Source organism: Ambystoma mexicanum, chromosome 5q (assembly GCF_040938575.1).
Source record: "Ambystoma mexicanum isolate Mex_15411 chromosome 5q, UKY_AmexF1_1, whole genome shotgun sequence".
Lineage (NCBI taxonomy): Eukaryota > Metazoa > Chordata > Amphibia > Caudata > Ambystomatidae > Ambystoma > Ambystoma mexicanum.
The window spans coordinates 474,357,371-474,501,549 of NC_090933.1; positions in this window are offsets into that span (position 1 = coordinate 474,357,371).

Here is a 144,179-nt window from a genome sequence, read left to right on the forward strand (position 1 = left end):
TGCTTCTATTTAATATTAATAAATATTGGGCAACCAATATAAACAATATAGAGGAACAGGCATTCGAAATGTAGTATTACTCTGTAATACCACAAGGTAAGGTTGGGGTTGCAGACTGCAGAAGCAACAATCTATTTTACAAGTCCACCATTTACGCTTCTGCCTCACTATATGTGTTGTCACTGAAATAATGCAACTTGAAAATTAGTGAAGGTTGCAGGCTAAAAGCACTGTACAGAGAAGTGATACAGCACCCACATGCAGTTATATATTTTGTGGGTCGTCCTCGATTCCCTAGCACTCTGCAATCTGTCTTAAATGTGCCCCAAGCCAGGCTTCCCCATGATGCTTGGTTTTGCTAAGAGACTGCACAGGACACACACAGACACAAAGCTGCACCCATCATTGTGTTGCACCCAGTCACATGCGGAGGCACACACAGGCCCTGAAGAAGTACCACATCAGACACAAATGAGAGGGTGTGAATAAATGGTGGGCACAGCCACCGGTTAGAATGAACACCCACCCATGTGCACCCAACACCTCACCATGAGTGAATCAAGCAGAGCCCAGCCAAATGCCCATGATCAGCTTTAATGATACAGATCTGAGAGCTGGAATCATAAGCAAAACACATCAAACCCCATGACCCCCTCCCCTTATCTTAGTTAGGTTATGTTATGTTATTTTGCATTTATATAGCGCCTTTTATACCTTGGTATGGTCTGAAGGCGCTGGTAGGTTGAACGCCCTTGGGAACCGAAGTTCAGGTCAGTAGAGAGAGTAGAGAGAGTCAAGGTGCCTGTGAGCACCGGGTATGTGTGCAGCTGGTGCAGTATTCATGTAATAGCTGCTTTTTAGCAGTAGGTGTGGTGGTTGAGAGATCAGTAGTATGTGTTCGTTCTGGCAGGATTTATCCAGACCGAATGTGGCTGCGTCAGGCCTGAGGAGAACGCCTGGCTGGGGGGTGTGTAACCAGCAGAGTTTACTTGGAATGATGTGGAGTGAGCGGCGGATGTTGGTATGAGAACAGTTATACCAAATGGTGTCATAGTATCTCTGTGTTCTAGTTGAGTGGTGGTGTAGAGAAGAGAGTAAGCGTGGTGGTGAGATATGATGGGTTGTATGCTCTTTCAAACGTTCCCTGCATTCCAAACCATACTATGTACGTCACGCATCATGCATTGATCTGTTTTGCTCACTCACCCGCTCTACGCACTTGTCCATTTTATGTCCTCACAAGCACTATGCATTCACCCCCTCTGCTTACTCACCCCCTCTGCTCACTCACCCCCTCTACGCACTCACCACCTCTACACACTCACCCTCTCTACGCACTCACCCCCTATATGCACTCACCCCCTCTACGCACTCACCCCCTGTATGCACTCATCCCCTCTATGCACTCATCCCCTCCACGCCCTAATACCCTCCACGCACTCATCCCCTCCACGCACTTATCCCCTCCACGCACTCATCCCTTCCACGTACTCATCCCTTCCGCGCAGTCATCCCTTTCACGTATTCATCCCTTTCACACAGTCATCCCTTCTACATAGTCATCCCCTCCACGCACTCATCTCTTCCATGCATTCATCCCCTCCACGCACTCATCCCCTCCACGCACTCATCCCTTCCACGCATTCATCCCTTCCACGCACTCATCCCTTCCACACAGAGATGCTATTGGGCACACTTCTAAATGGACTTTTCACAAAGATGCTATTGGGCATACTTCTAAATGGACTTTTCACAGAGAGGCTATTGGGTACACTTCTAAATTTAACATTTCATAGAGAGGCTATTGGGCATACTTTAATTCAACTTCTAAATGCACTTCTAAATTCAACTTTCACAGAGAGGCTATTGGGCACACTTCTAAATGCACTTTCCACATAGAGGCTATTGGGCACACTTCTAAATTCAACTTCTAAATGCACTTCTAAATTCAACTTTTACAGAGAGGCTGTTGGGCACACTTCTAAATGCACTTCTAAATTCTACTTTCACCGAGAGGCTATTGGGCACACTACTAAATTCAACTTTTCACAGAGAGACTATTGGGCACACTTCTAAGTTCAACTTTCACAGTGAGGCTATTGGGCACACTTTTAGATTCAGCTTCTAAATGCACTTCTAAATTCAACTTTCACAGAGAGGCTATTGGGCACACTTCTGAATGCACTTTCCACAGAGAGACTATTGGGTACACTTCTAAATTCAACTTTCAGGGAGGCTATTGGGCGCACTTGTAAATGCACTTTTCACAGCGAGGCTATTGGGCACACTTCTAAATGCACATTTCACAGAGAGGCTATTGGGCACACTTCTAAATTCAACTTCTAAATGCACTTCTAAATTCAACTTTCACAGAGAGGCAATTGGGCATACTTCTAAATTCAACTTCTAAATGCACTTCTAGATTCAACTTTCGCAGAGAGTCTATTGGGCATTCTTCTAAATTCAACTTTCACATAAAAGCTGTTGGGAACACTTCTCGATGCAACTTTCACAGAGAGGCAATTGGGCATACTTCTAAATTCAACTTCTAAATGCACTTCTAGATTCAACTTTCGCAGAGAGTCTATTGGGCACACTTCTAAATTCAACTTTCACATAAAAGCTGTTGGGAACACTTCTCGATTCAACTTTCACAGAGATGCTATAGGGAACACTTCTAGATTCAACTTTCACCTAGAACTATTGGGTAAATACAATTTTCACAGGAGGCTATGAGGCATACTTCTAAATACAATTTTCACAGAGAGGCTGTTGGGCACACTTCTAAATTCAACTTTCACAGAGAGGCTATTGGGCACACTTCTAAATTCAACTTTCCATGAGCGGCTATTGGGTACGCTTCTAAATACAATTTTCACAGGAGGCTACTGGGCACACTTCTAAATACAGCTTTGAGAGGCTATTGGGCATACTTCTAAATTCAATTTTCAATGAGCGGCTATTGGGCACGCTTCTACATTCAGCTTTCAATGAGGGACTATTGGGGACACTTCTAAATTCACAGAGTGGTTATTGGGCACACTTCAAATTCAACTTTCCATAAACGGCAATTGGGCGCACTTCTAAATTCACAGAGAGGCTATTGGGCAGAACTTCTAAGTGCTATTGGATACATTTCTAAATGCAATTGGGGACACTTCTAAATTCAACTTTCCTCAGAGAGACTATTGGGCACAACTTCTAAATGCAGTAAGACATTTCAGACTCCAGCGATCACACCTCTTCCGTTCATCATGTTTGGTAAGATGAACAGAGCCGTAGAAGGACAAGGCACAGAAAATAAATGGTGGTGGCAGCAACACATTTAACAAATGACCGGCATTTGGCAATGTAACATTTTATTAGCACCTGCAATTGTATGCATACTATTTTAGGCAATTGAAATCAGATGGGTGTTCATTCTTGCATGTCAGGGGTATGATTGTAAGTGTAGGGACAGGAGGCCATTCATTTTCACAACAGAGCTTAAGTGTGTGGTTTCTGAGTGGTTTTATAATTGAAAGAGAGATATAACTGATTGTAACACTGAAGATGCACTAGAATAGTCTCATTAGAATGTGTAAAGCAGGTAGATGCCCCCACACAAGTATGTTTGCCCCTCCCCATCGTCTCTGAAGTTAGCACCTCTGCCAACATTTTGGGGGGGTGCCAACGATGCTTCCTGCCTGGGGTGCAATCTGGTCTAAGACCGGCCTTGTGCACGTGCACAGTAGGAAAAATGTGGGGGCTGCCCTTGCTCGATGATAGTGGTGCTTATAAGGGGTAGGGAAACTTTGCAATGACAGAATGCGCCCTACTCCAACATTGAAGTAGAGGGTACACAAAAAACAGTTAAAGTGTTTCCAGCAATAGCCCCATCTATGCTTAGGTGACAGACTCCTTCACTTGTGTAGCCTAGGTCTCATCCCTTTTGTGAGATTGTAAGACAATTGTAAAAAGTGGAATAGTTGAAAAAAAAATTAACACAGAGGATACATTTTAACATATAAATTGGATGCTTTATTTGGACACTTCTTAAAAACATTGTTCATCAAAGAAACAGATGGTAATCATTTGTACCTGGATTTTCTCTGTTCCACAAGCTCAGGTTTTAGGTAGACAGGGCATGCTGGCAATGTTTTCTGACAATGTATGTGTACTCGGAACAAAATCACACGCAATTCCATGGTTATACATCTCCATCCCCTGAGTGCCGAAATGCTATCTCTTTGGCCTGTACTTTAGGCACATATTGTGGAACACCTCCAAATCTACCATGTGACAAAATGCTGTGAGTCCCGTCAGATCTCTTGAGAGTTTTATCAAACACAATCTTCTCAAGTGCTTTGTGTGGAGGCGAAGATGGAATCAACAACTTCTTCCGTTCCTACACAGGACTGTTCACAAACATCCTAACTGTTCAGACTTTCGTGACAAAAAACACCATTTTTTTTGCTTCTTGCAGCCATAGCTCATCCCATCCTCATCACCCCTCACCTCCCCAGAGATTATTTGATGAGTTTGACAAGTGCAATGTTGTGTTTTTTTATATGTTTTTACTGCGATGTCTGCGGACACCAAACACGGATCCAAGAGGGGGGGCGCATCGAAACAATCCGACGCACCTCACGCTTCATCCCAGCCAATCAACGGACATGTTGCATGTCCGCGGACATGATGCAAGACGATTAGCCAATCGGTGTCCTGTCCGCGGAGCAAACAGGGAAGTACATCCACAGAGCGGACATCATTCATTTTTTGTGACCTACTTTTTGGTTGTTTTAAAAAAAGAAAATACTAGACAGATTTTCACCAAATTTACAAAAGCACCCTTTTGGGACCAAGCCGCTGCTCCTGCCGCAAATCTGGTGAAAATCCATCCAGCAGTTTGGACTCTAGGCGTGAGCAAACTTTTTTCCCCATTCAATCTATGGGAAAAAAATGTATTTTGGGATCCCCCCTATAACTTTTCCCCCTCTGGACCAAACCTCACCAAACTTTGCAAACAAATTCAGAGTGGGCCATATATTTGTTTTGCAAGGTTTGCTGTGGATTCGTCCAGGGGGAGCGAAGTTATATGCCACCCAAAAAGTGCTCTTCCTATGGGTTTAGCAACTTAACCATAACTACACGGCCACTACTGTGGCCGTGTAATGACTTGTGTTTTTTCATTGTTAATTTCGAACTGGTGGCAAAATCGTCTCCGTCAGTTCCTCTTCCCAAGACTCGAGGTGTGGGGGGGGGAGGGATGCAAAAACACTTGCTGACATTGAGAAATGAAAGGCAATTGCAAATTAAAATTTGGTGTAACCTATGAGTACATAGTGTATGAATAACGGAAGTTTAATATTCATGATTAACAAATGCTTATATCTCATTTATTAGGAGCTACAATGGGCATGGAAGAGGCCCCAGTGGCAACAAATGATAGTGTGGATAGGAATAGATCAAGAAGATATGTTTATCCTAGCTATTCATATGAATGTGTGTTGTTTGTGTGTGCAGTGGTATTCTTTTCAACATTATTTGGCCTGTTCTTGTATTGGCCCATAACTTATATTTCAATTGACGTGAGCCAAGGGGGTGTGGGCATGAAAACAATCAAAAAAGGAACTCATTTAATTTGGGTTGGTGTTAAATTAATATGGGCCCACGGGAGCCATGCGGATGAATATAATAATGCTACAAATGTCAAAAAGACACAGACTACTCTAAAGGCCCCATATGTAAATAAATCTGACTTTAGCGTTTACACAATGAATGACAGAACTCCTTCAGAACTCACATCGGTACGAAATCACCCATACCCAACCACAATGCCAGTCCCAGAAACTGTATCATCAGGTAACATAACCACCAGTGGAGAGAACAGTAATAACAAATATATGGCCATCAGCTACTATAACGTGTACACAGAGTGGGAAGGAAAAGAGGATGGCATGAAAGCCCAGGGGAATGTGGGAGGTGGACTTAGGAGGAAAAAGAGGGAAACACAACAGGAAAAATGGGAAGAGCATTATACATTCGTCTTAGACACAGTTGATGATCCTCAGCACCCACACCAAACAAACAAATGGTATGCTGATATGAGCAACACGGCAAAGCAGACAACTAACGAAAGTTGTTACATTTGCTCACTTATACCCCATGCCTCAGGCACCCCCAAGGTATTGCTGCCACAGGAAATTCCATTTGCAGAGGCACAGTGTCTCCTACATCTCGCGCTGTGTCGAATTAAAAATACTTTTCAAGCACACACTGTTTCATTTGAACTATTGCAAAACAAGCAGACTTGTTACTCCCGGCCGCAAGGAGTAATTTGTATAAAGGAGACTTTTTTGGTGAATCGGACAATAAGTGTCAGAACGAAGAAATATTGTGCAAAGCAGAAGCACTGCGAGGACTGCCTAAAGAAAAACTTTCATGGGTACAGAGAACATGCACCCCCATATGGACTGAACATATAACGAAGCTCATTTGGGTTACTGCCATCGAAAAACCCTTCAAACTGCAAAAAGACATTTCTTATGAACTCTGCTTCTGTGGGGAAGGTAAAAAGAACATGGGGGAAAATAAAAACTGCAGCAAAACTCTCATAATACCTGACATGAAGAAAGACACGGCAGCAATGATGGACACATAGTAGGTGTGTGGCAACATGGCACATCTGCACCTCCTGCAATCATGGAGGGGCACATGCTAATTGGCAATGCTGCATTCCGCGCTGATGGTAATTCCAGAAGCCACATCCAAGCTGGGAGCACGCAAGCAGTGGCACCAAACAAACTTCCCCCAACGCCGCCTGAAGGAGTTCCCGTGTATGCAATGGACGAAAAAGGATTACAGAGCACAATGCAGAGGAAGAAACGATCATCAAACTATATATCTCTGCCAAATCATCAGAACTCCTGGCACAGATCCCTGATCGATTCCGGTTGTTCAGCTCCGTTGAGACGTTTTTCATGTTCCTCGTTCCCAGTATCCAGGCGAGAGCCAATGCAAAATGCCTTCAGATCACCAGGTGGGAACTTATGCAGCTTGCCAACGACACTGAAGAAGGGTTCAATGTCATCAAAGTAGAACTCAGAGCATTGTGACTAATGACCATGCTGAACAGGTATGTGCTAAACCAGTTAACAGCAATAGATGGAGGTGTTTGCCGGAAAATCGGGAGCGCATATTGCACTTTTGTACTTTCTGCAGACGTGGAGAACTGTTCCCTCTCACATGTGATAGCAGCAGTGCACAACCTCTGAGAATGTATGAAGGATGAAGGAGGAGCACCGCCCAGCACCTGGTTCAACAATCTTTTTTCCTGGGTACCATCGTGGCTTCGAATGACAGTGAAACTCCTCATATCACTCGTCATCTTTTTGCTCCTCATTTTTTGTGTGTGCTAATTAGGACTCAGGTGCTGCGCCGATGAGGTACCTAATGGTGCGGGATAATGGTAACAATGGGCCGTGCAAATGGAGTGGCGCAAATAAAACATGAAGCAGAAGTGCAAACAGGAGATCATTCAGAACCTAAATGTTGCAAGTCTCTCCCCTTCTCACCTGTCTTTCCTGTTGGCTTGCAACCTTCTTTCGTGACTTCTTCCGCACAGTCCGGGATTTGTATAGAGCTGTGTGTGGGTCTTTGGATTCCAGCGTGCTTCGTTCAGACTGTCGGGGATGGAACCAGGAAGGAACAATGTCCGTGCACGGAGGCACGGAAGCCGTGACTCGAGTACGGTGAAAATCCAGGAAGTTGGGTACGTTTAGAGGATGTAAGGAAAGGAGGAGGAATCAAGGAACCGGGAAAGGGGAAATTCAGGAGGATAGCCCCGAGAGAACTCTGGCAGCACACGTCCATCTACAGCGAACAGCAGCATTGAGATGCGCAGCGCTGCAGGGGGTGTCTGTTTAATAGTGTGTGAAGCACGGAACGTAAAGGCTGGCAAGCTACGTTTCGTATACGATGGCCATGTTGGGAGGGTTACTGCATTCAGAGCTCTATGGGTCAGGGACCAGAAGGTCCAAAAGGGACGCAGGCAACAGTTCATGACAGCATGCCTCCTCTGAAGTCCAGCTCCGCCAGGTTTGCCTGGATGGATAAGGTGGTATCTTTGAATCAACCTGGGGGCATTCATGTTTGAAAGGGGTTCCCAGGTTCGCTCACTAGGTGGATATCCTTTCCATTCGACCAAGTACTTCAGCTGACCACGTCGGTACCTGGAATCACATATTCTGGAGACCTCATATTCGAGTTGGTCATTGACAATCACTGGCGTAGCTCTTGGAGCAGTTTGAGAGGGTTGGACATATCGCTTTAACAGAGAAGTATGGAAAACTGGGTGGATCCTTTTCCATGATTCAGGTAGTTGGAGTCGAAATGCCACTCTATTGATGATCTCTTTTATAGTAAAGGGGCCGTAATACCTGGGTGCCAATTTATTTGGACGTAAGTGACGTGGGAGGAGTTTTGAGGATAACCAGACTTTATCGCCTATTGAATATGAAGGTCCTGGTCTTCTTTTGGAGTCAGCATAAAGTTTCACGTCTCTTCAAGCCATTTCCAGGTTTTCTTTAGCTTCCTTATGTACATTGATTAATGTTTCAATCCAAGAATCAACCGTAGGAACTGGGGTTGGATGTGGAAGAATGGATGGTAGGACTGAAGGATGAAATCCTTGACTACAGAAAAAAGGACTGGTTTTGTTAGCTGAATGATCCGAGTTATTGTAGGCAAATTCGGCCACAGGTATTAAGAGTGACCAATCATCCTGGACCTTGGTGGCGAAGCAACGAAGATATTGTTCGAAAGTTTGGTTAACACGCTTAGTAGCTTCATTGGTCTGTGGGTGATATCCCGAAGACAAGGCACGCTGGATTCCCAGTATACGACATAACTGTTTCCAGAACTGGGATATGTATTGGGGCCCTCTATCAGAAATGATCTTGGAAGGTAGCCCATGAAGCCGGAATATGTGTTTCCAGGAAAATTTCAGCAAGCTCAGATGAGGATGGCTGTTTGGATAAAGGTGTAAAATGAGCCATATGAGTGAACAAATTAATGGTAAACATTATAGTTGTGTAGCCCCTGGAAGAGGGTAGTTCCACTATGAAATCCGTGGCAATTATTTCCTTGTTGGTATCGCCGGTTGAAGCAGGAGACCTGCTGGTTTTTTGTAATCGTGTTTGTTGTGATTGCAGACTGCACACGTCTGGATATGGATCTTGATATCATCCTTCATCTTTGGCTACCAAAACTGTCTTTGTATTAGATGGAGAGTGTTGGTGATGCCACGGTGTCCTGAATGGAAGGTATCATGACATAGGCTTGTGATTGTTTGTCTCAATCCAGGAGTGGGAATGACCAAGCGATTGTCCTTGAACAGGTATCCGTCCTTCCTTTGTTTTGAGATTCCATCTATTGTTTCTTTTAAACTCCTTCAATAGTTCAAAGACTGGGTTTGAACTTGAATATCCTCCAAGAGGGTGATTGCTTAGGCAACAAATATTGTGTGGGGAAACTTCTTAGAAAAGGTCCGATCCTTCATAGTCGGGACGCCTGGATAAAGCATCGGCTATGACGTTATATGTTCCAGGGAAATGATGGATTTGGAATTGGTATTGGGCAAAAAAGAAGTCCCAGTGAGCTTGGTGACTGTTTCTGAATTCTAGGGATTGTAACACTTGGAGATTCTGATGGTCTGTGCGAACTTGAACTGGGTGTTTTGCTCCCAGAAGGAGATGACTCCAATCAGTGAAGGCCTGATGGATGGCTAACAATTCCTTCTCCAGTACACAATAATGGGTTTCACTGGGAGTCAAGGTGCGGGAGAGATAGGCAACGGGATGTTGTAGTCTGTCTCCAAGTTCCTGTTTCAAGACTGCCCCAATGGCGTAGTTAGAAGAATCAGTTTCGACAATGAAGGGTTTGTTTGTATCAGGTTGAGCAAGGATGGGGGTGTAAACTCTGATTTTAATCGCTGAAACGCCGAATCTTGGACTGAGGTCCAATGAAAGGGGGTGTCCTTTTTTAACAATGTGACAATTGGATGAACAATGAACAATTTCCGAAAATGCTGGAATAAACTTTCTGTAGAAGTTAGCAAGCCCCAGGAAGGATTGAATTTGCTTCATGCTAGTGGGAACAGGCCAAGATAGAATGGAGTCAACCTTCGAAGAATCCATTCCAAACCCTTTTTGGCTGAGAACAAATCCGAGATAGTGAACAGTGGACACATGAAAGAGGCATTTCTCGGGTTTGGCCAGGAGTTTATGTTCCTGTAAACGTTGTAAGACTGCCTTTACGTGTTCTTCATGTTTTTGATGGTCCTTGGAGTAGATCATTGTCACCTCCCTTTATACGAATAAGATGGTAGGCACCCCTGAGGTCTAGTTTTGTGAAGATGACAGCGCCTCTGACGACTTCCAGGATGTCTGAGATGAGAGGCAGTGGATAATGGTCCTTAAGAGTGCATTGATTAAGGCCACGGTAATCAAGGCATGGTCTAAGCTCCTTGGAATCCTTCTTGGGAATGAAAAACAGGGAGACGCACGCTGGGGACTTGGATGGACGAATAGTTCCGTTTTCCTGATTGGTATCCAGGTATTCCCAAAGGGTCCTCTTTTCAGGTTCTGACAAGATAAACATTCTTCCAAACAGAATTACAGCTGAAGGTTCAGTATCGATGGCACAATCTTCAGGTCTCTGGGGTGGTAGAGCTTGAACTATGGCAGTTGAAAACACATCTGAGTACGCCTGATAGGCCCTGGGAGTCTGAATAACGTTAGAGACAGTGGGCCTCATTACACAGATGGCAGAGAACCATGGCGCTATTAGCGCCATGGTTCATGCCGGTAAATACCGGCACCGCCTTGGTGGAAAGGGGAATTACCGCCCCATTCCAAGGTTGGCGGGGCGGTTATTCCTCCTTCCACCATTGCCCTTCCCCATTCCCATTTTTGCCCCATAGGGCTCTATGGGAATGGGGAAGGCGCTAATTATGGTACCGCAAATTGCGGTACCGTAATTAGCTCCTTGGTCCCTTTGCAGGTTGGGTTTTTAACACCTGCAAAAAGCAGGCGTTAAATTCCCCAACCCGCAAAGGGATCTCGTAGTAAGGCGGTAAGGATTTACCGGTACCGGTAAAATACCAGTACCGGTAAACCCTTACCGCCATCCATGTAATGAGGCCCATTGACTGGTATTTGATGATTCTTTGGGAAGTCTTCAGAGGCTTTTGGTAAGGTGTTCAGGGACGAACAATGGGACATACAATGTTCCGAGCCAAGAAACAAGGAGCTTGCTGCCCAATTGATTTAGGGGTTATGCTTCTGTAACCAAGGCATACCTAAAACCATTGGATAGTGGGCGGATCTTATAACATCAAGTTTAACCTTTTCTTGATGGTGGTTTATGGAGAGAAGAAGCTCATTGGTTGAAGGGTTATGGGTCCTGAAGACAGGGGTCTTCCATCGATTGCTTCGACAGGTTGCATAATCTCTTGTGTTTCACATGGGATACGATGAGTCGTCACCCAATCCTATCTATGAATATGCCCATGGCTCTGCAATCCACTAATGCCAGGATGGGGTAGGATTCTTTCTTGGAAGGTGATAGAAAGGCCTGTAGAATCACAAGGTTATTTTGTCCAGGAGAGTTCAAGGAAGGAATTGATGTGGAGCAGACATCATTCTCCCGAAACTGTGCCCCATCTAGGATCGGGAGCTGGTGTTTCCCGAACGCCGTGGAGGAGCAATAGGGCACTCTCTCACAAGGTGTTTATCAGAGGCGCAAAACATGCAGAGACCAGTGTGAATACGGCGCATCCTTTCTTGTGGGGAAATGGGTCCACGGAAGGCCCCCAGTTGCATAGGTTCTGGGTCTGAGGTCGGAGAAACGGCGGATTCAGGACTAGAAGGATGATCGATGACAGTCTTTGGGAATGATGATTTCGACTTCTTTTTCTCCGCCTTTCTTTCCTGGATTCGAAAATCAATTTGCAAGGAAAGATCCAAGAGGGCCTGGAAAGAATTAGGGTGAGCTACCCTGGCTAGCTCGTCCTTTATTTCTTCATTCAACCCTCTGCGAAAGAGGGTGAAGCTAGCGTCTTGGGGCCAATCAGCTTCCTTCAGAAGTTGTTTGAAACGGGTGACATAGGTAATCATATCCTGGGATCCTTGTCTAAAATCAAGTAGACGTTCTTGAGCGCGATAGACCTGCTCAGGACGATCAAACATGGCCTTTAGGGCTTCCACAAATCCATTGTAGTCATCCAGGAGGGCGTCGTCGAATTGACTAGGGGAGTAGCCCAGGTTAAACGTTGCCAGTGAGGTGTGATATCATAAACCCTACTTTTGCTCTAGGGGTGGAAAAGTTGTAGGGCTTGAAGGTGAAATGCACTATGCATGAATCCAGGAAGGCTTGAAGGGTCTTTGGAGAGCCGTCATATTTGTCCACGACTCCTCCTAAAAACACACTTTCCTTGGTAGCAGAATCCCGAGACAATACCAGCTGTTTTAAGGCAGCGTTCTCAGCTTTAAGGTTTTGAACTTCGGTGGTAAGTTCCTACATGCCTCGCATGAGGTTCCATCCCTGTATCCGTATTGACTTTTGGGCGTCTCAATCTATCGCAAGTCTCTCCCCTTCTCACCTGTCTTTCCTGTTGGCTTGCAACCTTCTTTCGTGACTTCTTCCACACAGTCTGGGATTTGTATAGAGCTGTGCGCGGATCTTCGGATTCCAGCATACTTTGTTCAGACTGTCCGGGATGGAACCAGGAAGGAACAATGTACGCGCATGGAGGCAAGGAAGCCGTGACTCGAGCGCAGTGAAAATCCAGGAAGTTGGGTAAGTTTAGAGGATGTAAGGAAAGGAGGAGGAATCAAGGAACCGGGAAAGGGGAAATTCAGGAGGATAGCCCCGAGCGAACTCCGGCAGCACACGTCCAGCTACAGCGAACAGCAGCATTTAGACGCGCAGTGCAGCGGGGGTGTGTCTGTTTAATAGTGTGTGAAGCGCGGAACGTAAAGTCTGGCAAGCTACGTTTCGTATACGAGGGCCATGTTGGGAGGGTTACTGCATTCAGAGCTCTATGGGTCAGGGACCAGGAGGTCCAAAAGGGACGCAGGCGACGGTTCATGACACTAAATACAGAAATACTGCCATATACAACACAGTGCACAGAGTGGATAATTTATATCACACAACCATAAAGGAACCCAGAGAGTTGCAATGGTACAAGGAAGTATGGCTGGACCTGGAGGGTGAGGGAGGGTGTATTTATATGACCTGCACACCAGATGAGTATGCTAGGAGGGTCCAGAGCCTCCGAGCGGTATGCAGAGCATGGATGCCAATAAAGGGAACACCTGCATGGGATGAAGCAGTAGCTGAGGAAGAAGAACGTCAGAGATTGGGGCAGTTAGAATATTCGTTACTTAAGTAACGAAAGGGGGGAATGTGTTTGTTTGTTTGTTTGTTTATTCACTTATTATGTGCACCAGACCCGTAAATAAAAGGGCGCAGCAGTGTGAAAATGCAAGGCTTACATAGTTACACAATATACAGATATATACAAATATGATATAGAGGCTTATGTGGTTACAACAATATACAATGTACAAATGTAGAGGCTTATGTGGTTACAACAATATACAATGTACAAATATATAAATTACAGAGTGTTACACTCCGTATAACACTGAAGCTCACAGGAACAATAGATTACACATGAGCTTCAAGCAGTAACGTATAGTTAGATGTGAATATTAGGTGAGTAGGAGTAGGTAGCTCCAGCTACGGACACAGCCTAAAGGGTAGGAGGCTAAGGGCCAGTAGATATTTCTGAAGTGTAGGTAAGGTTGGTCAGCTCTCAAGTCTTGTGGCAGTAAATTCCATAATTTAGCAGCCTTTACAGGGAAGCTATTACCACCAACTGTAGTTGGTCTGAGAGAGTTTCTTCTCTGAAGTTTGTCTGTAAGGTAGCTAGGGGCAGCGTTGTTGAGAGCTTTGTGAGTCAGTGACGTCTTTAGCTGTATTTTATTGCCAGTGGACAGCCATTTATGTTGGCGTCTAAGGGAGGAGATATTAGTTCTTTTGTTTATGCCTAGGGCTGCTCTCAAGGCATTATTTTGTAATGTGTGGAGATTACGGATGGTGGTTTTATTAGCACCACTACATAGGGCATTACAATAATCAATTCTAGAGAGTATTAAGGCTCTGGCCAGAATCAAGCAGCTATCATCAGAGAGGAATGGCTTGCCAGCTCTTAACAGCTTACAAGTATAGGGCATGGAGGAGGCCAGGGATTTCATCTGTTTATCAAAAGACAGTGTGGAGTCCAAGTAGAAACCAAGAGTTTTTACCTCCTTGGAGACTTTGATGGTATTTCCGTCGATATTGAATGAAGAGAATTCCTGGCCTAGTTTTTTGATGTTGGCCTGTGAGCCCAAGATTATCAACTCAGTCTTATCATCATTCACGCATAGGCCATGAATGGCCATCCATGCTTGGATGATTTGATATACCTTGTTCACCAACTCTGTGTCCTTACTATGATCCCCAGAAAGTGGGAGGGGAATCTGAGTATCATCTGCGTAATTAGTGTAGGTGATACCCAGATGGTCCAGATCATCGAACAGGGGTTTGGTGAAGATATTGTAGAGAGTTGGCGAGACACAGGAGCCCTGAGGAACACCGCACAGGATAGGGGTCGGGTCTGCAGCTGCCGATAGAGAGAAGACTCTCATGGTTCTCTCGCTGAGGAAGGATTCAATCCATCTGATGGCTTCCTGGGAGAAGTGAGCGGCAGAGTCAAGGTGTCTGCAGAGGACCTTGTGATCGACCAGGTCAAATGCGGCTGAGAGATCAAGTAGGAGAAGAAGTACTGTCTTCCCTTTGTCTCTCAGCTTGCCTATTTGGGATTTTAAATCAATTAAGGCTGTTTCCGTTCCGTGCAGTGCGCGGAAGCCAGATTATCTATTTCCTAGGAGTTTATGCAGTTCGAGGTGTTTTTGAATTTGATTGTAGGCAGCTTTGTCCAATATTTGAGTAAAAATGGAACCGTGGTAATGGAATGGTAATTAGTAGGGATGAGAGAATCTAATGTCTGTTTCTTGAGGAGAGGGAGCACCCAAGACTGTTTAAGGTTAGCAGGGATGGTGCCTGAGGCAAAGGAAGCATTAATCAAGTTGGTGATGAATGGAGATAGTTCTCTGGCAGCATCTTTTATTAGTTGTGGTGTTAGAGGGCTTCAGTGACAGGTTAATTTGTTCTACTTTCAAAGTAGACATTTTGGAAAAGTGGAATATAATATTGTATTCCTCCGGTGAAACACTGGGCAGAGTGTTTTTGGTTGAGTGCTGTAGATTCAGTACTTCTTTTTTTTCCGGAATTTTATTTTGGAGCATGTTCATTTTGTTGGCTAGTGCATATTGGATGTCTGCACACCAAGATTTGTCTTTGATACAGATATCGGGTATAGCTATTGGTGACTCAAGTTCTTTTAGTATGGAGAAAATTTCTTTCATACTAGAATTAGATTTGGCAATACGCTCGTCATAAGAGTTGTGTTTTGCCTGGCAGACTTCATTCTTGTAATGCGAGGAGAGTGAGGTTGATTTGGCTTTGTTCTCATTGGAAGGGCAGCGTCTCCAATTAGTTTCACTTTTTCTTTTCAAGATGCGAAGGTCTTTGAGTTGTGGTGTAAAGCATTTATTTAAGTGGGCTATTGGTTTTCTGGATCTTAATTTGAAAGGGTCAATTTTGTCCATTGTGGTGAGCATAATATTATTGAATTCATGAACTAGAATACTGGGATCAAGATTTTCTGGCAATACCTTAAGAGAGGGGAGAATCGCAGGGATTACTTTATCAACTGTGATACTTTTTTAAATTTCTGGTTAGGCATGGTGGTGCTAATGGAGGAGCCGATCGGGTGGGTTTTAGCGGTGGATAGGTAGAAGGACACCAGTGAGTGGTCTGTCCAAGATAGTGGCAGGATAGATGAGATAGTAGCAGTGCAGTTATAGTCCGCTATCCAATCTAGTATTTTCCCTTTTAAGTGGGTAGGTTTATTGGCTTTTTGAGACAGACCTAGTGAGTTGATTGTATTAACTATATATGTGGCATTTTTATCCATTAGGTCATTAAAGCCTATGTTGAAGTCATCTAATAGGAGTTATTGAGAGGAAGGTTTAAGGTTGTTAGTGAGTATGTTGTACAGATCCTCCTTGAAGGTGCCAAGAGGACCAGGCGGTCTGTATATTAGGTGAATGGTGAGAGATTGTGAATTGTTTATCTGGAACTTAGCAGAAAGAATTTCACACGATTGTGACAGATGGGTGGGGGCCAGTCTTAGGGAAAGACATGTGTTAGAGATGATGGCGATACCACCTCCTTGGGCACCATCTCAGTCTTGTCTAGCCATTGTGTAGCCATCTGGGATAGCTAACACGAGTGATGGTCCTGCTGCATTATGAAGCCATGTTTCCGTAATCGCAAGGAAATCCAGATTAACTTCTGTAATTAGGTCAGCTATGTCAGTGGCATGGGCGACGAGCGATCTTGCATTGAGAAGCGCTCCTTTGAGGAGGGGCTTCAGTTGCATCTTTGACTAGGATAGGTTTGGCTGTATTGTTGTCAATTGGCTTGCGCTTGTGATTATCAGTCTGGGAGGCATTTATATCAGAGATAGACAGTGGCGGAGACAGATTGAGATGACTAGGTTTCAAACTAAGCTTATAGTTAGTTTTCAGGTTGGTAGGCGGTGACGATCTTCTCAGTGGTTCATGTAATTTAGTTAATCTGGCACAGAGTCTAAAGTTTCTGTTGGGCGTGGCACAGGGTAGAGAAGTGCAGGTTGCTGTCCCTGAAGCACTGTTGTGTATAAGTTGGATAGTAGTGGCATTGTCCGTTACTGTGTTTGTCAATGTCTAAGGTAGGTGCTAGCGGGAGCTGAGCGAAGTATACTTGGCTTCTAGTTCCAGCGTGTATGGTGGCAGCCATTGTGCAGAGCAGTATTGTTAGAATTAACATCTTTCCCAGTTAGAGTGTCAGGAGTATGGCGCTACACGTGGAGGCATCTGGGCAAGGTCACAACTAAATAACACAAAATGGCGCAATTAAACAGCATAAAAATGGCAGTACCTATGAGTCAACTAGTCACTTAGACCTGAGCACAGTTAAACAGCAAAAATAGGGCAGTGTCGGCGAGGCATCTGGACAATGGTGCAATTAACAGTAGCCACTTAAACAGCACAAATACGATAGAGTATGTAATGCAACTAGGCGCCTAGGCAGTAGCAACAAAATGGGTCAGTGCAGTTAGGCACCTAGGCCGAATCACAGTATGGGCAACAGTGGTAGGCAAAAGAGGGCAATACGAGTTAGTACAAAGGCCCGTTGTACATAGGTACATGGAACATCTGGGTAAGATTAATATTAACAAATTAACAATTAGGTAGCACAGGTCCACCAGTGTAAGGGGCAACTAGACGTTTAGGCCAGATCACAGTTATGCAGCAGTGGTAAACAAAGTAAGTCAATGCTAGTGGGGCACCTAGGCTAATTCACAATATAAGAAGCAGAGGTAGACAAGTAAAAAAAATGCATTAGGCACCTAGGCAAGGTCGCCACCGTACAGGCAGAATATGGCAGTGCTGGTTATAAATCTGGGCAAAATTCCAACTAGCAATATGAGCAACACCAATAAGATAATACATGTGAGGCAGTAGGGCGAGATAGTAGTTAGTTAACTAGAGTAGGCGGTACATATATTACGCTACGTAGTTTGAGAAGCAAAGGTGAGAAAGTGCATATACAGCAAATATAAATGGAGCAAGTATTCCATAGTATAGTATATAGCCGGTAGGTAGGTGGGTATGAGACACTCAGGATAGGGAGTGGATGTACAGGAATAAGTTATAGGTCAGTGCAGCAATAGTATGAGCACATCACAGTGTTCACTCGGCTACAGGTGGGAGTAGATTGGAGGGGTGTGCAGGCCACAGAGCACGAGTGAAATGCAGACATGTTATGAAAGTCATGGAAACAGTCACAGGCTTAATAGCCACTAGGGCTTCAGAGTCACCTTAACAGCGCACAGGTACTGGAGCGAGTCACGCAGGGATTCTGGCAGAGGCAGACGGCTGGGGCCGGCTTCTGCCTGCCGGCTCACAGGATAGGCTCTTAAAGGGAGCCAGGGAGCCAATCGGTGGGATGCTGGGGAGCAAATAGGTAGGATGTGGCTATGCATCTCGGTGGGCGGCCATCTTGGAGGTACCTTCGTCCTCGTGTTGGGTAATGGAGTCACCTGGACACATATGGTGAATCCTGCAAATGCAGGCTAACGAAGCCTCAATCAGGGAAGCGACGTGCTATTTTGCACATAGTGTCAATTGTAGGGCGAAGTCATCAGAGATGCTATGTGGCTTGCGAAGTGTGCTAATATTCTAATTAGCAGGCACATTCTTCCGATCCCTTACCACAGAGTTGCAGGACCTCACAGAGGTACAACACAGAAACCCACTGCTCCTGCAGGGGTCTGAGGAGCTCCAGCTCCATGGAAGGCTGATCACAGGATACACAGCAGGCTGAGGACAAGCACTAGCCTTGTCTCCTTGGGCCTTGCTGACGTGGGCCGGCTTCCGCCTGCTGGCTCACAGGATAGGCTCTTAAGGGGAGCCAGGTGGGCTGCTGGGGAGAAAATAGGCAGTGGGAGAAGAGGGTCTTGAACTCTCCCCCCCATTCTTATACTCCCTGGGTGAGCCCAGTGGCGGCTGCTTTGGGTCCAGGGCCCCGGCCCCGAGCAACCGTGCAGGGCCAAGGGTTACCCCAAGAACTGTAAGCCCCCTTATGGCAGCATAAAACCAGAGTTGAACGAGACTCCATTTTGGGAGCTACAGACTCCATTTTGTAACAAATGCTTATTCAAAGTACATTCTCCGAAAAAACGGTTCAGCTAGCTGCCGATGTACAGTGTGACAGCCCCGGATTTTCAGCAAAGTACTGCACATATCACTTTCAAGACATGGAAACTAAAAAAATTGTGAGTTTGGTGGTCGTGCAGGTGTCTGAATGTAAATCCTCAGTGGCCATGGAGAAACTTGGTTTTATAAAATCCCTGGAAGATCTCCAATCGAGGGTAATGCAAATCAACCTCATAGCCATGGACAGACACATTTCAATAGCCAAGACAATGAGAGAGCAGTTTCCAAAGATTCACCATCAGTTCGATGTATGGCACTTTGCCAAATCAATCAATAAAAAATCTCAGCTGCAGGGAGAAAAAAAAAAGGTTCCGACAATATTTTACAGTGGTCCCAGGCTTTCAGCAACCATCTTTGGTTGGTGATGGGTCTGTGAAAATTCTACTAGAAACATGGCGGTCACTAATGCACCAACGTTCACTCTTGGACAGAAAGCCAACATTTCCACCAATGTGCACATGGCCCTTTGTCGCCACAGCAGGAACAGAAGAAGAAGTGGTTGTTTCCACCTTCACCTCCACACAAAGCTCTTGAGAAGATTGAGAAGATTGTGTTTGATAAAACTCTATCAAGAGATCTGAAGGGACTCACAGAATTCTGTCACACAGGAGATTTGGAGGTGTTCCACAATATGTGCCTAAAGTTCAGGCCAATGAGATTGCATTTCGGCATTGACAGGATGCAATATAGGACATTACTAGTGGTATTAGCGCATAACGAGAATGTAGGGCGTGAACAATCGAGGACTGCAGGAAACTTTGGGATGCTTCGCTGCACAATGGCATTTAAGAAAAGAAGCAAACAATGGGTGGTCAAACCAATATATGAGGAAATGGAATTTGATTTTGTGAAAGATCTTATTATGACTGTCTTGGAGATACATACTAACGGAATAGCACGCAATTTTGTTCCGAGGACACATAGATTCCTACAAAACATTCCAACGTGCCCTGTCCACCTAAAGCAGAGCTTGTGGAACAGTTCGCTTCCAGGTACAAATGATTACCATCTGTTTTTTTGATCAACAATGTTTATATGAAGTGTCCAAATAAAGCATCCAATTTGTCTTTTGAAATCTATCCTCTTTGTCCATTTTTTTTCAACAAGTACAATTTTTATGAATGCGATACAATGTAATGCTGTGCTTTCACACTTCCCAGTCTCGTTGATCTACTGTGTGACCTTCACTGATCGTGGGAGGGCCAGATGGATAACAGTATGAAAGCAACTTTGGAGTTCTGCAGTTGCCTTACCAAACAGTTGTCCAAAAAAACTGAATAACTACTTGTCCCACAAAAGGGATGAGACCAAGGCTAGATAAGAAGATAAGATACTCGGCACACTGAGCAAAACAGCGCATCAAAGTGGGTTGTTGGTGAGAAATAGCTGCACTCTGACCAATATATTCATGGGGACATGTGTTGGAGGTAGTTGCTAATGTAAGGAAGGAGTGGGTCGGTTGAGCCCCCAGTCCCCATACATCAGACGCAAAAGTGACATCCTGCTCTTGCACTCATGGGGGGCACCTCATTTGCCCTTATGCTGCCATGGGGAAGAAGGCCCTGACATAAGCAGAGGTGGGGCTATTGCTAGACACACTTGGACTCCATTTTGTGTACCCTTGACTCCAACTTTGGACTAGGCTGAATTCTGTCATTGTGAAGTTTCCCCTACCCCTCCACAGCGGCGCGAACAGAGAGCACCGGCAGCCCCCACATTTTTCCTCCTGTGCCTGTGCCTCACAAGTCCCTTTCTCGTGGATGCACCAAGACAACATGTTGCAAACTAAGAATGTATCTAGACTCTGAGTGAAGGTCAGCAGCTTTGAATTTTTGCTTGCGATCTGAGCAAGCCCACACATCGCACACAGTATAAGGTTCAATTGTTTTTTGATCTTGAGAGAAAGGCACAATTCCGAAAGGAATGAATTAAGGGAGGGGTGGAATAATGTCAAATATGATAAGGTTCACCATTCCAAAACTGGACAAAGGAAAATATAAATTAATTTTATGAAAAATCATTGATCTGAACTGAGTCTCTGTGTTACGCCAAGAGAATGGAAATGCCAAATATAATGTAAGTTTGACCTTCAACGATTTTATAGACCAAGTCAACTTATAATTAGCCGACCGTTATTGCTGGGTTACATAGTACTGGGTTGTTCTTTGTGGCATATTGCAATGAAACGCAAGTACAACCTGTGTGTGTACTTTTCTTTGTCCCGGGCACATGGGCAGTCCATCATCGAGATGCACGTAGGCCACCACTCGGTTCCCCGAGGTTCAACATTAATATTTAATTAAAATGCCGTCTATGTGTTCCTCGAATTGTAGCATCAGCTTCACATCCCATTTCGAGCTGAACATACTTGATAGCACTATCCTCTGAAGCAAATTATAGACTACTTTCCACCTTGTTTTCTCTGTGTTCCCATTGCTTCACGACTGTGTTCATCATTAGTTTTAACACGGGCCAAATTAATGGGTAAAATAATAAATTGTAATAAAGATCAGCTACTGAGACACATTTCTGATATGTTTTCCAAACAGCTACATCCTGCCTTTCTGCGATTGTCATCGATTCCAGATACCAACAACAGGTTTTTTAACCGGCAGCTGCAGATACACTTGAATGGTTGGGTCACAATGACCCTTTTTTGGGATGATCACCACGGCCAATATGCCCTTACGAAGTACCAGCGATAAGGAGCAACCTGACATCGTTTATGGTGGCCTAGCGCCAAGCTGATGCCCAAGCCTTGTGATTCACGGTGCGTCCATTGCGCTTCTTATACCCAAAAGGAACACCACGTGACACACAATAAACATTTGCGGTTCGAGTCTGAAGAAAAAAATTACCCATTTGATTGAATATGGCAATCGCTGGATGTTCCTGGAGTGTTTATTGTGAAATAAAAGTACTTTACAAATTGTACAGTTTTGCTATTTCCTTTTAAAGTATAGTTTTACATTCCAAATTGTGACGCGCTGTGTTGTGAGATGATGTGGGTTGATTTCCGGGTTCTGCGTGACGTCATGTAGGTGATGACTGGGTGTGTTTGGCTATGCTGCCGAGTAACATCATGGAGATAAGCAGAGAATGGGCCTCATTACGAGTCACCCGGTATGGAAATAACGGTGGCGGTAAACCCGCCGCCACCGTTGTTTCCATACCGGGTGATCTCCAGTCCTGCAGGCGGAGGTGTCATTCCTGCCAGGTCTGACATGGCGGGTTTAGCACTGCCCACCTGCAGGTGGAAGTGGAAACACCGGCACCATCACGAGATGGTGCCAGTGTTTCCATGGTCCCCATTCCCATTGAGTCCTATAGGGATTTACCGAATACCGCCTCCGGAATTCCCGGGTCACCGGGGTTGTAATGCCCTGGTAATTAAGGGAATCACGGAGGCGGAAGGGTAAAACGAGTCCGGCGGTAACCAAGCTGGAAAAACCGGCAGGTTACCGCCGGACTCGTAATGAGGCCCAATATAACTAGGTTTTGTGATGTCAGCCTCGGGGGCGGGGGATATGATTTAGTGCCGCCAGAGCAGTCAACCTTGGGCGATGCGGTAACAGATAAGATTATCACAAGATGGCCACGCCCTGCTGCCTGATTTCACATGTGTGCAAAAGAGGAAAACTACAGTAAGGTGCATAGGAAATGTTTGTACGATCAATGTATGCCTAAAAACACATGCCCGAACCCTCCGGACAATAATATTTTTGATCGCACTATTCCTTTAAAAGCACTGTTTTGGGATGCACTGAGTGGATTACTTTGGTATCCGTAGAAAATACTAAATTTCGGCCAGCTGAAAATTTCATTTTTCCCTCACTAGGATTTTGTTTCCTCTGTTTTTGGAGTCTGACAGACTCCATAGGCATCTGGTTTTTGTATGGAGACACACTCACCTTCGGTGCAGTGTCAGAGAGAAATCCTTTAGATTTATCATATGGTTTAAGTACTGTTTCTTGTGCAAACTACTTTTCCCAAGAATAGATAAGTGAATTTGACTTCACATTTTGTCTTTGTGTGTCCAGCGCACCCCATCTTGTGTGCAGTGCTGGAGAGTTACCTAGTAGCCCCTTGTCCTACATTCTCATGTAACATTTTAAGTTTCCTTCGCTACTTTGGATGGCTGGTGGCAGTGGTCTAATGTTCCTATCATTGTGCTTATCTACCGCAGGCTGGTTCCTCAGCTGCAGTGTAGCACCCATGGGTGACCATTATTGTCAGAGTGGCCCTGGTCTTCTTTTTTCACCAGGTCTGTCTTAGGTTTTGCTCTGCGCGCGAAGCCAGGTTTGAGCCCTTTGTTCATTTTGCCTTTGGCGGGCTTCAGTATTGGGTCCCGCCTCTGGCTCCAGTGTCTGCAGGGGCAGGAGGTGAGGGAGGTTCCCGGGGCTCCCCTGTCATTTTTCTTTAGGAATGCCCCCAGTCCTGATTGGCTGGCTGGCTGTCCTTTTAGGACAGCGACATGCTCTTTGAGTGACAGCTGGGCTGTGCATGGATGAGAGAAACCTGCTTGGAGGACAGAGGTTTTGGGACTGGAGGCAGAGTAAGCCACTGGGAAGAATACCCAACGAAGAAACTGTGAAAGAAGCTTTCTGCATCCTCCTGGACCACTGAATTGCCCGGTGGGGCACTGTTGCTGTGCTGAACCTCCTTTTTCTAATCGAAAAGAGAGGCTCCGGAAAGGATGACTTCTTCCCTTGGGTTGGTGGGACCAACTAGCCCAGAGACAAACTTTGCTGGAAGGCCTTCCCCAACTGGCTCTACTTCTTTGCTGCTGCAGGAAACGAGTGCCACGGGTCGAGAAATCCACAGTAGAGTGCAATGTCTGTAAGCTGGCAAAAAGCTCCAGGAGTCTTCTGAGGACCCTCCCGAAGCAGGATGATCCAAGCTAGACTCATCTCAACAGAGTGCTGGACTTGGGTAGTGAAGGAAGTCCAACCGGTGTCCAAGATACGCAGTGGTGCCATTTACTGAGCGCTGAAACCGTGAAGTGACGCTGATCCAAAAAGAGCTGTAGCTGCCACGACCATTGAATTGCTGCCACAGGAGTCCCCAGGCATCCTCCTGCTTGTCCCCACATCGGAGGCCCGGGGACACCGGATCTGCATCACTACAACCAGACAGGCGGCAGCTGGACCCTCTTCTAACCAAAGGTACTGTTCTGACTTTGGGGTATTTATCTCATTGTCTGTAGCTTGCTCTTCTCAGTTGAGACTTGCAGTAGCTGCTTTTCTAGAGTTGATCTCAGTTGATCTGACTTTCACAAGTGTAACAGCTTGTGACCCTACAGTGATTTTTCTTCAACACACTCTTAACTTTGTGCAAGACATTTTGCTGTCTAAGTACCTCAGCTTCATAGACTTTGCTCCAATTGACTTTGGCTGTCCTAGCTCCCTGCAGACTTCTATTCCATTGGCTTTGATTGTTACTGTCCTTCATAGGTGATGCATGGTTTTAAACTAATATTGCTGGGAGGGGTTTTTGTCTGAACTTCATTGGGGAATCTGGGGTGCTCACATGCTCTGATTGCCTGTTTAAACTTTTCCCTTCCTCTGGCCTTTCCTTTCTGCCAACCTCAGAGTTTACAAATGATGTATGGGTGCTGTTACTGTCCTGGTTAGTGGGGTCGCCTTGGGGTGTGGGAGGTGTGTGTGGGGTATCTCTAACAAGTATCTACTTGTTTTTATTCTGAGGAAGTGGTTTAAGGTGTGGTTTTGTTGCTGCTCCTTGCCCTTTTTGGGGAATGCTTGTTTGAAAATAACCGTTGGATGGGTACTTTGACTAGAAGCTTTGAGTGCAGGTGTTATTGTATGCTTGTATTGGTGAATTTCATTGCTACAGCTTACATTTGCCCCTCTTACGATGGGCTTGGCTGCTCGGTCGCACTGATGGCTTGTGTGGTGCACACCTGTACCAGTGTATGGGTTGCCTAATGCCAGGAGGACAGGTGTTGTATGGTCTCCCACAGGTTTTCTGCATCACTTCTTGCCTAACATTGACTTTGGCTGTCCTGTCTCCTTAAAGGCACCCTTCTAATGTATTGACTTTGGCATTGCTTGTCCCTTCATAGGTTGTAATTAGTTTAACACTTGTATTGCTGGGAAATGCTGACCTAGATTTCATTAGGGGATTCAAACTGTTTTCACATTATAAGAAAGTATGTTCTAACCTTATTATTTCCCTAACCCTTCCTTCCTGAAACCCAGAGTCTGAAAAGTATATTGGTGTTCAAGATAAATGCAATATAATCCTTGTTATTCAAGTCACTTCAGGGTGTAGGAGAAAATGAATTAGCATGTCCAAAGAGTACTCACCAACTTTCTTGATTTTGTAAAGTGATTCCAAAGTTTGCTTGACTGTTAACAATAATGGCCTTTTTAAAGAAGCTTAAGTAAAACTTGATGTATAAATAATTATATTTATAACTGAAACCTTGAGTGTAAATGTTACTTGTGAGGGCACCACCTCAAACACGTGTCCCAATAATTACACACCCGGTCAGGGAATAAGACCAAGAGAGGAATTGCAAGGAAAACTAAATTTATATAATATTAGTATGCCAACAATTAACTCTGCAGCCCGAGAGCTCTCTGCCAAAGATTACACAGACAGCACATTAAATAGGGCAAACATATAATTCGTAACCATTAGTCTAAGGCAAAAGTCATGCTGCTGGTTGGCGGGAAACCTATAGATAGGCCTGCTCTATATCGGATGCCAGGCCCTAATTGGCTGCTGCTTCCCAGTCTATCTTGGTGCACGTGGGTCAGGCTCATCTCCGCGGTGGAGGCCCGGTCACGAGGGTGAAACATTCTATCTAAGCTAAACAGGAACCAACAATTCATGAACAATGGCAGATACCTAGGCATCATGTGAAAGGGGGTTTTATGAAGAATGTGTGTGGGGTCCGGGATGCAAGTGCAGCAGTCTCACAGTGGTGGTTGTTGGTCCTAATAAAATAGGCAGCGTTATTAATCTAATTCTGTTTTAAGGCCCTTTGCAGGTATCCTATGGGTGGTTATTTTTTCCCCTTTTGGCTTACCCTCGTATCATGTGGCAAGGGGGGTGGGATAGGACCACTTCTTCATTTCATCTGTAAAGCCCTACAGCTCACATTTACCGCTCTTGAGATGGGCCTGGCTGCTCAGTGACACTGCTCGAATAATTTTTCCATTCAGGCAGTGCAGGTGAGTCAGAAAGTGCCTTTGACCCTCCTGGATTTATATATTTTAATTGTCCACTGCAAATTTGAACCCCCAACTCCATTTTCCTTGCAAAGTGCAGCCGCATCCTTTCGTCTCCACATCCCGCCTCCCTCACGCCCCCCGGCCCTGATTGGCTGTCCCTATCCATGCTCCCAGCCCTAACCCTGGCACCTCGTCCTGCACTCCATTTTCCATTCAGGCAGTGCAGGCGAGTCAGAAATGCCTTTCACCCTCCTGGATTTATATTTTTAAAAGGCCAAATGTAAATTTGAGCCCCATGTTCCTCGCCGAGTGCAACCGTGTCCTTTAATCTCCACATCCCGCCTCCCTCAAGCGCCTAGCCCTGATTGGCTGTCCCTATTCATGCTCCCAGCCCTAACCCCGGCACCTCGACCTGCACGCCACTTTCCAATCAGGTGATGCAGGTGAGTCAGAGAGTGCCTTTGACCCTCCTAGGGTTTATATTTTTAAATTGCCCAGTGTAAATTTGAGCCCCCAGCCTCCTGTTCCTTGCCGAGTGCAGTTGCATCCTTTCGTCTCCACATCCCGCCTCCCTCACGCCCCCTGGCCCTGATTGGCTGTCCCTATCCATGTTCCCAGCCCTAACCCCGGCACCTCGTCCTGCGCTCCATTTTCCATTCAGGCGGTGCAGGTGAGTCAGAAAGTGCCTTTCACCCTCCTGGATTTATATTTTTAAATTGCCCAGTAAAATTTGAGCCCCATTTTCCTCATCCTGTGCAGCCGCATCCTTTCATCTCCACATCCCGCCTCCCTCAAGCACCGCAGCCCTGATTGGCTGTCCCTATTAATGCTCCCAGCCCTAACCCCGGCACCTCGACCTGCACGCCAATTTCCAATCAGGTGGTGCAAGTGAGTCAGAAAGTGCATTTGACCCTCCTGGATTTATATTTTTAAATTGCCCAGTGTAAATTTGAGCCCCCAGCCTCCTGTCCCTCGCCGAGTGCAGCCGCATCCTTTTGTCTCCACATCCAGCCTCCCTCACGCCCCCTTGCCCTGATTGGCTGTCCCTATCCATGCTCCCAGCCCTAACCCCGGCAGCTCGACCTGCATGCCGTTTTCCATTCAGGCGGTGCAGGTGAGTCAGAAAGTGCCTTTGACCCTCCTGGATTTATATCTTTTAATTGCCCAGTGTAAATTTGAGCCCCCAGGCCCCTGCTTCTCGTCGAGTGCAGCTGCATCCTTTCGTCTCCACATCCCGCCTCCCTCAGGCCCCCAGCCCTGATTGGCTGTCCCTATCCATGTACCCAGCCCTGACCCCGCCACCTCGACCTGCACGTCATTTTCCATTCAGGGGGTGCAGGTGAGTCAGAAAGTGACTTTGACACTCTTAGATTTATATTTTTGAATTGCCCAGTGTGCATTTGAGTCCCCTGTTCCTTTACGAGTGCAGCCATGTCCTTTTGTCTCCACATGCCGCCTCCTTCATGCCCCCCGGCCCTGATTGGCTGTCCCTGACCATGCTCCCAGTCCTAACCCCGGCACCTCGACCTGCACACCATTTTCCATTTAGGTGGTGCAGGTGAGACAGAAAGTGCCTTTGACCCTCCTGGATTTATATTTTTGAATTACCCAGTGTAAATTTGAGCCCTCAGCCTCCTGCTCCTCGCGGAGTGCAGCTACGTTCTTTCATCTGCACATCCCGCCACCCTCATGCCCCCTGGCCCTGATTGGCTGTCCCTATCCATGCTTCCAGCTCTTACCCTGGCACCTCGACCTGCACAACATTTTCCATTCAGGCGGTGCAGGTGAGTCAGAAAGTGCCTTTGACCCTCCTGGATTTATATGTTTTAATTGCCCAGTGTAAATTTCAACCTCAAGCCCCCTGTTCCTTCTGTGTATAGCTGGATCCTTTCGTCTCCACATCCCATCTCCTTCACGCCCCCCGGCCCTGATTGGCCCAACTTTGACTCTTAATTTACCCTCCCAGGGCAGCCCACTGCCTGGCAACCCCTGTTGCTGAGGGCTCCGAGGCAAAGGGCGGCTCCTACATTGGCGGCTCCAGAAAGTGTCTGCAGGTGTCCGCAGGGGAAGCCAGTGAAGCCAGCCCTCAACCGACAGCAACAAAAAAAGTAAGTGTGGCATGGGTGGGGAGTAAGGCAATCACTCCTGCTTCTCAACATTGCCAACATTGCCAGGCGAACATCACTTACAACACTCTTACTTAGATAGAATTGTAACCACCAGCCTACGCCTATTTGAGACAGGACTGTAATGTGTGTCTTGTGTCGCATCTAGACCTATGTGTGTATGTTGGCAAGTTCCACACTTACATAGAAATTTGACGGTTAGTAAGTACCACATTAGATAGAATTGTGAATATTAGCATGTGCCACACTTGTATAGAATTGTGAATGTCAGCATGTGCCTCACTTAGATGGAATCAGGAACATAAGTCTGTGTCGCAGCTAGAAATGTGATTTTTTTGCATGTCCCACACTTAGATGGAATTATGAATGTCAGCATGTGCCTCAGTTAGATGGAATCTTGAACATAAGCCTGTGTCACACCTAGATAGAAATGTGAAGGTTAGCATGTCCCACACTTGGATAGAATTGTAAATTGTTAGCATGTGCCTCACTTAGATGGAATCGTGAACATTAGCCGGTGTTGCATACAGATAGAAATGTGAAGGTTACCATGTCCCACACTTAGATGGAATTGTGAATGTCAGCATGTGCCACACTTGGATAGAATTGTACATTTTTAGCATGTGCCTCACTTCGATGGAATCGTGAAGATTAGCCTGCATCACATCCAGATAGAAATGTGAAGGTTACCATGTCCCACACTAAGATGGAATTATGAATGTCAGCATGTGACTCACTTAGATGGAATCTTGAACATAAGCCTGCGTCGCACCTAGATAGAAATGTGAAGGTTAGCATGTCCCACACTTAGATGGAATTGTGAATGTCAGCATGTGCCACACTTCGAAACAATTGTGATTGTTAGCATATGCCACACTTAGGTGGAAACGTGAACATTAGCCTGCGTTGCATCTAGACAGAAATGTGAAGGTTTCCATATCCCACACTTAGATGGAATTGTGAATGTCAGCATGTGCCACACTTGGATACAATTGTAAATTGTTAGCATTTGCCTCACTTAGATGGAATTGTGAACATTAGCCAATATCGCATACAGATAGAAATGTGAACGTTACCATGTCTCACACTTAGATGGAATTGTGAATGTCAGCATGCGCCACACTTTGATAGAATTGTGATTGTTAGCATATGCCACACTTAGGTGGAATCGTGGACATTAGCCTGTGTTGCATCTAGATAAAAATGTGAATGCTAGCATGTCCCACACTTAGATGGAATTGTGAATGATGGCATGTGCCACACTTAGTTAGAATTAGGAATGATAACAAGTACCACACTTAGACAGAATTGCAAATGTAAGCATGTCCCACACTTAGATAAGATTGTGAGCACTAGCCTGCATCACAACTAGATAGGATTGTGAATGTCGGCCAGTGCCACATCTAGATAGAACCGCGATTCTTAGCCAGTGCCACGTCTAGACTGCATGGGGAATACTATCAATACCAGATTTAGAGAGAATTGTGAATGCTAGCTTGATTCACATATAGACAGGATTTTTGAAGGTGGGCCAGTGCCACATTTGGATACAGCTGTTGAATTCTGGTGGGCATCATATATAGAAAGGATTGTGACTATTAGCCTGTACCGGGACTAGATAGAAATGCAGATATTCACGTGCCACATCTAGAAAGAACGTGGGAACTTAGCACATCACTTTGAAACAGTGATGCCAATAACCAACCCACTAACAATTTCACCCCTCTACATACACCTCTCAAACTCTAACCAAACACAACCACAACCCTATCGCACAACAAACCACACAAACTTCACTACACTGCAACAACAAAACAAATCACACATAGACTTTCACAACAGCACACAACGGCTACCGACCAGAAAGCACCCCAAGCCCAGCGAGCGGTGTTAACCTGGCTGAGGCTGCCAACAGCACATCACTGCTCTCTTGCACTTTTCCTGCTCGTGCCCACTAACTCAGCCCCCTTCCCTTTTCAAAGCCGCAGGAGCGCCAGGGGACCACTCCGGTGGTGATAGTGAACTAGACAAATATCCTTTAATATTAACATTAATAAAAACATCTACCATTCAGTTTAATTACAGTTAACAAGGTGAGCGGATGACCTGCCCGCAACCTTGTTCACTGTAATCACATCAGGGATGGTGGGGGTGTCCCCCGCGAGCCACATAATAAAGCGTTTAAAAAAGAAAACAAAAAAAGGACCCTCCCATGAACGCAAGTGAAGGAAACCAGCATCGCAGAGGGATGGCAGAGGCAGCGGCCCACAGTGAAGTGGGCCACCAAAGGTAAGTAAAGGGTTGGGAGGGCAGGGTGTCCGACATGTCTACGGAGAGAAAATCAAAAGTTATTTTTGTTCAAATAATTTTCATTTTTTTTCTGCTTTGGACATTTTGGATTCGATCAATTCACGTATATCCTAGTATTATAGCACTTTTGGAGTACTGTTTTGATGTTGTGAAGGAACACAATATTTCCTTCATCTGTTAGGTGTACTCCATCATGTCTATAGCAATTGGCCATTTAGAACTGTATGTTTTTGTTTGAAATCCATAATTGGATGTGGTCTCTCATGAATGCTGAAACTACTTTAATAACATTTCTCTGTGATTTTTCAATTTTTTCTATTATGTTTGGTGGTCCATCTCCATTTTTTAATCTTGTCTTGTTTCATCAATAAAGTAAGGGACATTTACATTCCCCAAATCATTGCCTCCACAATGAATTAGTATGATGTCTGGGTGCCCTGGACTTTTCAGACAAAAACCTTAGAAAAACTTGGATCCAACGCATTCCCCGTAATCCAAAACATTTAATTGTAAAATCTTTCAAACCAAGGTCTATGTTAATATTTAGTTTCCCACAAAAAGGCATTAACCAAAATATCCAACTGTCTCAGATTTGCCTCACAGTTTTCAAACAAGCCATAATATCTGCAGTCATTCTCTGTCTCCAGGAACATGATTCGTAGTTTGAATTTCTAGTAATTTCTATGAATAGGATATGTACTGGTTCTCATTATGTGTTTGTCTGTAATAGGTTACACTCAAAATGTGTCAGCCAGTTTTGTATTTTGGTTAGTAAATATAGTCCTCTTTTTGTGATTTTGATTTTGGAAAGTATAAAAGCTAACACTTTATGTAGTTTTGTCCTTCTGATTGTAGAGCTCTCTATGCACTATACTCTCATTGTTTGTGTCCAACCCATGTATGTTTTGCCTGTTTTTGAACTTTATCCATCCTACCTATCCCCAATCTTGTATATCCTATCATCATCCACTTTAAATTACTTCATGAGCAGTCATTTATTGTATTGGCACCTTCTAAGTGCCATTGTATCAGTTCTGTCTCTTTTGTCATTTATATTCCATGCTCTTTAATAAAAGAATTCTGATAGCTGCAGCTATACAAAAAGGGGGGTGATTAGTGTATAGGAGATTGCGCTCAGCAACAACAATCATTGGGGTATTTAACCGTGGCTATCCGGCACCCATTCAGTGCACTGTGTTGCTACCCTGGGGTAAACTTAGCATGCTGTGCAGCCGCAGCAATAGTCTGGCAAATGGCATGCTGTGTGTGTAGTCGTGTGGTAGCCACGGCTATCTGACATTTTGGGTGGCGTAGCATCATAGATGCATTGTGCATTTTGGGAGATTGGGACATAACAGGGGAGTGGAGAAGGACCTTGGGAAGTGAAGAGGGACTGCAATGCGTGTTTGGGACACTTGTTTTGGGTGACTGGAAATACATTTTTGTATTTCAAGTTTTTTTTTATATAGCCGCAGCTAACAGTAAACGTCATTGTAGGTCTTTTCTATAACTGCGTCTATACAAAGCATGTGCATAGGTGCGTTAACGCTTTTTGTCATTGCATTTGTTGTTTCCATAGGCACGGTTATATGTATAGCCGCCTCTATAAACCATACATTTTCTGTGTAATGATCATATTATTGTGTGGATGGTACAGCACAGAACCGTATGTGTGTGTGTGTGTTATTTTATCTGTTTAGGTGTTCTCTTTGTTTCATTTGAAGTTTTGAAGACCAGCTTAGTTTGATTTTGGGCTTGCAAAAAAAGTACGTGTAGCCGCCGATACAAAGCAAAATCTGCAGTTGCGTCGAATATCCACAGCTGTGAAAGATGCTGGGTGGGGAAAAATAGATTTCTGTGAGTTTCATTGTTAGTTATTAGTTGCTGTTACTTTTCTATTTGTGTAGGTGTCTGTGATAGGTTGTGGTGAAAATGTGTCATCCATTTTAGTATTTTTATTTGTATATTGTCCCCTTTTCTTGGCATTCATTTTGGGAAGTATTAAAGTTACCATTTTCTGCAGTTTCATCATTTAGATTGCAGAACTCTCACTGTTCATATTGCAAGAGTGGTGGCTGATGTGAAAGTAAGTGTGTGAAGGTGTATTAGCAATGTTGTGTGTGTTAATTATATCAGTCAGTGCTATCAGATGGTGTTCATGATCATGTTTTTCCTCTTCTGTGATTGTGTGGCAAGTATTTTTTAATGTCTTTTTTAACATTCACTAACATGGACCCACAAAATTAGATTTGTTATTCAACGGCATTTATGTGGAGGCATTTCATTTTCGTATTCATGTTAGTGAAGTTGAAGGTTTATTTAATTGGATTAGTTGTATGCACTTTAAGATATGCTTTACCCTTTGCTGTTTTGGGTTTTCTGTGAGGTAGTACAGTTGATGGTGTTTTGCAAGTACATTTTACTCATTTTTTATTTTTGTATTTTGTTGTAGCTGCATCAATGTCATCATCCCAGTGGACTTGCACTGGATGTTGTACAGTTAGCTTCTGTGAAAGGTCGACCTATATTCAAAACATAGTGGTACTGCTCGAGATGGGAGCAGCATATCTGTAGACAGGTAATGAAAAGCCTTATTTGTGAACCTCTCTAGTATTTCTGATGATTCTTCAAATGGAGTGCTCCAGTGCTGCAGGTGTTTCAAATCTCTGGCTGTTGGTGGCAGCACCTTTAATGTGTGTAGTTTGATTCTGCACAACCACCGCTCACACCTAGCTTTTTTATGGAAGTGAAGCTGAAGCCACTCACACTCACAGCAGCTCAGATTCCAAGTTTACTTATCCCATTTTCTTGCTGACAAGTTTACTTACACTATCTCATCCATTCTATTACAACTACTTAGTATAATTTCCCCTGTTTATTGTTACTCTGTTTATATATTGTTGTTCTATTCCTTGTTCTCCAAGTTTACTTATCCCAACCTATTTTCTCTTGTTGTCCAAGTTTGCGTAACCTTCCTCATTTTCTGTCCTGCAAACACCCAGCAAACGTCCTTTGTTTATTGTCAACCAGTTTATACATCCCTGTTTGTTTATTGTAGCAGTAGTTATTACACTTTTTTTTATTATTGTATGTTTTATTTTAATCCTAGTTGGATCTTTTTCTCCCAATGATTAGTATGTGCAAAGAGAATAACAGTGTTGTATGCACAAATGTTGTATCTTATATAGTTCATGTGATTCACTGCATACAAGATATGAGGGGCATAAAAATGTGTATATTAAATTGGGTTTATTAAAGTGTGTGTGTTCTCTAACTAATCATGTTTTCTTTTTTTACAGATAGAAGGATATATTTTTTTAAACATAGATGAATAACCGCGGCTTTCAATATCGCCCGATGGGTTGTTGAATTTCAGAGGCATAGTTACCCGCAGCAACGACTGGGAAGGGTCATAGCCACAGGTTTGTTGGATCATCTCCATGGCTTTAGTTCTCAATGTGCAAAAATGTAAGCTGTTTGTACCCGAAAGTATCCTTTCTAAGAATGATCTATTATGTATATATGTATACAAATCTATGTGACTTACCTGGAATAGTTTCATATACTATCTACGGTTAGAAAAAAAGTCAATCAACTCTAGCCGCGGTTATGAGTAATGAGGTATTTTGGAAAAAGGTTATGAATGTTATTTCATTGTATATGTGTATTTATATGTGATTGATGTTATTTTATTGTATATGTGTATATATATATATATATATATATATATGATAAGTAATCATTAAAAGGACTGTTTTTGAGTACACTGAGTGAAGTATTTTTTGCACATTTATTATCATGCACTTTACATAACTCTTTATGAATACTATTGTGTCATTACTGTTTCTTTTGTCATTCATATTCCAAGCTATTGTAACATTTGAAATATGTTTTATTAATTAATAATACATTTAAGTGCACCTATTTGAAAAAGGTAAATAAATAAACAAATCTGCAAACATGTTGTAAATAGGTTTATTTGGGGGATGTTGTTGTGGGTTTTCTTTTTCTTTTAGTTTGAACACATGATGCGTCTTCTTTAACCCAATTAGCTGGATTCTTACTGTCCAGGATTTGTCTTACATTTTCAATGTTCTTTTCCATTGAGTGTGCTTTTTTTTTAACATGAATTAATCGTTGTTTTAATTCTGTTAATGAATCTATGATTAGTTTCATGGGTTGTTCTTGGGGTGCTTCTTGTTTACTTCTTTGTGACACTTGAATTACTTCATCTGTTTGAAAATATTTGAAATATTTTGAAACAACTGAATATATAATACACTTTCAAAATGTGTGTGTTGGTTGTATAGATATTTAATAGTATTTAGATAAACTATATCTGTTTAGTGACTGATATTTGCCCCTTAAAATATTATTGTCAGTCTCATTTTACATAAATATAAAGAATGGACTCACAAAATCCTGAGTGTGGTGTATTTTCTTCTGGTTCCTTTTCTTGTTCTTCTTTGTTGTTAATTTCTTCCTCTCTAGGATAATTTTCCTTGCAGCCATTACATGTACTTTATCAGTTTAGTGTGGTAGAAAGAAATACTGCTTGTCACTTCAGATAATGGAGCAATGGAGGCAGAGTACATGAGGTGAGAAGGTGGAATTTCTTGTATTTACTTTCTGATTGGTTGTTCCTGGTTTGTGTGGTGGGCGGCTGTCAATAGGATGTCAAGCACCTTAGATGCTGTTCATCTGTTGACCCTATCAGAGAATGCACTTTTTTCAGTGATGTTTATATGTGCCAATACAACTGTAGAATATATATTGTTTCATTATATTAAGAGTTTTTCTACATAGTACATTTCAATTGCATGAGAGTGAGGTGTACATTTAGGAGATTGTGCTATTTGGGGGGTATGTTTATTGTATCATTGGCTATTTGAAACATGGACTCAATTTCAGAAGCAGAGCAATTTCATTTTTCAGAAGACTGGAGAATTTGAGAATTTTGAGAGTGGGGTTCTTGTGATTTGTTGTGAAAGTATTGACTTATACAGCATTTTTGGTTCTATAATGTTATGTTAGACTGAGAATTTGAAATGAGAGGTTTATGCTGCAATTGTGGAGAAGTATTTTTGAAAAGGAACACAGGTTTCTTTCTCTTTGGTAAAAGAACATTAATTATTCATGTAAAGAAAGAGCACAGAGAAATGTTCCAAGATTTGTTTAAATTGTAATAGATGTGAAGATTATTTCTCTGTTTGAAAATATATTTTGGGTTATATATTGGTAAAAGAACCCAAAGTCTCTTTTAAGAGCTACTCAGAGAACTTTTAAAGATATTGGAAAAGGAAAAATCCCTGGATGCTTTTTTTTTTAAATAGCCGCAGTTACGAAAGCCCAATGTCATAGGGGTTATAGGCGCGATTACCACTGAACCAATGGGACGTCATGTATTGTTGGTGGTTGCAGCTGCTACTGTAACTATCTCCTTAACCGTGGATACAATGGAACAAATTCTTGTGCATTGATCATGATATTTTATGGATTTTACACTGCACAATTCTACATGTGTTTTTGATTCTATGCCCTCATGCGTACCTTTGTGTTGTTTACATTTTCAAACCTTGTTATTATGTATTTTTGAATCTTGAAAAATGTTACAGGTAGGTGCGGCTACTGGTGGTTTACCAGACCCACGGCTACCTATGATCCAATTGGACATCGTACTTTACAGCAGGCTTTGGTAGCCACGGGTATGAACCCACTAATTGTACCTGCAGTTATAGCTGTTTGTATTTTGGTGCAGTGATAATATTATTTTATGGATGTTTTAGCAAAGATTTTTACATGTCTTTCTGTTTGGAGGTTCTCACCTCAAGGCATGTGTAATTTAAATGTGAAACCTTTGCAATATGTGTTTTTTTCAGTGCATTTGAAAAATGTATGTGTACCAAGTCTATGGGAAGGTCCTCTAAGTGTAAGCCGGGATATAGTCGCGGTTATGTAATTTGTCCGATTTTTAAAACAAATTGTTTGATTAATTTTACATGTTATACAAAGTATTGTTTGGAAGGATTGTTTTTTTTTTTTTACTGTTATAGGTTATAATAAAAATGTTTTGGGCATATAACTTGTTTGCTTTGTACAGCCCTCTTTTTGTTCTATCGATTTCTGAAAGCTATAAAAGTGATGTTTTTGTGAAGTTTTGACTTTGGTATTCCAGAACCCATTGTGTGCACATGTTCTGTGTTTGTCTATTATGAAGATCTAAATGGAAGGTGTTGTGAGTGGGCACCGCTCATTCGATTCTGCTTAAAGTCCAAACGTTGTCTTAAAGCATCATGTTATTTGTGTGGGGTGCAGCCCATTTATTGGTGCCACCGTGTTGGGCGATCAAAATAACTGGAAAACAAAAGAGAGACCTTGGCTAATCAGCCATTGGTGTGGGCTGCACAACCTATTTCCGAAACTGGGTTTGCTTAAAGATGATTTGGAGGTAGAAAGAACGTTTTTGTAAAAACCTTCTAGGTTTATCTTTAACATAAGCACACATTTTCTGTTTTTTTGTGGTTTACAAGTTCAAGTGATTTCTTCAATCATATTAAAGTGTTCATGTGAAAAAATGGCAATGCATTATGGACTGAACAGCGTCTTTCAACAAGGCCTCGTTTTCGCTCCAGATCCATTGTTGATCAATCCATATTGACATAACACAAAAAACACATAGGGCCTCTTTACACGGTAGGCAGTAAGATACCGCCTTTACCGGCATGGTGCTGACAACGTGTGCGCGGAGGCGAGAGGCTGCTAATTGCATGCCATTACGTGTACGCGGGCACAAGCTTAGCGCCATGCCGGTATTGACCCTACCGCCATGCCGGTAAAGACCCCGTAAAGACCCTTAGCGGCACCCATGAAAGCGCTGATAGCACATCAGACCTCCTGCAACGCTGCATTAGTGGTGACCGCTATTAGCGGTCACCGTAAATAAGCAGAACCGGAAGTAGCGTCATCGCACAGGAACGGGAAAGAGCACGCCGGCCATCTTTAAAAACACAATCCATTGCCATCCTCTGCCCCCGGGACCTGCATCCACACCAGTGCCATACAAAATCAACTAAGACCCCCTGACAATGCCCAAGGCAATCAAAAAAGGAGCGGAGCGGTTGCAGAAGGAGCGATTCACCAATGAGGAGCTCATCATGCTCACTGAGATGCTTGCCACCAACGCAGAGGTGGTGTTGGCAAATGACATGCGGTGTGTCACCCTAATTAAGAAAAAGGCAATCTGGGCAGAGGTGGCCCACAAAGTTAGTGCGGTGGGCACCACCACCCGCACTGTGAAAGATTGCAGGAAGCAGTGGGACGATCTCTGCCTCTGTGTACGTAGCATCCTGGCTGCCAATCGGAACCTGGCCATGGCCACAGAAGGCGGTGGAGGATCCACTATCAAACTGATGGAGTGGGAGGAGACCTGCACAAGCACCATAGGTGTGGAAACTATAGAGGGAGTCGGCAAAATGGAGCGTGGTGCGCCCACATCGCAGATGGAGGTGAGTGTCCACATAAAACACTGCACTGTGAAAGATGAGGTATCCCCCCAAATCTGAGCCCTAAATCAGCGCATGGATGTGGCCACAATCATACATGCACACAACCCAGCCCATGTGAGGGTCACATCCCAACACACACACATGCACGCATCACCACAGACACGTGCCACCCAGACCCATGCATGAATGACCCACCCAACAGTCCTAATACCTGTATGCCCACAAATGAAGTCCAAATGCATAGAACAGCATGATGAACAACATCTGCATGAAACACGTTGACCTATCACCAATGCCACCCCCTCTTTGTCCCCCACAGGCTTACAGACTGACAGCGATGAGCAGGACACTGCGACACAGGCTCCCCCGCCAAGAAACAACCCAGGGGAAAGGAGGCAGGCAACATCGTGAGCACATCGAGGGGCACAACTCCCGCAGAGGGCCAAACACAGCAAACCACCCACGTCACCAAGCCGTGAACCCATGGCAGAAACGGTTGCAGCACCCACCCCAGTGATCCCCCCAAGGCACGAACCACCCACGGAAGGGCCACTGCCTGCTGCCAACAGTTCCATTGGCAAGGCAGCAGCCACTGCACCGCTGTCTGAATTGGAGGACACTTGTGGCTTGGCCATGCAGGAGCACACCCCCAGCCCCCAGCAATCAAAAGTACCAAGCCCACGCCCCACATCACAATCCAGCAGCCATGCCCAGTCTGGCGATGAAATGGTGGCAGGGTGCTGGAGTCCACCGGTGTCCTCACCTGATGCTGGACCCATAGAACAAGGTGCGGCACCCACCTCACGAGCAACACACAGTGGCCATGACATGGCCATCAACAGACAACGGCAGGAGGAGATAACAGTGCTGGTTGGCCAGCATGTTGATGAGGCAGCACGTTTGAGGGAGGAGTGCAGGGAGAATGCAAGGGAGATCAGACAGGGCATAGAAGCCTGCACCAACAGGCTTTGCGAGGAAATGGCACTAGTGAGGCAGGTCCTCACACGCATAGCTGACACTATGGACAGACAAAAGCCCCCACCGCAACAAGAACAACCATGCACCTCCTCCTCTTCCAGCTCAAGGCAGACGAGCCCCCGGTGCATGTCCTTGCGATCTATGCGGCGCACACCCTTCCAATCTCCCTTATGGTGGGAGTGGGGATGGGAAATAGGGCCAGCCCAATGTAGCTGACACATACACAGCCATAAATGGGGTTGTTGTGGGGGAACGGGGGAAAGGGTGTTTTGGGAGTGCTGTGGGGGAGGGGGGAAAGGGTGTTTTGGGAGTGTTGTGGGGGGAGGGGGAAAGGGTGTTTTGGGAGTTTTGTGGGGGGAGGGGGGAAAGGGTGTTTGAGTAGTTGGGACCATGCACTTCTTTACCTCATAATATATTAAACACACTGGTGACAAGTTAAAACACAGGCTTGGACCTTATCATTGTGTATGTGAGCTTTATTGGGGGACAGGGCCCAGTGTGAGCTTCACCACAGAACCCAGTGGACAAATGCTCACATCCATTCAACAGAGTAGGACCATGTGAATCAGAATATTTGGTTGATCAGATGCTGACGCACAGCGCATCCCTCCGGGGCATCGCCTCCTGCATGACCTGCAGCCCCGTCTCCTCCCTCCTCATCCCCATCATCATCCTCATCAGGTGGTTGCATTTCAATGTCAGGGGGCATTGGCACATTCCGTCTGATACACATATTGTGCAGCATGACACATGCCATGGTGATCTTGGCCACCTTCTCATGGCTGTACAGGAGTACCCCACCCGATCTGCTGAGGCACCGGAACCATGTCTTCAAAAGGCCAAATGTCTGCTCAATTACGACACGGGTACGGGTATGTGCACGATTGTATTCCTCTTTGTGCCTGTTCTGTGGGTTCCGTACAGGGGTAAGGAGCCACCTCTTCAGGGGATAGCCAGCATCACCTGCATGGGTGCAAACATGGGGATGTGTTACTGTTTACATCAAGTGGAACCTGTACATATCACCCAAATCAACTTTGCATTGTGATTGGCATCTACGAAACCCAGCATGCATGGAGACGTTCAGTGTAACTGCAATGTGAGAGGGTGAGCTAGTCCTTGCAAGTGGACATGACCATGCATGCCTCCGGCAGTTATTGCCATGTTCTGGGTGAGGACAGGTCATTAGTGTTTCTGGGCCCGGGCAAGGTTTGTACCACACTGCTAGTGTACTGCCATTCTGAAATCGATGTCCCCATGCTGTGAAGCGGCACTTCAATAGTGGTGTACGGGCGTGGTTCAGTACAATGGCTACAGGTGATCCCTTAGTATGCACTCAAGGGCGCATATCTGTTGTGATGTTGTTCTGCGCACATTTGCATTTTGCATATTGGCTGCATGTTGCTGCTTTGTGTCATATAGGGTATGGTATGATGTGCAATGTGCATGTGGATAGATATGTCATGTTTGGCATATTGGATTGATTCCTTTTTGTGCAACTTCCAACTTGCATGTGGTTTTTGTCCGGTCCATTGTGGGCTGCCTTGGTGGACATTGGCGTACATCTGTATGTCCATTTATTCTACAGACGACAGTCCACACCCAGTAGGAGTATGCATCTCTCCCCCCCCAATCACACCCAGTAGGAGTATGCATCTCTCCCCCCATCACACTCAGTAGGAGTATGCATCTCTTCCCCCCATTCACACCCAGTAGGAGTATGCATCTCTTCCCCCCCAATCACACCCAGTAGGAGTGTGCATCCCCCCCAATCACACACAGTAGGAGTATGCATCTCTTCCCCCCAATCACTATCCACATCACGCTGTCATGTGCTTGCCCAGCTACTCACCAAGTAGCCATGCACGTTGTCCAGCATGTCTCTCCATGTAACGTGGTATTGTTGAGTTCCACAGGACCATTGAATCATGGGTTGATCCGGGATATCGGGCACTGCAATGTGTGATTATCTTGTGTGAGTCACATACCATTTGGACATTGATGGAGTGGTATTGCTTTCTGTTTCGGTACACTGCCTCATTGTCATGTGGGACCACCAATTCCACATGGGTACAGTCGATGGCCCTGATGCAACTTGGGATGCCTGCCAGTGAATAGAAGCCAACTTTGGTGTTAGAGATCTCATGGGCAGTCCGTGGCAGGGATATGTGTTCACTTGTGTGCTTCAGGAGGGCATCGAGCACCTGGTTCAGCATGTGTGAAAATACTGGTTGTGATATGTGATGCATCTGCCCTACCGTATGCTGGTAGGTGCCTGTGGCCAGGAAGTGGAGCACAGTTACTACCTTCAGTAGAGGGGAAATGGCAGTACGGATGTCTATGAGGCTCACAATGTCGTCGTGTATCATGTCCACAATGGTGGTGATGGTATCCCCATCCAGACGGTACAGGGTGTGTATCTGCTCAGGGGTTGGGTTGAATGGACTGGCTCTGATCCTGGGGATTGGTGGCTGCCTCTGGGGTAGGTGCACTGGTGGGGCTTGCTGGGCCTGTCTCGCCCCTCTACTCCTCCTCCTGCATCTCCTCTGTGCTGCCTGTTGTTGTTGGTGCTGCAATGCAATCATGTCCTCCAGCCCATGTAATGCTGCTAGTATTGGAATCATCTTGGTGTGGGAAGGGTTGTGGGAAGGGGTCTCCATTGCCTCCACCTGTGCTGATTGTGGCCACCTGTGGCAGGTGGGAACACTGCTCATGTCTCTTAACGGGTGGTCCGCGATGCCGGTATTTCCTCCATGCCGGTATGCCCTTTTTTGGCCTAATGCATGCCGCTATTTGTGGGTCCGCATGGCTTGTGATGGTCTGCTATTAGCGCCATGCTGCTATTTGCGTCATGAGTGGTCGCGCGCCCGCGGACTGCCCGCTATTATAGGCACCGTTCTTAGCGATGGTGCTATTAGCGGTTATCCGGGTCGTGATTAGCAAGGGAATTTAGCGATGCCGGTAATCCCTTACCGGTATCGTTATTCCCTTACCGCCATCCGTGTAATGAGGCCCATATTGTGCAGCATTATCATCCAATTTGAATAACAATATTCATATATAGGTCGGCAAAAACGGTCATTCAATATTACATTTGCATTCAATGAAACATAATACCTCGGGGTTAGGTGTGTAATTCATTTAGAGAATGAACATTCATACATGTTAGGAAACAAAACAGACATGTACAACAAGTAACAACTATTCAGAGAACATAAAGAAAAACATTAGGTCACTTAAATGTCCTTGTTACTTTCTGTCACATTAAAACCTTTAAAACCTTTAGCCACAGCATGCTTACTATGGTTATAATCGTAGTGCTATAGTGTCTTCAACAAGCTCATTTTCTCATCATCGTGCCTATACCCCTCCTGCTATTGAGTTGAGTGTGCAAGCTATCCATCTCTTAAATCGTAGTGTTATCGGCCAGTGGGTATACGACTGAAGGAAATTTCTTAGTCGGTGGGAGATTGTGTGCCTCTGGATATCCATTACATACATTTTATTCATCTCATATGCCCTTATTATCCGTAATAAATAGTCCCCTAGGACATTTTGTGTGCTTATAAAGTGGAGTTGACATAGATTTAGTGAATTTCTAACAACTTGGTGAGCCGCATGCTCTGTGTATGTAGAGAGTGACTGAAAGTGCAAACCTTTCTGCTGCTGTCGATCTTCGAACAGCCAGCGGAATGCACAGCCTGGGGATCGATGGGTCTGTTATAATTCATGGTATTTGTAAATCACTCGATCATATCTCATAACGGATAGTAGTTTTACCGTTGTGTGCAGTAATGCTTGCCCTGTCGGTGCATTCCCTGTGCCCTTCGTGTTCGAAAAGAGTCCTTGTCGGGTGAAACCCGTCGTGAAGCTCTTGTGTATTACCTTGTTCCTGAAGAAACCAATGTCTGATCTGCCTGACAATATGGCTGCCGATCTCAATTGATTACGGCCATCTTGGAGATGGTAACCTGTATTAGAATCATATGCTCAAAAGGAAAAGCTGCTGAACTACTGTTTCTTGGAGTTTTGCTCGTATCATTAATGTACTGTCCAATAACGAGCAAACGATTGAAATTATCTTTCTGGGCTAATCTACTCGGTTCCTACTAGTTATCTTGAAGTTTATACTTCATTGTTTTGTCCTGCATTGATTAAACGCCCACATTTAAGGCCTCCTGTTTTCTCCCTGTGTGCACCGCCAAGGAAGGATGTTCCCCTTACACCGAGGGATAACAGAGTCTGCTGATACATCTACTGCTTGAAGGCGACCTTGCAGACCTGGAAGCAGCACCAACATGGCTGCTGTACTTTCACTCCTTTCCAGGCTTACTGCAGTGCCTGGAGTGCCTGGAGAGGCACCTTACAAGATCCTGCCTGCTGATTGGCCTTGCATTTTAGCGAATAACGAGGGCCTGGCTCAGCGTGGGCAAATGCAGGCTCGCCATTAAAGGCACGCTTTTAAGGTCTCCTGTCTTCTCCCTGTCATCCCCATCACGTTACTCGCTACACATGGCATCCTCCTCCTACCCAGGACACTTCCAAAAAACCAGAGGTAAGAAGAATTGACCGTATCTACGATCTTGTGCCCTACTAGACCTGTTCTTTATGCCTATCACTTTTCCGTCTTCACCCCCAGGTGCCAGCCTTCCCAATACATCTAACTTTCCTTACCGCTATCTGCGTCCACTTCTGGACACGTTTCAACTTTTTGAACATCCCCCATTACTGCATCCATTATTACTAACTCCCACCTGCGGTAGTCTTTGGGATCCACACCGATACTACACGGTCACCTTTTCGTTGTTACACCTCCTATTCGTCCTCTGCCTGTTAGGGAGAATTCTCACCCAAGTGCTAAATTACCTCTACGTTAGAGTCCTCCAGCTCTGTTGGTATATTTTGTGGCTTTGAACTTTTCATTTTTTTGGTTATGGAGTTTTAAAACAACTCCTGGGGCATCATCTTTTTCTATGTGTCGCACTGCACCTTCAGTCCAGTGGCACAGGGATGTCTTTCAAACTCCCCAAGGTTTAAATACCTTCTCTGGCACTGACTACTGTTTCCCATAATCTGTAAAGTTAAATTGACTTCTATAGTCACTTTAAATTTACTGACCCAGCACACCCTATCTTACTATAGAGTGCTGGAGGGGTTGCTTGGATTCCCCTGAGTCAAAACACTCATGTAACAGTAAAATGTTACCTTTTCCTATTTTAAATGGCTGCTGGCAGTGGTTTACATCAACTACCATGATTTTTCGCGACCGCTAACAGCGATAGCTAAAAATCAGGGATAGCCATGTTTTTCAATATGGCGCTCCAGACCTATCTATAAAAACAAACTCCAGTCATCTTTTTTCACCATTTTCTTTCGGAAAAGTCCTTCTTGTGTGTAACTCCAAGCGCCAAACCAGGTTTGGTCCCTTTGTTCGTGCCCTTTGGCGGGCTTCTGTGCTGAAGCCCTCCGCTGGTGTCAAAGTGTCTGGGGTGGACAGGATGTGAGGGAGGTGCCTGAAACTCCCTGTGCCTAGTCTCCTAGGAGACCTGAATGCACTCTGATGTGATTGGCTGGCTGACTGTCTGGCAAGGACAGCCAGCCCACTGAGCGAGTGACAGCCAGGCTGAATGAATTGGGGGAAAACTGTTTAAAAGCAGGTCTCTGGGACTTTGAAAGCAGAGTCAACCACTGGAACGAAAGAACAAAGAGGAGAGGAAGGAAGAGGACTGCTGCAACTCCTGGGCGACCGGTGAAGCCCTGCTTCAGGTCCGAAATTGATTGAAACTCCGACGACAGAGAAGCCCTTCAAGTGTAACTTCTTCCCTTGAGTTTGTTGAAAACAACCAACTCGCAAGCCACCTGGACACCGTCCTATTCTGGTTGAATTTTCATCAGAGTGCTGTTGAAAACCGGATAGCCAGAGGGAAGGAAACCAGCTTGTGTACTTTAACACACTCACACCTTCAACAAACGTCTTGCTACAGCTTTTGGCCTCTCTCCTGGGCAGTGCAGGAACCTCCCGACGTCCTCCTTCTTGTCCCCACGACTGAAGCACAGGAACAGCGAGATCTGCTCGAACTGCCAGGAACAACTGCCTCAGCTACAGCTTTCTTCATTTAAAATATTACTGTGCAAACGCGGTCCAGAAACCTTTTCGGCCATTGAGAAAGTGTGTGAAACTTTCCTCAACTATGAAGGCTTGTCCTTCCCTAAACATTCATCAAACATTTCGCATAGCCAAATTCTTTAAAAATCTGTGGCAAAGACTTAACCGTTATATACCAGAACTGTGCTATCCTAAACAAAAGACTCTGAACCATTGACTTTGGCCCAGGCCTGTTGAGAAGAATTGCCGGTTGTATTTAACTGAAACCCTTTGCCCTGCCTATGAATGTATTTGGTCTGTCTATTCTTATAACCTTGTCTTTTCCCTCCTTTATTAAGTATCTGAAGTGCCATTATGCTCCTACTTCATTTTTGAGCTAAACTTGTTCAGTTACTTACCGGTTGGATATTTGTGGTGTATTAGTGTGTGATATTGAGCTGCTTATGTTAGTGTAATGTTTCATAAATGATTGAGTATATAAATGTATATTCTTTTACTAAGAAACCTTGATTAAGTGTTTACTTAAATCACTGTTTTGGTTGGTCCTTTGTGTAACTTGTTCTACTGCTCACTTAAACTCTTGAGATAAGTCTGGCTTCTCAGGCATCGCTACCACTTTATTGAGTAGTACAGACTTGTACCAAAGGTGAAATTGTGCTTGCACTTGTAGTCCTAATTACATGTAGTGTTCCCAAAGGGAACTGCAGGTGATTCTGCCTAACACTGTGTACAGCGGTGAGGATAAAGTTACATTTAGATTGCTACTTTTACTTTTGTTCAAATAATCCTCCCAAGGCAAAGCAACACTAGTAAAGCAATTGTTTTATCATGACTGATATGGAAAGCTACAGACAGGAGACCCTAGTGACTTTAACTGTTGATCAATTGAGAGATATGTGTAAAGCTAAGAATCTCACTGTAAAAAGCAAAAAGGTTTAATTGATAGAAAAGTTGTTAGAATATCAAAGCATGAGGAGTGGGTCTGAATCCCCCACACCTGCATCAAATGTGGAAGATCTCGATGAGGATGATAATATGTCAGAGCCCAGATCTAATGTTGTGGAGGAGTTAGATGAGAAAGAAGAGTCTTCAAATGTAGGTCCTGTTTTACCTCTAACTGCTCATACGCCTCAACCTCTGACCACAGGGACCCCACCATTTCCAATATAAAGTCCTGAATGTGTCTCTTTATAAAGAATGAGACTTGAGTCAGAGTTTAAAAGAATCCGAGCTCAAACTGAATGCAAACATCAAGAACTTAAACTCAGAGAGATGGAATTGAACCATGCACTAGAGATGAAAAAGCTGTCTGTTGAAACTGGTTGTCTCCCAGAGTCTTCTAGGTCTTGCAGTCCTAAAAGGCCTTGCATGCCCCAAGATGCAGTAAGTATGTATGAGGTTAAGCTTGATATTTTCGATTGGTTGGGTGCTTTTTAATATAACCATGGGATTCAAGACATTACAGGGAATCAGTTTATTCCTTGGCTTTTTTCTAGGCTACCCCCTGTTGCAACTGATGTGGTAATGGGGTTGGGGGATAGAGAAAGAAAGGAGTATGACACTGTGAAGCTAGCTTTGTTAGCTAGATTTGGCAAGTCCCCTTCTCAGTATCTTAGAGGTTTAGAACCCTCAAAAAGCATGATGTTACCCCTTGGGCTACCTGGGTGACTGAATGTTTGAAAAAATTAGATGGTTGGGTTAAGCGTTACAGAGTGAACACTTATGAAGGTAGAGGAATCTGTTAATGTTGGAATCTATTTCTGATGTCTGCTCTCCTGAGCTGAGATAGCACTTGGCTGACTCTAATGAATTAGATCCAAAAAAGTTAGCTAGAGCAGCTGACTCATGGGTGGCCAACAAGGCCACTCATAAGGATTCTGATGCAACTCCCAAAAAGGATGGGGGGAAGCAGCACAAAGGTGAGAACACAGATAAATCTAAAACCCTCCAACCAGAAGAGGTCCCCAAACATAACCAGTGTATATGCAACATGGGAAACCAAATAGGGCTAGTGAATCCTCTGGTGCCCAACCAGAGGTAGGTCAGTAGAAACCCCCATTCCAGAGAACATTTGGTAAATATATGTCTGTGGGTCAACTGACCATGTGAAAGGAGATCCCAGATGCAAGGGTAAACCTGCAGGGATCAGCAATGCCTCCTTAGCCTTCTCCCCAGAGGAAGAAGTACAAACGGCTAGTGCCCACTTTCAACTATTTGCTGAAGCACCCTTGGGTCTTCAGGCCACTATATCCTTAGAGTCCATGGGTCTGGGTAAGAAACAGAATATGGATGTGTACGACTCCATTCCAGAGAACTCTAGAGGGTATTATATGGACAGTGTTCTTGTCAATGGCCAGGATAGTCCTGCCAGGAGAGATACTGGGGCCAGCAGAACAGTAGTGGATGTAACCTGTTTAATGCCAGAGGATGTTGCTAAGGCACCCAAAGGTCCCACTAAGTTCTCTGGAGGCCCTGTCCAGTTGGTTCCAATTCTACCAGCTCTCATTCAGTGTAATAATATGACAGTGAGGATTCCTGTCAGTGTCCAGAATGAGGTGCATGGGAAGGTCCTGTAGGGGAATGATTTAAAAACTCTAGGAGTAGTATGCCGTACCCCCAATCCTCCCAGTGAGAGAAAACAGAACCAAACCAAATTGGCTAGAGAGGCAACCTTAAGAGACCACTCTGAGCCTGTGGGAACCTCTACAGAGAACCCCACTGCAAGCCCTGGTCTTAGTAAGTTTACCTCTAACCCAGGCAAATCAGAGGCTAGTATAGTAGGGAAATGGGAGCCCCAACCAAGCTCTATCATTTCCCATCCAATTGTAAAGTCGTTGACCCCCCCTGCTTGTGAGGAAGAGGTGGATAGACACATTGAACCCCTCTCTAGGCCTGTGAGAACTGGTCATTCTCAAAGCTGGTGGAAAACCATGAACAATAATAGGTCAAAGGCTAAACCCCTTAAGACTATTGGATATTCTACACAGCCATTCCAACCAAGATACCTGAGACCCATCCAGCTCTTGACAAAGAGGTGGTGAGGAACCATGGAGGCTCCTCTAGATCTAAGGGATTCCTTTCTAAGGACGCCTTGAAAAAGCCTATTGTTGGTTCCGAGGTTGTCATAACTGCTGAGGGACTGTTAGATCAGATCCTCTATACATTAAGAAAGAGAGATGTACCACCACAGGGTTGTAGGTCATATAGCTTACATATAGCTTACAAATGAAAACCACTGATAACATTTTGCATAGCAAGGGTTACAACAGGTTGCTGGTGTACTCAGCAGGCTATTTAACCAACTTGCAACTGGAGATCCATCCTGGTGGGGATTAGATCCTCCTGTTCCTTAATCTGGGGGGGACACGTGTTTGGGAGAATTCTCACACAACTGCTAAATTTCCTCTACCTTAGAGCCCTCCAGCTCTTTTGCTATATTGTGGGGCTTTGAACTATTCATTTTCAATGTGTTTTACTTTTGTGTCCTTTGGTTATGGAGTTTTAAAACAACTCCTGTGGCATCATCTTTTTCTATGTGTCACACAGAACCTTCAGTGCAGTGGCAAAGGGGTGTCTTTCAGACTCCCCAAGGTTTAAATACCTTCTCTGGGACAGACTACTGTCTCCCAGAGCCTGTAAAGTTAAATTGACTTTACTAGTCTCTTTAAATTTAGTGACCCAGCACACCCTATTTTACCATGGAGTGCTGGAAGGGTTGCTTAGCTTCCCCTGAGTCGAAACACTTATGTAACAGTAAAAAGTTACCTTTTCCTATTTTAAATGGCTGGTGGCAGTGGTTTAGATCAACTACCGTGATTTTTCACCACCGCTAAAAACGGTAGCTAAAAATCAGGGGTAGCCATGTTTTTCAATATGGCATCCCAGACCTATCAGTAAAAACAGACTCCGGTCATCTTTTTTTCGCTATTTCTTTTTAGGAAAAGTCCTTCTGTGTGTAACTCTGCGAGCCAAACAAGGTTTGGTCCCTTTGTTTGTGCCCTTTGGTGGGCTTCTGTGCTGAAGCCCTCCTCTGGTGCCATAGGGCCTCATTACACGGATGGCGGTAAGGGTTTACCGGTACCGGTATTTTACCGGTACCGGTAAATCCTTACCGCCTTACTACGAGGTCCCTTTGCGGGTTGGGGAATTTAACGCCTGCTTTTTGCAGGTGTTAAAAACCAACCCGCAAAGGGACCCAGGGAGCTAATTACGGTACCGCAATTTGCGGTACCGTAATTAGCGCCTTCCCCATTCCCATTATGCCCTATGGGGCAAAAATGGGAATGGGGAAGGGCAATGGTGGAAGGGGGAATTACCGCCCCGCCAACCTTGGAATGGGGCGGTAATTCCCCTTTCCGCCAAGGCGGTGCCGGTATATTACCGGCATGAACCATGGCGCTAATAGCGCCATGGTTCTCCGCCATCCGTGTAATGAGGCCCATAGTGTCTGGGGTGCTTACACTTGTGGTCCTAATTACCTGTAGTGTTCCCAAAGAGTACTGCAGGTGATTCTGCATAACACTGCCCACATGCTTACCTGCCCAGACTCAAATGGTACTCACACTCGTTTTCTCCCCAGTACCAATTATGACCTTACTTCTCCTACAGCTTTGTTGTACCGCTGATGATCTGTGTATTCTCTCATGTAGTCATCATTGCCTGCATGACCACTGCATCGATCTACTGGCCCTCTCTCATCCAACTGTATGCCATAGTCATCTCCTTTAACCCCCTTAAATTCTAGGCGAGGCTCCCCAATATGCACCAATTTTAACCTTGCCGTTCCATGATTCATGTTAGTAACAAGAGGTTTGGCTTCCTAGTTTATATTTACATTACCTACTATGTCTTATGATGCATGTTAGTGATAGCCCTGTAACAAGAGGTTTGGCTTCCTAGTTGTATTTGTATTACCTACTATGTCCTTTGATGCATGATAGAAATAGCCCCCACAGGTTATGCTTCTTAGCTTGTACGCACATTACCTACTATGTCTTATGATGCATGTTAGTGTTTGGCCCATAACAAGAGGTTTGGCTTCCTAATTTGTATTTAAATTAACTACTATGTCTTATGATGCATGTTAGTGATAGCCCCGTAACAAGAGGTCTGGCTTTCAATTTTAGTAACTACCATATTGTATATGTCCCATGATGCATTTTAGTGAAAACCTCCACTGCAAGAGGTGAGGATTCCCAGCATGTAATAGTATAACTGATTATATCTTTTGTATCACATGCATGATTTAGCCCCCTGTTACCAAAGGTGCGGCCTCCTAGTATGTATTGATTGCACTAACTGCGCTCAAATGTCGTAACTTTCTGTAACATACTTTGTTCAAGCACTTACTGTAACCGTCTTCTTAAGCCAACAGCGCTGAGATACCCCAGGGTTTTACGCGCTAAACAAATGTCAAAATAAATAAATAAAATACATTGTACTTCATTACCATATTGGTAGATGTCTGTAACAAATCTAGCCCTCACTCTTTTTTGCCACCCAGCGGTTCCTCCATTGTATGACACTTGTGTCTTCCCATCTCTAATAATGATACATAGTGGTGTTACATTTATGTCTCTACAATCTCTATTTTTGATATATCCCTGTGTATGGCTGACCTCCTGTTACGGTCTCTTGTTAACCTGATTTGCATCTTCACAATGTGACCACTAATTCTCATAAAAATTACAGAACATAATGTTCTAATCTGGTCTATTTTTGGAGATCGTTCCTTCATATCTATGAGGTAACATTATCACAATTCACATGAGTATAGGATACTTTGCATCTAAAGTGGTCACTGGTGTGTCATGAAGGGGTTTCTCCGAATATTTATTTCCCATAGCAATCAGAGAGCTATTGTTCTAGCCATCACACTTGTGGGTAATCTTTGCTTGTCGATCATGGAAAAATTAAAGTTCCATTCCTTGTTCATGCCGTTAGGTGCTAAAGCATCTAATCGATCTATCCATTACACTTTGCGTTGTCCTCTTTGTTTCTTCATGAGTTGTTTCCAATCTTGTGGCTCTGTAACCTCCAATACCTGAAATTTCAACTGCGCGACACTGTGGCCCTTGTCGAGTAAGTGTCTAGCAACTGATGAAGCCATTGTGAAGATCTATTCATTATTTGGAGCAGCTGAAGGTGAGTGATTGTGTGTTTTTCTACATTTCATGTATAATATGAATTGTTGTTTATATATGTCATTACCACTGTGAGGGGGCACAAGTTGTGCGACAAGCAGGCTCCCACCAGAACCCTGAGAGCCTTAAAACCACTGCAAAAGGGCTCCTGGTGCCAGTCCTGGCGCCTTTGGCACCAGGCTCATATATAGGAAGGAAGGGCTGTTCAAACTAGGTCCCATTTATGTACATGGGCCTTTAAATCCAACATGGAAGCACCCACACAGTCTAGTTCTAAGAACCTAGCCATGCGGTCTAGTGTTTTGGGTGTGGCAGGCCTGGAACTACTTTCCCTGGTACTACTTTACCTGGGCTATATAAACCACACCCTGACTGCAGAACATGCTTCGTGTTATTCTGCAACCAGCAGCGTGACGCTCACCGTGTCCAGCTCCTGGTCTTCAGCATCTTCCTGTAATCCTGCAAGAACAAGAACAAGATTATTCTGTTTTACCTGAGAAAACACCATCCAGCACTCAGAATCTCAACTGGGCTGCAATCTGTGGAAACTGAGAGAAGAAGAAAGATCACTCACCTGTGAGTACTAGCTTAAGGACTTCCGGCGAACCGCTACCACAGCTGCTGTTCGAACATTGCGACCTGCGATAACGAGAAAGGGAAAAACAATATTAGAATGCGCGCTTCCAAAACATCGAATTCCATCAGTCTTACCTGAATTCCATCGCGCTACGCCAAGCTTCCATCCGGAGCACCACACTAACACCTGCAAAGGAAAAGAGACATATTCAGGTTTGCTTTCAATATTAAACAACCGCACAGCGCTCTACTACCTTAACGGATTCCAGTGGCCTTTTTTTCATCGCGCTCTTATCCAATCGCAGCTCCACAGTTGCATGTGAGGAGAAGAAGAAGAAAACACAGGTTAGCTTCAAAAGACAATAAGGACGCTGTGCTTCATGCTTTCTCTTACCTAGAAACGTGCCTCTCCATCCGCCACGCCAGCATCAAGACCTTTGCACCTGAAAAAAGGAGATAAAGACATTAACAAATTCCCACCATAAACAGAACAAAGACTTACAATTAACAAACCTACCTGCCTAACAGCAGATTCGGGGTCACAGCAGGCCTGGGCCCAAAGAAGGCGTATTGCACCAGTGAAGCAACTCGGGCAGCTCGCCAACAAACATCAAGCGCCCCTGCACAAGAAACGCAGGACGGATAGCTCACCCTACAAATAACTAAGATTCATTATTCAGCACTGGGCAAGTACGCATCCAGGGTTCCAGATCTCAGAGCCTTCCAGATGCCCCCGGGGATATCAGGTGAGCGTAACAGAACACAAAGGGCCTCATTACGACCCTGGCGCTAAGTGAAAAACGATGGCGGTAAATGGTTACCGCCATCGTTTTCCGCTAGGTCCGATCATGACCCGTGACCGTTAACTACGATGCCATTAGCGTCATCGTAGTTACCGCTGCCGCTAACTGCGCCAAGGGTGCGCGCACGCGACCTCCCACACCGTACTTAGCGCCATGGCGGAAAGGTACGCGAATGCTGACCCAAGCGGACATGCACCTAACGCCATCACCCAGCCCGTTAAGTACCTTACCGCCATGGTGCTAATTACGCCATCACGAACCAACCATAAATGGCCATGTAAAGTGAATGCAGCTGCCACAGGTGCACAGAAACAGCACAGGTGAAGGCAATACAGACTCAGGAAGTACAAAAAGAGCACACCCCACCCCTTCCCACACCCAGTCACACTCCACAATGATACCAATACGACTAGCAATGTTGGGGCTGGAGGACCTGATAGCAATGCAAGTGCTTCAACAGCAACAACAACAACAGGCAGCACAGAGGAGACGCAGGAGGAGAAGGAGGGCAAGGCAGGCCCAGCAAGCCCCACCAGCACAGCCAGTGCCACCATGCAGGCAGCCCCCAATCCCACGCATCAGAGCCAATCCATTCAACCTCACTGCTGAGCAGATCCACACCCTGTACCATTTGGACCGGGACACCATCACCGCGATCGTAGACATGACACACAACGACATCGTCAGCATGATAGAAACTCCAACCGCAATCCCACCCCGACTGAAGGTAGTGTCTGTACTCCACTTCCTGGCCACAGGCACCTACCAGCACACAGTGGGGCACTGGCAAGGCATTTCACAACCATTATTCTCACGAACACTCATCCAAGTGCTTGATGCCCTCCTCAAGCACACAGACGACCACATCTCATTACCACGGACTGCCCAGGAGATTGCAAACACCAAAGTGGGTTTCCATGCACTAGCCGGCATACCTGGTTGCATTGGTGCCATCGACTGCACCCATGTGGAATTGGTGGTTCCACGTGCCATGAAGGTACCGTACCGCAACCGGAAACAGTTCCACTCAATCAACGTGCAAATGGTCTGTGACTCCAACAAGATCATGACACATTGTTGTGCCCGATTCCCCAGATCAACCCATGATTCTATGGTCCTGAGGAACTCCACAATACCACGCTACATGGAGCGACATGCAGGCCCAAGATCCTGGCTACTCGGTGAGTCCAATGTCATGACCATGGAAATGTGAAGTGGGTAGGTGAATGACGTCCCAATGCATACTCCACCTGGCTGAAAGGGGGGGAAATGATGCATACTCCACCTGGCTGAAAGGGGGGAATGATGCATACTCCACCTGGCTGAAAGGGGGGGGTGATGCATACTCCACCTGGCTGAAAGGGGGGGGATGATGCATACTCCACCTGGCTGAAAGGGGGGGGAATGATGCATACTCCACCTGGCTGAAAGGGGGGGGAATGATGCATACTCCACCTGGCTGAAAGGGAGGGGGGGATGATGCATACTCCAATTGGCTGTGAGTAGCAGAGAGAACGGAGACAGATGATACCCTAAAGCAACCCAAACTCCACCCAACACCAGTAAAGCCAATACCCAATGTATGCAGCCCTACCATGTGAATGAGGTTGTGTCCCAACCATGACACAACCATCTGCAAGTGCATTCTACCAATTCAGACCACATTGTCAACATTGAAAAGCACCTACATGCACGTCACCAAACACCATCAACCGATAGGCCTGTCCCCCATAACTGCCCACGAAGGAGGCACATGACGGACAGAAACATCAACACACCATTACACAGACAGCAGGGCCCCCAAAATGTCCCTGTCTACATCGGCATTGCTCACTGGGGTCATGATGAGGCCCACAGCAATGTTGCAATGATGTGCGCATTGACATCACAGGACATGTGCCAGGCCAACTAACCAAACGGCATGAACGGACACAGTGGATGGGCACTCACAATGCACTCCACCCCTCTGCATACATTGGGTGATGGCATACAAAAGAGGCCATGGGAGCCATGAGCATATACTGGTTGCATTGTGTGAATCAATTAGTGCATGTAGAAGTGAGCCAAAGTAACAGTTGGATGCAAGCCATGGTGGCACATCATGTTCTTGATCAGACGTCATGACTGACACATACATTCTCGCCTACATACAGGTGATGCAGGCTATCCCCTGAAGAGGTGGCTCCTTACACCAGTCCGGAACCCGCAGAACCAGCACGAGGAGGACTTCAACCGTGCACATACACGTACCCGTGTGGTCATAGAGCAGACATTCGGCCTATTGAAGGCACGGTTCCGATGCCTCAGCAGGTCTGGTGGGGCACTCCTGTACCGCCATGAGAAGGTGGCAAAGATCGTCATGGCATGTGTCATGCTACACAATATGTGCGTCAGACGGAATGTGCCCCTGCCCCCTGACGCAGAACTGCAACCACCTGACGATGAGGATGAGGAGGGTGCAGATGGGGCGGCACCCCATGGAGGAGGCGATGCACAGGAGGGGCGTGAAATGCGTCAAAATATCATCGACCACTGCTTCTAGCACACACGGCTGGTGTGTATCACATGGAGACTGCACTTGGGGCACTGTGTGTCTCTGGGACATGCACACTGTGGACTGTACACCAATAAAGCACACATATGCAATGAAAATGTCCACACATTTCATTTCGGAAAAGCAAAAAGTGTATTTCAATCATAAAACGTTGTGACACACCCCCTCCCACCTCCCCCCTCCCCTCTGCACACCCCAACACACACCCTCACACCTCCCCCCTCCCCCCAGCACACCCCAACACACCCCCTCACACCTCCCCCCTCCCCCTGCACACCCCAACACACCCCCTCCCACCTGCCCCTCCCCCCCTGCACACCCCAACACACCCCCTCCCACCTCCCCCCTCCCCCCTGCACACCCCAACACACCCCATGTAAGTGTCAACAGATGCCTGTGACAGTGGCCACAGGCTGTTACAGGCCCCCTCTCCCGGCCCCCGGGGCACCCCTGGCTGTGGAGCGCAGGTTCCGTCCAGAACGTCGGACGGGGCTGCTCTGTGCAGAACTCGCAGCGGAGGATGTCACTGCCTGCTCCCGTGCATGCACGTCCTGTAGGGTGTGGGTGAGATCAGTGAGCGCACAACGCAACCTGGCAAGTTCACCACAAATGTCCCTAGACATGGCCTGCATAGCATCCCTCAGGGTGGCAGTGCTCTGCGCAATTTCGGCCCTTAGGGTCTCCGTGGCCTGTTCAATGGTTGCCCTAGCCCCCACACATTCCGCAGCATGCTCAGTCAGCATCGTGGACAGATGTTGCTGCCGTTGTATGATGTCCTCGAGGGACTGCTGCCCCTGCTGGGCCATGCCCAGTGCTGGTGGTGTGATGTAGGGGCTGCTCTCCTCCTGTGGACTGAGAACTGGGCATGGGGTAGAAGGCCATTCCTCTTCCTCTGTGTGCCCCTGTGTGTGATCCTCATGGGGGCTGGCATTTGACAAACAGGGGGAATGTAGAAGGTCAGTGGGGCTTCTGACTTCGTGCTCCTCAATGTCAGAGTCTGAACATGCAGCAATTGCAGCTGTTTCACCCATGTTGCTGCTGGCCGCAGACCCGGTGCTTTCTGTGGCAGGCAATGTTGATACAGGTGGTGCTGCTGCTGCTGGCCTGCTGCCTACTGGGGTGCTTGCCGGTGGGCCGTCCGGTTTGCTTGCAGTGGATTCTGCTTGTTGTGGGGTCTGCCTCACTGCAGCTGAGGTTGAGGGTGCGGGAATGGTATTATTGGCCTTCTTGGCTCTCTTCGTCGCAGGGGTGTCCTGGTCCTCGGGGTGTGATTCTGTTCCTGTGCTGGAGCAAAGGAGGGAGGGCGTTATTGATGGGTCTGCGGACTTTGGAATGACAATAATTGACATGAATCTGGTCAGTAGATGAGGCAGATTTCAGGCAGGGCCATGCAGGTTGTCTCCTTTTTTGTGTGGAATGTGGATGGAGGTATGTGGGTGCCAGCAGTGTATAGAGGGTGCTTCCTGTTATTCTGCAACCAGCAGCGTGATGCTCACCGTGTCCAGCTCCAGGTCGTTAGTATCTTCCTGTAATCCTGCAAGAACAAGATTATTCTGTCTTACCTGAAAAAACATCATCCAGCACTCAGCATCTCAACTGGGCTGAAATCTGTGGAAACCGAGAGAAGAAGAAACATCACTCACCTGTGAGTACTAGCTTAAGGACTTCTGGCGAACCACTATCACAGCTTCTGTTCGAACATTGCAACCTGCAATAACGAGAAAGGAAAAAACAATATAAGAACGCATGCTTAAAATCATCAAATTCCATCAGTCTTACCTGAATTCCATCGCGCTACGCCACACTTCCATCTGGAGCACCACAGCAACATCTGCAAAGGAAAAGAAACATGTTCAGGTTTGCTTTCAATATTAAAAAACCACACAGCGCTGTACTACCTTAACGGATTCCGGGGGCCTGTTTTTCATCGCGCTCTCATCCACTCACAGCACCGCAGCGGTCTGTGAGGAGAAGAAGAAGAAAACACAGGTTAGCTTCAAAAGACAATAAGGGCGCTGCGCTTCATGCTTTCTCTTACCTAGACAAGTGCCTCTCCATCCGCCACGCCAGCATCAAGACCTTCACACCTGAAAAAAAGGAGATAAAGACATTAACAAATTCCCACCATAAACAGAACAAAGACTTACAATTAACAAACCTACCTGCCTACCAGCAGATTCGGGGTCACAGCAGGCCTGGGCCCATGGAAGGCGTACTGCACCAGTGAAGCAACTCGGGCAGCTCACCAACAAACGTCAAGCGCCCCTGCACAATAAATGCAGGACGGATAGCTCACCCTACAAATAACTAAGAATCATTATTCAGCACTGGGCAACTACGCATCCAGGTTTCCAGATCTCAGAGCCTTCCAGACGCCCCCAGGGATATCAGGTGAGCGCAACATATAAGAGAAATGAATTGTGCTTAGATTTCTGATTTAGTCATGTTTATAATTATTATTTTGCAAGGTAGGGCTTTTCATATATTACTTCAGTGCTTTAAGGAGAGTGATCAAGCAGTAGCACATGTTATGCTATGAATATGTGTGAAAAAAATATATTTCCAATTAAAGGTTCTTTCTCACTGAAATTGTAATATGTGAAACAAATGGGGGTGCATAAGAAACCCTAGTGTCAACCAAGCAGCATAGCACTAACTTTGAAAAATATTGCAGCTATGTTTGTACTTTGTATTTGGATATCAAGGTGTTTCCTGTGACCCTATATTTGTGACTTTCTACTGTGTTAGAGTTGTGGAAGTGTTTGAATGCGGCTTTAAATTTGAGGAGTCTTATGACGCAGTGCACCTGATGGATGCTAATGTGGTTATAATGTTCACCAATGATTTTTTGCTTATTTGTGGAGATTTAAGGAATCTGCCAGCTTACTGGGAACGTTAATTCCAACTGGTAAGTTTGCATGGAACATTTCTTGTATTGATAAGTGGTTTGGGAATTGTCCTCTGAAATATGGCTAGAGTGTGCTAGGCATTATTGAAGTCTTTTGGTGTTTCAGGCAAAAAAATACCAGGTAAATTGTTTCTGAGAAATTATGAAGTAGGTGAATTCATAGTTGCTACATTGGTAAGGCCTCATAGTTTGCATGTCAGCTTTTCTGGAGTAATCCATCAAATGTGTTTGCCTCTTTTTATATAGGTATGACCTTGCAAATCACATGGTTTATGCATATCTTTCTCTTAATATGTTCATGGAATTGTTAGGTTATGAAAGACCCGACAAACTCAGTGCCCACCTAGTGAAACTCTACTTTGCTGATCCTGTTCATGGTATATGAGCTGTTCAATACTATCCCGCATTACTCAAGCACTTAGAGCAGAGGTCTACATGGATAATTTCCTTATACTGCAGTTTCTCCACTCTCATCTAATTGTTGCATTATGTAGCTCATCTATGTACAGTTTCTTCACTAACAAAGTATGTGAAATTGAGTCTAACATTTCGGTCACAGATTTGAAAGTAGGTTCTATCATTGTATTGTATGTAGAACAGTATGGGTACTATAAGTGTTAGGGAGTGTAGAAGGTCATGACTGTTTACATATGAAACAAGTAAACAGTAGGATGTAGATACAGAAAAAATAAAGTACAATGTTTGTAAAATAAATGACATCTAACTACTAAAACATGTTGGTCAAAATATGTGTTAAAAGTGTTAGTTGGTTCAATGTTTAACAATGTTCTATTTGCAGTGTGGACGTTTTAAGAAAAGTCATGCAATCTATTGCGTAGTTACACAGTGGACGTTTTTGTTTTTTATACTAGTTTATACAACATTGTCATTAGATTCTTAAGTGTGCAGGTGGCTAAAAAAAGGATGCAGACAACATTTAAAAAAATATTTGTAATGGCAATGTACACATCATTTTTATATTTTAAAATCCTGTTTGATTTCATAATAAAAGTATTCCACACTGCACACAACTATGCATGCAAAGAGAAGTTTAAATAACAATTCCCAGTTATTAAACATTTCAGATATGATGTATACATTTTGAAATGTCATTATTAACTTCTCATGGGTGTACTTGGGCAAACAAAGTACGCACACATATTTTACAAGATGTATGGCAATTACATTTGGTAGGATTTTAGAGTAGCTTTTGCTAAGTGTTCATATATTTACAGACACAAATGTGTTTATTGTCTACCTATTATTTGAAATATTGTGTCATGCGCCGCCAACGTTGGGGTATTTGGTCGCGGTGGAGACTGGGCTGCCATTAGCCGCCCATCACGTCCCACCGCGCACCTTGAGCAGCAGTCTAGTTGTTTCCGCGGCGTCCGCCGCGGTACGCCTTTTTCTTTCTGTCTCACCCGGAAGTCTGCGCGTTGCAACCCTTTCGCGTCAGGCTCCGGGTGAGACGCTAGCAGTTTTCTCCGTTCCGTGTTTCCTTCGTTTTTTCCTCCGCCTGCCTTCCTTTCTTGTTTTGTTTCCCTGTTTCTTTTGTTTTGTTTTTCTGTAGTTTTTTTTTTTCCTCGTTCGCACTCTCGACTTTCTCTCCTTTCCGGCCCCTTCCTTTGTTGTAGTTTTTTCCGTTACCTATTGTTTTTTTTTCCCTCGTTAGTATATTTTTCCACGTTTCTCCACTCCTCCGTGCCTTCTTTATTTACGCGGCACATACCAGCGCATTGGACCTTCAAACTTGGCTCATCCCTACGCACCAGTCCTGCATACTTGCCACATCCCTACTAATTTGACCTACTTACACCAGCTTGGATAGGGGTTTTATTATGCCTTCAGGCTTTTTCCCCCATTTGGCTTGCTCCGGCTGAGAGGTCCCCACTAGACCTCTTTCTACCAGGTCAGGGTGGCTTCCTCCCGGGGTAGGCCCTATCCTCTGACAAAAAAACAGCTTGGTGGAAGAAGAGACTGGAACAGCCCGAGGAAACCAACGCCACAGGTGAGGAGGTGGTCGGAGGGTTGGAGTTAGAAGAGGAAGAGGGTAATTTGGAGGTTGGCTGTGATATATTGTTATGACTATACTTTAAAAAGATGTATACTCAAAATAATGTTACAATATTGGCATGTATTCATACATTTAGGGCCCAATTCATAGAATCCAGAGCAGAAGCAGCGAAAGTGCCTCGTGCCATTAAGGAGCGTGCGCCACACGTGCGCCAGCCGTGGCACCAACCAGCAATTGCGCAGCTTGCGTATTTATGTATTCCCCGAGGCATCAGTAGCCATGGCGCAATGAACAGCAAGCAGCACCAGTAACGCCCCCAACATGCCTCCATGTGCAGGAAAAAGCGAGTGAAATGCCCAATACTGAGCAAGGCCCTGCACCATCCATGGCCCAGGACACAGCTCCCCCCATCGTAATTGCGTGAAAAATCGGAGAGTACCCCGTTCGCACCAGCCAAATTGCATGGAAATGGCCGCGCGCATCTCAGCCAAATCTGGTACCCTGCTCGCACCAGCCAAATCAGGTGGAAAGGGCCGTATGTACCCCTGCAAAATGGCTTACCCTGCCCGCACCAGTCAAATCGCTTGGAAATGGCTGCATGTACCCCATCCGCACCCCAGCAAAATCACGTACCCCGCTCGCACCAGCAAAATCGCTTAGAAAGGGCCACGTGTACTGCAGTGAAATCGGGTACCCCACTCTCAATAGCCAAATTGCATGGAAAGGGCCACACATAACCCGTGAAATCGCATACCCCGCTCGCACCAGCCGAATCACGTGGAAAGGGCTGCGCGTGCTGCCATCAGCCGCAAACACACCCCCCAGGCAGCCCACACCACAAGGGTACCCCCCATCAGCAGTGACCATAGCCCGCAGGCAGCCCACCTGTGACCATACCCCGCAGGCAGCCCACACCTACAAGGGACCCCCATCACCTGTGACCATACCCGCAGGCAGCCCACACCACAACGACCACCCTCACCTGTGACCATACCCCACAGGCAGCCCACACCACATGGGACCCCCCATCACCCACCCATGACCATACCCCACAGGCAGCCCACACCATAAGGGACCCCCATCACCTGTGACCATACCCCGCAGGCAGCCCACACCACAAGGGAATCCCCCATCACCCGTGACCATACCCCACAGGCATCCCACCTGTGACCATACCCCACAGGCAGCCCACACTACAAGGGACCACCCATCACCTGTGACCATACCTTACAGACAGCCCACACCACATGGGTGCCTCCCTCCACCCGTAACCATACCCCGCAGGCAGCCCACCCGTGACGATACCCCGCAAGCAGCCCACACCACATGGGACCCCCATCACCCGTGACCATACCCCGCAGGCAGCCCACACCACAATGGACACCCATCACCCGTGACCATACCCCGCAGGCAGCCTACCCGTGACCATAACCCACACGCAGCCCACACCAAAAGGGACCCCCCATCACCCGTGACCATACCTCGCAGGCAGCCCACACCACATGGGACCCCCACCATCCGTGACCATACGCCGCAGCAGCCCACCCGTGACCGCAGCCCTCAGGCAGCCCACACCACAAGGGTCCCCCATCACCCGTGACCATACCCCGCAGGCAGCCCACGCCACAGGGACCCCCATCACCTGTGACCATACCCCGCAGGCAGCCCACACTACAAGGGAATACCCCATCACCCGTGACCATACCCCGCAGGCAACCCACCTGTGACCATACCCCACAGGCAGCCCACACTACAAGGGACCACCCATCACCCGTGACCATACCTTGCATGCAGTCCACACCAGATGGGTGCCCCCCACCACCCATGACCATACCCTGCAGGCATCCCACCTGTGCCCATACCCTGCAGGCAGCCCGCACCACAAGGGCCCCCCATCACCCGTGACCATACCCCACAGGCAGCACATACCACAAGGGATACCCCTCATCCGTGACAATACCCCGCAGGCAGCCCACCCATGACCTTACCCCGCAGGCAGCCCACACCACAAGGGTCCCCCCATCACCTGTGACCATACCCCGCAGGCAGCCCACCCATGACCATACCCCGCAGTCATCCAAACAGAAGAATGTACCCTTGCTAATATTTATTTTCATATTTTTTCTTTGAAAGTTAATTATTATTTTTATGAGGTTTCCGGATTGCGGAAATCCTGAACTCTGCATCTATTTCCCTGAGGCGGGCCTGTGCTCTCCCCTCGAGGGCCCACAGGGACTCCATCATGCTCCTCTCAAACTCCCTCCGAGACTCCTTGAGGAACTTGGGCTGCTTCTCCGCCCAACGCAGGGTGTTCTCCGCTCTGGCGATGGTGAGTCATGCCCCCTGTGCCCACTGCCGCTCTGCTCTGATCTGCTGGCCTATTTGCTCCAACACAGAAGACATCCTTGTGTTAAGGTCCACGTTTCCCTCCTGCCCAATGGCCGATACCTGCCCCTCTGATGTTCAGGGCCCTGAGTCCTGTCGCCTCCTACGTCAAGCCTACTGCTGCTGAAAAGCCTGTTGCCTGCCCCTCCGGGACAGCCTCTGTGATGATGACAGCCCCGCGGGACTGTTGTGCACGTGCCGTGCTGTTTGGTGCCTGCACTTCCTCCATTGCCACTGGTCCTGTTGCTGCGGTGACCACCTCTGATGATCCTCCTTCGACTCACGACTGTGGCAGGGATGTGCTCTCCACCAGACTTGCCGCTGGGGTTGGGACGGGTACACTGGGGGGCCTGGTGGTATCTGGGCCAGAAGAAGGCAGGGAGGATGATTAGCACACAGAGGAGAAAGAGGAGGAGCGGGTTACCGCAGTGGCCAGCACACATAGCACATTTGTGACCATTCACTGTGCTAGCCAGTTGATGAGGCGACAGACCTCATTGTGATGATGTGCAAGCCCCTGATTGGAAGCCTGCACATCATCACGAATGCTGCCTGTGCACCTCGCAATACCGCTAGCACAGGTTCAACCCAGTCACATATTGCCTCATCTGCAGATAGTGGAAGATCTGTTGCCATGGATACATCTGCCACCTGCGGATGGGTACTGCCTGACGCATGCCCGCAGGTGCACACTGGTGCAGTCACAGTTACAGGGATAGGAGCAGTCACAGGCATCTCCACGGTGACCTACACTGCCTCCGGCCCCTGACCCTGGACTGCACCAGGAACACCTACCTTATCACCCACGCCGGGCCCCATGTGCTGGGCTGATGTGGCCTCCTCCACCTCCACCAACCTGGATGACTCCCCACTGTCTTCCGCATCAGATTGCCCCTGCGTGGTCACACCTGTCCCTCCCACTGCTGAGGAGCCCAGAACCAACTTCACCCTCTTGGGCCTCCCCTCAGCAGCTGCGGCCGATGACTCTGACGTGGTACCAGCCTCCTCGCTCCCGGAAGATGACATAACCTGGGAGGACGACTGGGCATTGTATTGGTGCCTGGTGGAGGCATTCCTGCTATGGTGCTCTACAGTGCCAACTCCACCCTCTTCCTCCATCGTCGCTGTGGATAGGGAAACATTGAACATAAACATCAGTGTACCGAACAAATGTTTGTGTGACACAAAGCAAATGCACATGAGTGGCTGTTACGCTCACCGAGTCTCTGCGGGGACGTTGGGGCACGGTTGGAGCCCTCCCTGGACTGTGATGATGGCACAGCCTCACAGTGGCTATGAGTGTTCATTCCTGAACCCTGTGCATTCTCAGCAAATCCCCATGGGTCCCGGGCCAGCAAGTCCTTCAACTCCATCACCAGTATTTACTTCCTTCTCATGGTCTTTCATCATCCCTTTCATGCTCCCTTAGGGTCAGTTGCTCCTCATGGAAATTCGTTTGTGGTTCTGGTCCGTATTGAGCTGGGGCCTCCCTCTGGTACAGTCTCCCTGCCTCTATGTAACTGGAGGTGTAGCTTCGCCGGTCTGGAGGCACTTGTGATGCTTCCTCATGTGTTGTGCTGTATGTCCCCTTCTCCCCTGCTGTAGTTCCAGATGACTGACAGAATGCACTTGCCACCTGACCACACTGTCTTCTACAACACGGTCTGACATGCATTGTACATGGCTCATGACAGTAGTTTTCAACTTCCATCTGAGGCTGGGTGAGAGTTATGGCATGGCTATGCTACGTGCCTTCTGTATATGGGCATCAGTCATCTTTGTGGAAGGACTATGCCAGTGATATGACATGATATGATATGATATGATATGATATGATATGATATGGCATTTATAACGTGCCTATACACAAGTGTTTCAAGGCGGGACGAGACAAGGGATGGGGAACAAGGGAGGACAGACAACGATCTTACTAGGCCAGGTGTCAATCAAATCGCGCAAGTGCAGGGAAGGAGGGAGAGGGAAAGGGTGCTTCTTGTTCCCCATTCCACGTGTTACACCCCTTTTTTAGGTGTGTACGCTGGGGGGTGTGCGCCGTCACTGGGTGTCTAGCGCAAGGCATTTGCGGTATCACAGTGATGCGTTGGCCCGCGCAGATTACACTCAGGTCTCAGGTAAGCCCCGTGCAATGTGTACAATGAATTACAAAACGGGCACGTGCGCGCATGCGCCCCGTTTTCGGGGCAGATTTATTCCATGAATCGGGCCCTTATTTGTAAAACTGAAGACATAGTTAGGTTATATGTCTTGGTTTCCTGGTTAATCTGCAAATTTCTCATCATTTAATTTTAAATAATGTTTGTACAGTATTGTAACATACCTTCTTTGTAGTGAAATGCCTTTATTGGTGCACACACTATTGACATTGTGGGCAATTTGATTTAGAATTTGCCGATGCAAAACTAAATTTGTAGTTACATAAATGGTTAGTGTAGTTCAGGCAATCATAATCATTTATTTTTTCTATACTATTCTGTTGATACATCCACTCTTTGAAAGTGTTATTCTTTTACTTTTTTTGCACAATGTTTATTATATACAATTGTTAACATTTTTATTTAACCTGTTATATAGATATACTTGTAGAAAGTGAATAGAGATTTTTTCTCTCCAATGAGATTTTTTTTCTTCTCAGCAGCATGATTAATCAGTACAAACTTGTATTCGTTGTGTACTAGGATACATTCAGAAGTCACTCATACCATTATGAAAAAAATATCATTCTTGTTTTTATTTTATTATGAAATAAATTTCATTTTGTTTCAGAGTTGCTAATATTCAAGAAAGAAGACGACACATATAAAGGAATTAGCTAAGACATTTGACATTTGATAAATTTGCTATATATATGTACAATATTCACACATATTTGTATATTTTGTATTGTTTTATTTCTCGCTGTGGCTACAGCATCGGCCAACGAGACAAAGGATTATGCAGGTGCGGCTAAGGAGAGTAACAACTGGTGTGGTTCTATCCACTCTAAATGCCCCCCTGTTAACATTGTAACTTTGGTTACAAGCAAACATTTTGGGGATTTTAGACACTCAGGGGTCGATTCATGGAGCAAACGTGCGCCGAAAATCCCAGCACAAGCAGGCGCAAGGTGGCGCAAGCGTGAGAAACCCAGAGCACGCGCACGCGTGCGATTCAAGGAAGACGCTGCGCGTGTTTCCCGCTGTCCGTGCGCCAAATCCTGCCATGGCGCACACGGGCCCACACGGCGTGCGCTACACACACAGCAAAAGCGCGCATAGTGCGGCACACACAACCAAAGTGGGCGGAACAGTGGGCGGAACACGCGGAATGGGGAATAACGCGTGAAAAAGAAGGCGTAACTGGGGAAGTACTGCAGAGAACTACACGGAACGCCCACACGCACGCGAACAACCCGTATTCATGGATTCGAATACGGGAAACCCGCGCATGGCAAAAGACGCACACAGGCGTCAACGCGCCCGCCTCACGAAGGCAGGCGGAAGCGTCCCCGCGCACAGTATAAAAGTGCGCGCAAACAACAAACACGTATATACAGCTACGATGAATGCCCCATTTGTCGCAGCACTGATCCTGGGACACCGCAGGAGGAGGAGAATAGCCAGGGCACGCATTTTCGCACCACGGACAAGCCTTTTTGGGAAGCCTGACGACCAGGTCTACGGCAGGTATAGGTTTCCACCCCATATCATCCTAGACCTCGTCAGGGAGTGGGAAGATGACCTTACATCACCCACCCTTGCTCCCAAGCATTGAGCCCCTTGGAGAAGGTGCTCAATGTCCTGCATTTCTTGGCCACTGGGTCATTTCAGCGGACTACTGCCATAGTGGGGGGGGGGTCTCACAGGCCACGCAGTCACGCTGCCTACACCAGGTACTGGCAATCATGACAGCACGCCCCTTAGTCCGCGGGCACATATATATGCCCAGAACACCCGCAGAAAGGCAGGCCGTTGTCCTGGATTTTTACAGGGTGGCACACTTCGCCAAAGTGCTCGGTGCCATAGATTGCACCCATGTGGCCCTACGTCCACCTAGGGCCACTGAGCACATCTACCGAAACCGCAAGCACTGACATTCCATCAATGTACAGGTCGTATGCAATGCAAAGGGAATCATCACCTCTGTCTATGCAAACTACCCTGGCTCCACCCATGACAGTTTCATATACAGAATGTCCGCCCTGAGCTGGGCCCTGGAAGCTGGGCAGCATGGCGACACATGGCTCCTAGGTGAGTACAAATGCCCTTGCACATGCATGCATGTCACACACACACACACAAATACAAAAACCCCAATAATCACAACCATTTACACCTCCCCAGGGGACAGTGCCTACCCTCTGAGCAACCACATGATGACGCCAATCCGGAACCCCACCACACCACTCCAGGTAAGATACAACGCCGCCCATATTGCAACCAGGGCCATAGTGGAGCGCACATTCGGAGTGCTCAAGTCATGTTTCCGCTCCCTTGACCGCTCTGGCGGGCAGCTACTCTATGCACCCCCAGTAGTGTGCAGGATCATTGTGGCAGCATGTGTCCTGCACAATGTTGCAACACGGCAGGGCGTACCGGTGGACATGGTGGTGCCCCCACATCCCCAACCACAGGCACAGGCGCTGCCCATGGGAGGGGACAGGGCACGTGGCGAGGAAGCCCGGACCCAGCTTGTGGCCACATTTTTCACCTAAACTCCCACCCCTGCGGAGTGCACACAGGCCTGGCACATACCAGGTGACAATCGATGATGACAAAGAGACAGTCAACTGTCACAACCTTACCACCCTGAGATTGTTGCCATGGAAGTGCCACATTGTCTGCATCCGTAGCTACTTAAACACAAGCTATCCTGTGTGACCAAAAGGCACACATATGACATATGACATGACATGATATGGCATTTGTAACGTGCCTATACACAAGTGTTTCAAGGTGCAACGAGGCAGGGAGAGGGGAACAACGGAAGACAGACAACGATACTACTAGGCCAGGTGTCATTTAGATTGTGCAAGTGCAGGGGTAGGGGGAAGGGAAAAGTGCAAGGGGAAGGAGAGGGGGGGAGTGCAGCCAGCTGGTGGCAACTGCAAAGGTAAGTGAAGACAAGTGCTGGGAATGGGGGCTGTAGGGATAGAGAGACAGTCCAGTAGTGCAGGGGTTGCCAGGGAGGCAGTGCAAGTGGAGAGTGGCTGGGCCAGGGACCGAGGTCAGAGAGAGTGGCCCAGTTGCAGATCCAGTGCAGTTTCAGTGAAGAATTTAGCAAGGGAGAGGGAGAGAGAAAGCAGAAGCAAAGAGGAAGGCTTTGAGGTGCTTCCGGAACCGGAGATGGTTCTCCTCAAGTTCCAGGGAGGCAGGAAGGCTGTTCCAGAGGGAGGCCCCTGCCGCGGAGAGAGATCTACCCCCAGCTCGTTGCTTCGAGAAGCGGCTGACCCTGACATGCAAGGTGTGAATCACACACACCTGCAAAACAGGCCATGACCATCATTGTTATGTCACTCAAACCCTCCCAAACCACAACATGACATGGCAAGCAATAGCCATACACCAACACAGTACCAATAAAGTACACATTGCCATGTTAAAAATGTACATTGGCATCAGACAATGATGCCTGAAATGGAATCAGATGAAATGACTGACCAACAACCTCCCACCCAAAATAAGTCATTCCCAAATGCATTACAAAAGTTGTAGACGTAACATAACAATGAATGCCTGTCTACATGCACATTGTGCTTTGCAAAATCAACACTGCAATTCTGTGTGCTGTGTCCAACTCCTGCAACACACTGCTCAGTGCACAGCACAGTGAACAGCTATTGTGTGTGATGCACACCCTGAGCATCACATCTAAGCAACAAACCACATCAAAAAGCAAATTAGGCATGTACAGGATCCATAATTGGTCACAGAACATGTGCTGCAGGGACACAGTGGGCACCAGAAGGCAAACAGAGTGTACACGTGGATATCCAAGGGTGGTTGTACATGTAGTGCATCATAGTGCGAGTGTGTGGGTCAGTAATGACATGCACTCAACATATGCATGTGCAATCAAGTGACCATCAGTGTCCTCTACACATCACATGTGAACATTCAGCATGTGTACACCCCAGCATGTCAAACCACAACTATCCCCTCACACCTGAAAGGTAAACACAACACATGAACAGGCATTGATCAGCAGAACACAACATGTACATAGGATACCACAATTATAATGTCTGGGTTCCTATCACACTGCAGGGCAAGGCAACTATCAACAACAAAACACCCCCCCTCCCTCACAAATGACCATGACCCACTGAACAACCGCAGCTGGGTCATGGAGCCTTCAACCCTCAATGTCACCTGGCCACAGGATCACCCTTCCCCTTCGTCACAATCTCCCACCTTGTGTGTAAAAAGGTGCCTGCACCATCAGAGTCCACCTTCATTTGCAAAAACACAACATCCAAGGCAGAAAAACGAACCTGAACAGCCTCCAGTAGATGACTTGAAGTAGCAGTACCTCATAAAGGCCAAGTACTACCACAATGATGTAACAACCAAGGTAGCACAGTAAAACAATGTCACAACAGGATGTTAACCATGTGCGGTACATAACATAGAATGATGCACCACGAACGGATGTGTACTGTCACAGGTCCCGTGTACAGGCCCAGGAGTGGCACGAACCAACCACCCCCACCGTGGCCCGGGTGCCTGCAAGGTCAAACTCACACAGGCCTCTGAGACCCTGGTGGGGAAGGAGGGTCAGGGATGTGCAGTCGGGACAGGCGTTGGCACACTGGATATCTGGAATGAGTGGCAGGAGAGGGGAGGAGGAATGACACATGAAAGTAGGGAATGCACGAAAATGTACTACCTGCATGAACACATACACAATCCGAACAAACTTGTACATCATTGTCAGTGCTTTCTGGAGTCCAGGCTTAGGAGTGGCACGAACCAATCACCCCCTCTAGGGTTTCGGCACCTGCAAGCTTGGGGCTTACACAGGCATCCGCCACCCCAGCGGGGATAGAGAGTTAGGGAACGTTGGTTGGATAGGTACGGGAAGCAGGAACACCGGGTAGACGGTACAGGGTTTAGAATTGGTTAGGACTCCGGGTGATTAGGGGGAAAAAAACATACCAAATTGAATTACACATTCATCCATGCATTAGTGCACCCCCCAGCAAGCCTATGCAGAGCAGTTTGAAAGAAAAACAACAAGACACTTAGCTCTGGTTTTGAGTGCTGGCCTCCTGCCTGCGCACTCTCAGGTCCGGTTACAGGAGCACTTCAATGCTGCAAAGAGAGCCACAGTTAATAATCTGTGCATGCCCATAACACAAAAACACACCAACAAATATGCCCCATAGCAACAAACTACTCTACAAACAGACAATCTGGTGTGGATGCTTCGTACCCATATGTAACATTACCCCTGTGATGGGTTATACACAGTCAATGCAGTAAGTCAGCCGCCGGTGGGTGCGTGGCAAATGGAACACCAATGTGTCACAATTCACACAACATGCAATGTTCCCTGGGTAAGCAGACAGACCCATATAGCAAGGCATGACTTCAGAACAAGTCGTGTTCCACCATGACCGAAACAAAGTAGGCAGTGCATGTTTCAAAATGTACATGGAAATGAAATGCACTGCACCCGGGTATTTCCCTTGCTGTATGTCCCTTTGAGCTGCTCCTTTCCATGTCTCGGAAGGCTACATGGGTGATACAAGTGCCTCAATGGACCATGGTGTACCAGAGGGTATGTGCCACTGCCCCTGCAGGTGCCCCAGACAACCTTACAATCAACAGCCATCAGTCCACCAACACATCTGAGCTGTATTGTGTGCTTCAACACCAATATTCGTCCAAGCTCACCCTCAGGGCTGCTACTAAGCCTGCATGTGCAACTGGCCTGGTGGAAGCTTTGCTGTGTTGTGGCCCCCCTGTGCTGCTCACCTTGCCTGGAGTTCCTTGGAACACGTCAGCAGTTCTAGGATGTATGTCTGCAATCCCTGTGCCTCTGCTTGCGCACACATGTGCATGTGGGCACCAACAAACGTGTCCAGAATCCAGACTTCCAATGGGCCTTGTCTGCTGGCAAATGTGGTCTGGAGGCTCATCCCCCTGCAGAAAGGGCATGAAACACATGATTAATGCTTTAAAGTCATCTGTGTGTGTCTCTTCAGGCATCTCATTACTGGACCATGTCAGAGACGTACATCAGAAATAACACCATCAGTCCGTCTTTCACATCCAAAGTGTGGAACACACTATCTACGGCATGAATTGCAACGAGCACGTGTACAGTAAAGATAAGAAACATACTACACAATGCATAGCAATGAATGTACACATTAATCATGAAACACCCCATCTAGCAAAAGCCGAACAGTGGTCAATAACACCGCAATCATCCCCACTAGGGGTGTTAACACAAGTTACACAGCACCAGACATGCCACAGATATGACAGTCCAAAGCCCTTGTGTAATAGGCTGTCACACCGAACCATCCTTGCAAGCCCATGGATAAGGGAGGCAGGAGTGGCATATGTGAGTCAAGGACCCCAAGCAGCAAACACATACACAAGACAAGCCTGAAGGGCCCAGCTGGAACAGACAGTGGATGCTTTCAAAAGCCACAAAGCACCGCACCGTCACATGAAAGCACAATAGACAAGCAATTTTAAACTATATTAACTAATTACACTAACTATGAAAAACCTACATTACCTAATTAAACTAACTATCAAACAGAAACTTAACTAACTAAACTAAAAGAAAAATCAAAAATGGCCACATACGACCCGGGGGGGGAGGGGAGGCACCCAGGAGGGAGGAGGTACAGGGTTCTGCTCAACACCCACATGCGATGATGCTGAGCCAAAAAATAACCTCCATGGGCTCAACGCCTGCACAGCCCAACCTATGTGGGAGATAGATGGTCGTCCGAGTCTGGCTCATCCTGGAAAGGAGGACGTGGCACAGTAGCCTGGCCACGCCTAGCTGCAGCTTGCCCCTCGTCGGCAGCAAGTCTGCCGGACAGGTGAGCCTGGTTCTGTGTGGCGATGTGACGTAGGTCTGCATGCAGAACCTCACATGAAACACGTGCTTCCTCTTGCAAGGTAGCACGTTTAACACGGAGTTCCTCCTGGAAGGCCTGGCTGGACAACCGCTGCACCTCCCGGCAAGCATGTAGCTCAGCCGAGATGATACGCTCAAGCTGTGCAAACCTCTCCTCTGCCCGCTGCCTCTGGGACATCATAATGACACCCAGAGTGGATTTGAGGGAAGCATACTCCTCCCTCAGGGCATCCATGTGCGCCTCTGCGTGAGCAGCAATTGCTTTATGCAGAGACGACATTTCAGCCTGGCGTGCCCTGTCTGAGGCCGCCATGCCCAGCCTGAGCGAGCGGGCCGTGGACCATGCCACCTGCTGCTGGAGAAGCACCTGCCTAGCAGGGGGGAGCACAGATCGGGCCACACGCTCCATGCTTTCAGCGATGTTCTCCATTGCTGCCCCCTGCTGTTCTGAATTGGCAGTCATGTCTTGCTCCCACTCAGTATACTGCGGTTGCGTGCGGCGACCGCGTTGCTGGGTTTGACCCCTGTGGGACCCAAGGACTGGGTGTCCTTGCTGTGTTGGCACCGCCCGCGGCTGCACGACTACATGCCCCCGTCGACGTGATGTTCCAGGCACATCATTGACTGGTGTGGAGGGTGACCCTGCGTCCCGATCCACCACGGGCAGAGGAACCAAGACTGTCTGATCCCTCAGTGCAGGTGTCGCGGACAGAGGAGTGTCCACATCAGAATCACTCACCCCTGACACATGGACTTGATGCTCATCCAACTCGACATGGACGTCAGAGTCGTCATCAAGGCTGGACTCATAGGCAGCCAGAGACAAGATGGACTGTAGCACTTGGGGGTTTTCGTGGCCTACCACCCCACGACCCCCACTTGTGCCGGGTTGATGTAGTGGTAACAACCCTGTGTCTGGCATGACAACACCATCCTCCTCCTCCATTGCATCATCACCTGAAAAATAGAGAGAAAAAAGGTCACTACACATGTCAGAAGCACACAACACACACACACACCGACAACAAACACATCAGGCAGATATGTGACACACAACATAGAACCTGACATGCATGCTGGGTCAACTTTGAATTGCTTCTGTGATCAGACCTGTTGAAAGGTGGCAGTTTGCATGGAAGTGGGTCTATGCAGTGCAGAAAATGTGTGTATCACTCACTACCTACATGTACAAGGACTCCATGGTGTGTGTCAGGAAATGTGAAGGCAGTGCAAGGTCAAATTCAGGCATTTCGTGCACTGTGCATTCAATGGGTAGCATATCTACAAGCAAAGCACCCCTCCACCCAAGTACAAAAGCAGGGATGCCTAGCATGGTATCAAAAGACTGACCATAGACCTGTGTATTGACAGGCAGTGTTGACTGGCATCAACAGCTTAATGTAATTCAAGTGACAACACTACAAATGATGATGGGACAATAAGCAGGACACATGATGAAAACTCTTGAGGCCGCCCACGTGTGAAGAAGACACTACAACAGTCGGACAGAGTCATTGGCCATTAAACAGGCTGAGGCCTGTGAGCCACACAGATTGTCAGACCCTAAACATGTGTGCAACGCAGTACTGAGCCACAGTTGACATGGGAAGGCTGATGAGATGCCATTCAATATATGTCACCCAGGACTTGTATTACAGTGATCATCCAGTCAAGGACACATAGGGGCATGCGTGCAATGCACATGGAGCATGAATGGGCACTCATGTCCCTGCGGGACATCTGACCTATGCACAGTACAAGTGAGATACCCTGCATCAAGTACTAAGGCTGTACCACACGGCATATGTCTGGCAGATTGTACGCTGGAAGTTAGCATGTACACAGGACGCATGAACAGGAAAGTACACAATGGCAAGATTGAAGCAGAGCAGTGCAAAGGTGGAACTGGGGTGCAGAGGGGCGGAGGAGGGGCAAGGGAGCATGCCTACATGGAGTACCCACATGCAGGCAGAGGACACATGCACGTCAGTCATGCAATGACATTGTGCCTGGGCTGAGAGGAAGGTCACCATACGCCACATGCAGAAGGGCCAGTGAGCTGGAACATGGACCGGAGGGGCATACTTGTAACCAGCATGTGAGTAGGGTGCAATAGTGGTGATGCGGACAGTCCCCATCTGCTCCACATGTCCAGCATCCAGCAGACATGCATCTCGGAAGCATTGCATTACTTACACATCAGAACCATGTACACGTCACATGTAGTGGCAATCATGCACAACACATCCCACAAGTGAAACGCACAAGTCCTCAACAAACACGCATCAACACTCACTGCACTGGGCATCAAAGTCCAGCATCTCTCCCACTCCTTCGACCAATTCAGGTGGTATGAACTCTGCAACGAGTGACTCATGCGGAGTGAGCTCTTCCTCCTCTGCTGCAGGCCCACCGCCAGTCACCAGAGTCAAGTTGTAATTTGAGGCACGCTTAGCCTTAGCGCTGCGTTTGAGGTCATTCCAACGCTTTTTGCACTCTTGCGCCATGCGCACCTCATGGCCGAATTAACTGACATGTTCCGCAACATGCTTCCAGTGGGTGTCATGGTGGGCAGCCGTAGTCTGACTATTGGCACCCACTACCATGTCACGGCTGTGGCCCCGCACGTAGTCCATGAGGAAGTCCAGTTCCTGCTTGCAGAAAGGCTTCTTCCTCGATGTGCAGGAGGTTGTGGCTGTGTGTGGGGTCCCAGCCTGTGCTGCAGGTGCAACCTTCCTCCTCTTGGACTGTGGCGCAGACCCTGGCTGGCTAATGCCGCCCTGACCAGTATGGCCAGTGTGTTCGGTGGATTGAGCCAAGGGAGTGGCAGGTGGAGGGACGACCAAAGGCCTGACTTGTGTCAGTGGCATCTGGGTGCCCTCTAATGGACCCTGCGCAGCAACATCCGCTGTGGCAGGGTCATTGACCACAACGGTCCTGGTTGGCAGACTCACAACTGGAGTGTTGTTGGGTGCATCTGCCCCTGCACTTGCCAACACCCGGCTGTTCGGGGCAGCAGATGACATAACTGCCCCAGGGACACGTGTCTTGGTCTGAGCAGCCCTGCGTACCCCTATGGTTTCCCTCCTGGCCGGTTGGAAATCTACCAAGGGCTCTTCAAGTGCCAACGCAGCCTGCGCTGGCAGACCCTGAGCCTGGGTGGCGGTGTCCACAGCTGCACCTGCAGCTACCACTACCCTTGGGCCCGTGGCAGTCGATGGAACGGACTGCCGGGTCACACGGGCGCCAGTGCCAGATGCAGAAGCTGCATCCCCCGGAACCACATGGGGTGGTGGCATGACTGCACCAACACATGGCACAACATTGTGCTCAAGTGGCGCACCCCTGCCTCTTCCCCCTCTGTGGCCACCCTGGACACCCTGGAGTCCCCCTACTCCCTGGTCACCCCGTCCCCGACCACGCCCGCCACGAGGAGTACGCCCAGCTGAGGCGCCACTCACCTTTGGTGTCCTCCCAACCATGGCACAGATGTAGTAGTGCTGGCACAGATGGAGTAGTGCCAATGGGAGGTGTACGCCACAATTGACCTGGGCAATTGGGGTGAAGGGGGTGGGAAGCAAAATGTTAACAGCCCCTGTGCACCTGCAAGGCTGTATGTGACCCCGGTGATGTGGTGACGGGTTACGCAGCGCTCAGGTACCTCAAAACTGCAGTAAAACCGTGCATGCAACCCTGCAGCCTACGTGCGTGAAATCAACCTCCCGCAGTACGCAGTGGCACCCAGTAACACGAATAACGCGTACGCGTGGGACACGCAGGCTACTATGACCTCGAAAATGGGTGTGATACACAGGGGCACCCGCAGTGGGAAAAATAGCGTGTGCGACTCACCGTCTGACTAGCGCGATGCAGAAAAACACGCATAGCCAATACCCCCACCAAAAGAAGAGATTCGTCCTTGATAGCTGTGAAGTTGTGATGGCGCGCGAAACAACAGGAAGCAGCAAGACATTTCGGTCTCCACGAAAGGCACGTACAGCGAACTGCTGCCCCCGCTCACCTTTAACCCATGCTGAGGGAAACGCCCGCGCACGTCACGTCACTTACGCGCATGGGCCCTTTCCTCGGATTACACGCATTCCCACGCGGACGTGCAGTTTTTCATGTGCGCTGAAACACCCGTGCACGCCCGCGCGCATCACGTCACAGAGGCGCTTACGCTTGAAGGGCCTTTGGTCCAATGAAAACGCGTATGCGTGCAGACACGCTTACGTGCTAAGGGCCTTTCCTCGAATTACACTCTGACGTGCAGAATTTTCACGTGCCAAATCACTCCATATCAAGCTGGCCACGCGTAAGCACACGGAAGACCACGCTCCTGCCCAAAAGGCCGAATTACTGCCCCCCAGAGCCGTGGGAGCCATCTGCTGCTGCCTGCCTGCCTGCCTGTCTGCTGCCACCGTGCCCTGCCATTTGGTGCCTGACCATCAGCCATCTGCAGGGGTCCAGTTGCGGTGCCCACCCCTGCTGGAACAGAAGACTCCTGACTGGGATACCATCGCTCCACAGCCCAGCCCCAGGACCCAGTTGCCCACCCACGCCTGCCTCGGGGGTCGCCATGTCAGGGCAAACACCATCTGAGAACACTGGCGACCCCCAGCCAGAGGGGCAGAGGGCCACCAGCTTCAGTCAGAAGGAAGTTGGTGTCCTGGTGGAGCTTGTCCTGGGGCATTATGATGCCCTCTTCGGATCATCACGCGCCGACAAGGAAGGACGGGACAGGATCTGGGACGACTTTGTGGTTGCCATCAACGCGGAGGGGGTGGCAACCCGCAACATCAAGCAAGTCAAGAAGCGCTGGGAGGACTTGAGGTCCAGGACCCTCATAAAGGCCCGGCGCCTTGTGGAAGGGTGCCGGGGCAGCATGAGTACCATCCAGCTGAGGGTCCTGGAACGCGTACGCCCCGCGCTCCATGCCCAGATCCTTGAGAGGCAGACCCATCTGGAGTCGAGCGGTAAGTGGCCAAGCATTGTTGTGTGAGACAGGGCATGTTGCAGTGTGCTAGTTGTCTGATACTTGCCTGTATTTGTGACATAGGCCATGTACGCATGTGTGTGTGCAGGGACATCATTGGCATGCATGTGAGACCAGTAATGTGTGAAGCACACGGTTGGTGTATGTGTTTAAATGCTACATGGGGAGCCCTATGCGGAATGGACACATGAGAGCATGCCAGTCTCTGTTCCTGGACATGGTTGGGGTGAGGGATGGGTGCTGATGCCATGTACATGTATGTTGTCCATGTCTGTGTGTCTGACCTGCGTGTCTGTGACTTGTGAATGCCATGGATGCATGACACATGTCTGTGACAATGTTCAGAATCACTGATGCAGCCTAGATATCCTTGCATCCACTGTGTCTGGGGTGTACGAGTCCAGATGGATGAATGTACGGTGAAGTGTGTGCATGTGATAGGCATGACCCATGATGCATGTGAGTTAAAAAACAACATTGTATGTTTCAAGAGTCACTTGGACATGTTTGCTAATGCCCATAGCATGCGCCATGCCTGTTACTGCATGTGTTTTGCCTGGACTGACCCATGTGTTGTGGAGGGACATGATGAAAGTGATCTTTGACAGTGCCACTCATCTGCTATTGCTTCCTGTCTAGGGGACCATTGTACAGTACTCTGATGCTTGTGTTCTATGTCTCCCTCTACATAGCGCAAAGTGAAGAAGAGGGCGGAGACGGCGCTGTGGAGCAAAGTGGCGGGGATGCCCCCACGGCTGCAGCGGAAGGGGTGGGTGAGCCCCGACAGGGGTTTGCAACGGCGGAAGACGGGGTGGAGCCATCCAAGTTGGTGGTTTCCACAGAGGAGGAGGAGGCGCTACTGAGCCGCACATGGGGCCTGGTGGGGGCATCCCTGCTGGTGCAAGTGGTGCAGTCCAGGGGCAGGGGCAGGAGGCAGCACAGGTCGCCATGGAGGTGCCTGTGCATGTCACTGTCCCTGACACTGTGACTGCACCACCATGCACCAGCATGGATGCCCCATCCCAGGCCCGTCCGCAGGGAGGGGGGATGTCCATGTCATCTGACTCCCCTCCACCTGCGGACGAGGGGACTCCTGGCCGTATGGAGAAGGTCCTGATTGGCGTCGCGTTGCGCACGGGTGTCATTCGTGATGAGGTGCATGCTTCCCGAGGGGAGCACGCACGTCATCACGAAGAGCATCGTGCCAACGTGGCCCAGTTGGGAGCAGCCGTGGTCGGGGGTTTTGTACATGTGTCGGGCACTCTGGCGACCCTCTCCTCCTCTGTGGATGCTATGCGCCAGTCGTTCTCCATGCCGTCTTCTGGCCCAGATGCCACCAGGGCCCCCTGTGGACCTGCCCCGACCAACGCAGCCAACTTGGTGGGGATCCCATCCCTGCCACAGTCGGGAGTCGGAGGTCCAGCAGGGGTGGACACACCAGCAACTGGACCCCAGCAGATGGAGGATGTGACGGCATCATCGGGCAGGGCACGTTCACAACGGCGTCAGTGGATTCCATCAGCCTGGATGTCGTCGTGCTGGCACAGGCAGTTGCGTCGGAGGCAGCGGCAGGCTCGACCTGGGAGGCATCATGGCTCGGGGCCATCAACATCAGGGGGGCAGGCATCGGCCAGAGTGCAGGAGAACCCTGGAATGGGAGTGTCTTCCGTGTGGGAGCGGTTGGGCCAGCAGATAGGTGCGGAGCGGCAGCGGGCAGAGGAGGAACGGCTCACAATGGTCAGGGCGGAGAACTCCATGCGGAGGGCGCTGAGGTGGGCTGAGTGCCTCGAGGGTATTCACTGGGAGTTAGAGCTGGACACTGCATTATCCCTGCGAGACCTCGGTGCCAGGGAACATGCCCGCCTCCAAGCCATTGAACAGGAGTTCGATGATGCCCTGGCCCACGACAACAACCAGTGAGCCGTCGGACTAGCCCGCTGCCCTTGTAAATAGTTATGCAGTTAGTGTTAGGTTTCCTTTGCTTTTTTATTTATTTTGGACCTTTTGGACAATGGACCACAGTTTTGTATATAGTTTTTTTATTAGGTAGTATTTTTAGATAGGTTTCATTTCTTCAGTTGGGATCATGGACCCTGGATTGTTTATCTGTATATAGTTGACTGTTGGATTATAGTTTTTTTTTTGGATTTACCCATGGAGCAATGGTTTTTCGGTTTTGTTTTTCCCTTGGATGTACTTTTTTGAACTGTGACTTTGGACACCTTTCCTTTGGATTATGATTTGTGGTTTTTCATTATTTTACGGACATTCTGCTTTTGGTTTTTAATTCCCATTGTCGTTTGTTTATTTTTAATTCCATTTATGTTGCTTTTAATACATTTTTTTCATCAAACTTCAATGTGTAGTATCATCCCATTGGTTTCATGCATATCATGATATGGGTTTTGACATTCACTTACACCCATTGTGTGTATGTGAGGGACATGTGTTCATTTACATGCTTGCCATTGGGGTTGTATCATGTAATTGGCATTTCTAAGTGGGTGGATGCAATACTTGGGTGGGTGTTTGGCATGTGGAGGCTGCCCATAAGGGCCAGGGATCTAGATTTTGATGACGTGTTGGCTGGGGGACATGTGTCAGGGCCTTCTGGCAGTTGCCCCACAACGCTGGGGAGTGGGGGTGCAGGGGGACATGAGTGGGACATGAGTGGGGGCCTGCTGGCAGGTGCCCCGCAATGCTGGGGGGTGGGAGTGCAGGGGGACATGAGTGGGACATGAGTGGGGGCCTGCTGGCAGGTGCCCCACAATGCTGGGGGTGGGGGTGCAGGGGGACATGAGTGGGACATGAGTGGGACATGAGTGGGGGCCTGCTGGCAGGTGCCCCGCAATGCGGGGGTGGGGATGCAGGGGGACATGAGTGGGACATGAGTGGGGGCCTGCTGGCAGGTGCCCCGCAATGCTGGGGGGTGGGGGTGCAGGGGGACATGAGTGGGACATGAGTGGGGGCCTGCTGGCAGGTGCCCCGCAATGCTGGGGGGTGGGGGTGCAGGGGGACATGAGTGGGACATGAGTGGGGGCCTGCTGGCAGGTGCCCCGCAATGCTGGGGGGTGGGGGTGCAGGGGGACATGAGTGGGACATGAATGGGGGCCTGCTGGCAGGTGCCCCGCAATGCTGGGGGGTGGGGGTGCAGGGGGACATGAGTGGGACATGAGTGGGGGCCTGCTGGCAGGTGCCCCGCAATGCTGGGGGGTGGGGGTGCAGGGGGACATGAGTGGGACATGAATGGGGGCCTGCTGGCAGGTGCCCCGCAATGCTGGGGGGTGGGGGTGCAGGGGGACATGAGTGGGACATGAGTGGGGGCCTGCTGGCAGGTGCCCCGCAATGCTGGGGGGTGGGGGTGCAGGGGGACATGAGTGGGACATGAGTGGGGGCCTGCTGGCAGGTGCCCCGCAATGCTGGGGGGTGGGGGTGCAGGGGGACATGAGTGGGACATGAGTGGGGGCCTGCTGGCAGGTGCCCCGCAATGCTGGGGGGTGGGGGTGCAGGGGGACATGAGTGGGACATGAATGGGGGCCTGCTGGCAGGTGCCCCGCAATGCTGGGGGGTGGGGGTGCAGGGGGACATGAGTGGGACATGAGTGGGGGCCTGCTGGCAGGTGCCCCGCAATGCTGGGGGGTGGGGGTGCAGGGGGACATGAGTGGGACATGAGTGGGGGCCTGCTGGCAGGTGCCCCGCAATGCTGGGGGGTGGGGGTGCAGGGGGACATGAGTGGGACATGAGTGGGGGCCTGCTGGCAGGTGCCCCACAATGCTGGGGGGTGGGGGTGCGGGGGGACATGAGTGGGACATGAGTGGGGGCCTGCTGGCAGGTGCCCCGCAATGCTGGGGGGTGGGGGTGCAAGGGGACATGAGTTGGTGATCAGTAGTGCAAGGAGACATGTGCCTTTGCTGGGGGGCATGCCCATGTTGGGTGGGCTGCCTGCGGGACATGACCAAGGATGCAGGGTAGTACCCTGTGGTGTGGGCTGCCTGCAGGGGCCGTGGAGGGTGTACAGGGAACACCTGGGAGGACCCACATTGCCAAATCACTTGTGGGACTCCCCGGCACCCCCGAAATACACGTACCCCGCTTGCACAGGGCCAATCGCATGTGAAACTTCCCGCGCACCCCAGTAATACACGTACCCCGCTCGCACAGGGCCAATCGCGTGTGACACTTCCCGCGCACCCCAGTAGTACACGTACCCTGCTGAAATTGCATGTGGAACTTCCAGCGCACCCCAGTAATACACATACCCTGCTGAAATCGCGTGTGAAACTTCCCGTGCACCCCAGTAATACACGTACCCTGCTGAAATTGCGTGTGAAACTTCCCGCGCACCCCAGTAATACACGTACCCTGCTGAGATTGCGTGTAAAACTTCCCGCGCACCCCAGTAATACACGTGCCCCGCTCGCACAGGGCCAATCGCGTGTGAAACTTCCCGCGCACCCCAGTAATAGACGTACCCTGCTGAAATCGCGTGTGAAACTTCCCGCGCACCCCAGTAAATTACGTACCCTGCTCGCACAGGGCCAATCGCTTGTGACACTTCCCGCGCACCCCAGTAATACACGTACCCTGCTGAAATCGCGTGTGAAACTTCCCGCGCACCCCAGTAATACACGTACCCTGCTGAAATTATGAGTTAAACTTCCCGCGCACCCCAGTAATACACATACCCTGCTGAGATTGCGTGTAAAACTTCCAGCGCACCCCAGTAATACACGTACCCCGCTCGCACAGGGCCAATCGCGTGTGAAACTTCCCGAGCACCACAGTAATACACGTACCCCACTCGCACAGGGCCAATCGCATGTGACACTTCCAGCGCACCCCAGTAATACACGTACCCTGCTGAAATCGCGTGTGGAACTTCCCGCGCACCCCAGTAATACATGTACCCTGCTGAAATCGCGTGTGAAACTTCCCGCGCACCCCAGTAATACACGTACCCTGCTGAAATCGCGTGTGAAACTTCCCACGCACCCCAGTAATACACGTACCCTGCTGAAATCGCATGTGAAACTTCCCGCGCACCCCAGTAATACATGTACCCTGCTGAAATCGCGTGTGAAACTTCCCGCGCACCCCAGTAATACACGTACCCAGCTGAAATTGCGTGTGAAACTTCCCGCGCACCCCAGTAATACACGTACCCCGCTCGCACAGGGCCAATCGCATGTGAAACTTCCCACGCACCCCAGTAATACACGTACCCCACTCACACAGGGCCAGTCGCGTGTGAAACTTCCCTCGATCCCCAGTGATACACATTCCCCGCTTGCCGTGCTGGTACAGGGTTAGCGCAGCCCTTTGCGCTGGATTGGGGATTTTGATGGCTTTTCCCTGCGCGGGGGGCGTTCTTGGGGGCATAACTGGCGCTGCTGCAGGGTTGCTGCGCCACTGTGCGCTACGGCTGGTTTTGGGAGCTGGAATCCATGAATACGCTGTGCGCGGAAATGAATTTTAGCGCACGCGGCTGGCGCAGGGATTCGCACGCGCACACTGTGCGCCAGCCGCGTGCGCCACTTGTGCGCTAAATTCTATGAATTACCCCCATAAACTGCATAAAATAAATTACAATAGATATTGTAATATGTTTTTGCAATCTGTGTTCAATTTCATCTATTTTTGTAATTTAAAGGGTGGCCCTTAAAAGGACCGCTTTGGGGGTAGGAACAAGGGGAGTAGAACAAGGGCGGAAAACATATAAGCATGAAACATATAACAAAGGGAATTAAAATAAAAAGGAAAGTATATTTTTGTTGTTATTTTCTTTATTTTTATTATTTTTCTTTTAAAAAAGGGGGGAAAATCGGGATTTAAAGAAAAGAAATTAAGGACGATGGTTAATCTGGTTGTGGCACCTCCCGTGGCTACTCATTTGTGGCACCATTCGCACGGGACTCTCATCACTGAGAGATTAGTAGCCAGTGAAATTACAGCAAGTGCAGGATACAATGTTGCAGAAGTTGAGGCTTCTTACAGTGTTGGTGATGTCCCACTGGTGGATGCAGTTGGTGGAGGTGATGCTAATTTATGTGCACATAATGCATGAGCCCAGTTCATTTTTATTCTTTGGTGCTCGTGTGATTTGCGGTACTTATCATCCACATCATCCCAATGGACATGCACCAAATTATGTATCATGATTGATGTTCCCGGGATTTGGTACAGAACATTAGAAGGGCCATGTCTTAGTGTTTTCTTGCACAATGTGCATTGTACGTCCTCCCCCCTCTTTTTTAGAACAGTGTTATTTCACCTTGAAGTATCACCAACTGTCTGCGGTGGTCTTCATTTCAGTTGCTTTCTTCCTGGGTGACAACAGATTGGGTACTAAGGTGACATCGTCCAACTCGGGAGGAAAATTTAAGACAACAAAAATGATCATACTAAAAAAACAATGCCACAAGAAATGAAGACGCTTTTAAAAAAAAAGAAAAAAAAGGAAAAACACAAAACAGATAAACTGAACAAATCACAAGACAAGGGCAAAGAGGATTATGTGAAAAGTGGGTAAAAAAGGAAAACAAATTTAAGTGTTAAAGTGCCAAAAGTTCTTGAAGTTACTTGGAAGTTACTTGGATAACATTTGACTAACAAGCACTGGTAGCCATGGTCAATATAAACTATTCTTGGGTGTGTGGGGTGATTATTGGCAGCTACACACTGCTGCGCACTCTGATTGGACACTTTTACATGCGCGTATGTCCTCATACAGCATGGGGTAGCCGCATCAATACATTGCAACATGCGTTTGGACCGTTTGTTGACACGGATAGGAATCACGTTTTGGCAAGGAGCCGCTGCGTGCGATATGATTGGCTGGCACATCAGGTATGCAGATGCGTAGGTGCACTGAAGGCGTTTGACATCCTATTGGGTCATTTCACACTCAGAGATTTCATCAAACGGCATGGGGTAGCTGCAGCAAAACATTGCAATATGTGATTAGGCAGTTCATTAACGCAGATAGGAGTCACATGTATGCGCAGAGCCACAGAGCGTACATTGATTGGCTGGTGCATCAGGTGTGAAGATGCGTAGCCGCATTGAAGGATCTAGACATCTTATTGGGTCATTTTGCAGGTGCTGATTTACTCAAATAGCATGGGCATAGTTGTGTCTATGCACGGAAGTATGTCATTGGCTCATTTGTTGATGCGGCAAGAAGGGTACTGCAGCCCATAATCCGATTGGTTGTTAAAAACAGGCGCAAAGCCGCATAGCTGCTTCAACGTACCTTTCAAAGTGATAAGGCCTTCCATTGACACGGCTACTGACACAGCAGACGCAACTCCTCATTTGGCAATGGGATTGGTCAATAATTTAGGCACAAACACGTCATTGCCCTTGGGTGTACCCACGCACACAGAAAACACATTGCAGTTGGATATATTGTGTATCCGCAGTTATGCCCCTTTCCCAAACATCTTTTTCATATTTTCTGACATTGCTTTTTGTCGCTTGGTGGGTGAACTTCATTGTGAGCCTTCAGGAACTTTTAAAAGCAGTACTTTCATGTATCCATTCGTTTGTTACCTTTCTTCTTCCTATACCATTGTCCTTTGTCTTGTGCTTTGTAGTTTGTCAGTTTTTGTTATGTTAGCTTGTTATATTTTTTTAAGTGTTTTGATATTACGTGGTAGAGTCCTTTTTGTGTTGTGAATTTTTATAGTTTTTATTTTTTCTCCACCGTCCAGCATTTCAAAATGACTATGGCCAGCAGTGTTGATGAGGTGGTGTGGCAAAAAGGAGATTAAGGAAGTCACGTGTAATTCTGGCGGTAAGGTTTTGCAGAGGTGACCTTCAAATAAGTTGTCGAAAAGCTTGGGGACATCAACATCTTGTCCATATTCTTTAAGATGAAGTGAATGAATCCTATGAAGGCTCATGTGAAACATAAGGTCAAAACACATGGAACAAGATCAGCATAGCAATATGTCTTCTGTGCCACATACTTCCATTTCAATTACAAGCTATTTTCCACCAACTAACACCCAACCTCAGTCCATCCTGCCTGCACCTGATCATTCTAATTTTATTGTGATATGCAAAACCTGTTACAGCTTGATAGCGGTGGAAGGCGGCAGCCTAGACACTTGGGCCATTGGGCCAAGGCTCTTTTAGAACACACAGCCAATTGCCAAAGCTAGGTATATTTTTGACTGTACATATTTTTCACCTCATTCTTTAGAAAATAAAACAGAAATAAAATTACAAAATATAAAATGCAGAAAAAAATACATGTTTTTCTTTTTACCTTTTGTTTTATGTATGAATCTTAGTGACTTTCCCTTCCCAGTACCTACCTCTTCTTTCTTCACCCACAAAAATTGTCTTTTCAGGACCAACTTTTCAGTGATCAAAATAGACAATAAAAAGACTGTATCTATGGATTAAAGCCCCTTAATTGATCTTTTCAATACAGAGTGTGTTAAAAACATGAAATATCTTTATGTATTTCATTATAGCCGTGGTTGTCTACCGTGGAAGCTGAGGGTAGAACTCCAAAGTTGTTGCCACATTTAGCGGCACATGCATCTCTGGTAGCCAACATATGTACATATATAAGTGGGCAGTAGTCTTTTAAAGACTATATATATGGGCAGTAGTCTTGCAAGGAAGTATTGTATAATACATTGAGTGTAGTCTTTGCACACAGTTATTGTAACACTTTAATAACTTTCTATTCATCAACAGTACATATGCATGTAAACACTTTAAAAAGTTAAGTAAATATGCAAACAAATGTTTTTTAAGATCATGTTTATTTGGGAGAATGTGGTTGCACAATTTTTTTTTAATTTTAATTTCTACACATGATATAATTTTCATTTGTTCAATTGTCTGTCATATTAATGTCAATTATGTATTAAATAACAAAACCTTTGAAATTCAACGAAAAAAACTATAGTTGCAGGGGTTAAGGTAAGAACATAACGCAACAAAACCCCCGAAATTCAGCTAAAGCCACCTTAACTTTGCGCCCCCTGATGCAGGGCCTATGACCACAATGATGATATCACAGATTACATGTTGTATGAGAACACTGGTGAAATTACAAATCACAACACTGATGCCATCACATTGTATATAAATGATTACATCAATAATGGAATTCGACATAACATCATTTATGAGTTCGCTCATGAAAACTTTGATTACCTTAATAACAATTTGGGCTGTGGACTTGGCCATGACTAAGGCTGGGGTCACTGTCCAGTACCAAAGACCATAGGTAGTGGCTGGTTAGTGTTCACAAATACCAATGTGCAAGGTTAAAAGCCATACCTAGTAGCCCATCACTGATTTAAAATATACTGTGGGTAACGTTGAAAGCTGTAGTCAGTGGCCATGGCGGAAGGCCATAGATAGTACCCATTAATATGTTAGAATATACAGTCAGCACAACCAAAGGCCATGGCACTGGCTAGCATTGTGCTGAAGACCATGGCTAGTGGCTAGTTAGTGTATATAATATACAGTGTGCACGGCCCAAGGCCATAGATTGGAGCTGGTTAGTGTTGTATAATACACAGTGGGCATGTCCAAAGTCCATTGCTTACGGTATGTTAATATTTTGCCACTGGTGAAGGCCAAAGTCTATGGTTGGTGGCCTGTTAGTGTTTAAAATTATACAGTGCATATCGGTGAAGACTGTGGCCAGTGTCCATGACCGAAGGCCATGAATAGTACACATTAACGTGTTAAAAACATATTTGGCCATGGCTGAAGGCCATGCTTAATGCTAGTTACTGTTGTAATGTATATATATATATATATATATATATTTAGTTATACGTGTCCTAATTAATGTTATATTTTGTATCAAACTGGCATTCAGGGCAAGTTCCAATTATTACTACCGTCTTAACATCTTTATTTGCTTTGTAACTAAACATTCCCTGTAATAAAACTGACAATTGTTTTGAGCATCCCGTTTTCATTAAATGCTATTTATATAACTTCTCCCCTTTTCCTGGGAGGCCTCCTCACCAAAATGTCATTGATCAAGCTTCAAAATAGGAAAATGCATGATTTAAGAGGTCAGAAATACCACTTCTCAAAGTCATTTTATATTTGCATACATTTGTAGACTCCATTGCATCAAAAATGTGTTATTCTTTGAAAGTCGTCTTTAACTGTATGGAAACATGTACGCTGCCCATCCTTAGACTACTGCCAATATTATTTTCATTTGAAGTTGAAATAGAATTTTTGATCAAATCATGCACTTCATTCTTAAATGTCAGAGCTACATGAAAACGAAATAGCTTTTTCTCTTACCCTGAAATTTGACTAGTACACTCATTTGTTCGTACAGCATATCCCTCTTCAAAGCTGCTGTTCACACACACACTCCATCAAAATATAATTTGATTCAGTGAACCTATACCGAGGGTTTCACTAAGTACTGCAGTATAAACCTTTGCACACGAGTGACCGGCTTGAGCTGCTTCATAGTAATGCAGTGAGTATCAACGTGGCGATTGCTTCTGAAGTAAAAAGAGCTTTCTTCTCGCAGGCAGAATTATGATGTATAAAAGTAAACTGTGTCTTCCTAACGCATCAATGACTCGGTAGCGTTAGGATTTGTTCCACTACTTGCTAATGTAAATTGTGCATTTCTTATAGAATGCCATGCTCATTTCTTATAAAGCATTCACTCTGTCTTTGGTTGCGGACCTAAACAGTATGCACGAAATTCCGAATTATACCAAATTTGTTTGTATTGCTGAAGATGGCCTATTTGTTTACACTTCACATTGGTGTGTAAGGAAACAAGAAGGGACGTATAAGAAGGGCACTAGTCTCTACGACATTGGGAGATGTAGTGAAGGCCACTACGGGCTCATTTAGTAAGTCCCCGTAATTCGGCAGTGGGGAGCCGTTCTGTGAACACTTCAACGTGAACATCTCCCGCATGTATGCCGCCTTTTTCCCTGCACTTTTGCACTCATCTGTACGCATGTACGCATTGCAGGCAGTGTTTACAATGGATTCCTATGAAGATGGCCTTCTTCATGCTCTCACAAAAAGCTAGTTGGCTCCATAGGGATCCCCAGCATTTTCACTGGCATGAAAATGTAAGCCGGTGCTAATGCTGGAGCATTTGTATGGCACAGATGTAGAGAGTTGACAGAAATGCAAGAGGCATTGTGCCCCTCCTCTCGGCCATACAAATGGAAGAAAATGTGCCATGGCATTAATGGATGACTCAAAAACCTTACGCAAGGTTTTTACATCTTCCTTTGACGTTATGGCTCATACAAAAATGAGCCTCTATGTCTTCTTTGCAGTTTTCTGTTTCTTGTCTGTTCATGAATATATTTCTTAGCAAAACATTATCGGAAAACATAATTGCTTAATGGCACTACACAAGAACAATATCATTAAATCTGTCACGCATGTTCAGCGCTTAATAAACAACGAAGGCCCCAGGGCATTACCTGACTCGGTAATGGTCCTGCAGCGAGGTGCTTATTGCTATTAGTACCCCGGCCCGCAAGACCGGGGTACTTATAGCAATCTTTTTCTGTTCCGAAATGCTGCAGCGTTTCAGAACAGAAAAAGAAAAACGGGGAAGGAAAAATGGAGTCCATTTTCCCTTTCCATGGAGGCCATCCGGAGTGGACGCACTGGGGACAGAAGAGTTGGGGTTGGTAGGGTGGGGAGGGGATTGTTTGGGGGATGGAGGGCGGTGGTGTGGAAAACACTTACCTGAATACCCGGTGGGGGAGGATGGCAGTCTCCAGCCCTGCGGAGGCTCAGAATGGGGATTACCCTGTTCCGAGCCTCCTCATTGGCTGAAGGGCTGCCACACCCCCCACCGGGGATGTGAAAGAAGTGAAAGATTTGAGGGATTCTGTGTGGGGTATGGACCGGCAAGGGCCAATCAGATTGTTTGTAACATTCTGATTGACCCTTGCCGGGTAATAATTTTGCATATATAATAGAAATAGGTTTTATTTTAGTCAATGGTGTGATGATAAGTTTGTTGGCATTTCACTTGAATAATCTATGCCAAACAACAGCCACTCACAAACCGAAATGAACAACTGTAGCTAAAATGGTAGTGGCACTGAGATTGTTGGCTTCAAATAAAGAAATTGGTCTACATTTTCTATCTATTGATCTTTTAAATCTTAACGAGGTTCATCTGTGCTCCCTTAATAACATGCATACTCAACATTGTGGTAGCCAGAACATGATGCCTGTAAACAGGCAGAGGGCCATGTTAGTCCCAAATTTCATGATCACATCGATTGCACGAGGTATGTTACCAAACTACCTCCCTCCTCGATCCATCAGCTAAATTATTTGGGAACGTGATGTATGGAAAATTGATGGCTGGGTTATAATCAAGTAGGTTTTAAACGTATGTCTGACAACTCCAAAATATGTAACTTTGTAAGGGGGAAACAAATACTTAACCTTCCTAGACTTTATCCCAGCATTAAGTTGTGTGATTAGACCTATCTCATTGGAAACACCAGCTGAACTATGAAGGCCTGAATCTATTGAAAGAAAATGAGTAGTGTATGCTGTATGTTAAGTCACCAAGAATGCCTGCAAATTGGTTTTGACAGGTTGTCCCCCAGAGGTAATTGATGACTATGGTCCTCATTACGAGTTTGACGGTACAGTAAAAATGGTACCAGTAAGCTTGCCGGTACAGTTTTTACCGTACCGGCAAACTACGAGTTCTGCTCGTGGGTGCCTTTGCAGCTACAGCACCTGTTAGCAGAACATGACGGTAGCACCGGTACCGTTATTAACGGTACCGGTGCTACCACCCTCCCCATTCCCTATTGAGCCCTATGAGGCTCAAATGGGAATGGGGAAGAATGTTTTCCAACGCCCAGAAAAGGGCAATTAATGGGTCCGGCAAGGTCGTAATGATCTGGTAATTGCCCTTTTCTGGTCGCTGGAAAAAAAAATGAATACCGGCGGCAGCCATGCCTGTATTACAGGCACGGCTACCGCCAGCCTCGTATTATGTGCCAATCATCCATATAAGAACGTAATTAGTGTATATACAAGTTTTTTCAGTCTGTAAGCTAATAATGCTCATATAGTTCTGCAGACATTGTTTTAGTTCGGCATAATATTGTGTTTATTTTGTATACTAATCCAGTTAGATGATATATAATCAATGCCCAGTGATAAGGCATTAAGCGTATGCAAGCACTGTGCCCAGAAGACCCACATGTTCAATGAAAGAGGGCCAGGCGATTCCAGAATGGTGGCCAAGGTGGAAGCAGCTTGAACCTTTAGCTCCTGGCCTCCTACCTGAAGATATTTCATACTAATATGAATTCTAAGAAAAAGATTCAAGAGCCTGAGAATCCATCCTCTAATGAACAAAAACACCTTTCAGAAACGGATGAAGAGAATCCTAGCATACAGGACTTGTACAAGTTAATGAGACAAGTGGCTCTGGACATGGCAGAAGTCAAAAGAACCATGGCAGAACTGAATTCGAAAAACGTTACCCATCTGGATACTAGGGTATCTGATTTGGAAAAAAATCATCTCATATGGGGGCTGAAATGGCTGGAAATTACAGGGCCAACAACATCCTCAAAACAGATATGCAGAATGAGAAGAATAAACGCTTGGAAATGGACTTGAAGATGAGGGAGAGGAACATCAGACTGGTTGGAGTTTTGGAACATGCTGATCCCAAGGCTGAGAAAGTGTTACCATTGGTTGTGCAGATTTTCAAGGATTGTTATGGCAATCACACCATTGGAGAAAATGACATTGATCATGCATACCGGGTTGGTAGAGCCCCTGGCTCTAGACCAAGACACATACTCTTTCAAGGAAAAGGGAATCCTTACTGACTGCATCTAGGAGCAAAGGATCCGCTTTCTTCAAGGGCAAGCCTATTTGTGCCTATCCAGAGTACCCTAAGGAACTTGTGGAAACCAGGAGCTCCTTTAAAGGAGTGAAAGACTTAGCAAAAGTCCTCCAAGTGAGGTTTTTCTTGAATAGGTTCAATACACTGACATTAGTGTTACCGGAAGGAGATAAAACCACATCCGACCCTAAGGAGGCGCTCTCTTGGCTAGAGGAAATTCTGAATTTACATGGTACTATTGCTGATTGATTCATATTACTCAGTAACTTTAATTAACTTCTACGTTTTCAAGTTTCACAATTGTTATTTTTATGGTTTTTCACAGTTTATAATGTAATGAACATTATATAAAATGGTGTCGGCTATTTTATTCAGTTAAAACATTTTTTTTTTACTGTGGAATCTTCCTGGCCGTGCTCCGTTGAAAAGATGCTTTATTTGAATAAAGGACCCATCTCAGTCTGATCAGCTGACTGGGTCACGTGAGAAGATCGTCTTCTCAGGATGTTTCCGGATGACGCAGCCATAAGGAATGAAGATGATCTCCAGTTCCAGTGACCGGATTGCTTCATGGTACTGTGCCGGTGTGTGATATTATTGCGCGGCCTTGACTATATGGACTTGTTGGGCTCGTATTTCCCCCTCGGGCGACTTTTGTTTGCGCCCTGGTGCTGGACTCTGATCCGTTTCTACATGCTGGGAATACAGAGATCGTTCCCGATCGATGCATACATGCTGGACTGCAGTGCCAAAGCGTACTGCGGTACTTTCATTTACTTGCACGTGAGAGGGGTTGCAGATTGGCGAGGGCAGCTGCCGCACAACCACGCCGGGAAGTGAATGCAGTGACATGGGGGCGTTCCATACACACACAGGAAGTGGCAGTGTCTTGATGTGTATGGGTGTCGCTGAGGCGCTTGGTTTGAATATTTGAGGAGGGGTCTATGAGGCAACCCCTTCAATGGATTGGACAGCTCTCTCTCAGGGGTGCGCCGTGGTTCTGGTCCCCTAAGAGGGGAATTGGACGGCACAGATATGCAGGCCTTGTTGGCCGTGGCTCCTTGAGTCTCTTGTTATGCTGTTGTCGCTATCTGTCCTGGGGCATTAGAGATATTCAGAGCTGATGGAATGAGTGCTTCGGATTACTTTGGGATAAGAATGGTAGGGGAGTTTCCCGGTGTCTTGTGTTGCCTGCTTCCCCTACTGGAAGGTGCTTCTGACGAGCCTGGGGAGAGGTGCTATGCTGTGACACTGGAAATGCGAGGTTCATATGGGAGGGGCCTCATATTCTCCACGCTTGTTAATGTTGGCGTCATACTTCTGTTTCAGGAGGAGCGGGTGTGGGTTTCTTTGGTTTTTGTTGTTCTTGAACGAGGGCGTTTTGACATGTCTGCAAGTAGGGGATCTCATTTATTGATCACTTCCTGGAATGTTAATTGTATGAATAATCCTGTGAAACGGCAGACAATTCTAAGTTGTGAAGAGGAAATGAAATGTGACGTATGTTTTCTGCAGGAAACTCATCTCTTAAAAGAAGATGTGGGTGTTTTACAGAGGAGGTGGGTAGGCAATGTCTTTACCTCGTGTTATTCCTGTAAAAGCAGGGGAGTGTCAATTCTGGTGCGAAGGGGCTCTCCGATTTAAAAATTGAAAACTAGTAGTCATAACGAAGGTAGAGTTATTGCACTCATGGTGGCTATTCAGGGTGTTAGGAATGTACTGTGCAATATTTATGCACCATCAGTGGATGATGGCTCTTTCTTTAGGGATGTGTCGCAACTCTTGCTTGACTTGGACTCTCATAATATTGTACTTGGTGGTGATTTCAACTTGGTTAATGATCCTTCTATTGATTGTTCTGGACAAAAGACATCTCAGAGGAGAGGCACGCATTATTGCTCTTTAGGGCTCTTATTGATGATTTTGACTTAAAGGATTGCTGGAGACTGCAACATCCTGACGTCAGGGAATTTACCTTTTATTCGGGCTCACACCCTACATATTCAAGGATTGACATGTTATTTACGGCCGGAGGAATGACCGCAAATTTTATAGATAGCAGAATTGGTTCTATTGCAGTCACTGATCATGCACCTATATTTATGAGTGTGGCTTTGAACTTTGAATGTTGTAGATCATGTCAATGGAAGATGAATACCTCGATTTTATATGATGATGTCCTGTTAGAGAAACTTAGGACTGAGGCTGAATACTTTGTGATGGAAAATCAATCGGATGAGCTTAGCAAGAAAACTGTATGGGAGGTGTTCAAGTGTATGATGAGGGGTCTTGCTTTAGGTCTATCCAGTAGCAAAAAGAAGAAATGGATAAAGTGAGATCTGAAATTGATACTCGGATTATTGAGGTAACGAGTGAGCTAGTATGTGATCTGAATGATATTGGTAAGAGAAATGAATTGGAGAAGCTGAAGAAAGAACTGGATGATATTTTATGTGTGAGAGCTGAAAGAGGCCTATATAAGATCAAATGTGCTTACTTCGAACAGGGAGAAATGTGTGACAGGTGGCTTGCTTACAGGCTGAGACAGCATCACTCAGAGGGGGCTATAACTTCAATAATAATAAACGATGGGAATGGTGTGACCACTTTTAATCTGTGTGAGATGAATGTGGTCTTTAAGGACTTTTATACTGCTCTGTATATGAATGAGTCTGATATTACAGGTCAAGGTGAACATTTTTTGAGCAAGCTGAGTATTCCAAAAATCACTAATGATGAAAAAGAAGATTTGAACTGACAGGTGACTATTGATGAGATCAGGGTTGCCATTAGTAAGTTGAACTCTGGGAAGACTCCTGGCCCTGATGGATTACCGGTTGAGTTTTATAAGATTCTTCCTGAGGCGGCATTGGGTCTTTTGAAGGATATGTTCATTGAATCTAAGGAAGTTGGTTTACTCCCGGCATCTACGAACCATGCTCCTAGTTCGGTCTTTCTGAAGAAAGATAAAGACAGTAACTTACCATCTAGCTACCGGCCGATAAGTTTGATAAATACTGACAATAAGATTTTGGCTAAAGTGCTTGCTATGCACATTGAACAATTGATGCAGAAACTTATACACACAGATCAGTCAGGTTTTGTTAAGGGTCTTAGTACTTCTAGCAATATCGGGAATCTATTACTGACCTTGTCACATGCCCAGAATTTGGATGAGGATGTAGCTGTATTCTCCCTAGATGTTGAAAAGGCATTTGATCGAGTTAACTGGCAGTACCAGTTTACAGTCTTACATGCTATGAATCTGAGAGAAGAGTATGTCGTGTGGGTTGCCCTTTTGTATGCTCATCCCACGGCAGATGTTAAAACTAATGGTTTGTTATCAGAATCTTTTGACCTGTGGAGGGGTACTAGGCAAGGCTGTCCATTGTCACCACTGCTGTTTGTCCTGGCTATTGAACCTCTTGCTATTGCTCTAAGGTGTGAACTGAATTTAATAGGTGTTTCCTTTAATAGGGTTGAACAAAAAGCATCGTTTTATGCAGACGATCTTTTATTAGTTTTACGGGATTTGGATTTATCATTACATTCACTGATGAGCACACTCAATCAGTTTCATGAGGTGGTCGGGTACAAAATTAACTGGTCAAAGTCTGAGTTGATGCCAGTTACTGCACGTTGTGATAAGTCTTTGGTGACAAGCTATGGATTTCAATGGTGCGTGAAAAAAATGAAGTATTTGGGAGTTTGGTTAACTCCGGTGATAAGCGATATGGTTGAGGAGAATATGGGGGAGATCTGCAGGGAACTGAAATTGAGAATCAAAAGGTGGTTGGTTTTACATCTAGCTCTATGGGGTAAGGTTAATGCTCTAAAGATGAATGCTGCGCCAAAAATCAATTATATTTTGATTATGCTTCCCCTGAAAATTGGTCAGTATTATTGGAAATTGATTGATAGTACTCTACAATCCTTCATTTGGGATGGGAAGCTTCCAAGACTTAAGCTTTGGAAACTTCAGCTTCCTGTTGAGAAAGGGGGGTTTGGGGTCCCAAATTTTAAGGCGTATCATTTGACGTTCTCATGCCAATTTTTCCTTCCCTTTCTGGGGGATTCTCCTTGAGAATGGGCAGTGGCGGAAGCCAGCATGACAAGCCCTCTTGTCCCAAGAGCAGTTTTTACGACTGTCAACAGACACGGTAAAAGATGTCCCTTGTCTGAGTTTCTTAGAGACGTATGGAAGAGTATCTGTGATATGTGTGGCTCGATGGCTCTGAAGTCGCCTGATGCCTCTATCTGGATGAATAAAGCTATTACGGATAATGGCAAGACTTTGTTTTGGCCGGAGTGGTTTGTTGGTGGAATTCAATGGATTAGCAATGTTTATAAGAATGAGAAATGGATTGAATTTGATGAGCTGTGCGCAAGTTTTAATGTTCATAATTTCTCTATCTCAAACTACAGGAAATTTAAAAGATGTATTGGTGAGGTTCACTGTAATGGGAGTGTGCGCTTGGCGCTGTTCACTATAGGTAATCAATCACTTGCAAGAAGGGTATATCATCAAATTATTGCAAACTATAACGAAAATCCTGATCTGTTGAATGAATGGAGTAGAAGACTGGGGTGTGAAATCACTTCTGATATGTGGCTTGAGATGTTTGCAAATGTGAAGCTTTGCTCGATAAGTTTGAGTGAACGCTCGAGACAAATACAAATTCTCAATAGGGTTTATTGGAGCCTGGAAAGACTTAAAAAGAGAGGTATGTCAGACTCTGATGTTTGTTGGTGTTGCAAAAGTCAGAAGGGCAGTATGGAACATTTACTTTGGGATTGTGTGCGAGTCTGAGGCTTTTGGCATGAGGTGTGGGATATGTGTCTCCGGGTTTTGAATCAAAATGTCGATTTGGATTTCAAAACAATGGTTTTGGATGTAGTGCTTTAATTGAGGACCTTTCATTGTCAGAAAAGAAATTTTTGTTCAGAAGTGCTCCGATATGCAAAAAAATAATCTTGAGAAGTTGGAAATCCCAAATTTCACCAATCTCTGAGGACTGAATTACAGAAATTAACTGCTTAGCGAGTATTGAAAAAGTTATTTACAGAAAGATGGGGAAGTTGAACTTACATGCGAAGGTCTGGTATACATTCTTGAATATGTACTAGTTCTGTAACATTGTATAATATGTTTTTTTTTCTCTCTCTTTCCTTTTCATGACTGTTTATACTATATGCCAATTTCATGTGTTTATGTACTGTTTGATAAAATGTAAATAAAGAATTAAAAAAAAAAAACAATGAAAGAGGGCCAAGCGTGCTGCAATGATTTATTTGTACAGTTACAAATAAACATCTCTAGGATGTATAGGGCATAAACCTAGAAAACACATTTCATTATATATAAAAGATTAAGACGAGGGACCAACCTTTTTTTCTGATAAACGTGACGCCGTTTTTAGTGAAAACAATACACACACTTTTGTACATCTCAATACGTTTCAATCCCTTTAGAGGTAAGGCCATACCATATATGTCTTATAGAAACTATGCAAAATAACAAGCATGCAGACTGATTAAAGAGCTAGCTTTAATACGAAAAATGTAAGATGATTTAAAAGTTTGTTATAATATGATGTCATTGAACAATATATAAGTTGGAGTCCAAATACTGAAATTAAGTTGGTGAGCAAATAATAACGGTGATGATGATATTAATAATAACAATAATAATAATAATAATAATAATAATAATAATAATAATAATAATAATAATAATAATAATAATAATAATATTATACTGGTTTCAGAAATGTCATATTGCACATGACTAAACAGCCATCCATGCCAGTCTCTTAAATAATTTCATTTAGTTTGGTGGAAAGTTTCTGGAAGGCTTTAGGATATCATGAAATGAAACCGGGGCAATAGGGCCAGATTAGGAAAGTTGAAAATGGGTAAATGGGGGTTTGAATACTGGGGGCACCAGCGTTGCTCTTCTGATGTTCCAAAAGAGTTATAGAAACTGCATGCCCTACCCCGGATGATAGTATGTTTATGGTAGCTATGGTTTACATGAATGCATCCTCACCAAAAGATAGCTTCTTGCTAGAAAAGGCATTAGACTGTGTTCCTCCTCAGACTACATCATGCATTGTGGGTCAATGTAAAGCATCATCTGTATAAACAGGTTCTCATTTTTCACTCCACGAGGATACATTCATTTTTTGAAGCATTCTACTTAGTAGAATTTCAGCATTCCCTTTGTCGCATGGCTATCACTGTCTATGATTCCAACAGCCAGTGTGCTGGGTGATGGTGAAGGTTCCTTGACCTGTGGCAACCAAGATTACCTGACCATATTGCATGAATATTGTTATGGCGTCTTTTCTCATTTAGCCCTGTTGTACTGGGAAGGTACCTTTGGAGAGTCGCAGAATAAAGCTTTGCCTTCTCCAGGTAGGTAAACAATATCTTTGTAGAACGTCACTCAATCTTAGCAGCCAGTAGATCTGAAATCACTTTTAAGATGTCTGGTTCATCACTTGAGAGATCACAGGTTGAGTGTGTGCTTTGGAACAAGGTATATCGTCTTTGCATTGTTCTTCATTGATTCCCAAGTAGACCTGAGACAAGGGGTGGCAAAACTCAGTAAGGATTCTGTAAACCCTGCAGATGGTTTGACTAAGCCGTCCTGTTTCAAAAAGCTTGTTTTTCTTTTTTAGAGGCTATACTTTATGAATAGTCAAAAGAACATTACCCCACACAATCATCGAAAGCAGAGCTCAGAATGGAATATAGCTTTTGCGAGGGCGAGAAGAAACCAATAGCCTTAAAAGACTCAAATTTTGTGTGCACCTTAGTGGACATAATCATCAGAAGCGACACCGCTAAAATGGGCTGGCACTTTCATTAGCGTCTCTTTTTATACGTGTTAGAAAGCTTTACTTTAGTATATGCTGCAGGCAAGTCTGTTCCTCAATCTATAATTCTCAGGGTTTAGATATTCAAATCGACACAAAGATAACCAGTTGGTTTACTTGTGATGTTGAAATTGGTTTACTTGTGACGTTGAAGGCTTCTAAAAAGAAATTAGTTGTGGGCACATTTGTCTGGCTATCATGGAGCAGCGCCATATATTTAGGGGCTGATTCATGGAATTTGTGCGCCGAAAAACAGGGATTTGCGCGCCATTCTGCCTTCAAATCCCCATTTGTTAAACAGGGATTTACGGGTAGAATGGCGCACAAATCCCTGTTTTTTGGCACACAAATTCCATGAATCAGCCCCTTAGTGTCAAGAGAGCACCTCTCCTGGCAGAAGACATTCTGAACAATGTAAAGAACACTCCAACTCCTGTGTTGTACACATTGAGGAAACAATCTTTCAATTCCATCGATATCACAAGCAGAACCCAATAAATCTAAAATGAACATATTCACACTGGAGGCGTAGATGGTGGAAATACATTATCATCATGAATAGGGTTGGTTGTCCTTCTTTGAATTTAAGATTATGAGCATTTCTTGACAGTTCTTGATATAGCTTTCAACAAGAGGAAAATGGATTGCCTCATTGGTGGGGGGCTGTAACAGCATTAGATGCACATTTTCCAGATGATTCTATCTGAATTTGAGGGGCTGGCAAGGATACATGAGTATGGGGGCTGTAAGCAAATGTCCATGTGTAATCTCTCATGATGATCATGATATTTGTTTTATGTATATATGTATTTATTATTTAATAGCACACTTATCTTCCTAATGCACTGTTAATTGTGAATCCTAAAAAAACGGAGGGCTGGGTTTTACTCTCATCTTTGAGAACCTAGTTATCATACACAGTCCTGTGTTCTTGTGTAGGAGTTTGTCTCAATCGCCCAAACTTTATTTATTTATAGCAGTCATATGATGATTCACAGCTTTGCTTTCATTATCAAAACAATTAAAGGGAGACACCAGGGTGTGGGCTAATGCAGCAGGCAGGTTATCCCTGGTAACTTAACATCAAACAACAACAAAACCTCCTGGGATGCTAGTGCATGTAGAGTTCTTAGATCTGACGCAACATTGGATTGTTGCTTAATAATTGTCATTTTTATTATTTTCACATCTATAAAGACACATTTATTAACACCAGGGTGCTTGGCCAGACAGCATCAGTTTCACATATCACATATAAAAAATAAAAATAAATCAATTATACATCAAAAATAGCAAAAATATAAACACATTACAGTGCTACTCACATAACGTGCAATGTGCTCTTAAAGTGTTCCCATGCTGGTAAACTATGACCTGTAAGCACTGCTACTCTAAACGTGCAACAACTCCTAGAGTAGAGAATAATCACTACTCTCCATGCCCAACATGTGTTGTTCCTGAAAAACAGTATTCATCTATGGAACTTCGTCAGGGGCTATATTTAAAATTATCTGGTACACTGCGCAGAGCCTTAATGGTCTGCCTTACAATACTATAGCAACTGTTGTTTCTTTGCATTTCGCACAACTGCGCTTTGCGCACTCTAGACCCTTGTAAACAAAGCTTATTTTCTCTGCTGTTTTCTTAATTAGATTGACCACTAGGGCTCTGCGGAGTGTTCCAGATACATTTTAAATATAGCCCCTGACAAAGATCTATTCTGAGACAGGACGCTCTTGAATTGTTCACATCTTGTTGTCAGTCGTGAATATTTCTTCCAGGCAAGCACATGCTTTAACTTTGTTAGCCGCCTACCAAGAAATGAACTAATTTGTCTCTGCAGGAACATATCATGTACACCATCAAGGCTGTGCCATGCATAGCGCTGACATCATTTTTATTTTCCAAAGGTGTTGAAATTATGAGGAAAATAAATGTTTGACCCCAGGAATCCATTGTCTGGGGATCCTGTTGAGATTAGCACAGAAAAGTATTCACCTTAATACTGAAAAGTCAGCCAAAGTTACTAGATATTTATAGTTATACAGTTATGTAGGTATTTAAGAATGAAAATCAAAAAGACATTTCAATTCCACAGCAATTCAATTGGCAATTTATCTTTATTTGTATTATCATCACCACAACGTGTTTCAGGATCTAGGGCCTCTTCATCAGGTGTAATTCGAAGTCTAGGATATAATATAACAATATGTAAAAATAATGTATAACAAAGTCTCCAAAGAAAAGTATATGCCATCTATTGATTGTGCATGAAATGTCACAAATCCATGTTGAGAAAACAAATATTCCAAATGTTACAGTGGACTGTGTTGAAATGCCACTAAGTCTGTGATTAAAAAGGCACCCAGGGGCAAAGGCCACATATAAAGATTGTGCATTGTGTTTATGTGCATGCAATTCCAAGAAGGAAAAAGAAATAGATCAATGAACTATACTGATAAATACCTGAAACCGCAATGTTTGGGGTTCCATTCACAGTAATTCTCCATATGCTGTTTCTAAAGCCGATAAACATATAGCTAAAAATAAAATAGAAAAAAGAGTTCAAGAATCTCTACCCAAGGTATTCTTTGAGAGAATATCAGTGGAAGTTGACCATTATTACCTTAGTGATCTACAAAATCAAAAGACCACACATTCAGTATAGTCCAAATTACGACTGCAAGAAAGATGTATACCATCACATGCATAAGTATATTTCCAGAACATTGGTTTTATGGTGAACATATAACTGACAGATATGCTCTTTTACCTGCTTCCTCAATCGTTAGCTCAGTGACAGCAGGTCCGCAGTGGTAAATGCATCTATGAATGCTTATATGGTTTCACAGGTAAACTCATTGGCAAAGGAACCATGTAAATCTTCGGACAACACAGAATAATTTGTATTTTTCTTAAACATGTATCATGTACTCTGAGGTAGTGAATCATTATGATTTTGTGCTTTAGCAATTGCCACTTAGAGCACAGCAGACCCCTTTTGATCTATCAGTTTTACACTGGCTTTCTGATCTATTAATTCAGGCCAGCAATACTGTAGTTGTAAAAAGCAAAAATAATTGCAGGCCATATCAGCAAAGTGTTAATTCCAAGACTACAAAATTGCATTGTTAGTTTCAAAACGCCAAGGCTAGCAGCACAGCATTGTGTGAATCGTTCTATTGTACGGCTGTATCAATCTGATTACGAACCATGTGAGGTCATGAGTGTTCTAAGTGAGTCTGAACTAAGCCATTGTTGAGGGAATCGATTAAGGGCGTAGGTTTATAATGATTAAGGTCAGAGTAGGCAGTGTGTGGGCATATGGGACTTCAGGGTGATACGTTTGAAAGGGCATGAACCTTGGAATCTGTTATGGGAGTTTCTAATTAGGCCTGTTTCTGTCGGACCCAAGAGGATTTTTTAAGTTGATAAGTGTGTGGCTGGATGACCAGGCAGTGCAAATAAAAATTATATAAGTTAATGTTTTTAAGGATTGGGTTCCTAAATACTATTCCAAGAGTCTTATTAGCATAAGGATCTCTTGCCACGCCAACCAGAGCTCAGAAATGTTTTTAATTAGGCTCAGTTGGAGTTTCTGTTATCAAACTAACACAATAGGTTTTGCTATTTGCTGCACTAGGCTTCATTGCTGAGGTTCTGTCATTTCATTACACTAGTCTCCATGTCTGCCTCCTTTTTGAAAGTCTTACGATTGTCACGTTTCACAGTGGAAGGGTGCAGAACAAATATTAGTAATTGTTTCAAGGAAGTATGTTCCAGTTATCCTGTTTTATGAAGATCTTCAATGTGGATGTGAGCACAGTGAATAACATCAATACATTTTTCTAGCATTAGGAACAACTGTTGCAAAAGACATGTTTTAGTGTGAAAGAGGCCTCGGGTTAAGGCATTACCAAAGTACTGAATCAGGCAGTGGTTCTATTGCCCTCTAGAGCCTGAAGTAGTGGCGAGTTGTACAAATAATATAAGAAATTACTCCTCGAGAGTGGAGCCTCAAGCACATTTTCTATGAGGCCCTCTCTTTCTCAAGAGATACAGAGGTCCTGCAAACTAATAGTTTTTGTTGTTGGCGTAGCTAGAAAACTGACTAATGGAGACCGCAATATGGCAATTGCAAAAGGAGTTTCAATGTGAAGATCTGCAAGAGCTGAGAGTCATCCGGTTTTACAAAATGTCTAGCTCTGTGGGAGCGGATCTTACTGTGTCCAGTTTTGTTGCAAAATGGACTGACTTCACTCTTTTCACTAAATGCATGATTAGGTAATTTGCAGGGAGATGCACTTACAACACCACTAGAATTGTGTTAACCAATAGAGAAATGTATGGCCTTCTTTAGATTCTGAATTGACAGTCAGGGAGAAGATAGTAAGTTTATCATTCAGCCTGAAGTGTTAGATAAGGTACATTTTATCACACATAGAACACTCATGGAGGCCCACTGTGTTACCGTGGGATTGCTTGTTGATGTATGGTTAGTATATTACCTCAGAAAAGTCCTTAGAGAAGGAAGGTGATGCCCTCACCTAATGTGAGGTGTCTATCCCTAGGGGAGGAGTGGTGTGCAGGACTGGGGGTGATAAGAGCCTATAGAGCAGGCTGAGCAGTGTTATAATAACTAGGGCCACATTTCTGTGAGGAGCTTTTTTATGCAGGGGCCGTGAAGCCCTCTAGTTTTATTCGACCTTCAAAGGAGTGTGTGGGCCCTAAGTTGTTCACTACTTGCTGTTTTTGAAAGGATGTATATACACAAATTAAAAACACCATGATACAGTTCTTGTAAAAAAGGCCCTTTTTGGTAAGGTCAGAAATTAAATAAGGCTAGATTGGTTGAGTAGTCCATCCTTAAAATCGTCTTGCACTGGTGTTTCCTATGGACAATTGGTTACTTTGGAGTTCAAAAGCTTTTCATGTTGTTGAACGAGGGTGATTGGAGAGTTAATTCTAGTCGGTATCCCTGCGAGTGCTTTAGGATATCCTGTTGGAAGGGCTTGACTGGTTTCGATGACTTCCTAGTTTGTCATCTTCTTCAGGACCAGATGGATGACTCTGTTTTGCATGAGATCAACGTTTCAGGTGGATATGGGATTGCATCGCCTCATCTACCTCATAACCCAGACCCGATGGTGAAGGTCTGTGTGTTTTTTTGTGTTTTTGTTGACAGATGTCCAGTCATTCACAGGTCATCAGGATCGGGAACAAAACCACTTGGGTCAGGGCACTCCGAGTGGTTTGATGAGTTGCCCGAGCTGTAGATAGCGCACAAATTTCTGTGTTGCGCTCCGTGTCTCCAAAACAAAACTTTCCCATAACGCAGTGGGGGAGAGAAGCCGACTGGCCACCAGGGACAGTCCTTGGTACCTGTCCATCGTAACAGTGGGGATGAGGAAATCATTGGTCACATAAGAAGGGTCTGAGACCCCAACAGAAATACATAAATGCACAGAGAAAACATTCCTTACTATGGTGGAAGAGATCAAAATTTGGGACATTTTTGAAGTAAGTCACAAAGGCAATGCGTGTATCAACATGAAAGCACTGAGGAAAGATTACAGCAAGTAATCATTTTAAAGCAAGTAATACCAGTGGCACTCTTCTGTTAACGAAGCAGAAAATCTGCTGAACTGTGCAAAAATCAGAGAAAGAAAAGGGTATAATTCTCTTGGTCATGGAATAGAAGTTGCATTGGAGATGCCAGCGAAAGGGAGTCATTCCCCTAGCGTTGTGTTACACTCTGTGAAAAGACATCAGGAAAAGGGACACATTGGGCCTCATTCGAGTATGGAGGTAGTCATGGCGCAATTTGTGCCATGACTACCTCCCATACCGGTACCGTGTCCGGTTTGGTGAGATGGGGACTTACCGGTCCAGTCCGACCTTGGTGGGACCAGTAAGTCCCCATTCATCAAACCATTCCCCATTCCCATATGAGCCCCCATAGGGCTCAATGGAAAGGGGAAAGTATCTAATAACGCTACCGCAATGTGCGGTACAGTTATTTGCTCTGATTTCCTTTAGCGGGTCCCTTCCTTAACGCCTGGTAAAACCAGGCGTTAAGGAAGGGATCCGCTAAGGGAACTCATCGTATGGCGCAAAGGTATTACCGGCATCAATATCCTTAACGAACGGTGTCCTGTATCCCTTTGCGCCCACCTCGGAATGAGGCCCATTCTCTTGCATTTAAACCAGGACTTGAAGTGAAACTGCCAGGAAAAGTGAGTCATTCCCCCTGACCTTGCTGTGCACTATATTAAGGCATACCAGGGTAAGGGAGTCATTGCCGCTGGCTTTAATGGAAGGTGAGTAGAAACACACCAGGAGAAGGGAGCCATTTTCCCAGAGAGAACATTGTGTAAAGACTGTTTGTGAAACCTGCAAACCAGGAGAAGGCAGGCATTCTCCCTTGTGTTTTTGTTTTGAATTAACATTTTGTTAAATGCCGTTCAAGATGCAGGCAAAAGGAGCCACTCTCCTTGAAGCAATAACTTTATTTTAGTTAGCTTATTACTTTAGTGTGTAAGAAGAAGTATTTTATGACACAGTATGATGGAATTTACTTTTACAGACTTTCTGACAGACCCTTTTAGCATTAGTTGTGAGTCAGGTATCTGACCCTCTTAGACATTAGGGACAGAAAGGGCCTGTTTTCCATTTCCAATATAAAAGTCTATAACCACAATGAATAACTTAACTTAACTCTGGTGATACCTATTGGTGCCTGCAGGGAGAACTCTGGTGATACCTATTGTTGCCTGCAGGGAGACCTCACCCCCACCATTCAAGCCCTCATCGCCAATATCACCAAGGCTGAAACAGAAGCAGGTTTTCTGACAGGTAGGAGGTTGAATTTTTAAATAGATCCAATTCCAGACCCCCTTTGTTTTATATTCTCCCCAAGGTACAGAAAAACATGGTGAAAACCGCAGGAAGATCCATTGCCTCCCTTTGTAGTAGGGTTGCAGAACCTGTGGGGAAATTCATTGACTTTTTTTTAAACCCTTGGCCTCCAAAACTCAATATTCTTTGGCAGACACTACGGGTGTCATTAATATCATTGAAGGGTTTCCCTTTGAACCAAAGTGCAATCTCTTGATAGCTTTGGATGTCAACTCTCTTTACTCTAACATCCCACAAAGGGAAGCTGTGGAAGTATGTAATGATTACTCAATGAAAGAGCACAGCCCCGTGCTGTTTCAACCGAATACATTTTGGAACTACTGGAATTGGCACTCAGCAAACACATCTTCCGACCACCACGGGGGCTTCATTTGCCCCCAACTTGATTACCCTTTAAATGGCTAAATTTGAAGAGCTTTTAATTTTCAACCAAGGCAATCCTTGTCATGCGGCTTTACATCTGTACGCAAGATATATAGATGACATTTTGATTGTCTGGGACACTAGAGAGGCCAATATTTGTGTCTTGTTTAATTGGATTAACAGCCTCAGTACCAATTTAACATTTACTATGGCCTTGAACGAGGAATGCATCGCCTTTTTTCATCTAGTGATCAAAGCTTTAGATGGGGTCTTGGGCACTAGCCTTTATACAAAACCCACTGACCGCAACAACATCAGAGTTAAAATCCTAAAGCCCTCTGGAACAACATACCCTTTTGACAGTTCCTCTGAATTAGGAGAAATGGCCCTTTGGTTCAGGATTCTTGAAGGGAAGCAGATATCGCATTCAGTAGTTTCCTTGACAGGGGCTATCCAGACATGCTCTCAATAGGTGTAAAAAAAAAAAAAGTGAGAAACTTGAATAGAGCCAATTTATTGGAGAAGTCCAGTAACAAGAAAGACATTTTCGAGGACTGTATTTGTCACCACTTTCAGTGCCCTGAGTAATGCCCTTAAAAACCGGATTTTATGAAATGGGTATATCCTTCAACTCACTTGCCCCGTGATTGAACCCTTGCTCTTTGCCTTCAAAAGAGGAGAAACATTAAAGCAACCTCTGGTTTCGGCTGAAAGCAATAAAGAAAAACCGGAAGCTAATCTAAGAGCATTTATGTGACTGCCGCCTGTCAAGCGACACAATCTGTGCGGAAGTATATTGTTTGTAAATTTATTATAAAAAAATGTACTTTCAAAATAAATCACAGAGTGGCATTTTGAGTTCCACAGCAGATGTAAAAGCACTAATGTGATTTATGTGATTTTGTGTCCCTGAAGTAAATTCTGTGTAGGCAAAACCACCAGACAAATAAGAGTGAGGATTATGGAACATCAGTCCAAAATTAGGACCAAAACATTGCCTGAACCACTTGTGGAACATTTTGTCTCCATGAGCCATAGTGAAAATGACATTAAATGGTGGGTCATTGACATAATCAAAGGGAAGGCTATCAGAGAAACTGATCAATCACTAGCCACAAAGGAACAGTTTTGGCTGTACAAATTAGACAGCTACCACACTGGTTTGAAACAGCAGGATGAATTGCAACCTTTGCGTCTATAAGGCACCACTTTTGTGTTGTGCAAGCTTGAAGGTGTTCTTCTTTACCCGTACATCTCCGTTCCAGCAATTTGCACCCTGTGGTACCTCTCTGCCTCCAAATTGCAGGGTGTAGGACCCTGCGTCCCTTTCCCTTATACCATTCTTAGCTTGGAGGACTTTTCTTCTTGCAGGTGTCCACCAGGGTGTTTCCCATCTCTATCACTCATGGAGCATTCCCCCTGCTCTGCATGTGCCTCCATGTTTGCCCAATTAATTCTGCACCAGCAAGCATTGCATACACTCCCTCATAACCACAACAATGGCAGCAGGGTTCTCCGCTGTACTGAGCAGACTTGCCACACTTTCTTCTTACAGTTACCAATCTAGGGCCCATTTTCCCCTTGCTCCATAGCCTCCGGGTTTGTACAGTAAGTCACAGTGGACAGCGGTTTGTTTTTTGATTTGTTTTTCCCATTGGTAGTGTTTTAATTGTACATTTCTCACAAAGCAGAGATGCGTCCTGGATGTCGTCATGGGAATGGTACTTTTGTATGTCTTTGATGCCACCCTCAAGTGATCGCTAATCACATGTTTGTGTTGTAGCCATCGACATGGCGACGAGTGCAGAGCATCTTATTTCCCCCATTGCAACCCATCCAGGTCTAGCAGTCTGCATTGTGATCTCCAGCACAAGCATGCTGGCTTGTTACTGACTGCCCCATGTTGTGAGCCACGTCATTGGACATTTGCATTACCTTTGAGGTAAGGTGCAACACACCAGCATGTTCTTGCTGTAATTCACTTCAGGGGCAATCGATGTGTTTTAAATAACTAAGAAATCTGGGATCCTCTACACAGCAGACATCTGTGATCCTTTCATACTGTGAGTACCTTCCCTTATTTCCCCTTTTATATCGATTTTTGGCACATACCTAGAAACAGTGCAGCCATTTGACCAGAATAATATCCCTTTCGTGGTGTTTTCTTCTAATTTTTGGCATCCAGGTTTCTTGTTGGCGATCAGACCCTGAGGCTGGTTAGTAAACAGCATGTGTCAAATTTGTTTAAGTAAGTATGCTTCCCATGTTATCTTTCCATTTACACATTGGCCTAGATTATACTCCCAGGTGCATCTATTGCACAATTCTCCAAAGGCCTCTCTCTATCTTCTTTCTCCACAGATAAGAGGCAGTTTGTCCTGATATAAAATATCCCTATTTACCATTGGGGACCAGTTGAAACTAGGAACAAAGGGAAGTTATTATACCCCTCTCTTTAGACCTCAAGGCATCCAAACCCTTGAAGACAACTAGCCTTAAAACAGTGTTTCTCACCTAGTAGACCATGTTTCTCTTTGCTATTGTGGGTGGAATCTAGCATTATGATGATTAACATGTTTTAGATTGTTGTGCATTGAGAATTGACGTTTCATTGAATTTGTGTTAGATTGTGAATCAATTTGGACTAATTTTTCCACCTATCCTTATTGAGTAGGAATTTAAGGTGTATCATGTACCTTATATAGCTCCTTTTTTATGTTTCGCCCAAATTGTGGATTTCTCACTTAAACAAAATGTTTGTTTTGCACTTTTGATTATGTTTGTATATTTGGGATTTATGAATGTTGTTCACTTGTGTTTTATTCTTGTGTGCCAAAGCCAGCAGACTGTGGCTATATGAAAAAAAAGCTACATTGAAACAATAATACATATTTTTTGTTTCAGATATAATTCCACCTTCATTGCCATTCTTTTGTTGTTCTGCATATAACTACAATCATGCTACAGTTGTGTCAGTCTCCTACTTTGACACCCTTACATAATATATAGTGGGAAGTTATACTTGGGTAAGTATTCTCCCGCTGGTATTTAACCAACACTTCAAACCTGTCTTAATGGTTATGTAATTGCATCTGTTCAAAGGATTGATATCACATTTTGATTATTCAACAGTTGTCCATTGTTCTGTAGCGCTAGTGCAATAGAAAGATATGTAAAATGAGAGTGCAATTAGAATTATATAAGGTAATAGAGTTTGATTCTTATATTGATTGGGGTTGTCAAACACGTTACTCAGATTGTATGAAAAATTCATGTTAATACCCATATTTGAGAGGTTAATAGAGAACTACACATAAAGACATTTTAAATGACACTCACCAAGCTTTTATTCACAACACGTTGAACACCACTGCTAATCCCATTGAATGGTCAAATGAGTTGAGCACTCATTGAGCACTTCTACTAAATTAATGCTCAACAAGCGCTCCATTTTTCCAAATTTGTATATTTTAATATATATCCTGTTTCAAAAATAAAATACAGTTGAGCTTTGATTGAGAGCTTGTGACCAATAGATGGAATTGAGCACAGATTGAGCGTAACTTTGAATTTCCAGTCGAGGACTACATGAGCCTTTGAAAAATGTAGCTTTGTGTGTCTGATTTAAATGTGCTATTGAGCATTGATTGAGTATTCATAAAGGATACGTTGGGTGTATATTGACATTGGTTTCCCTGCTTGGAACTTGAGTCAATTAAAAAAGCTGCACATGAAAAGAGGGCACTAAATGTTGAATTTTAGTGCCTCTTTTACCCCGCCGGCGGAAGGGTCTGCAATAAGGAGGCATAAGCAACAACACTGCCCACCTTGTGAGCACAGCATTAGCCTAATCATATCCTTGTGGAAATGCATTAGTGCATGTACATTGTCCATGCTCGTCCCGTTAGAATTAAGAATTTGCATTAACAGGTTAGGCAATATTTCATCTTTGAAGGTGTGACATTTTCAGGCTTAGCGAAGGACTATAGGGTAATGTGAATGCTTTTATTTCTCAGGTAATACCCATATGTCCATTTTCTTAAATAAATTATGAAATGGATAACTGCATATTAAATCATGCTTAATTGTCGCGATATAAATTCCAGTAAATGAAGCATATTGCTTTGGAAACACCTTACATTTCAAGTGAGAGGACAGTCAAATTAAGTAATTGCAAAAACAGTAGGAAAAAGACTAATATTTTCTTTAATTTACAAAACTGTGCTGGAACGATAGAGGAAAAACCAAGTGTAAACATTGCATGCATTTGGATAGATGCTTGTGGCATTTTGGGGTTTGCATATCATTGATTGGCATGGTTGCAAATGGAAAACAAATGGCATTTGGTTTTCAAAAATATTATACAAGTTTACAAGATTGTAAAGAATTTACAAGGTTTTAAACACAAAATTATAGATTTGCTGCTTGTTGATTTGGTTTTTCATATACAGACAGTAACCCATTTATATTCAGGCACAAAGACCCAAAAAGTATCTGATTGGTCCAACACATACTGCCCCACTGTATTTCAGTACATTAATGTGTGCTAATGTTAATGACAGGACATTTTTTGTAGCATCAGCACTAACCTCTCATTGGTGATTATCAGCAGTTGTTTTCCTCTGCCGATCAACAGCCGTTGACTGAAATCTCTCAACACAAGTATATTCGGCAGATTCTGAAGTATCAACTTCATGTCTTGCAAACCATGCGATAGAGCCAAATTGCACAAGGCCAGATCTGTATAGATATGTTACCGTCTGTGAAGTCCTTAGTTGGACTCTACTGTGTGATTTGCAATGGTACTTTTTTTCCATCCAAAGGATCCGTCTATAGAACTGCACATTAGCAACATGTCTACCAAGCATTTCAATTATCTCTTGATGTAAATGCTCAGTTATAGTCTGCTCAAAGGGTCTTTGAAAGTCTTTAGTTTTTCTTTTGCAATTTTAAAACAAATGTATACTCCTCGCTGGTATAGCCAATAATTTAGTAAGCAAAATCAGAAAATCTATACATCTACATATCGTGTTACATGAAAGTGCTGCAAAAGGTCACCATTCGCATTCACAAATGGAAAACATGAACTACTCCACATGAGCTCCAGGTCATGCACAGCTGAGGTCAAATGCAACGAGTGGATGTTTAAAGTGAGATATCTTTACCCATATAATATGCCAAACATATTAACAAAATGCAGAAGAAGATTTTCACTTTGATTAAAATCATTTTCACTAACACTATCCTGACAAAGCAAAAATACAGCCTCCACAAAGGTTGCATGGTGGTAAAGAAAGTCAGGCCGCCTCACATCACACAGCATAGGAATGGAGTAAAAAGAATAACACGCTTCTCAGTTCTGAAGCTTTCCAATAGTTGAAATGTTCAGCTGTTGATCTTGGGATTCTTGTAACAGAGTAAAAAGGCTTGATTCATTTAATTCTTTCATCCACTAGGCTAACTAAATAATGCACTGAGAAACAGGAAGCCAAATGCAAGGAACAAAGCTTTAAGTTTTCAAGTAGCCTTGAAACTCATTCTAAAATGCAATGCATATAGTTGATGCCAGTTGACTTTACAAAATCAAAATGCTTGGTAAACATTAACAAAACACCCTTTTATTCCGTGAATTGCCTGCTTGCGGATGTGGGCTTCGTAAAGCTGGTCAAGAGACTGCTCAGATGTCCCAGGTTTGCCACATGGATCTTCTTTGATAATTGGAAAGACGTGGATGTTCCTCCCGTTTATGTATGGAATGTAGATCATTGCTTTAGACATTTAGGGCCCAATTCACAAAAGTGTTTTATACTGGAAAAACCCCACTGAGAAACGCTCTGTGAATAAGGGCCTTAAGGCAGCCACACTGGCCATTGAACTGATTCATATTTAATGTAAGGCTTTTAGCTGGCAAATCTGCTGTCAGACTTATGAGAAATGCCTGGCATACTTCTGACTTTCCATCTACATTGAGTTTCAAACCCAGTTCTAGATTTTTGAAACCTTTTTCGAGCGGCAATGTGAAAGTTGCCATAAATGTGTTTTTCTCTCCAAACCACAGGCCAGCTACTATTATATTCCATTGTGGTTTATGAACTCTAAATAGCAATTCATTGACCATGAGATATATTACACGGCTGGCAGTAGCGGCTGTGTAGTTATGGTTAAGTTGCTAAACTCATAGGAAGATTACTTTTTCGGCGGCTTATAACTTCGCTCCCCATGGAGGAATCCTCACCAAACTTCGCAAAAAAAGTATATGGGTGGCTCTGAATATTTTTGCCATGTTGGGTGAGGTATCGTGCAGGGGGGAAAGTTATAGGGGGGAGTCCTAATTTATTTTTTTTTTCCATAGACTGAATGGTCAAAAAATTTGCACACGGCTACAGCCCGAACGGCTGGACAGATTTGCACCAAATTTTCTACAGGAGCGGGGGCTCCGGTCAGAAAGCGTGCTTTTGTGTGTTTGGTGGGAATCCGATCAGTACTTTTGTTCCAAACAACTGAAATGTATGTCTCTAAAAATGTGTGATAATTGGGTCAATTTCCCTGTTCGCTCCACTTCGGTCATGGGCTTGCGGTACGGCGTGCTATTGGAGAACTTTGGACGTGACCGATGGTTGGCTGGAGGGTAGCCTGCTCTGCATCAACATTTTTGGGAAACGCTGCCACGGTGCGCCGGCGGAAGGGTCTGGAAAACATACTGTACGCCATTTGTTGGCGGCTAGAAGGGTAGGGTAAGGGTGGGGGAGTGAGAAGTGGTTCATGTGAGATATATGAATAGGTGTAAGAAGACGGAGGAGTGGCTGCAGTATTTGTGCATATTGCGCCAAATTGTATCTAGACAGGCGACTCCTTTGTGCGGTGATTGGAGGTAGCTGTCGTAATGGCCCGATAGCTTGTGCCGTGACCTGTTTGCGCTGACTTCTTTCTGTGGTGAGTGGTGGCAGTTGATCTTTATAAGGGGAGTGATTTGCACATGACATAGGTTGGGTGGGAGCGTGGGTGGCTGTGCTATTCAGATGGATTGCGGTAGTTGGGCACATGGTGGCATGAAGTTGCAGTGGGTCTGTTGAAGGGTTAGACTTTTGGGTGCATGGCCCAAGGTCATAGGGCATGTAGTCAAGAGCCTAGGCTTTCAGTGCCCCCACCACAGCAATGCATGTCTGACTATAAATTTGTTAGAGGGTGGTGCTTCCATAGTTTGGTGTGTGCAGATTGGTTGGAGTAGGGCCAATGTTGCGAACAGTATGTGGGTAGGTTGGCAGTGACAGAATACTTTGTGAATGGAAGTGGGTACAGTCGTAGTATGTGAATGAAAGTGCACAGGGGTGCAGGAGACAGTGTTTTCTTTCTACATTATGGTAACGGTTCCAATTTTTGCTACATAGCTCCATGGTGGTGCACAGGTTGGGTAGGACTTCTGGTGGCAGTGGTGTCTATGTGGATTGTCGTACATTATGATGCAGTGGGTGTGTTCAAGATTTAACAAGGGGGGTCCTGGGAGTCTCTCTGCCAGACATTAGTCCTGGTTACGAGAGACTTACCCAGAGTCTTTAGCTCACTATCTTTTCACAGAGAAGAAATATCCCAAACATATCAGTCTTTGTCCTGCCCTGGGGCAGTCCAGCACCGAAATGCGAGGCAATTCTCCTCTGAACAAGAGTACCAACAGAAACCCCAGACACGTGTTTCGGTCTGGTTGGACCTCATCAGTAGGGTGGATCTGTGCCTCTCTAAGAATAGTGAGCAAGGGGTCCACGTCTGGATTCCCCTAGTAACTTAGGGTGAGACCCAAAGTTACTAAAATATGCAGATTTAACAAGGGGGGTCCTGGGAGTCTCTCTGCCAGACATTAGTCCTGGTTACGAGAGACTTACCCAGAGTCTTTAGCTCACTATCTTTTCACAGAGAAGAAATATCCCAAACATATCAGTCTTTGTCCTGCCCTGGGGCAGTCCAGCACCGAAATGCGAGGCAATTCTCCTCTGAACAAGAGTACCAACAGAAACCCCAGACACGTGTTTCGGTCTGGTTGGACCTCATCAGTAGGGTGGATCTGTGCCTCTCTAAGAATAGTGAGCAAGGGGTCCACGTCTGGATTCCCCTAGTAACTTAGGGTGAGACCCAAAGTTACTAAAATATGCAGATTTAACAAGGGGGGTCCTGGGAGTCTCTCTGCCAGACATTAGTCCTGGTTACGAGAGACTTACCCAGAGTCTTTAGCTCACTATCTTTTCACAGAGAAGAAATATCCCAAACATATCAGTCTTTGTCCTGCCCTGGGGCAGTCCAGCACCGAAATGCGAGGCAATTCTCCTCTGAACAAGAGTACCAACAGAAACCCCAGACACGTGTTTCGGTCTGGTTGGACCTCATCAGTAGGGTGGATCTGTGCCTCTCTAAGAATAGTGAGCAAGGGGTCCACGTCTGGATTCCCCTAGTAACTTAGGGTGAGACCCAAAGTTACTAAAATATGCAGATTTAACAAGGGGGGTCCTGGGAGTCTCTCTGCCAGACATTAGTCCTGGTTACGAGAGACTTACCCAGAGTCTTTAGCTCACTATCTTTTCACAGAGAAGAAATATCCCAAACATATCAGTCTTTGTCCTGCCCTGGGGCAGTCCAGCACCGAAATGCGAGGCAATTCTCCTCTGAACAAGAGTACCAACAGAAACCCCAGACACGTGTTTCGGTCTGGTTGGACCTCATAGTGAGCTAAAGACTCTGGGTAAGTCTCTCGTAACCAGGACTAATGTCTGGCAGAGAGACTCCCAGGACCCCCCTTGTTAAATCTGCATATTTAAGTAACTTTGGGTCTCACCCTAAGTTACTAGGGGAATCCAGACGTGGACCCCTTGCTCACTATTCTTAGAGAGGCACAGATCCACCCTACTGATGAGGTCCAACCAGACCGAAACACGTGTCTGGGGTTTCTGTTGGTACTCTTGTTCAGAGGAGAATTGCCTCGCATTTCGGTGCTGGACTGCCCCAGGGCAGGACAAAGACTGATATGTTTGGGATATTTCTTCTCTGTGAAAAGATAGTGAGCTAAAGACTCTGGGTAAGTCTCTCGTAACCAGGACTAATGTCTGGCAGAGAGACTCCCAGGACCCCCCTTGTTAAATCTGCATATTTAAGTAACTTTGGGTCTCACCCTAAGTTACTAGGGGAATCCAGACGTGGACCCCTTGCTCACTATTCTTAGAGAGGCACAGATCCACCCTACTGATGAGGTCCAACCAGACCGAAACACGTGTCTGGGGTTTCTGTTGGTACTCTTGTTCAGAGGAGAATTGCCTCGCATTTCGGTGCTGGACTGCCCCAGGGCAGGACAAAGACTGATATGTTTGGGATATTTCTTCTCTGTGAAAAGATAGTGAGCTAAAGACTCTGGGTAAGTCTCTCGTAACCAGGACTAATGTCTGGCAGAGAGACTCCCTGGACCCCCCTTGTTAAATCTGTGGGTGTGTTCAAGGCCTAGACTATTGGGTGCATGGCCGAAGCACACTCACGCAGTAATGAATTTGTGACTCTGCAGTAGAAGGCGGTGTGCCGTAAGCCATACACTGAAGAGCCTAGGGCTTGAGCACACTCACAGTAGTAATGCATTTGTGACTTTGCATCAGTTAAAGTGTGGTGACTTGTATTGAATGGGTGTGGAGCACATTTCAGATGCAATAGAGCAATAGAGCAGCAGAAGTGAACTGCCATGCGTGTACATTTGGTTTCGCATGTGAGGTCACTGTTAGAACATGGTAACGTTTTTCAAGTGTGGTTGGAGATGGTGTAGTGAAAAGCGACGCACTGTGGGCACTTGGTGCAGTGTTTGCATACTGTCAGTATGGATGAGGGTTTGGTTGAAGGGCACCTTATATGTGCTTGGATAGTGTGCTTTGTGCAGATTGCTTGGAGTAGGGGCAATTTTGTGAACATTTTGTGATTCGGTTGTTTGGCAGTGACACAATACTTTCTGAGTGGATAAGACCATACTATGTGAATGAAAGGGTGTAGGTGTGCAGGACACAGTGTAATGTGTGTATAATATGGTAACTGTTGCATTTAATGCTATGTAGATCCATTGTGGGGTGGAGGTTGGGTAGGAGTGCTGGTGCCAGTGGTGCGTATGTGCATAGTGGTAGTTGGTGACATGCTGACATGTATGGTTGCATTATGGTGCGGGGAATGTGTGCAAAGAGCACAACCACTGCAACAATGCAGGTTTCACATTGCATCAGGCACAGCATTGTGAGCGTTGGAGAAGGGGTGTGGAGCACATTGTAGACGTGCTGCAGCAGCACAAGTGAGTTGAAAAGTGTTTATTGTGCATTACATGGTTGTGGTCTTGTTGCAACATACTACAGTATTTGGTGTGCGGCAGGAGATGGTGCAGTGAGGAGTTGTGCAGTGTGGACACAGGGTGCAGTGTTTATGCAATGAGAGTATGGTATGGAAGAGGGTATGGTTGAAGTGCATTTAATATGTGCTTTCTTAGTGTGCTGTGTGCAGATTTATTGAAGTTGGCCCATTGTTGTGAAGCTGTTGTGGTTAGGTTGCCAATGCCACAATACTTTGTGGATGGCAGTGGGTAGAGGCGGTGCAAGCTGTGGTATGTTTGTGGATTCTGCTAAATGTGACACGTTTGGTGACATGATGACATGCATGGTGGCACTATGTTGTGGTTGGTGTGTTTAAGGCCTAGACTATTGGGTGCATGGCCAAAGGCCATAGGCCGTAGGCCATGCACTCAAGAGCCTAGGGCTTGAGCACACCCATGGCAGTGATGCATTTGTGACTTTGCATCAGTTAGAGGGTGGTGACTTGTATGGAATGGTTGTGGAGCAAATTTCAGAGCCAAAAGAGCAGCAGAAGTGAAATGCCATGCGTGTACGCTTGGTTTTGCAGGTGAGGTCACTGTTAGAACATGGTAAAGTTTTTCTTGTGTGGTTGGAGATAGTGCAGTGAAACGTCATGCAGTGAGGGCATGGGGTTCAGTGTTTGCTTATTGTCAGTATGGAAAGGGTATGGTTGAAGTGTAGATTATATGTGCTTGGATAGTGTGCTCTGCGCAGATTGCTTGGAGTAGGGGCAATGTTGTGAACAGTTTGTGGTTAGGTTGGCAGTGACACAACACTTTCTGAGTGGAAGTGGGTACGACCATAGTATGTGAATGAAAGGGTGTAGGGGTGCGGGAGACAGTGTACGGTTTGTAGAATGTGGAAACTGTTGCATTTAATGCTGTATAGCTGCTTTGCAGTGCTGAGGTTGGGTAGGAGTGCTGGTGCCAGTGATGCGTATGTGCACAGTGGTAGTTGGTGACATGCTGACATGCATGGATGCATTATGGTGCAGGGAATGCTTGCAAGGAGCACACCCACTGCAGCAATGCAGGTTTGGCAGTGCATGAGGCACAGGGCGGTTATCTTTGGAGAATGGGTGTGGAGCACATTGTAGACATGCTACAGCAGCACAAGAGAGTTGAAAAGTGTTTATTGTGCATTCCATGGTTGTGGTGATAGTTGCAACATGCTACAGTATTTGGTGTGCGGCAGGAGATGGTGCAGTAAGAAGGTGTGCAGTGTGGCCACAGGTTGTATAATGTGAGTATGGAAGAGGGTATGGTTAAAGTGTAGTTTATATGTGCTTGGTTAGTGGGCTGTCCGCAGATTTATTGAAGTAGGCCCAATGTTGTGACGCTGTTGTGCTTAGGTTGCCAGTGACATAAGACTTTGTGAATGGCAGTGGGTAGGGGTGGTACAGGCTGTGTTTGTTTGTGGATTCTGGTAATTGTGACACAGTTTTTGTGAATGGATGTTCTATGGTGTGGGGGAGTTGGGTAGAAGTGCCAGTACGTATGTTACATTTGTGCATAATGTTAGCTGCCAACATAGTTGCATGCATGTATCTATAGTGTTGTGGTGGGTTTGGGCAATGTCTGCACTGTTGTTTGCATGGCCAAAGGTGTGCTGGTGCGCCACAGGATCTTTGGTGATGCTGCAATCGTGCATTTGTTAGCAGAAGTTTCTGTTGGAGGGGTTTTGGGATCAAACGGAGCGTTCACTGAGAGTGTTTAACGGTAAATATGGAGTGTTGTACAGAAAGGATAGTGTGCAATGCAGAGGTTTTGTATGTGATTGCTGCATGCATGTTTGATAATTTGACAGCACCCAATGAGGGAACGCTGCAAAAATGCCACTGCAAAGGGAAGAAATATTGTGTCTGCTTTACTGGGCCGTGGCCCTCACTGTAGATGGGAAAGCGCACTTGGCACATCCTGCCATTATGAGCATGATAGCCATGGAAATGGAATTGTGGGAAATAGGCAATTAGGAGTTTAGGGTGTGGTGAGCAGGAAGGGGCGGTACCATATCTTCCCAATACTGTGTTGCGAGGTTGGTTGAGATGGAGGGACGCACAGTGCTTATCGTCTGTGATACCTTTGTGCACCATCTACACAGGTGTTGTGTGCAAAGGGGTCTTGCTGGTAATTTCGGGTTGGAAGGAGTGGACGCTTTCGGGGGCTGTCAGGGTGACTGCAGTTTTGGTGGGATGGTTTGGCATTGCAGATATGTGGCATTCATCACGAATATAGATTTTTTCTTGGTGCACTATGGAAGTCTACATTTGGGTTACATGTCATGTGGACGTTTATTCCGTTGCCTGAAGAGGTTGCTGAATGCAGTGATGCAGATTTTTCCTATTGCTATGGTCGTTTTCTCATGCATAACACTAAAAGGAGTATGGACCCATGCCAGTGAAATTTGTCCCCAACCAGAGGTTGGAAGGTGTTTTATAAACAGGCGCATGTGTGAATTTAAGGAGACTGCTGGCATGTTCTCCACCCACTATGCGATCATGAGGTGGCAAAATATGCAGTGGTTCTGTAGAAATGGCATTTATTTGAGTGCCATTGGCAATTACATCTTCTTTTACACTGTGCAAGAAGCATTGATCAGAATGTGGTAAAAATGTGAGAAGAAGCTAACAGAAATGCATATAAACAGAAAAAACAAACAAAGTTGCTTGCACTTGCACGCACCTAACAACAAAAAGAAGAAAAAAGAAACTTTATACATCTAAGATGGAAGACTCAATCCCCTACTGAGTTTGATATTGCTTCCCGGCCCTCCACCCCACTCTCCCCACTCACTATCACAAAAAGGTAGCGGATTCTGTGGTACTTTCAGAATTACAGGTGCCTCATCCTGGGTGGCCATGTGGATGTATGAGGATGGAGAAATTGTGCATACTTTGTTAGGGAGAATTCTCTGTTTAGGCTGAAATTCCTAACCTAGTGAGTTCCCCAGCAGCTTTGCTGGATCTCTGGAGTTTGTTTTTTCCATCCTGCCAAGAGTGAGACTCTTTTTTTCCCACTCTTGGACATGAATGTGGGTAATTCCTTTGAATGTCAATGTGTTCTATGGGCTAAGGGGTCTTTTACTCCATAGGGTCTCATATGTTTTACTATGTGTGTTACACCGCACCCTCCGTGCCGTAACACTGGGGTGTCCTAGAGGATCCCCACCATAGACTCCATACCCTGGGACTGACTACTGTCTCCCAGGGCATGTAAAGTCACCATTGGCTTTACTAGACCTAAATTTACTAACAGAACTAGTACAAACCATCCTATTGTGGATGGACTAGTAGGGGTAATTTGATTATTCCTGGGTCTGTTATTCGAGGGGGCACTGTCCCGTCCCCCCTCGTCGGGTTTTGGCTGGTGGCAGTGGAAACTACTTGTTATATTCGACCCTGAATATAACTCTATGGGATTGTTCCCATTGTTGGAGGTTAATGCTCTTTCTCGTTAATCTCTAACATACCACCGGTTTATTTATCTTAAATAAATCTATCGGTTGGTATTTTCTGCCCGAACTCGGTTTTTAAAATGGCGTCTGTGTTCATCTCTGTGACTCCTAAACCAAAGGTTGAGCCCTTTGTTCCACTTTTGGCGGGCTTCTGCACAGAGGCCCTCCAAAGTGGTGCCATTCTGTCTGGGTACCACAGGGGGTGTGGGAGGGGGTTTAGGCACCCTGGACTGAGTTGCCTTGCCAACTCAAGTCGCACTCTGGTGTGATTGGCCCAAGTGGTGAGCCACCCCGCTCACCACTTAGCGTGTTTTTATTGACAGCTAGGCTGAATGAATGGGGGTTTTCTGCATAAAAGCAGGGCTTTTGGGACTGGATCTTCAGAAGTCGCCACAGGACCTAAGAATCCGATGAGGGTAAAGCTGAGCCGACCTGCAACGACGACACCTCCGGTGGAGCCCTGCTGAACCGACTCACTACTTCCCAACGACAGAGGAGATCTCCCGGCTGGAGAGTCTTCTTCCCCTGACTGGTGGGAACAACCAGTCCCCTTTGCTTTTTCTTTGTTCCAGGGCGTAGTGGTCGAATTGCCCGTGCTGAGCACCCTGGCAAACGGATAGCCACTAACCCGTACCGCGACCAAAAGGTGGTGCCTTGTGACGGAGCACTCTGCAGCTGGTCTCTTCCTTGGTGGTGAAACGATCTTCAACTTTCCTTCGACGACGAGAGCATCTCTTCTCTTTGCAAAGCCCCGACTTACATCCACCACCAGGAACAACTGCCCCCACCGGAGCTGTCTCTCCACATACAAGGTATCGTGTCCGCCTGGCTTCCCTTTTTGACAGTTAGCGTGAGGTGTCTTAATCCTCGCCTCTCCATTGGGTCGCCTCCAAGCCTTCTTAACTTTCTGTTCTGAACTGGTCCAATCTTTCTATAACAATTTGCGACAAAGGCTCGAAGTGCATTTCCACTGTGATACTTTTTGGGACATATCGCCTTGCCTCTCTCCGAGTGGGCCTGGCCTCTGAACTTTGCGATCTACAGTAGACCCTGCCTTACTTGCCTTGCATTTGTTCGAAAAAGTGTTGGTACTGAGTTGATTTAATACCCTGCCTTTTCTCTCCCGTCCTAACGAATATTAGAGGGCCATCTAGGTTAAAGCATTCACCTCTGTCTGCAAATAAGTGGTGCCGTGAAACCTAGACTTGTCAAACTATTGTTAGGGGGATTGATTTACTTATAGTAATTGTGATTGAAGTTGTTTGCCGTATTAGTGCCAGTGTGTTTTTCATAGATGTGTCTTTATAAATAAATAACTATATATCTTTACACCAGAGCTCTGTTCCGTGTTTGCTTGTTCTACTGTGTAAATTGCCCTATTTTGTGTACTCCACATACTGCCTAACACTTCTTGAGAGAAGTCTGACTGCTCAGCCACCGCTACCAAGTGAATCTGTGTGGTACAGACTGCTACCAAGTGGGTTTACTGCCAAACACCTGTAGTCCTAAATCTTTTGCAGTGGTCCCAGAGGGAATTGCACAGGTTTCCGCCTAACATAATTTTTCTGAAGTTTGCAGTGGACGTGCTTTGGAATTTGTACTGTAAATGTGTAAAGATACATTAGAAGTGTTTACAGGAGTGAAAGTATTGGATGATGGTAGCTTCAATGCGATTGGTGAATGCATGTGTGCCTACTTATGCGTAACCCAATGAGGTAGTACTGCAGAGAAGATAGTGAAAAGGGAAGAAGGACTGCTCTAGTTTTACAGGGGTGCAACTGTCGCAGTACGTTGGGAGGCGCACATGCCACAATCTGCCCTTCCCACATGGGACTGTGGGGATTGTCCAATCAGGTGATTAGGGTGAGCGGCAATAGGAAGAAGGACTCCTGCTTCACTTGGGCCCACCCCTTGCCGTACTTGGGTGGTGCCTTTGTGGTAGATTTTCACAGGTATGCCCAGGAAAGAGACTTGCATGGCATTTTCTGGTTGGAAGGAGTGGAGGCATTGTGGTGTGCTGCCGATGTCTTCAATTTCGGTGTTGTCCTTGACCTTTGCAAAGAAGTGGTCACTTTCGTGCCTTTTCATGTTGTCTTGGTACAGTACGGAGCTCAGCATTTGTGTTGCGTGCCTTGTTCATATGTGTTGTGTCAACTGAAGAGAATGATGAAAGCAGTGATTTATTTTTTTTCCCACTGTAAAAATCCTATTCTCATACATACCACCAAGAAGCAGGTGGGACTGTTCTAATGTAGTTTGTTCACAGCCAGAGGGCGGAAGTTGTATCATCAATGGAAGCAAGTCTACTTTTTTGTATGATGCTGCAATGTTCTTCTGCAACAATGACATAATTGATTCTAAAAATGCAGACTTATTCCATGATAATGGTATTTCTTTGTCCAATATTGGCAATGGAATTTTGTTGTTACACATACAGGATGCGGTGAAGAGCTTACTGTACGAATGGGCAGAGTGCGGAAAAATAAAAATCTCTATAAAAACCACAAAAAGAGTATTTCCTTAAAAGAATGTAAAAAAACAAAACCACAAAATGCTCTTTTTAGAGCCACGACTACATATGAAATCTGCTGTCCTGGTTGAAATGTATTCCGCCACGCTCGCAGACAGCACGAAAAGTACACAGACACTATGTTACTTCCGGGATTCCACATGCCACATCCGGCCCATTTGTAGAATGGCACGCATGGAAATGGGTCTGTGGAAGAGATTGTGCAAAAAGGCTTCTGGGTATGGTATGAGCAAGAATGCGTTGGAAGCGTACCGTTTGCAAAATAGTCACCAATGGAAGCAAGTCTACTTTTTTGTACGATGCTGCAATGTTCTTCTGCAACAATGACATAATTGATTCTAAAAATGCAGACTTATTCCATGACAATGGTATTTCTTTGTCCAATATTGACAATGGAATTGTGTTGTTGCACCTCCAGGATGCGGTGAAGAGTTTACTGTATGAATGGGCAGAGTGCAAAAAAAATATAAATCTCTATAAAAACACAAAAAGAGTGTTTCCTTAAAAGCATCTTAAAAAACAAAAACACAAAAGGCTCTTTATAGAGAAACGACTACATATAAAATCTGCTGTCCTGGTTGAAATGTATTCTGCCACGTCTGCAGACAGCACGAAAAGTACATGGACACTGCGTGACTTCTGGGATTCCACATGCCACATCCGGCCCATTTGCAGAATGGCACGCATGGAAATGGGTCTGTGGAAGAGATTGTGCAATAAGGCTTCTGGGTGTGGTGTGAGCAACAATGTGTAGGAAGCATAACGTTTGCAAAATAGTCACCAATTAAATATTATAGCACTGTATATAATCTTGCTAACAGGTAATTGCAACAGCTACTGCAAAGGGTGGGCAGGGATTTGGGCACGCATTGTGAATGAAAGCCATCGACTGCAACTCGCTCCAAATAGCCACTGTGTTCCTTCCTTCTTGACTGTGAACAAAGGGCCACTGTACAGGTTACTATGAACAGTACAATACTACAGTGAATGTATATATGCAATGTCTGATGCACTCGTCCTAAACAGCTTGTGCAGTGGCGCTGTCATATGTCTGAATGTCTCACCACGGGTAATGTGCTCTCACAGATATTGATCTGCAGCATATTGGATGACAAATATAGCAATCTGTGCATCTAAGCAAAAGTACCGTCACTTGGTGGCACAACTTTAGCAGTATCTGTAGCATTCATGGAGATGAGTACATTTTGCCACACAGGAATGCTTTTCATCAGGAGACATGCAGTTTCATTGGGTAAGGCAACAACACAGTTGTTCAGGCAGCTGCACGCGGCCGCAGTACCTTTTGCAACCGGCACTCATAATCTTTGAGATCCAAAGATTTTGTTGTTTATTTAGCTGTGCTTACATTTAACTGTATGCAAGCTAGCAAGCACCAACAGTGTTCATATTTTCCAGACTCACTACAGACTTTCATATGTGCAGTGCAATCTTGTATGCACCTGTACAAAACGCAGTGAACAACTTGCTACGTAACCTCACAATGCTAAGTGCAGAGACGTATGTCAGTTTCATGGGTCATGGAAGGGCAGCAGCTCATCAATCAAAGCAGTGGGCCATTTAACACACCCACTGTACACTGGAGCATCCTGCTCCTTGCTCCCAATGGGCCGCAGGCAGCCAGCCTTGATGCAGCCATAAATCGATAGCCCTGCAACACGAAATCCGTAGGCGGCAGGACTTTTTTAAATGCTGTAGCCTGTTGCATTAATCGGTAGGGTTGGCGACAGGGGCGACATTACCAGGAGGCAGAGGATGACATATGCATACGTATAGCTGTGCAACCGACAGACATCCGCTGCCATGACTAATAAAAGTGAATGAGAAGATGCAGACATGAGGCCAGTACTGTAGACCTACTGACACTTCCATTGTGATTGGACATACGCAGGGCAGGTGCACTCTCAGTAGGAAACCTCAATTTTTCTTACCTGCAGGCATCTCGGCAGCACTGTGCGCTACAGAGTCACAATGCAATTACAGCACCAAAGGAACAAATACACACGCACTGGCAAACACATTTAATTTGTAAGAAACATTGCCAGTATTAGGACAGGGTAGGGGTCGTACTTATTGTTGAGCAATTGTTCAATTTATAAATACAGGCCGTGTACGTAGCTTTTTACAGCATCTCATTGATTTGTGTGGCTCTATGCTGTTGTAGGAGAGGTGCCATTTCTGATGCATTCCTTCATTGTAAAGTATGTCCTCTTACAAACAAACATATGTGTGAAGTGTACATAAAGCAATACATATTAACTACATTACTTTTTAGACTTTGCTGCTTGCCAATGCAGTTACTATCGTTACTCATTTACTGAAGAGGATCATTCCCTTTGCCTGCCAGTGCAGTTTGCTTGAAATTGTTGCGTAGAAAAAACAAATCCCATGGTTTGCTATTGTTGTACACTGCAGAAATTCTGCAATCATTGGAGAGACTTCAGTGTAGTTACCACGTTGCAATTATGTTCTGCTCTCAATACTGCTATTTACTTCTTTGTTTCCATGTACAGCGGCAGTGTGGTAATATTGTTGGACGCACACGTCACTTCATGTACTGGTTAATTCCATTATGGTGCATACTCTATGCCTTTGGTCTGTTTGTTTCACAAGTACAGAGTTTGCACATTTAACTTACTTCAGTCTACTTGCAATTTACATACATGGTGCTATTTGTACATGTTTATTCAATTTGGTGAATGGTAGCAGTATGTAAGAGAACTCATGCTGTTTCCAGCACTTTGAATGCTAGCCACAATACATGCACAGGCGTATAGTTTGTCGTTACTGTGCTCATCGGTATGGAGACATTAATTTCGTATGCTGTATGGTACATCTACACAAACTAATGGCTTCCTGGCAAAAACCTATGAAATTCAGTGAAATCTCTTTGTTAAAGGGACGTTATGGTTAAGTTGCATTTCATAGGTTTTTTAGTAGTGCAACTTAACCATAACGTTCCTTTAACAACATTTTTTGTTAGTGAATTTTATACGTTTTTAGTAGGGCAGTGGATCCAGAAGGTTCTTCAGTATACATTTGTCAGTGAAGGTGATAGGTTTTTATTAGCACAACTTAACCATAATGTCCCTTTAACAAAGTGTTTTCACTATATATATTCAATGAAACAACTTTGTTAAAGGGACGTTATGGTTAAGTTACACTACTAAAAACCTATGAAGTTCAATGAAAAATCTTTGCTAAAGGGACGTTATGGTTAAGTTGTGCTACTAAAAACCTATGAAATTCAGTGAAAAAACTTTGTTAAAGGGACGTTATGGTTCCAAGTAAAACCAAAAAACTCTTGAAATTCGCCAGTTATGGTAAGCTAAGCAACCATAACTCGCACCACCACCTTGCACTGCTAAGACTAACACCCAGGACATCAAAGATGACATCAAAAATATCATTGATGACAGGTGGGAGACACGGTGCCTGAGCGGGGGATGGGGGGTAACAGAAGGGAGACACAGGGCATGAGCGGGGGGTGGGGGGAACAGAAGGGAGACACAGGGCATGAGCGGGGGGTGGGAGGGAACAGGGCAGCCACGGGGCATGAGCGGGAGTGGGGGTACACGAGGGAGACACGGGGCATGAATGGGGGGTGGGGGAGGTACACGAAGGAGACACGGGGCATGAGCGAGGGGTCGGGGGGTACAATAGGGAGACACGGGGCATGAGCGGGGGTGGGGGGTAACACAAGGGAGATACGGGGCATGAGCAGAGGGTGGAGGATAACACGAGGGAGACACGGGGCATGAGCAGGGGGTGGGGGATACAGGGCAGACACGGGGCATGAGCGGGGTGTGGGGTGTACAGAAGGGAGACACAGGGTATGAGCGGGGGTGGGGGAACAGGGCAGACACGGGGCATGAGCGTGGGGTGGGGGCAACACGAGAGAGACACGGCATGAGCGGGGGGTGGGGGCGAACAGGGCAGACACGGGGCATGAGCGGGGGTGGGGGAACATGGGAGACATAGGGCATCAGCGGGGGGTGGGGGCTACAGGAGGGAGACACGGGGCATGAGCAGGGGATGGGGGAACAGGGCAGACAGGGGGCATGAGCGGGGGGCGGGGGTAACACGAGGGAGACACGGGGCATGAACAGGGGGGGGAACATGAGGGAGACACGGGGCATGAGCGGGGGTGGGGGGAACACAAGGGAGACACGGGGCATGAGCGGGGGTGGGGGATAACACGAGGGAGACACAGGGCATGAGCGGGGGGTAGGGGGAACGGGAGGGAGACACGGGGCATGAGCGGGGACTGGTGGGAACAGGGGAGACACAGGGCATGAGCGGCGGGTGGGGGGAAGAATAGAGACAAGGGGCATGAGCGGGGGGTGGGGGGAGAAGAGAGACATGGGGCATGAGCGGGGGGTGGGGGGAAAGAAGAAAGACATGAGGCATGAGCGGCGGGGGTGGGGGGAACGGGAGGGAGACAGAAGGCATGAGCGGGGGGTGGGGGAACAGGGGAGACACAGGGCATGAGCAGGGGGTGGGGGGAACATGGGAGACACGGGGCATGAGTTGGGGATGGGGGAAAAGGAGGGAGACACGGGGCATGAGCGGGGGGTGGGGAAAAAGGAGGGAGACACGGGGCATGAGCAAGGTGGGGGGAACACAAAGGAGACACGGGGCATGAGTGGGGGTGGGGGGAACACGAGTGAGACACGGGGCATGAGCGGGGGCTGGGGGGGTACACGAGGGAGACACAGGACATGAGCGGGGGTGGGGGGTACACGAGGGAGACACAGGGCATGAGCGGGGGGTGGGGGGAACAGGGTAGACACAGGGCATGAGCAGGGGGTGGGGGGTACAGGAGGGAGATGCGAGGCATGAGCGGGGGGTGGGGGTACAGGAGGGAGACACGGGGCATGAGCGGGGGGTGGGGGGAACCGGGCAGACACGGGCCATGAGCAGGTGGTGGGGAAGAACGGGAGGGAGACACGGGGCATTATCGGGGGGTGGGGGATAACACGAGGGAGACATGGGGCATGGGCGGGGGTGAGGGGAACACGGCAGACACGGGGCATGAGCGGGGGTAACACGAGGGAGACACAGGGCATGAGCGGGGGGTGAGGGGAACATGAAGGAGACACGGGGCATGAGCGGGGGTTGGGGGTACAGGTGGGAGACACGGGGCATGGGGGAACAGGGCAGACAGGGGCCATGAGCGGGGGGTGGGGGGTAACACGAGGGAGACACGGGGCATGAGCAGGGGGTGGGGGGAACACGAGGGAGACATGGGGCATGAGCGGGGGTGGGGGGTACAGGAGGGAGACACGGGGCATGAGCGGGGGTGGGGGGAACAGGGCAGACATGGGGCATGAGCGGGGGGTGGAGGATAACACAAGGGAGACACGGGGCATGAGCAGAGGGTGGAGGATAACACGAGGGAGACACGGGGCATGAGCAGGAGGTGGGGGTTACAGGGCAGACACGGGGCATGAGCGGGGCATGGGGTGTACAGAAGGGAGACACGGGGCATAAGCAGGGGTGGGGGAACAGGGCAGACACGGGGCATGAGCGTGGGGTGGGGGCAACAGGAGAGAGACACAGGGCATAAACGGGGGGGTGGGGATAACACAAGGGAGACACGGGGCATGAGTGGGGGTGGTGGGTACAGGAGGGAGACACGGGGCATGAGCGGGGGTGGGGGTAACACAAGGGCGACACGGGGCATGAGCAGGGGGTGGGGGGTACACAAGGGAGACACGGGGCATGAGCGGGGGTGAGGATAACACGAGGGAGACACGGAGACACGGGGCATGAGCAGGGTGTGGGGGGAACAGGGCAGAAACGGGGCATGAGCGGGGGTGGGGGGCACAGGAGGGAGACACGGGGCATGAGCGGGGGGTGGGGGGTAACACGAGGGAGGCACGGGGCATGAGCAGGGGGTGGGGGGAACACGAGGGAGACACGGGGCATGAGCGGGGGTGGGGGCCAACAGGGGAGAGACACGGGGCAAGAGCAGGGGGTGAGGGGACACAGGGCATGAGCGGGGGATGGGGGAACAGGGCAGACACGGGGCATAAGCGGGGGTTGGGGCAACACAAGGGAGATACGGGACATGAGCGGGGGGTGGGGGCGAACAGGGCAGACACCGGGCATGAGCGGGGGTTGGGGGAACATGGGAGACACAGGGCATCAGCGGGGGGTGGGGGCTACAGGAGGGAGACACGGGGCATGAGCGGGGGATGGGGGGAACAGGGCAGACAGGGGGCATGAGCGGGGGCGGGGGTAACACGAGGGAGACACAGGGCATGAACAGGGGGTGGGGGGAACACGAGGGAGACACGGGGCATGAGCGGGGGTGGGGGGAACACGAGGGAGACACGGGGCATGAGCGGGGGTGGGGGATAACACGAGGGAGACACGGGGCATGAGCGGGGGGTAGGGGGAACATGAGGGAGACACGGGGCATGAGCTGGGGGTGGGGGAACACGAGGGAGACATGAGTGGGCAGTGGGGGGAACACGAGGGAGACACGGGGCATGAGCAGGGGGGTGGGGGGCAACAGGAGAGAGACACGGGGCATGAGCGGGGGGTGGGGGGGACACGAGGGAGACACGGGGTATGAGCGGGATGGGGGAACAGGGAAGACATGGGGCATGAGCGGGGGTGGGGGGCAACACAAGGGTGACACGGGGCATGAGCGGGGGTGGGGGGAACAGGGCAGACATGGGGCATGAGCGGGGGGTGGGGGGAACAAGGGAGACACGGGGCATGAGCGGGGAGTGGGGAGAACATGGGAGACACGGGGCATGAGCGGGAGTGGGGGAACAGGGGAGACACGGAGCATGAGCGGGGGGTGGGGGAACATGGGAGACACAGCTCATGAGGGGAGGGGGGAAACAGGAGGGAGACACGGGGCATGAGCGGGGTGGGGGGAACACGATGGAGACACGGGGCATGAGCGGGGGTGGGGGATAACACGAGGGAGACACAGGGCATGAGCGGGGGGTAGGGGGAACATGAGGGAGACACGGGGCATGAGCAGGGGGTGGGGGAAAACGAGGGAGACATGAGTGGGGGGAGGGGGAACACGAGGGAGACACGGGGCATGAGCAGGGGGTGGGGGGCAACAGGAGAGAGACACGAGGCATGAGCGGGGGGTGGGGGGGTATACGAGGGAGACACGGGGCATGAGCGGGGACGGGGGAACAGGGAAGACTTGGGCATGAGCGGGGGTGGGGGGGCAACACGAGGGTGACACGGGGCATGAGCGGGGGTGGGGGGAACAGGGCAGACACGGGTCATGAGCGGGGGGTGGGGGGAACAAGGGAGACACGGGGCATGAGCGGGGAGTGGGGGGAACATGGGAGACACGGGGCATGAGCGGGGGGTGGGGGGAACAAGAGAGACACAGAGCATGAGGGGGAACGGGAGGGAGACACAAGGCATGAGCGTGGGGTGGGGGAACAGGGGAGACACGGGCATGAGCAGGCGGTGGGGGGAACAGGGGAGACACGGGGCATGAGCGGGGGTGGGGGGAACAGGGGAGACATGGGGCATGAGCAGGGGGTGGGGTGAACATGGGAGACACGGGACATGAGCGGGGGTGGGGGAACAGGGGAGACACGGAGCATGAGCGGGGGGTGGGGGAGCATGGGAGACACAGCTCATGAGGGGAGGTGGGGGGAACAGGAGGGAGACACAGGGCATGAGCAGGGGGGTGGGGGGAACAGGGAAGACACGGGGCATGAGCGGGGAGTGGGGGGGAAGAAGAGAGACAAGGGGCATGAGCGGGGGTGGGGGGAAGAAGAGGGACACGGGACATGATCGTGGGGTGTGAGGGAAAGAAGAGAGACACGAGGCATGAGCGGTGGGGGTGGGGGGGAATGGGAGGGAGACACAAGGCATGAGCGGGGGTGGAGGGGAACAGGGGAGACACAGGGCATGAGCGGAGGGTGGGGGGGAAGAAGAGAGACACAGGGCATGAGCGGGGGTGGGGGGAAAGAAGAGGGACACAGGGCATGAGCGGGTGGTGGGGGAAAGAAGAGAGACACGGGGCATGAGTGGGGGTGAGGGGCGAAAGAAGAGAGAAACAAGGCATGAGCGGGGGGTGGAGGGAACATGGGAGACACGGGGCATGAGCGGGGTGGGGGGAACAGAGGAGACATGGGGCATGAGCGGGGGGTGGGGGGAACAGGGGAGACACGGGTCATGAGCGGGGGGTGGGGGGAACATGGGAGACACAGGGCATGAGCAGGGGGTGGGGGTAACATGGGAGACACGGCGCATGAGCGGGGGGTGGGGGGAACATGGGAAACACAGGGCATGAGCGGGGGGTGGGGGGGAACGGGAGGGAGACACGGGGCATGAGCGGGGGGTGGTGGGAACAGGGGAGACACAGGGCATGAGCGGGGGGTGGGGGGAAGAAGAGAGACAAGGGGCATGAGCGGGGGGTGGGGGGAGAAGAGAGACATGGGGCATGAGCGGGGGGTGGGGGGAAAGAAGAAAGACATGAGGCATGAGCGGTGGGGGTGGGGGGAACGGGAGGGAGACAGAAGGCATGAGCGGGGGGTGGGGGGAACAGGGGAGACACAGGGCATGAGCAGGGGGTGGGGGAATATGGGAGACACAGGGCATGAGTTGGGGATGGGGGAAAAGGAGGGAGACACGGGGCATGAGCGGGGGGTGGGGAAAAGGAGGGAGACACAGGGCATGAGCAGGGTAGGGGGAACACGAAGGAGACACGGGGCATGAGTGGGGGTGGGGAGAACATGAGTGAGACATGGGGCATGAGCGGGGGCTGGGGGGGTACACGAGGGAGACACAGGACATGAGCGGGGGGTGGGGGGTACACAAGGGAGACACAGGGCATGAGCGGGGGGAACAGGGCAGACACAGGGCGTGTGCGGGGGGTGGGGGGTACAGGAGGGAGACGCGAGGCATGAGCGGGGGGTGAGGGTACAGGAGGGAGACACGGGGCATGAGCGGGGGGTGGGGGGAACCGGGCAGACACGGACCATGAGCAGGTGGTGGGGAAGAACAGGAGGGAGACACGGGGCATTATCGGGGGGTGGGGGATAACACGAGGGAGACACAGGGCATGAGCGGGGGTGGGGGGAACACGGCAGACACGGGGCATGAACGGGGGGTAACACGAGGGAGACACAGGGCATGAGCGGGGGGTGGGGGGAACATGAAGGAGACACGGGGCATGAGCGGGGGTTGGGGGTACAGGAGGGAGACACGGGGCATGAGCGGGGGATGGGGGAACAGGGCAGACAGGGGCCATGAGCGGGGGGCGGGGGGTAACACGAGGGAGACACGGGGCATGAGCAGGGCATGGGGGGAACACGAGGGAGACACAGGGCATGAACGGGGGTGGGGGGAACACGAGGGAGACACGGGGCATGAGCGGGGGTGGGGGATAACACGAGTGAGACACGGGGCATGAGCCGGGGGTAGGGGGAACATGAGGGAGACGCGGGGCAAGAGCAGGGGGTGGGGGAACACGAGGGAGACACGGGGCATGAGTGGGGGGTGGGGGGAACACGAGGGAGACACGGGGCATGAGCAGGTGGGTGGGGGGCAACAGGAGAGAGACACGGGGCATGAGCGGGGGTGGGGGAACAGGGGAGACATGGGGCATGAGTGGAGGGTGGGGGGAACAGGGCAGACACGGGGCATGAGCGGGAGGTGGGGGGTACAGGAGGGAGACACGGGGCATAAACGAGGGGGGTAACACGAGGGAGACACAGGGTGTGAGCAGGGGGTGGGGGGCAACTTGGGAGACACGGGTCATGAGCAGGGGGTGGGGGGAACAGGGGAGACACGGGGCATGAGCGGGGGGTGGGGGGAACATGGGATACACGGCGCATGAGCGGGGGGGGAACATGGGAGACACGGGGCATGAGTGGGGGTTGGGGGGAACGGGATGGAGACACGGGGCATGAGCGGGCGGGTGGAGGGAACAGGGGAGACATGGGGCATGTGCAGGGGGTGGGGGGAAGAAGAGAGACAAGGGGCATGAGCGGGGGGTGGGGGGAAGAAGAGAGACTCGGGGTATGAGCGGGGGGTGGGCGGGAAAGAAGAGAGACACGAGGCATGAGCAGTGGGGGGACCGGGGGAGACACGGGTATGATTGGGGGGTGGGTGAACATGGGAGACACGGGGCATGAGCGGGGGATGGGGGAACAGGGTAGTGACACGGGGCATGAGCAGGGGGTGGCGGGGTACATGAGGGAGACACGGGGCATGAGCGGGGGATGGGGGAAAAGGAGGGAGACACAGGGCATGAGCGGGGGGTGGGGGAAAAGGAGGAAGACACGGGGCATGAGCGGGCGTGTGGGGAACACGAGGGAGACACAGGGCATGAGCGGGGGTGGAGGCAACAGGAGGGAGACACAGGGCATGAGCGGGGGGTGGGGTGGAACAGGGGAGACACAGGGCATGAGCAGAGGGTGGGAAGAAAAGGAGGGAGACACGGGGCATAAGCTGGGGGTGGGGGGAACAAGGGAGACACGGGGCATGAACGGGGGTTGGGAGAACAGGGGAGACACAGGGCATGAGCGGGGGTGGGTTGGTACAGGGGAGACACGAGACATGAGTGAGGGTGGGGGGGAACAGGGGAAACACGGGGCATGAGCAGGGGGTGGGGGGTAACACGACGGAAACACAGGGCATGAGAGGGGGTGGGGGAATAGGGCACACACAGGGCAGGGGGTGGGGGGGAACAGGGGAGACATGGGGCATGAGCGGGGTGTGGGGGGAACAGGGGAGGCACGGGGCATGAGCGGGGAGTGGGGGAACAGGGCAGACATGGGGCATGAGCAGGGTTTGGGGGGAACAGGGAAAACACGGGGCATGAGCGGGGGTGGGGGAAATGGGAGGGAGACACGGGGCATGAGCGTGGGGTGGGGTGGAACAGGGGAAACACGGGGCATGAGCGGTGGGTGGTGTGGAACAGGGGAGACACGGGGCATGAGTGGAGGGTGGGGGGAACAGGGAAAACACGGGGCATGAGCAGGGGGTGGGGGAAACGGGAGGGAGACACGGGGCATGAGTGGGGGTGGGGTGGAACAGGGGAGACACGGGGCATGAGCGGGGGGTGAGGTGGTACAGGGGAGACACGGGGCATGAGCGGGGGGAGGGGGCAACACGAGGGAGACATGGGTCATGAGCAGGGGTTGGAGGTGACAGGAGGGAGACACGGGGCATGAGGGGGGGAGGGGGCAACACGAGGGAGACATGGGTCATGAGAGGGGGCTTGGGGGCAACAGGGGAGACATGGGGCATGAGCAGGGGTTGGAGGTGACAGGAGGGAGACACGGGGCATGAGGGGGGGTAGGGGAACAACAGGAGGGAGACACAGGGTATGAGCGGGGGTGGGGAGTAACAGGAGGGAGACACGGAAAATGAGAGGGTGTGGGGGGAACAGGGGAGACACAGGGCATGAGCGGGGGGTGGGGGGTAACATAAGGGAAACACGGGGCATGAGCGGTGGGTGTGGGGAACATGGCACACACAGGACATGAGCAGAGGGGTGGGGGGGAACAGGGGAGACACGGAGCATGAGCCGGGAGTGGGGCGAACAGGGGAGACACGGGGCATGAGCAGGGGGTGGGGGGAACAGGGGAGGCATGGGGCATGAGCGGGGGGTGGGGGGAACAGGGCAGACACGGGGCATGAGCGGGGGTACAGGAGGGAGACACAGGGCATGAGCGGGGGGTGGGGGTAACTCGAGGGTGACACAGGGCATGAGCGGGGGTGGGGGGCAACACGAGGGAGACACGGGGCATGGCCATGGGGTGGGGAACAACACGAGGGAGACACGGGGCATGAGTGGGGGGTTGGGGAAAAGGAGGGAGACACAGGGCATGAGCAGGGTGGGGGGAACACAAAGGAGACACGGGCCATGAGCGGGGGTGGGGGGAACACGAGTGAGACACGGGGCATGAGCAGGGGCTGGGCGGATACACGAGGGAGACACAGGACATGAGCGGGGGGTGGGTGGGTACATGAGGGAGACACAGGGCATGAGCGGGGGGTGGGGGGAACAGGGCAGACACAGGGCATGAGCAAGGGGTGGGGGGTACAGGAGGGAGACATGGGGCATGAGCGGGGGGTGGGGGTACAGGAGGGAGACACGGGGCATGAGCGGGGGGTGGGGGGAATCGGGCAGACACGGGCCATGAGCAGGTGGTGGGGGAGAATGGGAGGGAGACACGGGGCATTATCGGGGGGTGGGGGATAACACGAGGGAGACACGGGGCATGAGCGGGGGTGGGGAGAACACGGCAGACATGGGGCATGAGCGGGGGGGTAACACGAGGGAGACACAGGGCATGAGCAGGGGGTGGGGGGAACATGAGGGAGACACGGGGCATGAGCGGGGGTGGGGGCAATAGGAGAGAGACACCGGGCATGGGAGGGGGTTGGGGGGGTACACAAGGGAGACACGGGGCATGAGCGGGGGATGGGGAACAGGGCAGACACGGGGCATGAGCGGGGGTGGGGGCAACACGAGGGAGACACGGGGCATGAGCGGGGGTGGGGTGGAACAGGGGAGACACGGGGCATGAGTGGGGGCTGGGAGGAAAAGGAGGGAGACACGGGGTATGAGCAGGGGGTGGGGGGAGCAGGACACACACAGGGCATGAGTGGGGGGTGAGGGGTACAGGGCAGACACGGGGCATGAGCGGGGGGAGGGGGGTATAGGAGGGAGACACGGGGCATAAGCGGGGGTGGGGGTAACACGAGGGAGACACAGGGTATGAGCGGGGGTGGGGGGCAACATGGGAGACACGGGTCATGAGCAGAGCAGGGGGTGGGGGAACAGGGGAGACACGGGGCATGAGCAGGGGGTGGGGGGAACATGGGAGACACGGCGCATGAGCGGGGGGTGGGGGAACATGGGAGACACAGGGCATGAGTGGGGGTTGGGGGGAATGGGAGGGAGACACGGGGCATGATCGGGGGGGTGGGGGGAACAGGGGAGACATGGGGCATGAGCAGGGGGTGGGGGGAAGAAGAGAGACAAGGGGCATGAGCGGGGGTGGGGGGAAGAAGAGAGACACGGGGCATGAGCGGGGGGTGGGCGGGAAAGAAGAGAGACACGAGGCATGAGCGGTGGGGGTGGGGGTAACATAAGGGAAACACGGGGCATGAGCAGTGGAGCATGATTGGGGGGTGGGGGGAACATGGAAAACACGGGGCATGAGCGGGGGATGGGGGAACAGGGTAGTGACATGGGGTATGAGCAGGGGGTGGGGGGTACACGAGGGAGACACGTGGCATGAGCGGGGGATGGGGGAACAGGGGAGAGACACGGGGCATGAGCGGGGAGTGGGGGGGAAAGAAGAGAGACAAGGGGCATGAGCGGGGGGTGGGGGGAAGAAGAGAGAAAAGGGGCATGAGCGGGGGTGGGGGGAAGAAGAGGGACCAGGGCGAGATCAGGGGTGGGGGGGGAAGAAGAGAGACAAGAGGCATGAGCGTTGGGGCTGGGGGTAACGGGAGGGAGACACAGGGCATGCGCGGGGTGGTGGGAACATGGGAGACATGGGGCATGAGCGGGGGGTGGGGGGAATAGGGGAGACACGGGTCATGAGCAGGGGGTGGGGGGAACATGGGAGACACAGGGCATGAGCGGGTGGTGGGGGTAACATGGGAGACACGGCGCATGAGCGGGGGGTGGGCGGAACATGGGAGACACTGGGCATGAGCGGCGGGTGGGGGGGAACGGGAGGGAGACACGGGGCATGAGCGGGGGGGTGTTGGGAACAGGGGAGACACAGGGCATGAGCGGGGGGTGGGGGGAAGAAGAGAGACAAGGGGCATGAGCAGGGGGTGGGGGGAAGAAGAGAGACATGGGGCATGAGCAGGGGGTGGGGGGAAAGAAGAAAGACATGAGGCATGAGTGGTGGGGGTGGGGGGAACGGGAGGGAGAGAGAAGGCATGAGCGGGGGGTGGGGGGAACAGGGGAGACACAGGGTATGAGCGGGGGGTGAGGGAAACAGGGGAGTGACACAGGGCATGAGCAGGGGGTGGGGAGGTACACGAGGGAGTCACGGGGCATGAGCGGGGGATGGGGGAAAAGGAGGGAGACACGGGGCATGAGCGGGGGGTGGGGGAAAAGGAGGGAGACACGGGGCATGAGTGGGGGGTGAGGGAAAAGGAGGGAGACATGGGGCATGAGTAGGGTGGGGGGAACACGAAGGAGACACGGGGGATGAGCGGGGGTGGGGGGAACACGAGTGAGACACAGGGCATGAGCGGGGGCTGGGGGATACACGAGGGAGACACAGGACATGATCGGGGGGTGGGTGGGTACACGAGGGAGACACAGGGCATGAGCGGGGGGTGGGGGGAACAGGAGGGATACACGGGGCATTAGCGGGGGTGGGGGTACAGGAGGGAGACACAGGGCATGAGCCGGGGGTGGCGGGAACCGGGCAGACACGGGCCATGAGCAGGTGGTGGGGGAGAACGGGAGGGAGACACGGGGCATTATCGGGGGGTGGGGGATAACACGAGGGAGACACGGGGCATGAGCGGGGGTGGGGGGAACACGGCAGACACGGGGCATGAGCTGGGGGGTAACACGAGGGAGACACAGGGCATGAGCAGGGGGTGGGGGGAACATGAGGGAGACATGGGGCATGAGCAGGGGTGGGGGCAACAGGAGAGAGACACGGGGCATGAGAGGGGGCTGGGGGGGTACACAAGGGAGACACGGGGCATGAGCGGGGGATGGGGGAACAGGGCAGACACGGGGCATGAGCGGGGGTGGGGGCAACACGAGGGAGACACGGGGCATGAGTGGAGGGTGGGGTGGAACAGGGGAGACACTGGGCATGAGTGGGGGGTGGGAGGAAAAGGAGGGAGACACGGGGGATAGCAGGGGGTGGGGGGAGCAGGGCACACACAGGGCATGAGCGGGGGGTGGGGGGAACAGGGGAGACACGGGGCATGAGCGGGGGTGGGGGAACAGGGGAGACACGGGGCATGAGTGGAGGGTGGGGGGAACAGGGCAGACACGGGGCATGAGCGGGAGGTGGGGGGTACAGGAGGGAGACACGGGGCATAAGCGGGGGGTGGGGTAACACGAGGGAGACACAGGGTGTGAGCAGGGGGTGGGGGGCAACATGGGAGACACGGGTCATGAGCAGGGGGTGGGGGGAACAGGGGAGACACGGGGCATGAGCGGGGGGTGGGGGGAAAGAAGAAAGACATGAGGCATGAGTGGTGGGGGTGGGGGGAACGGGAGGGAGAGAGAAGGCATGAGCGGGGGTGGGGGGAACAGGGGAGACACAGGGTATGAGCAGGGGGTGAGGGAAACAGGGGAGTGACACAGGGCATGAGCAGGGGGTGGGGAGGTACACGAGGGAGTCACGGGGCATGAGCGGGGGATGGGGGAAAAGGAGGGAGACACGGGGCATGAGCGGGGGGTGGGGGAAAAGGAGGGAGACACGGGGCATGAGTGGGGGGTGGGGGAAAAGGAGGGAGACATGGGGCATGAGTAGGGGGGGGGGAACACGAAGGAGACACGGGGGATGAGCGGGGGTGGGGGGAACACGAGTGAGACACAGGGCATGAGCGGGGGCTGGGGGATACACGAGGGAGACACAGGACATGATCGGGGGGTGGGTGGGTACACGAGGGAGACACAGGGCATGAGCGGGGGGTGGGGGGAACAGGAGGGATACACGGGGCATTAGCGGGGGTGGGGGTACAGGAGGGAGACACGGGGCATGAGCAGGGGGTGGCGGGAACCGGGCAGACACGGGCCATGAGCAGGTGGTGGGGGAGAACGGGAGGGAGACACGGGGCATTATCGGGGGGTGGGGGATAACACGAGGGAGACACGGGGCATGAGCGGGGGTGGGGGGAACACGACAGACACGGGGCATGAGCTGGGGGGTAACACGAGGGAGACACAGGGCATGAGCAGGGGGTGGGGGGAACATGAGGGAGACATGGGGCATGAGCAGGGGTGGGGGCAACAGGAGAGAGACACGGGGCATGAGAGGGGGTTGGGGGGGTACACAAGGGAGACACGGGGCATGAGCGGGGGATGGGGGAACAGGGCAGACACGGGGCATGAGCGGGGGTGGGGGCAACACAAGGGAGACACGGGGCATGAGTGGAGGGTGGGGTGGAACAGGGGAGACACTGGGCATGAGTGGGGGGTGGGAGGAAAAGGAGGGAGACACGGGGGATAGCAGGGGGTGGGGGGAGCAGGGCACACACAAGGCATGAGCGGGGGGTGGGGGGAACAGGGGAGACACGGGGCATGAGCGGGGGTGGGGGAACAGGGGAGACACGGGGCATGAGTGGAGGGTGGGGGGAACAGGGCAGACACGGGGCATGAGCGGGAGGTGGGGGGTACAGGAGGGAGACACGGGGCATAAGCGGGGGGTGGGGTAACACGAGGGAGACACAGGGTGTGAGCAGGGGGTGGGGGGCAACATGGGAGACACGGGTCATGAGCAGGGGGTGGGGGGAACAGGGGAGACACGGGGCATGAGCGGGGGGTGGGGGGAACATGGGAGACACGGCACATGAGCGTGGGGTGGGGGTAACATGGGAGACACGGGGCATGAGTGGGGGTTGGTGGGTACGGGAAGGAGACACGGGGCATGAGCGGGCGGGTGGGGGAACAGGGGAGACATGGGGCATGAGCAGGGGGTGGGTGGAAGAAGAGAGACAAGGGGCATGAGCAGGGGGTGGGGGGAAGAAGAGAGACACGGGGTATGAGCGGGGGGTGGGCGGGAAAGAAGAGAGACACGAGGCATGAGCGGTGGGGGTGGGGGGAACGGGGGAGACACAGGGCATGATTGGGGGGTGGGGGGAACATGGGAGACACGGGGCATGAGCGGGGGATGGGGGAACAGGGTAGTGACATGGGGCATGAGCAGGGGGTGGGGGGGTACACGAAGGAGACACGGGGCATGAGCGGGGGAACAGGGGAGAGACACGGGGCATGAGCAGGGGGTGGCGGGGTACACGAGGGAGACACGGGGCATGAGCGGGGGATGGGGGAAAAGGAGGGAGACACAGGGCATGAGCGGGGGTGGGGGAAAAGGAGGAAGACACGGGGCATGAGCGGGGGTGTGGGGAACACGAGGGAGACACGGGGCATGAGCGGGGGTGGAGGCAACAGGAGGGAGACACAGGGCATGAGCGGGGGGTGGGGTGGAACAGGGGAGACACAGGGCATGAGCAGGGGGTGGGAGGAAAAGGAGGGAGACACGGGGCATGAGCTGGGGGTGGGGGGAACAAGGGAGACACGGGGCATGAGCGGGGGTGGGGAGAACAGGGGAGACACAGGGCATGAACGGGGATGGGGGGTACAGGGGAGACACGGGGCATGAGTGAGGGTGGGGGGAACAGGGGAGACACGGGGCATGAGCAGGGGGTGGGGGGTAACACGACGGAAACACAGGGCATGAGAGGGGGTGGGGGAATAGGGCACACACAGGGCATGAGCAGGGGGTGGGGGGGAACAGGGGAGACATGGGGCATGAGCAGGGTGTGGTGGGAACAGGGGAGACACGGGGCATGAGCGGGGAGTGGGGGAACAGGGCAGACATGGGGCATGAGCAGGGTTTGGGGCGAACAGGGAAAACACGGGGCATGAGCGGTGGGTGGGTGAAATGGGAGGGAGACACGGGGCATGAGCGTGGGGTGGGGTGGAACAGGGGAAACACGGGGCATGAGCGATGGGTGGTGTGGAACAGGGGAGACACGGGGCATGAGTGGAGGGTGGGGGGAACAGGGAAAACACGGGGCATGAGCGGGGGGTGGGGGAAACGGGAGGGAGACACGGGGCATGAGTGGGGGTGGGGTGGAACTGGGGAGACACGGGGCATGAGCGGGGGGTGAGGTGGTACAGGGGAGACACGGGGCATGAGCGGGGGGTGGGGGGGCAACACGAGGGAGACATGGGGCATGAGTGGGGATTGGAGGTGACAGGAGTGAGACACGGGGCATGAGGGGGGGTAGGGGAACAACAGGAGGGAGACACAGGGTATGAGCGGGGGGTGGGGGGTAACAGGAGGGAGACACGGAGCATGAGCGCGTGTGGGGGGAACAGGGGAGACACAGGGCATGAGCGGGGGGTGGGGGGTAACATAAGGGAAACACGGGGCATGAGCGGGGGGTGGGGGGAACAGGGCACACACAGGGCATGAGCAGGGGGGTGGGGGGGAACAGGGGAGACACGGAGCATGAGCCGGAAGTGGGGGGGAACAGGGGAGATACGGGCCATGAGCAGGGGGTGGGGGGAACAGGGGAGACATGGGGCATGAGCGGGGGGTGGGGGGAACAGGGCAGACACGGGGCATGAGCGGGGGTACAGGAGGGAGACACAGGGCATGAGCGGGGGGTGGGGGTAACACGAGGGTGACACAGGGCATGAGCGGGGGTGGGGGGCAACACGAGGGAGACACGGGGCATGGCCATGGGGTGGGGAACAACACGAGGGAGACACGGGGCATGAGCGGGGGGTGGGGGGAACAGGAGGGAGACATCTCAACAAAAAACATGGTTAAAGGGACGTAATGGTTAAGCTGCACTACTAATAAACCTATGAAATTCAATGGAAAAACGTTGCTACAGGGACATTATGGTTACATTTAAAACCGAAAAACCCCAGAAATTCGCCAGTTATGGTAAGGTACAGAACCATAACTCGTGCTGCCACTGAGCACTGCAAGGACTAACACCCATGACCTCAAAGATGACATCATAAATGTCATTGATGACATCACTGATGCCATCACATGCGCATTTAGTTTTAATAACAAGCCTCCACAAGGGATTGTCAATATAATGTTGCCACAAATCTATCCGAGATCATTTAGAGAACTATCATGAGATGCATAATTCAGCACAGAATCCATTGCTATAAAAACCATTGCACTACAGTCTTTTTTCCAGTATAGCAACCACCTCATGCAGAAACGTAGGCATTGTCTGCAGCATGGACCATAGAGGTCCAATATTGAAATGTTTGCCATGCTACATAGTATAATGATGAACGTACTGTGAAACATGTAATAAGTAGCTAACACCCTCTCACGTACTACAGATTTGTACTACGACACACAAACCATGAAGAGACCACAACACACACAAATATGCCCATATACCGGGAAAGTAAAGTAAGCAAAAAAATAGCAGTATTACTAGAAAGTCTTCAGAACCTAACTGATTATCATCATGCACAGAAATGATTGCTGTGTTTCAAGTCTGCTTCTTCCCATAAGTACATGTAACACATGATGTGACTGAAGCCTTAGGAAAAGAGTTTAAGGACATATGAGAAGGGTAAGGTCTACAAATATAGTACCTTTTGAATGTTCACTTCTTGCCTGTCAGTGGAGGAAACCAACCCCCGTACATATGTCAGTAAACAAAAAGAGGGAGTCAGACATGTGATGGCTTCAGTGACATCATCAATGACAATTGTGTTGTCATCTTTGAGGTCATGGGTGTTAGTACTTGCAGTGCACAGTGGTAGCGTGAGTTATGGTTGCGTACCTTACCATAACTGGCGAATTTCTGGGTTTTTCGGTTTTACCAGTAACTGTAACGTCCCTGTATCAACGTTTTTCCATTGAATTTCATATGTTTTTTAGTAGTGCAACTTAACCATAATGTCCATTTAACAATGTTTTGTGTTAGTTTGTTTCATAGGTTTTTAGTAGGGCACTGGAACCAGAAAGCTCCTTCAGTATAAATTTTGCAGTGAAGATTTTTAGTAGCGCAACTTAACCATAACCTCCCTTTAACAATGTTTTGTGTTTTGTTTCATTTCATAGGTTTTTAGTAGGGCAGTGTATCCAGAAAGTTCCTGTAGCATAGTTTTTTCAGTAAAGGGGATATGTTTTTAGTAGTGCAATGTAACCATAACATACCATTAGCAGTGTTTTTTGTTAGTGAATCTGTTAGGTTTTTAGTTGGGCACTGTAAACAGAAGGTTGCTTTAGCACAATGCTTTCTGTGAAGGTGAAAGGTTTATGGTAGAGCAACTGAACCATAACGTGCCGTTATCAACATTTGTGCATGGAATCCTTGGCAGCCCTCTTGACAAACTTGTTGAAAGGGCACGTTCCCCTGTAAATGTATCCATTTGTGCTACCCCTTCCCTTTGCTAACAGTGTCTGTTTATCTGAGAAATTGAAGGTGTACATGTTAAATGTTGGGGAGTGTGTGAGTGTTTTTTCTTTTTCTGTTAACAATGCATGGTGAGTCTGTGGCGAACAGTACTGTAACAGATGACTGCAGGGGAGTAATATGGAGTTTTCCTAGGGAGACCGCATTTGGCTGGCGTATGTGCAATCACAATGCAATTTTCCGTAGGACTCAAGTACTGGTTGAATCATCCAATGCACATTTCAGTAGTTGTGAGAGCACACGTCTGTTTGTTGCACAGCTATTCACATGTGTAGGGCATCCTCTGTGTGCTGGTAACACCGCCCCTGTCGGCAGGCCTACGGATTCATACGGTATGCTACAGCATTTCAAGCAGCCTTAGAGACTGCATGGCCTGCTGTGCAGACCTACCAATGTATGGCTGCAGCTTGCCTGTCTCTATGAGGCCCACTGGAAAACAAGGAATAGCAACCTCCAATGTATGGTCGGTGTGTTAAATGTTGCATTAATTTTATTGATGTGCTGCCTGCCTTTCCATGACTCATGAAACAGACACACCATCTCTGGAGTGAGCACTGTGATGGAAAGTGTCAAGGGTTTGCGAGCGGGTTGAACAGTTGGAGTAAACATTTAATTGCAGGTGTAACAATCTGCAGTGATTCTGCAAAATGGCAAAGCTGGTATGCCTTGGTCACTCACATACAAGTGCATGTAAAGAGAAGTAAACAAACAGCACATTCTTCAGAGCGTAAAGAATATCAGTGGTGGTTAGAAAAGTAGTGTAGTTGCATGGGTCTCGCCGAATACTTCTCTTCCTGATCCACGTAATGAAGCTGCGTTTCACCTTGTTGTAAGCATTCTTTCATTTCAGAATGTATTCATATCCGTGAATACTGGTTCTACGGCTAATTGCTTACCATAAAGTGGCTGTACTGCATGTGACGAGAAGAGAACTGAAATCGAAGCACAAGGCACCAGTGAGCAGGGTACTGCCCTTCCAACAGTGCACAAGGATAATTTAATGTACAGCATTCTGCACAGCTGCTCCGGCCACAAACAGGAGCAGTTGTGTATGGCAGCGTATCCTTAAAACATCCTTGCCCACCATAGGCTGCTCTGCAGACCCTTACCTAGCAAATGGCATTGTATTGTGCATGTACTGTGACGCACAACTCTACAAAGGGAAAGTACTTGCAAGTGCTTGGGAAGGGTCAGTCCGGGAGCATGACAATGACTGACGGCTATTTAAGTGAGGTCCACCAACATTTCCCTCTCTTTGTGCACTTCCCCTATGTTATCCCTGTATGTTGTGCCACTTCCGTACCTGGCCTTGCCTTCCTTTTCTTCTGTGTGGTGTGTTACAAGATAAAAACAAATGGAAATCAACTGGAAGAGGAAACAAGTTCAAGGAAAAAAGCTGCTTTCAGAGTTGGAAAGGCACAAATAGACGTCTTCACAATGTACCGCACTTTCTCCATTCCCGAACTAAATGAAAAGTAATGCAGCCACATCTGCCCGTGCGTAATGGGATAAAAATGCATGCATTAGATCGGAAACATACACATGGCCTAGGCAAATTTTTGCAAACAGTATGGAAATTCCGGTAACATATTGTGCACTTTTCCCTACACAATGAAGAACAATAATGGCATCATGATTGCGTGTCACCAAAGTCTCACAAACACAAACCAAATGCAGTCACTGCATTGCAAGTACTCAATACCAGTTAAACTCCACGTAGTAGAATCCAAAATGGGCAACCAATGCACAGTGTGTTCCATTCACTTTCAATCAATGTATTCCAAACTCCCCCAAAAACCGTACACTGTGTCGCATGAAGCACACAGCCATAACCGCAACTTCTGCATGTGTATTGACAAATACACTGTGTATCACAGTTTGTGCGTGAAATCCACACCCAGAAAACGTATTCAGCAATGCTGTAGCATTCACAGTGCCATTGCTATGCAAAAGGTCCGGATTTGGCACATGCAACCTCGTATTTATTGTGATGTCCATGGACTTATTGTGCTGTGCACACGGGAGTGGGGTAATAAATGTCAACCAGGGTAGGGGATTTAGTTTGTAGTGGTGGCTCTCAAAAGAGCCATTTTGTATGTTTTTATTAAAGCTGCTACCATAGAAACCATTTTTTTCGTTTTTTATAAGTGTTTTTGTTTGCTGTTCTTCACCTCACATTCTTACAATAGAGTCTTCAGTGCAGCCTGTAGATTGGAAAACAAAATGTTATTGCCAGTGGCTAACAAAGAAATGCCATTTCCATTGGGAAGGTGCACATATTGAGAACCAATGCTGTCATTCTCAGAGGAGTACATCCCAGCAGCACACAAGAAGTTACAGAGGCTTCTTTTGATAAGATGCCTTCCGACCTCTGGCTGACAACAACATTCATTGGAATAGTTATATACTGGACTTGGTGGTATACATAAGAAAAGCACCTTCAAAGTGGGAAAAATGTGCTTCAATGCTTTCATCATCTTTTTGAGTTGACGGTACACACGTGAACAAGCCATGGAACCCAAAAGCAAGCCTCCATAGTGCACGACCACAACATGTACAGTTGTGCAAGTGGCCACTCATCGACATTCTGCAAGCAAGTGTCTGAAACTATGCACATCGGCACCACACCACAAAGCCTCGACTTCCTCCAAATTCAAATCGGCATTAAAGTCTCTTTCCGCAGCATCCCGGAGGATATCTACCACAAAGCGATCACCCACTCTGAAAACTGTACGTCTCGCCAGCTTTGCCAGCCTTTCTACACAGAGTAATGAAACAAAATATGGCTGCCCTTTCCTGTGACGCACACACTGACCACCTGATTGGACAATTTCTACAGTCGCATTTCCATTGGCCAACATGCCGAGAAGCGCAGATTGTGGCACATGCACTCTCCATGTAGCACTAGCAGTTCTGTCCAACAGTCACCTGCGTACATGCAACACCCAGAAACATTGTTGC